The 104,484-nt window shown below is 36.0% G+C and overlaps 9 protein-coding genes and 1 pseudogene across 19 annotated transcripts in view; 4 read left to right on the top strand and 6 right to left on the bottom strand.

The window, feature by feature from the left end:
* LOC107037218 (rabphilin-3A) overlaps positions 1-15,072 on the top strand; it is a 20,913-nt gene extending 5,841 nt beyond the window's left edge. For 4 of the 5 annotated variants that reach the window (XM_015255647.2, XM_015255644.2, XM_015255645.2 and 1 more), the window contains exons 3-10: positions 660-819; positions 5,671-6,171; positions 6,257-6,873; positions 6,959-7,062; positions 8,351-8,631; positions 9,560-9,706; positions 13,290-13,731; positions 14,642-15,072. In XM_015255647.2, the coding sequence (XP_015111133.1) occupies positions 660-819; positions 5,671-6,171; positions 6,257-6,873; positions 6,959-7,062; positions 8,351-8,631; positions 9,560-9,706; positions 13,290-13,731; positions 14,642-14,769 (2,380 nt within the window). In that variant the 3' untranslated portion in view covers positions 14,770-15,072. Of the gene's footprint in view, positions 1-659; positions 820-5,670; positions 6,172-6,256; positions 6,874-6,942; positions 7,063-8,350; positions 8,632-9,559; positions 9,707-13,289; positions 13,732-14,641 lie in introns of those variants that run through there. The other variant, XM_015255649.2, reaches the window with a different exon arrangement.
* Positions 14,610-18,203, bottom strand: LOC107037221 (translation initiation factor eIF-2B subunit epsilon). 3 transcript variants are annotated; one of them, XM_015255652.2, is made up of 3 exons: positions 17,233-18,203; positions 15,072-16,335; positions 14,610-14,793 (listed from the first exon to the last, which is right to left on the bottom strand). In XM_015255652.2, exons 1-2 carry the CDS (start codon positions 17,944-17,946, stop codon positions 15,094-15,096), a joined length of 1,956 nt encoding a protein of 651 aa, XP_015111138.1. In that variant the 5' UTR covers positions 17,947-18,203; the 3' UTR covers positions 14,610-14,793; positions 15,072-15,093. The 3 variants fall into 3 exon arrangements, with proteins under 3 accessions (XP_015111138.1, XP_015111139.1, XP_015111136.1); XM_015255653.2 differs by having other exon boundaries at positions 15,172-16,335; XM_015255650.1 differs by lacking the exon at positions 14,610-14,793 and having other exon boundaries at positions 15,068-16,335.
* An 89-nt stretch (positions 18,204-18,292) lies between these two features.
* On the top strand, positions 18,293-32,679 carry LOC107037217 (phosphatidylinositide phosphatase SAC2). 2 transcript variants are annotated; one of them, XM_015255642.1, is made up of 8 exons: positions 18,293-18,618; positions 23,318-23,958; positions 24,127-24,281; positions 25,961-26,133; positions 27,606-28,126; positions 29,039-29,109; positions 29,228-29,452; positions 30,964-32,679. In XM_015255642.1, the coding sequence occupies exons 1-8, from the start codon at positions 18,522-18,524 to the stop codon at positions 32,522-32,524; spliced, it is 3,444 nt and encodes a 1,147-aa protein (XP_015111128.1). In that variant the 5' UTR covers positions 18,293-18,521; the 3' UTR covers positions 32,525-32,679. The 2 variants fall into 2 exon arrangements, with proteins under 2 accessions (XP_015111128.1, XP_015111129.1); XM_015255643.1 differs by lacking the exon at positions 29,228-29,452.
* An 11,594-nt stretch (positions 32,680-44,273) lies between these two features.
* On the bottom strand, positions 44,274-51,327 carry LOC107037164 (neprilysin-2). 4 transcript variants are annotated; one of them, XM_015255560.1, is made up of 8 exons: positions 51,124-51,327; positions 50,146-50,241; positions 48,818-49,063; positions 48,180-48,391; positions 47,774-47,944; positions 46,975-47,722; positions 46,368-46,618; positions 44,274-45,886 (listed from the first exon to the last, which is right to left on the bottom strand). In XM_015255560.1, exons 1-8 carry the CDS (start codon positions 51,197-51,199, stop codon positions 45,548-45,550), a joined length of 2,139 nt encoding a protein of 712 aa, XP_015111046.1. In that variant the 5' UTR covers positions 51,200-51,327; the 3' UTR covers positions 44,274-45,547. The 4 variants fall into 4 exon arrangements, with proteins under 4 accessions (XP_015111046.1, XP_015111045.1, XP_015111047.1 ...); XM_015255559.1 differs by having other exon boundaries at positions 46,975-47,944; XM_015255561.1 differs by lacking the exon at positions 47,774-47,944.
* Positions 51,328-52,730: 1,403 nt separating this feature from the next.
* On the bottom strand, positions 52,731-53,284 carry LOC107037193 (annotated as a pseudogene).
* A 174-nt stretch (positions 53,285-53,458) lies between these two features.
* On the top strand, positions 53,459-56,560 carry LOC107037145 (protein SMG9). The gene is given in 6 exon segments (XM_015255534.1): positions 53,459-53,557; positions 54,320-54,441; positions 54,516-54,683; positions 54,685-54,813; positions 54,883-55,115; positions 55,458-56,560. Coding segments are annotated over 5 exon segments (657 nt in total). The 3' UTR covers positions 55,022-55,115; positions 55,458-56,560.
* Positions 56,561-60,641: 4,081 nt separating this feature from the next.
* LOC107037179 lies at positions 60,642-63,991 on the top strand. The gene is made up of 4 exons (XM_015255582.1): positions 60,642-60,823; positions 60,921-60,982; positions 63,440-63,554; positions 63,667-63,991. The coding sequence occupies exons 1-4, from the start codon at positions 60,789-60,791 to the stop codon at positions 63,728-63,730; spliced, it is 276 nt and encodes a 91-aa protein (XP_015111068.1). The 5' UTR covers positions 60,642-60,788; the 3' UTR covers positions 63,731-63,991.
* A 1,456-nt stretch (positions 63,992-65,447) lies between these two features.
* LOC107037234 (replication protein A 70 kDa DNA-binding subunit) lies at positions 65,448-78,886 on the bottom strand. Its single transcript, XM_015255673.1, has 13 exons — positions 78,520-78,886; positions 78,380-78,427; positions 78,104-78,291; positions 75,587-75,765; positions 74,375-74,468; positions 73,082-73,244; positions 72,607-72,811; positions 71,054-71,166; positions 70,757-70,923; positions 69,366-69,600; positions 67,714-67,794; positions 67,098-67,292; positions 65,448-66,060 (listed from the first exon to the last, which is right to left on the bottom strand). The coding sequence occupies exons 1-13, from the start codon at positions 78,553-78,555 to the stop codon at positions 65,938-65,940; spliced, it is 1,827 nt and encodes a 608-aa protein (XP_015111159.1). The 5' UTR covers positions 78,556-78,886; the 3' UTR covers positions 65,448-65,937.
* A 5,992-nt stretch (positions 78,887-84,878) lies between these two features.
* On the bottom strand, positions 84,879-93,797 carry LOC107037233 (neurofilament heavy polypeptide). The gene is made up of 4 exons (XM_015255672.1): positions 93,513-93,797; positions 92,659-92,904; positions 92,450-92,578; positions 84,879-88,358 (listed from the first exon to the last, which is right to left on the bottom strand). The coding sequence occupies exons 1-4, from the start codon at positions 93,621-93,623 to the stop codon at positions 85,764-85,766; spliced, it is 3,081 nt and encodes a 1,026-aa protein (XP_015111158.1). The 5' UTR covers positions 93,624-93,797; the 3' UTR covers positions 84,879-85,763.
* Positions 93,798-98,201: 4,404 nt separating this feature from the next.
* On the bottom strand, positions 98,202-100,310 carry LOC107037177 (perilipin-1). The gene is made up of 2 exons (XM_015255579.2): positions 100,168-100,310; positions 98,202-98,720 (listed from the first exon to the last, which is right to left on the bottom strand). The coding sequence occupies exons 1-2, from the start codon at positions 100,228-100,230 to the stop codon at positions 98,274-98,276; spliced, it is 510 nt and encodes a 169-aa protein (XP_015111065.1). The 5' UTR covers positions 100,231-100,310; the 3' UTR covers positions 98,202-98,273.
* Positions 100,311-104,484: the final 4,174 nt, after the last annotated feature.

Here is a 104,484-nt window from a genome sequence, read left to right as displayed (position 1 = left end):
GGGGGGGGGGGGGGGGTTCACGCTGGAGCCGGAGGGAGAGGAGATCTAAAATGTCCGGAAAACACGTGACGTAACAATTGAATGCTCCCTACAATTAGTCATTTTTAGGATAATTCAATTGTTTATCAAATCTGAGAAAATCGACTTGTTAGGTTTTACTGAGCAGAAAAAAATGAAGCGAAAAAAAAAACTGAAAAAAGGTAACGTGAAAACCCACACTTTGAACCGTAATCGGAGAGTGAAATGTGATTTTGATAAAAAGTATTCTGTTAGTCGCGAATATTCAGAGAGTGACACCCAAAAATTTCCTCACAACCATATCAATTTTCTAGATTCAGAAGGATAAATTACTTTTTCTTTGACATTTCTGCCTTCATTTCAAATAAAATTCCTGAAAAGCCGTTTGTGTTCACGTCCAAGTGGATTGTTATATAGATTTTCTCATTAAACTTTGCTATCTGTGCAACAGTATGTCCATAACGGGCTGCAATTTATTTCTTGCCATCTAAAATTACAAATTGCTTTGACAAAAAATCGCTGGACCGAGTTGCGATCGGGATATGTATGGACGCATGGAAAATTATTTTATGACAGTAGAAAATTCCTCGTACTTCCTCTTTAACGGATACAATGAGATTTTTTTACGGTCAAAATTTCAGACTCAGAACAGGATGGTCCGTAAAAAGTGCATCCTTGGATTCCCGCACATACAGCGAGTACTCACGTTGCTCCCCAACCTCATGCCCAAGCGGTTTATCCTCAAGCTCTTCAAATACAAGTTTGCCGTTGAGTGACGCAGAGAGGGAGCGCATAATTCAGGTGAGGTACAATAAGCCCATTGAGACCTTCGGAAATCTCGTGGTAACTGTCCGTCAATGCACGGAGCCCTGCAAAATATCCGAAACCACTCAAGCCCACTTGTCGACTCACTACAACGAGAGCTCAGTTGAAAGATTTTTTGCATTCTCAACTGGAATTGAACACGAGGAAGGAATTAAAAGGAATTTTATAAATCCGATGGCATTCTGGGGAAAATGGAAAGAGGCGGAGAAAAATGCAGATTCAATATCTGTTAGCTTTTTAATGCATATTTCTCATTTCATTTTATATGCTGTGGTTAAAGCCCGAAGGCCGTAAATGTTATGGAGGCGCTGTACTTTGAGAACCTTTTAGTTAAAGGCAATCTCTATATGATACAGAAGAAAATACTTGAATTGAATATAAAATATATTTGAATCAAGTATATTATATACTCGAATCAAGAATAATATACTTGATTCCAGTATATTTTAAAATCAATTGGGGGATGGGCATTTCAATTCGAAGATAATTGTTTTGTATCGGGCCGGGTTGTAGCAATACCTCTTAAAGTAGTATGGTCACTCTCCAAAGTGATCGTTGAATGTCCGTCAAGAAAATCTAAAAAAATTAATCAAAAAACTATGATTTATAATTGAAAATTCTCTTTGTGAATTATAAAATTTATGAATATAAGAATTAATCGATTATTTTTATCATTTTTCACTTATTAGTCAAATAATGTACCTCCTTTGACTAGCGTCGTTTTATGTGTGCCAACGCTGTAACTTGACAGCGTAGGGAAAACGAGTTTTGATATGTCCGATTGTCTCCACTCCACTAAAGCGTCGTTGCCGCAAACACTCGACACACAATTTCCGAACACCGAGGAGCAGAAATTATTTATAACTAAAGTCCCAAACGGTCAATAATTTTCATCGATGGTCGTAAATTTTTATTTTTTTTCCCCATTTTTTTGGATTTTTTAAATAATTTAATCTTGGATTTATCATAAAAACCACCCAAAAATGTGATTTGCCCATCTGTGTTAAAATCTAGTTTTTCATTAATTCTTATCAACCATACTAAACGATCAATGTACTACAAATTGCACCAGGAGGTTTTTATTGATATTAACTTTCATAAAAAAATTATTTCACATTTTAATCTTGGAAATCGATCCGTGACCATACTACTTTAAGGTGAAACGGAACCCTTGTGTCTATATGAACTTTTAGAATTGTGATTTCTCTTGTGATTATTATTTTTTATTTATGAAACTACTTCATTGACCCAACAATGCAATGATCAAGTCCATAAAGTAATTGCATAGAAATAAAGTAATAATTGTAGGAAACACAATTCTAAAAATTCAAATAAACCCAGGGGTTGCGTTTCCCCTTAGGTATAATATAAAGGGTCGGGCACTAAGTGTCAGAATGTATGGGTCAAAAAGTGAAGGTTAAAAAATGAGGGTCAGAATATAAAAGTAAAAAAAGTGGGTATTAGGCAATAAGGGTCATATATTATGCTTTATCCCCGCTTTTAGTCCTTATACGATCCTCATTGCCTGACACCCACTTTTTTTACTTTTATATTCTGACCCTCATTTTTTAGCCTCCACTTTTTGACCTTTATATTCTCAAACTTAGTGTCTGACCCTTGTATTACACTTGAGAGCGCTTGGTACAACCCGGGCTGATACGAAATAATCATCCTCGAGTTGAAACAACCATCCTCCATTCACGTATAAAATATATTTGGATCAAGTATATTTTATCCTCAAATCAAGAATAATATACTTGAATCAAATATATTTTACACTCAATTCAAGTATATTTTTTCCGTGGATGATGATTCGTCCATTTTGCTTCCGAATGGAAGCTTGTAATCGTTCAAAATTAAGTTTCCAAATCTTTGTGTCAGGGTAAGTAAATATGGTCTAAAAAGTCTAAATATGCGATTTTTAGATGGTGTCTGTATGTATGTATGTATGTGTGTGTACTTTTTTTTATATTTTTTTTAACGCAATTTTCTTGATAGGAGCTTGATGAAATTTGATGAATTTTTCCACGGATATAGATGTTAATAGGCTCTATTCATCGAAACCAATTAAAGTTGAATTATTCATAGTCTGTAAAAAATAGGTATTTAAAAAAAAATCGATTCTTCGACGCTCAGTCCAAGAATTGTTATCAGAATCAAATAAATCATGGCTTAAAAAATCGTATTGATAGCCTTTTGATTCTATCAGAATATGATGCGGATCGCATCTATCACTGTTGATCTACAGCATATAATTTGTGACATTTTTTTTTTAATTTTTGTATGATAAAGTGGAAAAATTAACAGTCAGCAATGAAATCGTGGCTCTAAAAGATCGTTTTAATGCTTTCTCGATGAAGTACAAAGATGATGAAAGCAGCATAACTATTTATTAAGCTGCATAGTAGCAATATGAAGCTTTAGGTCATATGGAGGTCATATGAGGGTCATATATGGGTTATATGGGGTCATATAAAAGTTGTACAGGGTCATATGGGGGTTATATGAGGTCATCTGGAAGTTACCTGAGGTCATATGGTGTCATAACGGGCTCATATGGGATGATACAGGTCATATGGGGTTCATATTGGGTCATATGAAGATCCCATGGGGTTATACGCCGGTCATATGGGGTTATATGGAGGTCTATATGGGCGTTAAATGAGAGTCATATGGAGTCATATGGTGTTATAGGGTCATACAAGGATCGCATCAGCTCATACAAGAGTCTTATGGGGGCCATTCGAGATTATATAAAGTGATATGCAGTCAAAAAAAGCGTAATAAAAAATAAGAGTAGTCAATTTCAAAAATTGAGAATCCATTCGGAAGCATATTGCTAATTTGTTAGCAACATAAACTATATCCATATACAGAAAATGCGATTATCCACGTGTTTTTTTAGACAAATATGAACCTATTTGATACCGTCAATGATCTAGTTATCGGAAAAGGTCCAGTCACCAGACATTTCTGGGATTTCTGTGGCCTGATTCAATTGTATCATTAATTATTCGATACAAAATTGCTCGGATCTTCCAAACATAGCAAACAATAGCCACAAGTCAATGTTGTTCTCAATAGAAATGAAGTTATGCCGTTTTATAGATATGTGCGAAAACTAGATCTTTCATAGCATCATCCGATGAATATTATTACTATACATTCCGACTTGCTGTAAATTTGCATGCCTCATACACTTTTGCTTCCGAATGGAAGCATTGCAATCCTTCAATTTTCAGATTCTCTAATTTTCATTGGAAATTATGTAGAATGGTCTGAAACGTAAAAATACGAAGTTTGGCGACCGCACGGAGAGAAATTTTTTAGAAAAATTCTAGTGCTAGCACGGGAAAAGAGGCGCAAAGTGACGGTCAGGAAAAAAATCCAGTGCCGCCACTAGAAATTTGATTGTGGAAAACGTGAATTTTTCTCCGTATTTCTGTGAAAATTTTACGGAAATCCCCAAAAATACCAAGAAATTTTACCTTAACAGCACTAAAATTTTTCACAGCTGGTGGATTGTGATTTTTTCCAGTACTCGTACTAGAATTTTTGTAGAAAATTTCTCTCCGTGCATGTCTGCATGTATCTGCCAGCTTCCTGGAGGTCAATTTTTTAGGAAATTGGGTAATTGAGTGGCTCCAGTAATTCCAAAAAAGCTGAAATTTTGTCAGATTATAGGTCTTGACGCCTTAAATACGGCGCCCATGCCACATATGGACTCGAGAACTTGTCCTACAGGCCGGCGTCCATATGTCATATGGACCCTTTCCGTGATTAATAAAAATTCATTATCTTTCATACTATTGTAGATATTGAAATTCTAAAAATTTCCTCATGAAATCGATAAAAAAATCAACATAACACGACAACAGAAAAAAAATCAACACAACACGACTTCAGGAAGGTTAACAGTGCAGAATTGAAAATCCTTTGAAAATTTTTTTCAAACAAGTAACGAGGATTCTCTATTTATTCTCCAATTCTCCTTGTTTATACTTGCATGTGATGAGCAATTGCCCGGGGGGGTTTCAGTCATACATGGAGAGGAAAAATATTCTTGAATGACGATTTTTTTTCAGTTAAACTATGAAGATTCTTGATTTCAGTTTTTCTTTCGTGAAAAAAATATACTATACATTATAATATGGATAGGTTACCGTTTCAGAGCTACACTGTGAGAAATTTTTCGAAATTTCATGGAAAATATGGTAGAAATTCTCATGAGAGTGACATTGAATCCGATTTAAGGGAAAAATGATTATGAAATTTCGAGTTTTAGGTGGAATTCAAGGAAATCCATGAGTTTTCAGAGGAATGAGGCGGAAATTTCACCACTTGACTGAATTTTCAATGGAATATGAATATTCAGAAACAAAATGACATGAAAATTTCAATTTTTCCCTGAATTTTCCTGATTTTTCCGAATTTTCACAGGATGGTTGATCTAAAAAATCAATAATTTTATAGATTTCATTCAACCAGAAAATCAATGGAATATTTTATTGTTCAATGACAAGATTTCCTGAAATTTCAGTGGAACTTGAACACGATAAAAATTTCCGGAATTCGACGCGGAAAATTCAGACGAAAATTTTTAACAGTGTACTGAAAATAAAGTAAGTTGGCGTGAAAGTGTTGTAATCCAAAAGTATCGCGCCGATCTGACTATGAATTACTTGGAAAGTAGTATGATTGGCATATCTATTTAGTTTGTAAACTCTGTTATCCATCAAAATGCATTAATTCCAAACAGCCATCAGAACAGTCGTCATGCAACTTCTGTTACTACTGAAATCCCCATAAAATTTCCCTTTATTCCAGGTGATCCAACGAGCCGAAGCATTGGACTTATCGGAGCAAGAGCGTGTCGGTAAATTGGTTGAACGCTTGGAAAATATGAAACGAAATGTCACAGTCGTCACATCAACGAGAGCAACAAATAGAAGCTGTGGCAGCAGATGTATTCGCAATAACCGCTGCATGTGCTGTTGCGCTTTGTGTGGCGAAAAGTTTACAGTCCTGGGGGCTGGTCCAACATTGTGCCGTGATTGTAGAAAATACGTCTGTCAGAAGTGCGGAGTTGAGACATCTAGGGTATCAAGATCGTCAACAACAAACTTGCAAGCTAATCAGAGAAGAGGAACATCAGCGTCAATCAATAATCTACTGTCTGCCGAGGCATCGAGTAGTGCAAACAAACAGCTTGCACCACCGTCAAAAGTATTCCTCTGTCGAATATGTACAGAAACAAGAGAAATGTGGAAGAAAAGTGGCGCTTGGTTTTTCAAGAGTTTACCGAAATATGTTCTCCCCGAGAAGAAGGTAAATCATTTGACTATTCTCCCGTCCACTCTACGTTTTCCTCAGGAATCTCAAGAGAAAAAAAAATGTTTCCAAATCTCTCTAGAAGCCCCGAGGGAGTACTCGAAGCGCCGGATGGACTCTAACTGGGGGATCCAAGTCCCTGGAGCCTTCAGAGCACGACTCCTCCTCGGACGAAGAAATCTCCAGAAAGCCCACTCGAACTCGTTCCTTCCTTTCCTACAGTCTCTCGACAGATCCCGCTGATTTGTCCTCCCCCCCAAAACCCGAACTAGAAGTTGAAGTGCAGATCGAAGCTGAGCCAAAGCGCACCTCAGCGGATGTGCACGAAGAACCGGAAACTCTTGGACATCATCAAACGCATCACCCCCCGCAGTGTCAATTGGTTGTGCCAAGCAACTCCTCATCATCAACCTCTCCATCCTCCCCCATTTCTTCTACCTCTCCTCTGCCACCTTCAAGGTCTTCGAGCCGTCTGAGAGATCAGAGTACAAGTCAAACGTCAATATTTTACGTTCGGAATCCAGTGGGCAGCTCCGAATCAGTCAATCACGAGTCCTCTAGTCAATGTGAATCAACAAAATCATCTCTCCGAGGAAGAAAGGGCTCCAGTCAAGGTAACTCAGTTGACAGGGCGCACAGCCGTGGTTCCCTCGAGTTTTCAGACGGTAGCTCCGTCAAACATGGATCCAGACGTCCAAGGTACGTGTCACTTTGATTTTTAACTACACGGGATTTCGTACCGTTTTTTTGTTTTCTAATATACTTTAGTGATTCAACGCTCCAGTATCAACAGCAACGGGAGCAGCGAGACAGACGGGGTGCAGGTGTACAGACACGACCAAGATCGAAGTCAACAGTGGGGATATCGACGAACGGAAAGCGTCACAGGTGAGAAAAAGAGTCGCTTCCGACGGTGGATGAAGAAAGCCTGGTTGAGACANATAATGATCATGAAAAATTGCGGAAATTCCTTCACGTTGGAATCAGAAATCCATAAGATTACGATTCAGGGGTGAACCAAGAATCGGCAAATCCAGACTTCTCGACGAAATATCTGGAGAAATTCCCAAGGACATTGCCTGTAATTACATCAATCTCATCACAGCTGATAGAGAGGTAAATGTCTTCATGTATTTATTTAAAAAAAACATCCAACAATTCAATTCAAAATATCATATCCCCATAAGTGAGCGTTCAAATAGTACGTCACGCGATTAGGGGGGGGGGGGGGTCTGCATTTCGTGACGACTGTGACGGAGGGGGAGGGGGTGCTGCTTCTAAAATGTCCGAAAAACGCGTGACGTAATACTTGAATGCTCCCTGAGGTGCTAAGTGGATTTAAGCAACGCATGACAGTTTAAGGGCATTAGACATTGAGTTATCGAGAATGGGATGGAACTCGGGAATCATTTATGCCTCATTCGCTGGAGACATTCGCCATCCAACAACGGACTTCCACCTTTAATGTTTATAATGCAAAAAGGGATAAATTCAGCAGCGAATGATTTCTCTTTTGTGCTGGAAAATTTACGGATTTTGTCAGTTGAAAGTGGAACTTTGTTGAATAATTCATGTGTCTAAAATCAACAAGGGGACTGGGAACACTTTTACGCCACTGGAATGTCTATAACAGGGAGTTTTAAGTGGTGCAAAGTTTCTCGCATTCTCTTTATGGCATTTCGAAATGAGAATAATTACAGGGAATCCCTCCTACTCTGGTCTATTACTATTTCATCACCAAAGCGGAGGGAGATTCAACAATATGCATTGTACAATTTCCATCTCCCGTAGACGAATCATGTCCCTGAGTCAATTTCATATATTTCCCCTGTTGAAACATGTAAAATGCGCCCTTGACTATTTGCCCGTATGCGTTGCACAGAAAGAAATTTTAATAATACTCTACTCTAAAAATGTGATGTTTCTTCTCCTCTCGAATGTATGTGACATTTTACCTTCTGTCCAATTCCGTGAAATTTTCCACTCATGTTATTCCAAGGAATTATGTTTTTTCTTCTTCAGTATAATAATAATTATTTTTTAATGTTATTTTTATGTGCTTCTTAAATTAATAAATGTTCAATGTGATTTTATTTAATTTACTTGATTGTTTCATTGAATTCTCTTGGGTGTATCGTAATTGGGGATTGAGAGGATAAAGGGGAATTTTGAATAGGAACGGTCGAGAAAACGGAAGAAGAGAAGAACTTAGGAACTCTCGAGATAGCGCTGAGATACGAGCCAGCATCCCAGTGTCTTCATTGCAAAGTGGAGAGGGCACGGGGTCTGCGGGCAATGGACATTCACGGTCTGGCGGATCCATTCTGCAAACTGAACATACTACCGATAAGTCCAAGTACCACTACAACAAGGAGATTGAGAACCAAGACAGTGCACAAGACCCGAGATCCCGAGTTCAACGAGCAGCTCAACTTCTACGGGATCATGGAGAACGATGTAAATGTCACTGCATTAATTCAATTTTCCAACTTTAAATGGAAACCACGGACAATTTGGGAGAGTTGATAACGGCTTGGTTGGAGCCGGTTCAATTAAAACCTATTACACGGAACATTTAGAACATTTTCTGAATATACTGTAAACATTCATCCTTCTCATATCTTTTTCATGCAAACCACTTAAGTTCAAAATATGAGAAAGAAGAAGCGAATGCAGAATTTATAAACAATAACCTCAGTGTAAATTAGAATATTTCGTGGAATTTCTACTCAAAATATTGTCATTTTTGGTAGCGTTTTTAGTCAGACTTGCCCCACAGTCCTTACACCTACGACACTAGGGTGTACATAAAAGGCTAACACCTTGATTGAATTGGAAATTTTCGCGTATCTACAATAGTATAAGAGATACAGTGTTTTAAACAACTAAAATTGTTAATAACAATTGAAGCGACAATTTTTCAAACTGGTAACCAAGAAATTAGGAACAAGCGACTCCAAAAACATAAAATACAATCAAGTTGTCGTAGGCGTAAGGACTAGAAAATTTTTAAATAAATTTCTCTCCATTGAATGGAGAATCGGGTCGGCACTTCATGAACATCATTAAAGGCATACCAGGCTGTAGGATAAAATGACTGTTTCGCACTGCATTTCCCCTAGATCTCTCGCGCTTCAATCATTTATTATTTTCTATTCAATCACTCAATAATTATCGAGCCTGACATGTTGGAGTTCTCATCAATTTTTGTTACATAACTATTCAATGCCGTTAGAGAAAAAAAATCACTTTTCTTTTTGGACATTATTTAGCCAATTCGTTCACTCAGATCGATGCCCGTGTTATTTTCAATTGAGTTGATTAAATACACTTCACCGTAAACTTCAATTAAAAAACTAATTATCTCATTATTTTTTCGTTGCAGTTGAAGAGCGGAAAAGCTTTGCACATTCTGATTCTTCAGGACGATCCAGCTGGAAGGGACTTTCTAGGCGAGGCCAGATTTCCGTTGCGAGAACTACAGCCCTCTCAAACGAAATACTACAACGTATTGCTGGAGGATCATTACCAGGTACTCCCTGTTACCTGCAGAGCTCGATGAATGATGAGAAAGTTTTTCAATTTCATAGAGTGAATGAAAGTAGAAAGTGAAGAGGAATTTAATAGGAGAATACGTAAACTCATTACAAGTGGAAAATTTCAATTTACGATTAGGCCTAAAGTTTTTCCGTCATATGAAGTTTGACCTAATTTTTACTTATCAATCGAGTTTAAATGGAACGCTCAAACCATTCCTCAAGGGTGAATGATACAGTTGGACAGAATAAAAGACGTCAGATAAATATCAAAAAATATACGTATCAAACGGATTTTAATAACGAAAACAAATATTGTTTGGATTACGAATCCATGAACTGAGAGGGATGGATGATTTTCAACCTTCGTTTTATTCAATTTCATTTAATGGTTTTTATTCTCACGCTGCGGAACAATGAGTTTAGTGGAGTTATACACGGACAGAAAATTAATAGAATTGTCATAGTGAAATTCTGAGAAAAATTCTGGTGAGAGAAATATCACGTACCACGTGAAATATTCTACGAGAGCACACGACAAATTCTAGGGGGACCGCATGAAACTTTAATACGCTAATGCAGAAAATGCCGTTATCGAAATCAATTTTGAAAAATAGAAGAGGCTCGAAAGTTACCCTCCAATAGACAATTTTGCAATGATGTAATTTCTTTGAAAAAAAAACGTTTTTCCTTAATTTTTCGGTGTCTAGGACACAGCGCAGGGGGGGGGGCGTGATATAAATATGCGAGGGGTTATTCACTGGTGAAATCACTGTGTCACTCTGGGATAAAATTACATGAAATCAGTTCTGAAATCAGTTGAAATCGAATGAAATCAGTAAAATCATGTGATGCTCTCCCACAGGGGCCACTATCAATTTTTCTGAAAATTAACGAGAAAATACAAGGACCCACAAATTTTCATGTGCTTCCAGAGAATTTTTCCCTTGCCACCATAGAATTTTTGCATAGGCATGTAAATAATTCTCATGTGGATTCAGAATTTTCCCGTTACTCCCCTCGAATGCTCTCTTTTGACTCCGGTCAAAGTCAGTTGTACCTCATTTCTGGTGCTCAGCACATGAATTTTTCTTATAGGGGAGGGTGGAAATCCAATAGGAAACCCCTAGCGAATTCTCTAGAAAATTCTATTGGGTTTCTGTAGAAAATCTATCGGATTCCTGTGGGATTTCTATTTAAATTCTATTGGAAAATTCTATTAGTTTTTTGCGCTGATTCTATTGCATATTTCATACGGAAAAGTCAATAGATTTTGAATTTCTTTCTCCAGAATCCCAATAGAATTTTCTAGCTAATTCGCGAGGTTTTCCTATTGGATTTTTCCATACGTGTCAGCATTGCGCTACTAACCTGAATCGGAAATGATGGGTCAACGGGAATAACGTCATTATTTCCAATTACCCTTTTTTCTTCCAATAGGATTTAAGGAGTTTTTTTCACCAGGGAAATTTTACGGAACTGTCACAGAATTTTTCCCACGCGTTCCGTAATTTTTATGTGAATCTCGTGGAAAAATTACGATACCGTCACTTAAATTTTCTGAATCGATTCCGTAATCGGTGAGCGAATTGTGAGTTCCGCAATTTTTACTGAATATTTCTCCCCGTGTAGCAAATGTAAGACCCTTTTCGCCCAATATATTGAGTTAAGTCAGTAAGAAACATAGGAGGCAGAGTTAGTACGTGACTGGATAAATTGCAGCGGTCAGTTGGTCAAACGATCTGATCAGCCGCTACTCAAAGCGCCGCTCACGTTACATGGAAGAATAGTATTTTACCGAGCCGAAGGCGAGGGTGGTAGGCGCTTGAGTAGGAGTCCTTTACTCTACCTCCCGCGGCGGAAAATATATGACACCAAAAATAGTATATTTCGATACAAGTGCGACGGAATTTTCATGCGTGTGAAATTAGAAGCCCGAGGCGAGGTCGAGGGCTACCAATCACGCGAGCTGAACAATCCTCGTCTCACAAGTGTTGAACTATATTTTTTGCCAGTGATGTTATGTTCAACGAGTGGCGAACTGTGCCTTTTTTTGTTTAAAAGTAAACGAAAAGACACTTTTCGGCACGCGGTGAACGCAGCAGCAATGACAAAATAGTATATTTCAGTACATGTGGGGCAATTTCGTCTTTAACGTGTGTGGGGTTTACAGCATGAGCCGTAGGCGAGTGATGTAACCACACACGTCAAGGACGAAATTTCCCCACAAGTACTGAACAAAATTTTATGTCACGAAGCCTGAAACCGGCTGGATTATACACTCGACGCTTCGCGTCTCGTGTCTAATTCAGCCGATTCGACGCTTCGCGTCTCGTGTCTAATTCAGCCGGTTTCAGACATGAGTGGCATAAAATTATTTTCATCACGTTATGCGAAAAAGTTACGCTTTGCGTGCCTAAAACGTCCCTTTTCCACACATGGTGATGAAAAATATCGTTCGATACTCATGGAAAAACTGTTTTTTGGCTCGTGGAGGTTTGTAGCACGAGCCGAAGGCGAGAAGGACACTTTTCCGCACTCGTATCAAAATATACTAGTTCGTCACCCGGTCAAAAACAACTTTTCTGACTCGTGTGATTGCATTCCTCGGTATCGCCTCGGTCTGCAACCTTCACACTCGCCAGAAAAGTTTTTCCATCGCACTGTCCGTATTGGGAAGAAAAATTATGTTCATCACTCGGCCGAAATAGTTAATTTCGTTACGAGTGCGGAAAAGAGTCTTTTGGCTCGTTGGAGCACGAGCCGAAGGCGAGTGATATAATCCCACCAGCCAAAAAACACTTTCCCCACGAGTATCGAACGATATTTTTCATCACAATGTGTGGTAAAGGGACGTTTTAGGCACGCGAGAGCGTGCCTAAAAAGTTACTTTTTCGCACAGCGTGATGAAAATAACTTTTCTGACTCGTGTGATTGCATTCCTCGGCTTCGCCTTGGTCTGCAATCCTCACACTCGTCAGAAACGTTTTTTTCGACCTTATGACGAAAATAGCTATTTCTTCTGTCTGTAAACGGCGTTTGACAGACCCGAAGTATCCGTAAAACGACGTTTTACGGACAGTATGATGAAAAACCTTATTTAGTGTGCATTATACGATTCACTTCAACTTTGCTAGCAATATAATCGAAAAAGCCGAAAGCGAGTCGGCTGCAGTTATTCATTTGATCCAACGCAACCTCTTCTACAATTCTGTACATATTTATTTAGTTTGTCTTATGTCGTATCCGAAAAGGTACTTGAGTGTTTCCTATGAGTCTTATTCTGAAAGATTTCTCTGAAAAATATCTGATTTAAGCTATGAAGCTCTATTGATTTCTCATGCTTTGCCGCGGTGTTGGCGTTTTTTATGCCGTTTTTCATCTAAAATGGCTCGTGGATACGTTAACTCAAAGAACGTTAGTGGAACAAAGTTGAAATTCTTTGATGTGGCTGCATCGTACAGACCCAACCTGAAGCTTGAAATTGTTAATACCTGCTATCGGCCCAGTGGTTTCTATTGAATTTTTAATAGAAACTTTGATACACAAAGAAATGATAGTCCTTTTTTGTGGTTTCAGGTGGATCAAGAGGAGAGAGTCTGGGGCGAGGACATGACCAACGGACGCGGAGTGATAAATGTGAGTCTGAGCTACAGCACACGCCGACGAGCTCTCCTGGTGACAATCAACCGCGCCCACGATCTTCTACCAATGGACAGCAACGGACTTTCTGACCCATTCGTCAAATTGTGCCTGACAAAGGACCCAAGGGGCGACGATGTCAAACGTCCCCCGATGATACAAAACTCGAGGGAGAGCCTCGGGCGGAGACACTCCAAAAAGTCACCGATTGTGCCAAAGTGCACCGGAGTTACTCACACGACGAGTGTCAAGTGGAAGACACTCAATCCAGAGTGGAACGAGGAGTTCGTTTTCGAGACACGCCTGACAGACTTAACTGCAAATGCCCTCGTTCTGACCGTGTGGGACAAAGACTTCGGAAAGAGTAATGATTACTTGGGTGAGATAAAAAAAAATCCATTCCATTTTTTCGTCATGAAGAAAACTCCATTAGTGAAGTGCGGAATATTGTAGAATTCCGATGATGTTGACTAATTTTTATGGATTTCTCTTCTGTTGTTTCCGTTTAATTGACGTATCTTGATATTACATCATTTCGATCCTGGACTAAAAATTATGATTAATAATATTTTTCACAATCTCTTTAAATTATAACAATCCAAATCGACTTCTGGTGATAAAAATTCGGCACTCGAAATCAACACTTCACAATTAAGGGTCACAAGGGTCAAAATAAGGGACGTAAGAGTCAGAATAAGGATCAGAATAAGGGTCACGAGGTTTAGAATCAGGCTCATGAGGGTCAGAATAAGGGTCATGAGGATCAAAATAAGATCCACGAGGATCAGCTTAAGCGTCACAAGGGTCAAAATAATGGTCACGAGGGTCAAAATAAGGGTTACGAGGGTCAAAATAATGGTCTTGATGGTCAGACTCAGGCTCATGAGGGTCAGAATAAGGGTCACGAAGGTCAAAATAAGGATGATGGGGTCATATGGGGGTTGGCGAGCGGAACGAGCAGGGAGCGTAGCCCCCTAGTATGTCATATGAATGATTGGTTAACAATTGCTAGAGAATTAAAAATAAAAGTGATTTACCAGATTAAAGATTTTGGTAACTCCTTAATAGCAAGTTCTGCAAATTTTTATTATCAAACAGCGATCAATTTTTGTTTGAATATTTATCGATATCAATCTACTGCAGTATGAATTGTTTCACCAATACTATTCGTTGCAATCAAATAATAGCAAAGTAGAATTACAATGCTGCTGTTAGCACTGTTATCACATAAAATAACTAAAAATAAACTCATTTAAAAACATATTAATCAGCAAAACTAATTGTTCTAGGTGGGCTCGTTCTAAGTTGCAACAGTAAAGGCGCGAGACTCCGCCACTGGATCGATGCAATCAAGTTTCCAGATCATCGCCATCACTGCAGTCACGAACTAGCTGAGGACATTGGCTTTCACGAGTAACCCACGTCATCCAATATTCAACAACTAAAGTCAAATAAAAAAAAAACTATTATCGAAGACGTTTACCAATCAAAACGTCTGACAATATATCATTGAAAAAACTAATGAAACTTTAACTCTAAAAAGTATCGCACAATCACGTTTCCAATTTGCCTCATATGAGTTATTAAATTTCATCTCAAAGAAAGAAGAATTTTAAGCAAGCTATATCTGTTGAAATCGTTTCAAATTTGTTGACTATGTGAGTGGATAAAAAAGGGATGAGGAATGTTGAGGTCGTATTAAAGAATTCAAAATATTACAAAAAAATTAAGCTGTATTTATTCAATCCTCATCATTAGATGACGAATCCTCTTCAGCTTCTTCGAGCCACTTTATAAAAGGTTGCACAATAGATCTGACCTTAGTATTAATCGCTTCATCTCCATCGTCAGCCTCCTGACGATACCAATCCAAGATTTTCTCCTCACTCAGAATATCCTTGTCATAAAAAAGATGCAGGAGATGTTGGGCAAACGCCAGAAACTCATCGGTACTGCCTGCCACATCCTCAATTGCTCTGAGACAATCCTCCTGAGCATCCTCGGTCTTGATATAGTTCAATAGAATAGCATTGAAATAACCAATCATGACTTTGAGTGTTTTCTGATAATTTGCATTATTCGAAGTGGTTTTGGTCTCACTGAGATAATACAGTGGTAGCATCAGAATAGCTTTGACAACGTTGTACGTGACTTCCCGTATACTGACATTGTAGGCATACCTTGAGGAGTTAATTTCCAAAATTAGATTTTCACAATTCAATTTGTCCTGATATCCTCTCAGAAGGCTATCGATCACCTCAGAGAGGAACATGTGGGTATCATCTGGTAAAGGAGACTCTGCCCTTGAGTCATTTTCACTGCTAGAGTCCTCAGAGTCTGAGTGGTCCTCACTATTCTTTAACAGACTTTTTTTGAAATAGATAAATTTTTCGTCCTCTTCATTTCTCTCTGACATTTTCTTTGAGTCAACCTTACCGTTGTTATTTTGGATTATTACATCGGAGTAGGATGTTTCGGGGGGAAGTTTTACCCTTCTGGAGACTATGCATCCATCCAGGTCGACGTTTTTATGAAGGTAACTCTCTGAAAACAGAACGCTGTCCTTAATTTTACAGTCGTCTTCAACTGTCACAGCTCCTAGGAGGTACGAGTTCTCAATTTCAACGTTGTCACCAATTTTACAGCTGTCTCCTATCACAGATCGTGAGATTTTTGTATTTCTACCGAGGATACTGTTCTTTCCTACGATTGTATCTTTCTGGAGGATGCAGCCTCGTGCGAGGGTTGCTGATCTGTGTTTGTAGGTGCTTCTGGAAGAGTAGACTATTCCTCGAAGTGGTGGAAGCACTTCGGGGGCCAAGGGGTAAGCCTGACGCTGGAGAATATCTCGGGATAATGTGTGGTAAGCTAACCAGGAGGTGACGGGGAGGGCATACTCGTGGGGTTTCAAGGCCTGCCAGTAGATTCGAGAGTCCAGAATTTCTTCGTTCATGAGGACGCCTCGGATAAAGTCTTCCATTGTCTGAAAAGTGATTTTTCAATTATTCATTGGATGGACTATATAACAACGTCTATGAAATATTTTTATCAAGTTGTCCTACAAGAAATCAAATAGCCTGGTTCTATCGAGAATCCCGGTGATTCCTGGAGTAAAAATTTAGTATAAAAAATCGTAGTTACCATAATTCTGATAGGGGAGAGTAGGGCAGAATGAAACAGTGGGGCAAAATGAAAAAGTCAAAAAACGACAGTTTGACGCAATTCAAACAAAACATTTTTTTTTATTAAATTTTTTTTTTATCAACTTTGTTTTATTCTTGGGAGTACTGATGAGAATAATAATTTTCCATTCAGTAAAATGGAAAACGATTGAGAGGCTTTGACGGGAGATTTTGTTAATGAATTAATTGAAAGGAAAATGAAACAGCAATATTCAAAATCCGGAGGAAGACCCAGGAGGAGCCTCAGATGGGGAAAAAGGAAAATGTGATGCTGAATTTCAATCGTATAATCCATTGACAAAATTTTCGCCCATCAAACTGTAATCGGCCTAATCTAATCAATTGAATTATAAGACGAATAGAAAATTATTAATCTCATCAGGACTCCCAATAATAAAAAAAATAATAAGCAAAATATCATTAAACAAATTTTTTTTGCTTGAATTGCGTCGAATAGTCGATAAATCTAAAAAAGTCAAAAGTGTCCATTTTACCCATCCTCCCCTAATGATAATTTTCATTTTATAATTTATGGAATATTCAATGGAATCTCCGTCCAGAAAGTGACCTGTTTACCCTACCCCCGTCAAAAATTCATTGTCAAGATGACAATGTTTTTCATATAGAACTTAACACCCATCAATTGAAAACATATTGAACGATGCAATCATTTTCGTGATTACCCCCCTAATCTTTACCTGAAAATCAAAATTATCGGAAAAAAGTGGTAGAACAGAGGCTGAGCACATGTAAACATGGCTATCCACAAATCCAGAATTGATTTCAATCTGTTCATGCTCCAAGAACCACTCGAGCTCAAATTTAATCTTCTTCTCTTCCACTTGTGGCTTCTTATAAAACAAAACTCTCTTCTTCTGTTTATCAGCAGCAAAGAGACAAATTTCCTTGAATAAAAGTGACTCATTGGTGGAGCCCAGGTCCCTGAGGACGAGGCTTATAGCACAGCCCTTATCCTTCTCTCTCCTAGCTCTGTGTACATCCATCAAACTTGTCAGATCAGCCCTGATGAACGCATCACCACGAACGAGAATGAAATCACCCCTGATTATTCCCTTTGTATCAATGTCCCTGAGGCCATCACCGAGGGATCTGCAGCCATCGGAGATTATCAGTGATACTGATATGTCCGTGTAATTCTTACTCGAGACGTAATTTCTGAGGTGATCGATGAAATTGCTGCAGTACAGGAAAATCTCCTGCACTCCAGATTGAATTAGAGTCTCGATGAGGTAATCCAGGAGGTGGGCGTTCGCTACTGGCGTCAGAATACTCGGGTACACATTCTGCATTGGAGTCAGACTCGTGCCGAAGTCATCGGCAAGGACTAAAGCCTGGAGAACCTCTTGTTTTCCTATTTTCTGATCACCCAAATTTCCCTTCAACTTTGACATCTTCGATGACTGGTTGACTGATCCGTGACTTGTTACAATTATCTCTAGCCCTTTCTTATTTTTCCCTCACGTTAATGACTAATTATCCACTTTTAGTAAGTCCTTTAAATTTCTTTTCAAGTTTTTCTATTATTTTTAAGGAGAACAATACGGCAAACTGCCCCGAAATGTGGACAACACGTTTCTGAGGTTACGTTACATCATTTTTCTCGTGTTGTTCGTATATACTAGGTTAGGAACGTGAGGGGCACTTGAGACTTGGGTGACTTGAGTGTGGAAGGGGGGGCAGGGGTGGACAACTTTACATGTAGCCGACATTCACAATTACACACATAAAAATGGCTGCGCAGGCTTCTTACAGTGGAAAAATGTCAAACTGAACGTGGTGAAATTCCGGGAAAAATATTCGGGTTATCGATGGAATTCGTAAGAATTCTAACAATGTTTCACATGGGTTTTGGTTAATTTGATTGCGTCTCCGTGGATGGAATGCAAATTCCATTGATTCGATTGGGAATTGTGTAGCTGTGCTATTTGGGAGGGATTTTATCTGTCAGTTTTAATTGACATTCAAAATGGAATTGTTTCGGAGTGACACCCATTTCATTTTCGTACAGGAGAGACACAATCTCTGGTGTGATAAAATAACTGGAGAATTGTCTGCTAAAGCTGGTAAAGTATTTGATGATCGATGGTTATTATTAGAATATTTTTGTTGAAGCCTTAAAAATGAGGGCACGTTGTATGAATACAGAATTATGATTCAATCTTTATCTCATTCAGAGTTTATCATTTTTTAATCGTGAAGAGTTACTCATTTTATTTTTTATGACAACAGAATCTTAGAAAATTGAGTGATAGGAGTAGACAAAGCAGTGGCAAAGCGAGATGATTGTTAACTTTAATAACTTTGAGGATTTATAAATAGGGCAAAATGAAAATTTCAAATTTTTCTCAAATGTTGATAACTCATTGAATTGTTTATGGAATAGGGTAAAAGGTCAATTTCTGGACGGGGGTTAGTTTCTGGACGATTTCAACTTGCATTGAATGTTCCATAAATAAAATGAAAATTGTACTGATTATTTCACCTTTCAATAATATTAGGGGAGGTTGGGGTAAAACGGACACTTTTGACTTTTTTTGAAATGCTAATGAGGGGTTGGAATGTTGATAAAATTTAATAATTTTCTTTTCAATACAAAGAACAATTCTTTCCCTTTGTGACGAGCCTAAACTGAGCTCAATTGATAAATTTTTTTTCAAAAATTTTTTTTTGAGTTATGAATAATTTTAAAAAAGTCTAAAGTGTCCATTTTACCCCGCCCACCCCTAATATTAGGGGAGGTTGGGGTAAAACGGACACTTTTGACTTTTTTTGAAATATTAATGAGGGGTTGAAATGTTGATAAAATTTAATAATTTTCTTCTCAATACAAAAAACAATTCTTTCCCTTTGTGACGAGCCTAAACTGAGCTCAATTGATAATTTTTTTTTCTGAGTTATGAATAATTTTTAAAAAGTCTAAAGTGTTCATTTTACCCCGCCCACCCCTACTCGTGTATAATCATGTGGTCAATTATTTTTTCTATTGATCGACTGGGGGGATTAGGGGTTTCGGCTGCATTCTACTATTTCATCATTTAATTATTCTTTGTTTTGTTATTTTCACTTCAAATAATTTTTTTCTACTAATTAAATCATTCTTGAAGGTATGGAAGTCATCACATCCTCATTTAGATGATTCTTTTATTTTAGATCCTACCGCGAAACGCGAATTCTCCTAAACCGACCAGCAATTGGCCTGCTCACCATATCTACAATAATTTTCTCACATGAGAAGTACACTTCTCCTTCCTGAAAAGGCTAACCGGAGTTTAATCGATAAATCATTTATATATTATTTGGAAGATATGAATATTTTTATTCAAATAGTGAAGAGTGTTCATTTTTCCAAACTCCCCTATTGCCGCATTTAAGCGACATAGAAAAAAATTCATAAAGATTTTTTTTTTGTGAAGCGAACTTGGAGCTTAAAATAATATCCCTTGAACTCCGAAATATTCGTTGAAATTGATCTCTAATTGTAAGACAAACATACCTACTTTATTCTACGCCCTCGCTACAAGTGTGCGAGAGAGTATGAATATTACATTCCATTAAATCATCGAGAAAGTTAATTTTTCTTATAATTTCTTGCTAGATGGGGAGCGGTAGTGGTAAACAATTCAGAATGCCTCAGATTATTTATTACATAGGGGAGGATGGGGCAAAACGGCCCCCCTTTAATCGTCAATATTTTCCGATTCAATAATCCGATTGGGATGAGTTACAGCTCGTTTTGAAGAATGAAAAATTATCTTCAAAATGAAGTTAAAACTGGGAATTTTCACAGTGTCATTCACAAGTTATTGACAATTGAAGGGGGGCCGTTTTGCCCCACCCTCCCCTATATTACATTCTAAGAAAAATTTAAACATTTTCTGGAAGAAAATTCCCATAATTTCCCAGTTGAACGAATCTCGTCTGTCGTTTCATTTAGTTAAAAAACTTCTAAAAGAAATTTAACTGCAAAAATGCGCGAATTTTCCCTAGGATTCTCAATACCGTTTTATTTTGTATAGGACAAGTGCATGAGGAAATTTTATATACGACACTTTTTCGTCTTTCGTAATAAGGCAAAATTTTAAAGGAAGTAACAATTCGAGATTTTTCAAATAATGAAAGATATTGATTTTACATTAGTCTAGACTCTTTTGAATCTTTAAATGTATGAAAGCCGACCGATATTTCATGAAGATATTTTTCATAGACTGAAAAGAGAGCTCTACAAAAGGTATCACGCACGAAGAAATGTAATAGAAAAACCCAACGAATTCGTTAGAAAATTCGATTAGATTTCTATTGAACTTTCTTTTAGTTTTTGGCCGATTCTATTGAAATGTTCTATAGAAAATATTCAATAGAAGAACTCAACAGAATTCGATTTTTCTACATAACTTATTCTTTTCAGATATTTTCTATAGAATTTCCTCGGTAAAAATTTTCCAAGTTTTTTCATTCTATTTTTCTGTTCTTCTCATCAATAAAATCCGAAAAAATCAAACAGAAAAACTTAGAAAATTTGAACCGAGCAAATTCTATAGAAAATATCTCAATAGAATAAGTTCTACAGAAGAGTCGAATTCTTTTGACTTTTTCTATAGAATATTTTCGATTGAACATTTCAATAGAATCGGCCAAAAACTAACAGGACGTTCAATTGAAATCCAATAGAATTATCTAGCGAATTCTCTAGGTTTTTTTGTTAAATTTTTTCGTCCGTGATCTTCGACAATTTTACTGTCTCCCTACAATATTGAGGTATTCTCGAAAACCGGCCTCCAAGTAAAATTACCTCATCTTGTTGAACCACTTCGCTACTGAATTATTCTGGAAGGATAAATATTACAATAACTATAAGGCTCATAAAATGTTAATACTTGGCTGAAGGCCCCCAGGCGATAGCCAGTTGCAAGCTCCTTGGAACTGGCAAAAAATTTCAGTAAAAATTACATAATAATAATCGCTTAAAATTTTGAGTTTTCAATTCTTAATTTTTGTCATTTATTCAATTTATTCTATCGAAAGACACGGATAGAAATCGAATTTATGGGTGTTCTTCCATTATTCGAAAAAATATGTCGATTTTAAAGCTTTCTGGAGACATTGAAAAATGAATTTTTTTACTTCTTCCCGCTGACTTTTATTGCATTTTTTCAATTTCTTCTCGTTGAAATATTGATATCTCTCTAACAGCATTTTCGATTTAGGTTGCTCTACGCCGGAGTGGGGTACCCTACGCCGGAGTAGAGTAGAACTAAATCGAACATAACGGGGGGCAATTTGAAATATTTGCAGAAAAATTCGCTATAATACTTGAAGAAAAAAAGGGATTCGAAGTTCCCGCCACTATAAAAGAAGAAAAAAAATCAATTTTCCAGCCGATTATCCCGTTGTGATGCTTTTTCCATTTTCTTTTCATAATAATAATTGGAATCCGACCATAGGAATGAAGAGATATTCTTTTACCATATGAAGGAAAAAATAGAATTTTCAGGAATACATGGAAAGATTTTTCTATTATGCAAATGAGATTTCGAAAGATTTTTGTTTTGTGTATTTGTTTTGATCACAAAAAAAATACTTTCTATTGATCTTTAACATAATTCCCCTTCATTCAATATTGTAACTTGTGAACTAACCCTAGATTGGTCACCCTATGAGGGAAATCCCGCCGCGCGTCGTTTTTCTTTGAATTTCGGACAGATGAATTACTTTTTCCCATGGTAAATGAAATTGCCAGGCTTGGGCGTGTAAATTACGTTGGTAAATTACACCGTCTTTTACCGACGTAATTTACGTAATTACGTTCGTAAATTACACTGCAAGCTTGCAATTTTCAATTACTAGAATGTTTTATTTTATTCCGACTGATGATGATGCAGTATTGGACGCATAAATATCATAAAAAACAGTATATTATGTCTCGAGGATTGATAAACCCCAAATTTTAACTTCACTTTGTTCGGTTAGAACGCGGTTTTCGGTACTTGGGGCATAAAAAAATATTTTATGTTCCTAGGTCTGTAAAACCGCGATTCTAACATCGATTCTCTCGGTTGAATCGCGGTTTCCGGGCACAGAGACATAAAATATTGTATGTCACACGGCGATAACCAATTCCCAGACGAGAAATCGTGAGAAGCAGTACAGAAAACCAATTTTCTGATTCATGTGATTGAATATCAAGCCACATTCGTCAGAAAATAGTTTCATCGCTTGGTGACACAATGTAATATTACATCATGTGGTACGATTTACGGTATTTTAAGAAACTCAAAAACATGAGTCCCATACCCCATAAACAGTAAATTTTACAGGGGTCAAACATTGCAAAAGACCAAAGTCACAAGTCATCTCCATTGTGAGAAAGTCAATCTTATTATCTATTGAGCTTTATTGGATTTTCCTCTTTATTATTTGGAGCCTTGGAAAAGTCCAGTTGTCCCTGAAAAGAAACATTTTATTCTGAAGAATTCAAAAAAGCTACCAAAGCAGTCGAATAGTTTTGTCTTTTAGGAACAAAAGGGAAAACCTCAAAATGAGGTTTTCCCTTGTCCTTCGGCGAATGCGGTACAGGGGGTTGGGGGGTGGGAAGGGAACAAATCGTAAAAGACCCGAAAGGGTATACGAGAAGAAAAAATTTTTTTTGTGAAGACGAAAATGGAAAGTAAATGAAATAAAATAGCATAAATGAATCTAGAATCTAATAAATAAATATTACATTTCATCGAATGCACAAAAAAAATTGTGTTACTTCATTGGTAGATTGGGAATGGGCAACAGCAAATAATTTGGAATGTCTCGGAATCTGCCACGGAATAATCGGAAAAATCGAGCAAACATCTTTCATGGAGCCCCGACTAATGTTGATAAAGGAAATATCAACTGTAGGTGAACTATATGGAAATCGCATTGTCCATAAAATTAAATCGGTCGCCTTCCTTCAAATTGGTTCAGAGAATTCTGATTTGGGTCTAACTCCATGTAAAAAACACGGAGGCATGTCGAAAATTTCGATGGGGAGTTCGTTCGATGCTCCCCAAAAGACTGGATTCATGAAGACATGGGGGACAATAAAGAGTGCTACGAATACGATCAAGAACACCACTCAGCAGGCCGCAGCACTTGCAACATCACAAGTCAAGTCCACGGTGATCAAACGGAGTATTGGAAAGGACAAAGAGAAGTTTGAAAGGAGAATACTCGAGGAACTGAACAAAGTGTTCGGAGAGACTGATTCCTTTTTTTTCTGTCAGACTGGAGATATCACGAATTGTTTGCAGAGGCAAAGGGAGAAAGAGATGAAGTCAAAAGAGATGGGGGAAGATGATAAATCCCTGTGGAAGACAGTTGACGATAGATTTTTTTGGAACAAACACATGCTTCATGATCTCATCAATTTAAACGTAAGTTGACCTGCCAATCGATCATATTTTGAACAATTTGAAAGATATTTTTGTTTATGAAAATGGGTACGGAACTTATTGTTAAAGAAATTGAATATGAACGGTTAATTTCATGATTCTTTCAATTTTGCATACGTTAGTCGTTTATTTTTACGTTTTTTTTGGTAGAGTGACGCTGCGAATCATTGGATTCTACCTATTATCCAAGGATACATTCAGATAGAAAAATGTAAAGTTGAAGTTGGATATGATAATCAACCCCAGTATGAAACATTCAACCTTGCCATCATTTCAAGAAGAAGTAGATTTCGAGCTGGAACAAGGTGAATTATTTTTAATAACCATCAGCAATTTGCGAATTTAAGGCCCGGGTGGATTATCTTTCGAACGTTATCTCAATTGCTTTTCCATCTTTACAATCTAAAATACATCACAATTTTCATTAGAATTTGCATTACGCAGGAGTCCCTAAAAATTATAATTGTACAATCAAAAGAAGTAGAAAAACAAGTAGGCGACAGCTCGTATGCGACTACAGATGGGTTACTAAGTCGTATGTGAATCTCTTTTCTTGCCATCAATAAATTGAATGATTTGGGCAGGATATTTTGTTTAGTAGAAACCTGTACCAAATTTCGAGTTAATATCTTTTTTTTTTCAAGAGTCAGACCTCGTACAGGCATTTTGAACAAATGCAATGCTCCCATTCTGAAGCAAAAAACGAACGGAAATTGAAAATAAATCTGTAATTATAGTATACTTACTAAATGAAATACGAAAATTCATACAAAATTGAATATCTCAAGAACTAATCACCGGATTCAGCCCAGGTTCAATACCAAATATCACAATGATAACAGATAACTCCATGCTAAATTTCAAGTTGATATCTCGATTTTTGCGAAAGTGAGAGAGCGTACCAGGATTTTAAACAAATAACGGAAAAATGGAAATATCTCAAAAACTTTGTATAAACGGGTATACATATTTTGATTGATTGGGATAGAAGACATCGAGACGAACATTTTGAAAAACAATTTTGGAATCGTTTGCATAGTTTTTGAGATATTTACGACAAACCAAACGAAAACAAATTGCTTTTTCTCAGAAACTAATGGACCGATCGGGCTTAAATTTTACAGGGAGGTAGTCCAAGTCAATACCAAATATCTGACAAAATTTCAAATTTTTGGGAAGTGTTTTAGCCGTTTATTCATTCAATTTACGAAAAAGTGACCACCCGATGACCATTTACACACACACGGGGTGCTCAAACTTCGTATTTTTTCATTTCAGACCATTCTACATCATTTCCAAGCAAAATTCGAAAAAGTAAAAATTGAACGATTACAAGGCTTCCATTCGGAAGCAAAAAAATGAACATTTTTAAAGAGCGTTTTTAATAAAGATTAAGAAATAAGTCCGATAGAGAGGAAATAGTGAATGAATAATTTATCATGGTAACTAACGATCTGACAGCCATTGACTACTGTGACAAATGACAACCTAACAGTCATTAGATACATCAAATTATTAATTTGCAATTTCCTCCCTATTGGGTTTATTTCCCAATATTATTCAAAAACGTTCTTTCAAAATGTTCAGCTTTTTTTCAACCTTTTTTTGATTGTACAATTATAATTTTTGTAGACTCCAGGGCTATGCAAAACTGAAAAGCAATTAAAGATCATTGCAGATTATCAAAATAAAGAAAAACCAAGATCATGCTCCAACGATAATCCACCCGGGCCTCAACTTTGATTCATTTTTATTGTTATTTACCCAAGAAGATATAAATAATAATTTTATTCGATAATGGTCCCTTTGTTGAATTTACTTATGCCAATAGAATGCAATATCTCTGCTATACTATAATTTCCTATCTCCAGAAATGTCTCTTTTCCATCTATTGGGTCACCGTTCTCATTGACAGATTTCATAAATCCAATTATTGATTTCAAATAATCACAATTCCAACTAACCAGACGTAAATAATTAATAGATATAAAAGGCGAGGGGTGGACGAGGCGGGAAAGTGTGCCAATTATGTGGAGACAGAACAATTGGTTTGGTATCATGATCATCAAGTGTCGTTCGTTCAGGTCCGTGGGAGTGTTCCAGTCTACTGGTCTCAGCCAGGATACAAATATAGACCTCCACCTCGTATCGATAGAGGTAACGTGAACAATAACACCATTCTTTGCTGCTCGATACGTCAGAGTCAATTGTAGTTTTTTCAATTTTCACTGGGAGATGTGAAAAAAATCTATAATACCTGACGTATAAAAGATTTTCTACATGATTTCTGTAGGAATATACTATAGAATGGTTCTATGCAGGAATTAGTCTGAAAAATCTGAATTCTATGGGAAATGTAAAAAAATGCAATATTAATTTTATTCAGTCAGAATTTTCCATTCAATAATGACGGATTTTTCTTCAATTTAGCCACCTATTTTATTCAATTTTTATTCAAAACAGATATCAGGAGAAGTCGACCTCAAAGAAAAAAAGTTTGGAATAAAAAATATAGGTTTTTACACTGCATTTTTCAAATAATTTCTTTATTATAGGAAAAAAGAGAGTGTAGAGAGTTTAAACTCTAGAAATTCAATTTGTACGCATTTTGACATTTTTTTTATTTAAAAAAAAAATGGTAATATGATGTTTTAAATTCAACATAAGCGTGAGCTTGGGAGAAAAAAAATCATCTTGGGTAATTTTTGACTTTGTCATGAATACTAAAATTTTGGCTCAGTCTTTGACGGTATCCAAAGTCACAAAAAAAAATTCAAATTCTTACCGCCAAGCGGTCCGTATGAGAGTTAGAAGCTTTCAATGAAGTGATTCTTTTTCTTGAGAACAATTGGGGGGAAAAATTTGAAATTTTTTTTATTCGTTTGTGTGACATCAACGATTTAGCCAATATATGAGCATTGATAACGAATTCAAAAACTACCGGTGATTCTTTTTTCTCCGAATCTTGCGCCCGTCCCATTTCCATTTTCATTGATAAACGTTGAATTTGAATCATGTTATCTCAATTTTTTTTAAGAAAAACAAAAATGTCGAAATGCGTAAAAATGGAATTTTTAAGCTAATTCTAAAGTTGAAACTTTCTATACCTCTTTTTTTCCTATAATAAAAAAACTATTTGAAAAATTCAGGTAAAAACCAATATTTTTTGTTCCAATTGTTTTTTTATCGGACGGCAACTTCTCCCGATATCTATTTTTTTCGAAATTTGTTCAGATCCACTTATTTCCATCACGGATCCTTGCAAAAATCTGACAAAATTTACAGAGATTACTGATTTTTCTCAGATTTTATGGAGACCTTGAAAAAAATAGGTGGCTGGATTGAGGAAGAATCCATGTAATAACGAATTAGATTAGTGAAGTATGTTTGACAACTAATAATAATAATAAAATTTACATAAATAGAAAATGTATAAAATTTTTGATTAGCTGATAAATCTATATATTTTAGTTCGAGAATAATTTGATATAATTTGATAACATTTAGAATTAATTTTATGTAAATCTTTTATATCTCAGGGCATCGAATAAACGCTATTCTATTCTACATTATCAAAGACAAAATGTCTCAGTAATTAAGATGGATACTCATTCTTCAATAATTTCCAGATGAAACCGAGACTCAGATCGCCTTCGAAAAACACTTTGAAGAGGAACTGTCATACTACGGTCCCATTTGCATTGTAAATTTAATAGAACAAAGTGGAAAAGAGAAAATTATCTGGGATGCTTACAGTAACCACGTGATAAACTACAATCATCCGGACATCACCTACACAACATTTGATTTTCATGAATATTGTCGAGGAATGCATTTTGAGAATGTTTCAATCCTAGTGAATGCTCTGAGTGGAGTCTTGACCGAAATGGGCTACTGCTGGCACGATGTTCAAGGCCCAATTTGCACCCAGAAAGGAGTATTCAGAATTAACTGCATCGATTGTTTGGATAGAACGAATGTTGTGCAAACTGCGCTTGGTAAAACTGTAATGGAAATGCAGTTTTCGAAATTGGGATTAATTCCACCTGATGGGACATTACCAACAAATCTCAGACAGACCTTTCAATTATTGTGGGCTAATAATGGGGATATTATTAGTAAACAGTATGCAGGAACGAATGCATTGAAGGTAAATGGAACATGGAAATTTCTTAGATTTTTTAAGAGTCTACTATGAGTTTTAAAAGTCGTGGAATATTGGAGTGAGATTTCTTATGCATTGAAGATCGATTATACATGTTTAAAAACGAATAATTAGTCCAAAAAAATTAATTGTTCATAAATCATTTGCCCCGCACACGCTTAAAAGGTAAAAAATAGTCCAGGCCCTCTAATTTTTGAGCTACAGAGGTTTTTTTTTTCAAAATTGCTAAAAAAATGTATACAATAACAATTACGAATTCGTTTTTTGAAATTCGACTCTGGCGTAAAATAAACGCCATTCATGAAAAATGAACAAAAAAATTATCCTTAAAATATTTAAAATATATTCTCGGTTCTTTCAGAAATATTTTTCAGGCTAGTTTACATGAATGGTGCAATTTTTTATTTAAATAATAACTAAATTAGCTGCGTAGGAGTTCAATTTCAAAGAACTAATTCGTAATTGTGATTGCACTTGATTTTTAAAACTCACGGTAATCTCTTCTTAAATAGTTCAGTAGCGAAATGGTAAAAGGAGATAAATCAATTTCGACTATTGACCAGTTTTGAATCAATATCTCAGGATCTAAGGGAGATAGCGAAATTTTTGTTATAACCTTTTTTGTGGAGCCGATTGAGTGCTACAACAAATGTAATTCCGAAAATTTTGCTATCTCCCTCAGATTCCGAGATATTGATTGAAAACTGGTCAGTAGTCAAAGTTGACATCTCCTTTTACAACTTCGCTACTGAATTGTATTTCATCATCATTATTATCGTGATGAAACTCAATGGCATGGGTCATAATTGAGGTTTTTTGAAAAAATAAACTTATAAGTGTAACAAAATTCTTTCGGAGTGTTCATTGTCCTTAATTCATTTGTATTTTGCATTCTAGGGAGATTATACGAGAACTGGTGAGAGGAAATTTACTGGACTCATGAAAGACGGCGTAAATTCAGCGAACAGGTAAAAACGTCAACTGTCTACTTTTATTTTCTACATTAAAAATCCTTCATTGGCCTCCACCCATGCACTGTCTCTCACCGGACCTTAAAATTCCTGATAGAAACACCTTTTACCGTAGATATTACCAGCAACACTTTCTGGATGAGACACGCCAGGCGGCGATTGACCTTACAGTCGGTAATCAGGTCGACGTTGAGAGATTGAGGGACGATTGGTCACATTACTTACAAATACTCGACAATTGTTGTCTCGAATTAATACCCGTAAAACCACCGAACATACAACTATTTATTGCAGAACATCCTGATATCCTATTTGCAAGTGTCCTATACGATCTAGGCAGGTTCGTCCACGTTGAATCCTCTTTCCCTTCATATTTCGAATTCAAGTACTTTTTTTTTCTAGACTGATTAGTTACTTCAACTGTTGTAGTTAAACAGCAAAGCCGAATCTCAATAAATAACAGGAAATTTTGTCTTATGTCTTAATTTTCTCAAATATATATTGAAAATTTTACAAAAGACACAGAAATTTATTACTTCCATAGATTGGTGACAGAAAGAGGATTCTTTCATTGTAATAAATGTGCTACTACGAAATTGATTTGTCGAGTAGAATTGTGAAATATTTCAAAAGTTTTTTTTTGTTAAACAATCAAATAAAATGGACCGGTTCCCGAATTTTTTTTCCCAGTAAAAAATCCACGGAAAAAATCTGAAAATTTTTCCCTTGGAAATTTTTTCTCCTAAAAAAATATTCTGAAGAAAAGTTCCCATGTCCCTAAGAAAAAAACCCATACAAAATTTCCCTGGAAAATATTAAATCAGACACATATTTGAACACAGCATCAATTCATATTTATTCAATATATCATGCATTATTTCCTTGAAGTCAACAATTTCTGATCATCGTGAATAATTTACAAACACCTTTTCGTCAGAAGAGGATTCAACTTTTCACATAGAACATCTATAAGACAAAATTACAATCCAGATCCAGTTTTTCCTTAAACTCAACCATTTCCAATATTTATATTGGAAGTTATTCATTTTTTTCCCTTCTAAGACAAAAAAAATTAATGTAATTAGTATTTACTGAAAACAACTCCAAGTAAAATCCCACATGGAAAAAAATCGTAAGGAAAGTAATTTCAAAGGGAAGAATTCGCCAAGGAAGGACTGACGGGGAAAAAATTTCTGGGAATTTTTCAATGGAAAAAAAGTCGGGCCACCTATGGATCAATCGATTCCAAGAGGAAATGCAGATATCCTGAAATTATTAATGGGGTTTCTAATTTTTTTCTTACATTAATCGAAGAGAGAATTCGATATTATTCGACATTAAAAAAGAATTCGATATTAAATCTTACATCAATCGAAGAGAGAATTCAATATTATTCGATATTATTCGATATTAAAAAATTGTCATTCTCTAGAGCAACATGATTCGTATAATTCAAACCTAATCGGGCTCGCCTGGGAATGACTCGATTGAAGAAATACGATTTTGAAAAAATAAATGCTTCTCTCAACTAACTGCATATTTGGCAAAAATAATTTTTTCTCTGTGCGGAGTGACTTTTTGATCAATATCTCTGAATCCAAGGAAGATAATTGAATAGACCTGAGGGCATTTGTTCTCAAATCAAAATACAATTCACAAAAGAAGTATCGATCGACAATTCGCATTCTCTCACAATCATATGAGTCTGATATACCATGAATTTCACAATTAGAATCCTCTTCAATTCACGATGATTTTTTGTAACAATGAAATTGTGGATTTTACTTGGATCTCCCCACATTCCCAAGACCCCAAAAATACTAAAATTCCACTTGAAAATGTCTGTTACAGATATTATTTGAACCGATTCAAAGATGTCTACAGACAAGCCAGTATCGACCTAATGTCAGGTCACTCAGTAAACGAAGAAATCTTCCACGAGCGTAATGAGGAAGAGGACAACGCTGCAACAGCATTCCACGTGAAACTCCTGATCGAGGACTGCAAAAAGCTTCTCATCCCCGATCCCGAAGTAATTCTCGGAAGTTGGGGTCTCATCGACGCAGACCCAGTGGCAGGTGATCCCAGTGAAACCGAAATGGACTCAATCCTAATCCTCACCAGGGACAGTTACTACGTAGCAGACTACGACGACCAGATCGACAAAGTCACGAACTACCAGAGAGTTCCGCTTTCTGACATCGTCATGATCGAATTCGGCCAACCAGACAGTGGAGTATCCCTCTTCAAGAATAAACAGCACCACTGCATCAGGATAAACTACAAAATGGGAAGTGAGTACGGATATTTCCACATGTTTAGAAGCACCAACCTTCGTTTTTTCAATAACATGGCGGTTGTCATAAAAACGGACGAGGAGACAATTGAATCAATGAAAGCTATTTGCGAGACATTTTCGGTAGCTGTTGAGATCGCCGCCCTTCCAAAAGTTCCCATCGCCATGAACGTTCCCTTAGATAAACGAACGAGTAAACCGGTAAAAGCAAAAGGATCGACAATCCTCTTAGACATCTCATCGTTCCCCCAGATCACCAGGAACGTCTCCGAGACTCAACTTCTCGCCCTCAAGAGCGCAGGAACAAAAGCCTTGAGCAACATGTCAGAACAATTCAGCAAATTGAACAAGTTGGGTTCCACCTTCAGTGGAGGGAGGAAATCAGATAAATCGTCGACGAAATTCACAGACTCAGCCAAAAAGACAACTTTCACAGTTGGGAATTATGATTTGGCAGGAAAGAGAAGTGCTGATCCTGAGGAAGTCCACAGCAGTGGTGGGAGTAGTGGGAGTAGTCCAGTGCCTCAGGAATTCACTGGAGTTGTGGAACGAAATCCCCAAAATTATTACAATAAAGTTGATTTGGCAATGGATGGGCTGCATCTGGTGTCTCCATCAGAGGGGGACAGGCCAGCCCCTGAAATCACTATTCAAGCAGCTGGAGAAGGTGAGAGAGAGGAGAAAGAGAGAGCCCTTCCACCATCCACCTTGAACTTGACGAAGAACATCAGTCATTCATCAAGTGAAGTTGATGGAAACGTCAAGCCGAGTAATCACATGCAACTCGAGCCCTCGGGAGACAGAAAACGTAGCAACTCTGAGCAGGATCTAACAGTCAATAATATAACTTCGTCGCAGAGTGAATCTGCTATAAAATCCCTAAAAACGAACGTCGCAAATGCAGCGTCCCCTGTAGCAAATACTGCGAAAGAAATTCTTTCTCCATTTTCTAAGTTTGCTAAAGGTGTACAGACATTTGGGGCTAACTTGGACCCTCGGAAACTGAAGGCTGGTCAGGTGTCCGGCGCCAGGACACTCTCTGATCAACATCTCAATGAGAGACAAAAGCTTATCGAACGCTGGCAGAACTGCCGGTCCACTCTCATTGCCCTTTAGACAATTTGTTAGATCTTTATTTAGTTGCTCTGCGAAAAGGTTTACGCGAAAAGTTTGGTAACTCTCTTATATTCTGAAGCATCCAGTGAATATTGAACTCGAAGTAGCGTGGATTCACGCACGAAAAAATTTAATAGAAAAACCTAGCAAATTCGTTAGAGAATTATATTGGATTTCTATTGAACTTTCTATTAGTTTTGGCTGATTCTATTGAAATATTTAATAGAAAAAATGAATAGAATTCGATTTTTCTATATAAATTATTTTCTTCAGATAAAATTTCCTCGGCTGAAAATTTTTTTGTTTGATTTTCTTCATAAGAAGGAAAGAAAAGTAGAATGAAAAAAACTTCGAAAATTTGAGCCGAGAAAATTCTATAGAAAATATCTCAATAGAATAAGTTGTATAGAAAAATCGAATTCTTTTGAGTTTCTATAGAATCTTTACTATTGAACATTTCAATAGAATCGACCAAAAACGAATACAGAGTTCAATAGAAATCCAATACGATTGTCTAACGAATTCGCTAGGTTTTTCTATTAAACTTTTTCATCTGTGTTAGTAAAGTGGTAAAAGGTTTATTATTGATTGCTTGTTAGATGTGAAATTATCTAAAAAAAACGAGGAATTATAGAAGAGACTATTGGAGTACTTTTACCAGAGAAAAAACCTTTGACATTTTCTCCTGGAGATGACGGAAGGCACAATTATTGGCAATATTGAATTTGACCTACTACCATTACCGCTACCGAAAGGACTTCGAGGTGTCTTTAGGAAACAAACGTAACTCAAATGAAAAGTCGATGAGAAAGTATGTAGAAACTCCAATTTCAGAATGCACGTCTCAAATTACGTATGAAAAATTCAATAGAAAACATAGCGTATTCGCCAGAAAATTCTATTGGAATTTAGAATTGTATTGAAAAATTCTATTTGTGTTTTGCGCTGAGTCTATTAAATATTCGATAAGAAAAAGTCAATAGATTTCGAATTTCTCTTTCCATTTTTCTCTTGAGATTTTTTCTATAAGAATGCTTGGGCATCAATTTTCTATGTTTTTTTCCCTCGGATTCTGTAATGCAAAACAAAACAAAATCCAGCGGAAAAAACTTAGAAAATTTGTGCCCAATATTTCTAATATGAAAAATCTCAAGTGAAAAATTTGAACAGACATTCAAAATATATTGACTTGTTCCTATCAAATGTGCAATAGAATCAGCGCAAAAAACAAGTAGAATTTTTCAATAGAATTCCAATAGAAATTTTGTAAAAACCCCATCGAATTCCTATAGAATTTTCTAGCGAATTCACTAGGTTTTCTATTGAATTTTTTCAAGCATTTCCGCAAGATAACAGGAAGAAGCATATTTGGGATACGCGAACCAATTACTTATCAGCTACACGGGTTTTGGAATGATTTATTTGCTCCAGGCTAAGAATTCACGCATGAAAAAATTTAATAGAAAAACCTATCGAATTCGTTAGAAAATTCTGTTGAATTTCTATTAAACTTTCTATTAGTTTTTGGCTGATTCTATTGACATATTCAATAGAAAACATTCAATAGAAAAAGTCAATAGAATTCGATGTTTCTGTATAACTTATTCTTTTCATATATTTTCTACAGAATTTGCTCGACTCAAATTTTCTGTTTTTTTCATTCTATTTTTCTTTTCTTCTCATCAAGAAAATCAAACGAAAAACCTTAAAAAATTTGAGCCGAGGAAATTCTATAGAAAATATCTCAATAGAATAAGTTATATAGGAAAATTGAATTCTATTGACTTTCGGAATTTTCTACTGAATATTTTCTATTGAACATTTCAATAGAATCGGCCAAAAACTAATAGAACAGTTCAATAGAAATTCAAAGGAATTTTCTAACGAATTCGATCGGTTTTTCTATTAAATTTTTTCGTCCGTGTTATCATGACGAACAAATTTACACTTACCATGTATTCAATTGTAGGTCTTACGTGATCTTTTAATCCAGTTTAACCGAGTGGATTTAGCCTATGCATTTGAGATACTTCCTCAGAGATTTTTTTTCTGAGGTACATGTTGCAGTCTGCGATAAGAGAGACGATACAATAACCCGTGAATTCTCGTTTAGAGTATTAGAATCCAGGAGCACTTATCCTCCCTATGAGAGCTCCAGAAAATTTTATCGCCTTAGTCAATTATGTACATACTCATGAGTTAGATCAATTTCGTTGTGGATCGTGTAAGGTATGCATTCACGTGTGAAGAAATGCAGTATAAAAACTTAGCGAATTCGCTAGAAAATTCTCTAGAAAATCTATTAAAATTCTAGGGCAATTCTCGTGAAAATTCTATTTGTTTTCTATAAGTGTACTTAGGCATCAATTTTCTAAGTATTTTACACTCGTATCCTGTCATGCAATACAAAACAAAATATAGCAGAAAAAACTTTGAAAATCTGTGCCAGTAATTTTGATAGAAAAAATCTCAAGAGAAAAATTCAAACAGAAAAATCGAAATCTATTGACTTTTTTCTATGAAATATTTAATAGAATCTGTGCAAAAAATACATAGAATTTTAACGAGAATTCCTTAGAATTTTGATAAAATCCTCATAGAATTTGTAGAGAATTCCAATAGAATTTTCGAGCGAATTCGCTAAGATTTTCTACTAAATGTTTTCACGTGTTAGTCTAAATCCAAGATGAATTTCCTGAAACAAAATGTTACAAAAAAAAACGAAAAATGGAGGACTTTTCCTCGGAAGATTAGAACCCTTAGAATTATGTATCGAGATAGAATTGCTTTAACTTTCTACTCATCATTGATGTTGGAAAGTTTTCAGCCTGTGATACATTGTCAAACGATAATTCAATTGAATTCAGATATTTCTCTGGATAGAATTGATTTGAAAAGAAAAATTTTTATTCAGCAGTTTTCACGTAATTAAAGCATTAAACAACAGTATTTTTTACTTTTATGTTTATCGTTATTAATCAATTGTTTACATCAATGTGAATAGCATTGCTCCACAAAAGTATTTCATATAATGCTTAAGATGTTAGAGAACAACGTGTTTTAAAATCTGTTGTGAAGTGGTAGAATGCAGCAGGTGAGTCACACGTATGAAAAAATTCAACTGCAAATTCGTGTGCATTTGCTCGGAAGTTACATTTGTATTCTACGAGAAGTACACTGAGAGAAATATCGTCATAATATCACGAAACTAATTTCTTGCGCCAAATATCTCATCTTTTAAGGATAAATTTCTTGGCATAAGAATTCCGGATAATGTGTCAGACAATGTCAGATTTCGGTGAAGTGTTCATGACTCGAACGTGAGTATTTCATGATAAAGTGAGAACTTATTGCCACAAGAAATCGGTTTTTTCGTGTCAGAAGATGAGAAAATGACTCAAAATATTAAAAACTTCGATTCAGTGAATCATGAATCAGCGACTTTCATATTGAATGGATAGAGAGTTTATGCAGAGGAAAACCTCCAGATATTAAAAAAATATATAACCGTCGCTTACGCTCAATCGCTTTGAGTTCGACGGGAAGCAATATCTTCTTTTCCTTCTGTCAAACTATTCTTGGCTTTTAAGGAATATTATCCCATTTCGAAAAAGACATCATCTTTTCATTCAGTAACTTCCGTCTTAGCTCGAAGAGCACCGATTTCTTGTCTGAAACCTACCATAAATTGATCAAAAATGTATGCGATGTTTTTTGTGATACCTATGTCCATTTTTCTCTTAGTGTACCATCTTTCATTTGTCGATTCTTATTTCCGAAGCGTTTCCACAAATATTAAAAAAGAGATATATATATTTCGTTCTCACATACACAACTTATTCTGTTAAAATTTTTTGCATAATAATTCATCGAAACACATTTTTCAATTTTTTTCCACCGTATTTTAATTTGTCTCAATGAAAAGTACAAGGAAATAAATTCATGTCGAATTGAGAATTTGTAGCCAGGTATTGATACAAAAGAAATTTCAACAGAATAATTCGTAGAGAAAAATGGAAATCTGCTGTCATTTCAATAACACGATTTGCATAAGATATTTCTATAAGATGCGTGTAAAACTGGTGGAGTCCGTGATAGGAATCGACAGAAAATAGATAATTTTTTATGAGAGGCCATGAGCATTTCCTCGAGAATGCACTAACATTTCCTTTCGAAGTTTTTCATACTTTGAAATTTACCATCGTTGATAATTTTTTATTCATCTCCAAGCTGGAAGCTTGAAAATAAATAAAACTCATAGCTTGAAATTTTCAACGAAGAATATTTATTGACGTTTTCTCTTGAAAATCAGTCGTTATGAGAGTGAGATTATTAAACTGGATGGTATAATTAGACTTATTCTGTTTTACCATTTCCCTACCAAAATCATTCGAAGGAAGTACTCGTGTGTTGTTATAGAGAAATCGCACAAGTAAAGTATTTTGTAGAAATGTCAACACAAATTGTGAATTGTAATGTATTAACATGAAGAGATTCCTGAATAAAGAGAAAAGATTATTGAACACTATTTCAAGAGTTTCAAATTTCTATATCCATCCATTTTTAATGCTTATTGGCAGCAAGGGATTGTGGATTTGAGCGCACGCACGAAAAGATGTCATACAAAAACCTATCGAATTCGTTAGAAAATTCTATTAAATTTCTATTGATCTTTATATTAGTTTTTGGCTGATTCTATTGACATGTTCAATAGAAAATATTCAATAGAAAAAGTCAACAGAATTCGATTTTTCTATAAAATTTCCTCGCCTCGAATTTTCTATGTTTTTTTCTTTTCTTCACAGCAAGAAAATCAAACAAAAAAACTTGAACCGAGAACTTGAAAATTTGAGCCGAGAACATTCTGTAGAAAATATCCCAAGAGAATAAGCTATATAGAAAAATCAAATTCTTTCGACTTTTTCTACAGAATATTTTCGATTGAGCCGAGGGGTTGGTCACTTAGGAAATCACTGGGCCACTCGATTGGAAATCAAGGTAGAAGTAACCAAAAATCATTGGAAATCAAACGATTTCCATTTCCCATAGTGATTTCTAATGAATTCTGGAAGTTGTCGGAAATCAGCATAAATCATAAAGAAATCAGGTTACTTCAGAAACAATTAAAAATCATGGATGAAAGTGAAACCCAAATTTGTAATTTGACCTTGTAGTAGATTCTGATTAAGAAATCATCAAAATCTATTAGAAATCATGGAAATCACGAGAAATCAAAAGAAATCATGACTTCTAAATCAGGTTACTTCAGAAACAATTAGAAATTATGGATGAAAGTGAAACCCAAATTTATAATTTGACCTTGTAGTAGATTCTGATTAAGAAATCATCAAAATCTATTAGAAATCATGGAAATCACGAGAAATCAAAAGAAATCATGACTTCCAATTCTTATTGAGTAATCACAGAAATCATTCAATAAATCACAGGAAATCATCCCATTCTTGAAATCACTGAGCCACCCGATTGAGGGATGACCAGCCTCTCGGATTGAGCATTTCAATAGAATAGGCCAAAAACGAATAGAATGTTCAATAGGTATCCAATAGAATTGTTCAGCGAATTCACTAGGTTTTTCCATTAAATCTTTTCATCCGTGTGGTGGGCACCACGAAAATTAATGAGAATTCGATGGAGTGTGGGTACCGTGCCAGATTGCACCTCTATTGATCACAGGACAACTGATAACATGAACAAGTCATCACAAATCCTTCTATCACAAGCTGTTTCGATCACGGCTGTTTTGATCAGCTGTTTTGATCACTATGCAGTCGTCAATGATGAGCCGAGGACCAATAATATGATGGAAGGTTGGCATAATGCTTTTCATCAACGTGTTGGTAGAAATCATGAGCAGTTGGGCAGATTTATCAATGCTTTGAAAGTCGAGCAAGCGTCGTCTGAAGTGATTTGGGAGCCCTGGTGGAAAAAACTCCTTAAATCCTATTGGAAGAAAAAAGGGTAATTGGAAATTATGACGTTATTGCCGTTGACCCATTATTTCCGGTGCCGGTTACTAGCGCAATGCTGACACGTATGGAAAAATCCAATAGGAAAACCTAGCGAATTCTGTTGAAAATTCTATTGGGATTCTGAAGAAAATCTATCGGATTTCTATGGGATTTCTACTGGAATTCTATTGGAATATTCTATTAGTTTTCTGCGCTGATTCTATTGCATATTTCATACGGAAAAGTCAATAGATTTCGAATTTCTTTCTCCAGAATCCCAATAGAATTTTCTAGCTAATTCGCTAGGTTTTCCTATTGGATTTTTCCATACGTGTCAGCATTGCGCTACTAACCTGAATTGGAAATAATGAGTCAACGGCAATAACGTCATCATTTCCAATTACCCTTTTTCCTTCCAATAGGATTTAAGGAGTTTTTTCCACCAAGGAGCAATTTAATGCTGGCCGTCTCATTTCATCAAGGAACCGGAAGAAATACTCTGATTACGATGCGCGCCTCTATGCGGTGGTAGTCGACGCTTGCTCGACTTTCAAAGCATTGATAAATTTGCCCAACTACTCGTGATTTCTACCAACACGTTGATGAAAAGCATTATGCCGATCTTCCATCATATTATTGGTCCTCGGCTCATCATTGACGGCTTGTAGTCATGTTCGCCAAACTTCAAACGTCAGAACGGAATGAATATACGAAAATCAAATTTCCCACACCGCAATCATCCGCTTTTGCTTTGTATGGCGTTCGTGGCGATTCAACTAAATAATTGACCGACATTCATAAATCGTTTGAATAATTTTATTCGAAATATTTTTAGGTCAGGTTGAAATTAAGAAAAAATTGCTCATATTTTGGAGAGCACTCGGGATGAAAATAAAAATATGCCTCAATTTGCTAATTCTCAATTGTTCCCCCTGCTGAAATAAATATAATTCAACCATTGACACCTGCACGTTAAAGCTAATGAATAACAGAATGTGGTATTAAAAAAGCTATCCATCTGTTCCCCATATGCCCTAGATATTGATGCTTATCGAAAGAATGATTTTTGCGTAAAGTATGAGACGATAAACTAGTGTTAGTCGTTGAGGTAAGTTGATCGAACGGAGGTTCCGACAGACTGGTTGAAAGGGAAATTATCTCAAATAAATGATTGATTACGTTCCCTACCACAATACTTTATCGATAACATAATCAAATGATCAGCAATAGACTAAAAAATACAAAAAAAAGGAGACGATAGAACGAATTCAACAGATATGTAAATATTTTCTTAACCGAATATATAGCATGTTCAATCAATAGGTAACGTTTTCGTTAGAGCCATTGCACGAATTGAAAATCGTTTTTAATGATTAATCTGTCGCCGGTAGATAAGTATGTTATGCGAATATTTATTAGCGCAGCGTATGCATGACAATTAATATTCCAGCGATACATTTTAGACGGGCTCCTCGAGGATGAATTTTTATAATGAGTATTAGTAAATTATATTTATCATCAGCAAAGGTAACCCTTCTCCTTCTTTCAGATATCGTTGATGCCTTCTGAATTCTATGATCATAGTTTCTATTTTTGAGGCTATTATAATAACTACACCTACGTACACAATAAATTCGATTATTCTTTCGGCATTTACACGCGAACGTCGATTCGTTCGAAAATGAATGCCGATATTGTTTTATCTAGTGCAGAGGTGTTACCGACCGTTAATATTATCACCCGTAGATAATGAAGAAATTCCCGAGTGCAGAATGACAAAAATAAAAATTCAGAGGGTTTTAGAAAAATGCTTTCAAAATCAAGTCTGTAATATGTAAGATGAAAATAATGGAGGTGTAACAAAAAGTTGATCGATACAGAACAGCAGTATAAATATAGAGGCAGATAAATTTTATTATTGAGACGATGGAGAAAGGCATTAAAAACTAGGAGTTCTTCCTGGTCACAAAGATCCTTGAATTTTATTATTATGCAGTCACGATCTCATCCTTTATCGTTGCTTTTTCTTTTCGGTCTAGTCGCACAAACTCCTGATAGGTTGATTTATGACGTCTCTTCAGTAATTTTTGCCACAAAACGACAATAAGGTGCTAGCACACTGTATATGTGATATAATAATCAAGAATGGTAAAAAGAAAATTAAAAATAAACTCTGAGTAGTTTTATCGTTTCGTTCGTTCTTAATTAATCATCCAAATTTCTGCTTATACATGGGCTTTATGAACGGTATTTTGTCCCGTACCCCTCACCCTGTTGACAATGTGCTAGCGAACAAAGGAAGCTATAATTATCTACAGGGTGTCCCAAAATAGACATCAAGACGAATATTTGACCATAAGAGGACATCAAGACGAATATTTTGAAAAAAAGTGGAATTGGTTGCGAAGTTTTAAATATATTTAACACAATAGATTTTCAGAAAAAGTTGAATATCCCCGAAACTACTGTTGCGATTGAGCCCATCTTCAGTACGAACCTTTGTTATCAAAGGAAGAAGATTCTGTCCAAATTTTAAGTTGAGATCTCGATTTTCGCACACGTCAGCGCGCGTACAAGGATTTAAATGAAAAAACAGAAAGGGGGAAATATCTCAAAAACTTTGTATGGACGGGTATATATTAAAAATCGATGAAAAAAAGAAGTACCATGGGCGTAATGAAGAAGCTCGGGAACAATGGGAGCACACGTTCGGGAATGTTTATCATTCATTCTGTTTCATAGTGCATCAAATAGCGTAGAGGAAAAAAAATCAATATGAGGTATAAAAATTTTTTATTTTGTTCTCGCTTAAAATCGGGGTTGAAGGATGCTAATTATTAAAATTCATAGTGGCTGTAGTGATCACGCGGGGAGTGTGTGACTCCGGCGGTCATCCAAGCTAAGCAGCGTTCAGTCTGCCCAGTACTTGGATGGGTGTCCGCTTGGGCACACCTAACCGCGTGGGACTACAGTCGCTAAGCACGAATGTAGAGAACTACTGTGCCCATTGAGTCAGTGTGACCAATAGACACAGTGGAATCCCTGCATTATCGGCCGGCTGCACGACTGAGGTTTTTCATGGTTTCCCTGGCAGTCCAATCCCGAATGGGGTGCAGTTGGGGATAAAGTAAGTCGGCCCATGGTAACGCAGATAGGGAAGGGAACAAAATGTAAAAACCCGAGAGGGGGGTATACATATGGAACCAAAATATATATATTATTCTTAGTTTTGAGGCTTTCGCGGCCATTATTAATGACTTGGTTGGCTTCCGGATGGATGCCGCGTTGAGTTTCAGCATTGCGCTGACGTTTCGCAAACATTGCAGTCTGCATCTTCAGGGCTATGAGCTCCGATTCTGAGCTCCGATGTGTGGGGGCAGTCCTTATATACCTTCCCTTGTGGTGGTGGGGGAAGGGGAAGGGGAGGGGGGAGCGCCAACTTACCAGCTGGCCAAGTTTCTCACGAAACCACTCCAAAAGTTGACTGGCCTGAACGGTTCATACATTCAGAACTCACTAGATTTCGTCAACAAACTTAGAAATCTTCGGACTTCTCCAGATGATATCTTAGTTAGTTTCGATGTAGAATCACTCTTCACTAACGTCCCAATCTCAAAAACCTTGGAAATCATCAAGAATTCCAATAACATTTATTCCCAATTCCTTCCCTTAATTGAGCACTGCCTGACTTCTACATACTTTCAGTTCGAAGGAGAATTCTATGAGCAAAAATCAGGAGCAGCAATGGGTTCTCCCATCTCCCCGATTATTGCAAATATATTCATGGAACACTTTGAGAACGAAGTATTGAAGTCAGCACCTCAGAAACCTTCTGTGTGGTTCAGATATGTGGACGATACCTTTGTCATCTGGCCACATGGAAAGACTGGTCTAACCCAATTCCTGGAGTTCTTGAACAATCAGCACACGAGCATCAAGTTCACCATGGAAATTGAGCAGGACAGATGTCTTCCTTTTCTGGATGTTCTGGTTCGGCGCAACGAGGATGGCACTCTGGGCCACCAAGTATATCGCAAGCCAACACACACAGGCAGGTATCTCAATGCTACCTCCCATCACCACCCCTCCCAGAAACACTCCGTTATCAGCTCTCTCATGTATAGAGCACTTACAATTTCTCAACCCTCAAACGTTGACAGTGAAGTTGAACATCTTGAGACAGCTCTGACCACGAATGGGTATAACATCCAACAAATTCGAAAGGTCAAGCAAAAGCTACAGAGCAAGCTCTCATCTCTCCAAGAGGAGACTGTTCCTGAGGAAAACCAGGAAAGACCTAAAATGGCCCTCCTCCCCTATCTGAGAGGCACAACAGAACGCATCAGCAGAGTACTCGGTAAACATAACATCCGAACGATCTTCCAACCCCCAAAGAAGATCGGACAGATGCTGCCGAGCGCGAAGGATCCAAGACCAGCCTTGAGTACACCAGGAGTGTACGAGATCCCTTGCTCATGCGGGAAAGTGTACATTGGAGAAACCGGGAGGAAGATCAGTACACGGATCAAAGAACACCAGCGGTGCTCCAAATACGGTCACTTAGAACAGTCTGCCCTGGCTGAACATTGGATGGATACTGGACATACTATCTACTACGACCAAGCCAAAATGCTGGCCAAGTCTCAAGGGTATTTCGAAAGGAAATACCGAGAGGGTTTGGAGATCCATAAAAACCCTAACAACCTCAACAGGGACAGAGGATATCAAGTGAACCCCATTTGGAAAACCGTCCTCCCGGTTTTTTAATTGACCAGCTGATCAATTAAAAACATATGATTGGCTGACCCCCCCCCCTTCCCCTTCTCCCACCACCACAAGGGAAGGTATATAAGGACTGCCCCCACACATCGGAGCTCAGAATCGGAGCTCATAGCCCTGAAGATGCAGACTGCAATGTTTGCGAAACGTCGGCGCAATGCTGAAACTCAACGCGGCATCCATCCGGAAGCCAACCAAGTTATATATATTATTAAAATTCATTTTTTAATCAATGAGAAAAATTGCTTGAGGAGTGAAGCTCATATTAAAAAGCGGCACATTGCCGATGGCGCGTAGTTTGTAAGTGAACGAATAATTTTTTAATATTTTCCGGTCGATTATGTGCCTAAATGAAATTTGGAGATTGGGTAACTTTTTTTCTTCATCATTCGGATCACTCTATCAATATCTGTGAAACTAGTCGGCCTAGGGGAAAATGTCGAGAGGATTTATTGTAGGAAATTTCTACGATCCACAAAGAAATTCTTTTGACATCTCATTCTCAATCGACTAGTGTCAGATGAAATTGTGAAATAGGGTGACCAGGCCAATTGCTGGACGATTAAAGGAAATTCGAGTTTCATGGTAGGATCTAAAATAAAAGAATCATCTAAATGGGGATTATATGATGGCTTCCATACCTTCAAGAATGTTTTAATTAGCCGAAAAAAATTGTTTAAAGCGAAAATAACAAACCAAAGAATAATTAAATTGAGAAATAGTTGAATGTAGCCGAAACCCCCAATTTCTGGACGACTGGATCATATTTTTTTTAATTTATTAAATTTTTATCAATAGAAGAAAATAATTGATCACATGATTATACACAAGTGATATTATGGAGAGGTGAAATAATCAATACAATTTTCATTTCATTTGTGGAATATTCAATGCAAGTTGAAATCGTCCAGAAACTAACCCCTGTCCGGAAATATGACCTGTTTACCCTACCTGGCAGATATAACTTTAGCTAACTGGGGGATTCAGAATTATTTCATAAATACTTATGAAATTTTTAGATTTATTGAGTAAAGTGAAAAGACAGTTTTTGGTCAGAAAATGTAAAAAAAAATTTTTTGACACTTTTCTCAACATTATTGAGCATCCAGATAATATTACAACTAACGATTCAGTTTTTTAAATTTTTGTTAATTATGTAATTATCTCGGTGATGAGTGGGTCAAAATTTAGATTGATTACTTACGTTCTGCAGAGCGTAATTATTGTGATTATGTGTCGACTCGATTTAATGACTCAATTGAATGAAAAAGTCGATGGCTTTTCCACTGAGAACTGCAGCTTTCCTCCTAATTTCACTTAGAAATCCCCCCAATAATTGTATAATTTCTTCTCGTGCTCCCCTATTTTTTCAATAATTACCCTTGATTTTTCGAGATTCGTAATCCGCATACCTAATTTAATCGATTTATCATTTTTAAAATCGATTTTCGTCTGAGGAGGTCTTTCTTAACATTTACCTATTAATTGTTGGTCATTGGATTATCATTTTATCAATTTGAATGGTTTTCTTTTTTACTCCCATGACGTATACGTTTTTGAGAAAAGCATCACTTCATTTTCCGACGCTTCGAAATGAGGCAACTCAATCAGAAATGCGTTGGAAATGTGAATATTTGAGCTAAAGATAAATAAAAAGAACTTACGAAGGCTTTTACAAAGCCTGATTCATCAATTCAATATATTTTAATAAATTTTCATGGAATAGTTGAACTGAAAGATAGTTCCCACTAATTTTTTAAAGGTACTTCCATAGTAATTATAGGAGAATAGAAGGAAATGGGCTACAGAGCTGAAATTTCGAGAATGAATTATTTCAGTAATTTGGAAATTTGTCCCGAAAGGCCCAACACGATTGTCCATATCGGTTTGTGTGGAGGAAAGAATTGAAATTGTCATTTGTATATAGCCGTATGAGACACTTCAACAAGGAATGACGAGCATGGACAATGGATTGAGAATCCAAATACTTGACTCATCGTATCGTACATGTTTCCTAAATACATTACTGCAATTTCATTTTTCATGACCACAGGAATCATGAGTTATTATTAAAAATAGGAGAAGAAAATGAAGTTAAAGTGTACAATCTTCATCCCCACTCCCATGTTTTTTGGGCTTACTGCGGAAGTTCCTTAACGAATTTCAAGCCGAAAAATCGACTTGAATCATTCAATTATGTAGAAATGACGATGCAGGGCAAATGCAGTAGAGCGATAAGGATTTCTAGTGTGCCCCTACGGATTTGATTGAAAAATCACCACATAGAACATTTTTTCTTTGGATTCATTCTGGATCCTACGGGACATTTAAAATCTTCAGCGAATTCTGGCATATTGGACAGCACTCCCAATATACGGAATTCTTCAGGAATGTGGGGGTCAACTTTAACTAACTGCTTAAGATATTCAATTCCGTGCTTCTCGCACCAAGTGCTAGCCGCACTTATCCAGATCATTTGTCTTGGGGTGTAGGGAAGTCTGGGGAGCATTGGCTCTCGGCCATTACGGGCTGACCAATCCTTGTAAGTTAAGTAGGCTAGCTTCATTCCTCCGTTGTCTGCAATGTTCTCTCCTTGAGTATTTATTCCATTCAACTGCAAATTGAAAATGAGAAAAAACGTGAATAAATATCCCTCTGTTACACTCTTAGAAAATTACTCTTGAAATTTCAAGTGAAAACGCTTGAAATTTTCAACAACGACAAAGTTACATGAAATTTCTGTAGAATTCTCCATTGACGAATCAGTTAATTTCTTGAATATTCAAGTAGCTCTCGGTTTTCAGGTCCATAGGGCACTGAAAAACCTTGAAAATTTTGAAAAGTTAGACAAAAACTTCTCTGAATTTTTAATCTACTGAATATTGAATTGTATGCGATGTTCAATTTTCACAATGAGTTTGGAAATTCAAGCTTTCATTGAAAAATCAATGATCGTTTAACATGAAAAACACAATTTTCTTGAATTTTTAAGACGAATGAGAAATTTAGTGAACGTTTTCATTTGAAATTGAATTCAAACTCACAACATTGAAAATTCAGATGACGCTGTCAATTTGCCGGATTCTTTTACTTACGTTCAACCCAACTTCTTCGACTGAGTAATTTCCATATTGATCGATAAAACATTGTGCCTTAGCGAGGTATTTTTCTTTAGTGGAAGGCGCCCACCAGTCGACAAGATTTCCTTCTTTATCGAACTGTCGTCCCATATCATCAAATGCATGGGTCATCTCGTGACCAATGAGAAAGCCAATGGCACCATAGTTCACATACCTTGGACGATCGTTGTTGAAGAAAGCACCCTGGAGAATACCAGCCGGAAGGTCTGAAAATATTTAAAATAAACATCGGTCAAAAGTCGTATTACACCGGGAAGTTAAAAGCAACTTTGCTTCCGCTCTAAGAATTATTTATATTTTCTTCGAATCGTTCAGAAGGCAATAAATATTACACTAAAGAAAAGTTTCTCGTCGAGGGTTTCACATGTCACAAAAACTATTGGTTTTGAGTGTTGACGTATGAACGAGAGTTTTAACATATTGAATTCAAATTTTGACATAAGCTTTGTGACATGTACGTTTTTAAAAGAATCTAAAATTGAAATTAATAGACAATTCTAGTGCATTCGTTGAAAAGTTTATGTTTATTCCCAATCATATCAGCTTGAAATCAATTACTCACATATACTATTTCTATCCGGACTATAGAAAGCATTAACAGTGGTCGGGTTTGCTTCTGTCCTCCAATCGCTCTTATTAACCGGTTTCCTCAATTTACTGAATGAATACTTAGTTTTGAATAACGTAAGATTCAGAATATTCTGGAGGTAATTCTCATCGCTGAGCTCCAAATCGTGATAGAACTCTTCGAGTTTTCTCTCATCGAGAAGCACATCAGGATAGGCAATATGGCTGGTCATGGAAGTAGCCTTCTCCAGCGCACTCTTCCTCGTTTCGTCGTCCATCCAGTCAAGATTCTGCAGGATTTGATTAAACTGCTTCCGCATGTCATCAACCATCTCAATGGTATTCTTTTTAGCATCCTTATTGAAGTACTTCCGAACGTACTGAACATCGACGCTTCTGGAGAGATGTTTTAAGACGATATTAACGCACTCTTTCCATCTGGATTCCCTTTGTGTCTCACTGGCGGGAATCAAATATTTGAGTGATGCTGTTACCGCCCTCCACATCATGTAGTTGGCTTGAATTCGTTTAGGAATTTCATTCATGAGTTTCTCGAGATTTGTGATAAAGCTGGGGACTACGACGATAACGATTTCGCTGTCGTCCACTCGGATGGAGGGTGGAAGCAGGCGGTTGAAGTACTCCTTCCAGGGGATGCTGGGGTACGTCTGGGAGAGCTGGGCGATTGTCATAGGATTGTAGAGAAGCGTCAAATTACGCCGTTTCTCTTCGGGTAGAGAAATCTGGAAAAGCGAATTATGGAGACTACAGAAGTAATTTAAAAAAAGACTTACGTTAGCTAATTCCATTTCAAATTTGAGAGACTGGAGCAGTTCCTTCTCAGCGAATTCTTCTTTGGCACCAAGTACCACTGCTACATTCACCATGTAACTGTAATACTCTATTGTTTTGTTTAAATCTTCGGTTAAGTATTCACGTGATAGCTTCAGGGATGCTTGATCCAACTGAAAATTAATTTTTTTTAAATCAGAATTTGGTTTGTCATGGCTCAAAGGACAAATCTGATCAAAACCTAGTTTAAAAAAAAATTATTGAAATTCCCCTGGATTTGTATTGTAAATCTATACCTAATTCTTGTATTTTTTTCACGCGGGTTTTATGAACAAATTCCCTCCATCTCATCTAACTGTTGAAATGATCTTTCTGTTTTTCGTTCCTATATTAACAATAATTACATACATAAAGAACATGCTTCGTAGTATTCTTGAAGTCCACTTCGATACTAATTTTGAAGAAGTAATTGACAAAATATCCCAGGTCGCTGAGATTGTAAACCGATTGAGTCCAGTTAAAAGTCTCTTCGTTCCACTGGTCTCCCTCTAGAACCGGCCATCCTCCAAGTTTCTGCAAGATACTGAGAAGTGGCTTGAAATCTTGAGCTTCAATTGCAGCTGAAAATCATCACAGATATATCAGTTTCCTTGTAATAGTGGAAGATTTAACAAAATGTCTTAACGTCCATTTTTTACGAGGAAAGGTACTAGTAAACTAACCTTTGAAATAATAATTATTAATGAGTGAAATAAATTATCTGAGAAATCTGGAGGAGTTTTATGGTTGCTTTTACTATTTAGCTCATTATTAACACTCCGTTGGTCGCACTATGAGCGCCGCACCGCACTTTTTCCAATTTTTTAAATTACTGCAGTAAAGCCTGCAGAAAAAATTTGAAAAATTTCTCCTACGATTACTTATTACTCAAATAATTAAATTTTCAATTAGACAACTCAATCGATTTGCCCTGTTATGTTTTACCAAATATGCTTTTGAAATATCAAAAATTATTTGTCTGATTTATCTGGATATGGCTTTCGCACTTTCATTCATGCAGGATTTGTACAACTTCTTTGCAAGTTTGTATGCTTTAGGTTCCATGGGGAGACTCGGCTCCTCGAGGACTAGCCGCAACTGCTTCTGAATTTCTATCTCGATTTCTTCGAAGGCACCCATCGTTCTTCTATCAGGTGGGATGAGTGTATTGTTCAGATAGTTACCGCAGGCGAACCTGTAAAAGTTGTCGCAAGGTTTCACTTTTCTGTCCATTTTTGTGATGATCATGGAAGCTGCAAAATAAGGAAAAATCCATAGCATCAGAATATAGTCGGATCTCCTGGAACAGAATTGTCGAGAATGCAGAAATCTACAGAAATTTGTCATCAGAAGAATCAGACGAGAATTACATGGGAGTAGTATGGTTTGTACAATAAAAACTTTTACATTAGATGTAAAATACGCGTTATTTTTTCATGTTAAAACCTTCTTGATTTCTTGAACTTTTTGGTTCTGTATGGGTGATGACGTTGTCTGCCACTGACTTCACAGCGGGGACGTTTTTGCAGAGATGGAAAAACATATATTGTCTCGTCAACAGAGACACTCTCATCATTCAGTTGAGAATAGAATTCCTCGATTGGAGCAGGCAATTGAGGGGCATTGAGTTTCTCGCAAGGGTCAACGTACTCATGTGGAAAAACTCCCTTTCTTGTTGAAAGATGGAATTTCTCTACAGTACTTTTGAGTTATAAATTATCTTGATCACTGAGATAAGGTGCCAGTTTTTCCAAACCACTAATACGTGTTTAGTAGTATGGTAAAGGCGCTTCTTATCGTCAATTTCCCCTCATACAGTAATTTTCTCGTTATCAAGCAGAATAAAAAATAATTGTCGATTGTCCCACGATGACAGCGAATACCATAATTCTATTTATTTAACTGTTGATGTGGGGAATAATCCGCAGAATACCCCTCGAATTTCAAAATGAATCGAAGTATTTTCCTCAAACTTGCCTGCATACGAAAACGAATGCGTCAATTTTCTCAGGAAAAATCCCCTTTAACCTGCGAAACTGGACATCTTCGTTTGTATGCAACAAAGTTATCGAGAAATACCCGATAATTGTGAAGCTTTTCAAGGTATAACCGAAACTTCTACTTGAATCATACCGAAGGATTGGCTTAAATCAAGCCGGAAAATCTGCTTGAATCAAGACAAACCCGACTTGAAGCAGACCAATGTGGCGATATTTGTATCTCTCCTTGTGAGAGTTGATTGATGTCGTCGATAAAGTCGCGAAATTGAATGTGAATTTCCCCGTTTCAATCTTGGAAATTCTACTGGATTGACTACATTCATCAATGAACTTACCCGTATCATTACAAACTTTAGTCGTGCAGACCCTATGAGGTTCTTCGGTAAATGGCGGGAGTGACTTGGCAGGTTGAATTGTAGGGAGTGCTTCAGCTGCGAAAAATTTGAAATAAAACTTGAATTAGTATATTGTGCACCAAGAAAATCGAAAAGTCGATGTCAATAATTATTCGCCTGATTTTGATGGAAGTTTTTTTCGCACCATCGTTCATACAGACCAATTTCGTGTTCGTTTGAGCGAATGAATGAATATTTGTTGTAACTGAAGGTTCAAATGAAGACTAAAACGGGGAAGGGTTAAACAGAAGAGGCAAAACGGATGAGTGTAATCCTTTAATAATTTCATTTTTTTCTTCATCCGCGAATATTTGTTATGAATATATTTTCATATAAATCTCGCCTGTTAATCCTCGATTATCGATCTAACAAAAATATGGAACTCATTATGAATAATTGGTGCTTTTTGTTTTTTTTTCTTAAAAACAATCCACCAAGAATAAAGCTTAAGAACAGGAGTTTCTAAAATCTAGAAACTAGTTTCTAAAGCTAATCCACTTTCTTTATCTATATCGATATGTCCTATTTCTATTAAAAATATTTTTTTTAATTGGCACCCTGTGAAACAGCGCGAAATACTTCATCTATAGTGGCAGAAACATGAACATAAGTAATTGGAAAGGGGGTGCCCTAAGGGCCACTTGTCGCAAATTGCGGACACTTTGTTATTTAATTTTGAATGTTTGTAATTGGACGATCACAACCTTTTTTTCTGACTGGAGGAATAGAAAATTCTCTATGCTCTAATGATTACTCTTCTTTGTTTACTCTTCCTCGGTAAATTTTTGAATCTATTCATAAAGAACAAGATAGTGGGAGTTACTAAAACATTGACGATGTGCATTCTTGTCTATTTTTACAATCATTCTTCATTTGAAATATCAACTTATATAAGGTAGAAAGCATTGAAGATCTTACCATTGGCCCCTTCATCGTTGCAGACGTTTAGGGTTAATGAGCAAAAAATAAATCCGATGATACCGATGCGTACCATAATTTTAAATCAATCAATCAATAATTTTTAATCATTAATGAATTCAATTTTAATTATAGTTAGTTTGAGCCAAAATTTGTTAAATAGACTGAGTCACTATAACTGCATTAAAGAGTGTTTACAACGATCTGTGGACTGAGTACGAATACTGCAAACGTTCATGAAAATTTAACGCTGTATATACTCAAGAAAAGCGCATTCTGTTTGCAACGATAACAATGTGATAGTGTAATAGAGATTAAACACGGATCTGTTGTTTTGGAATCCCTGATCCGATCAGAGTACGTGCTGCTCTGCTCTTTTGTCATTTCTGCAGCCGTCAGGATAACAAATATTGTTCTTAACACAGCCCAAAAAAAAATATTTTAGCTCTCATATAATTGCAAAAGTTTTTTTGGCCTAATGACGAAATGTACTACTTTGAATTCCAAGTTTCGTATATTTCGAATGATTTGCCTGCCTAGGATTTCAACGATTTGGCATAATTTCATGTGATTTCTTATCCGATTTTAGTCCGGAGTCCCGATAAATACTAAAAATATTGCTCGTTAATTGATAATTGATTCTCGAACATTGGAGATTTCAAAAATTTTGTAATTGTTAATGACGTCACAATAGTAGTCGAACGCTGGACCAATTACAGAATGTCGGCGGGAAGAAATAAAAAAATCATTTTTTCAACGTCTCGGGAAAATTTAAAATCGATATATCTTCTCCAATAATGAAAGAATACCCATCGATCCGATTTCTATCCTTGTCTTTCGATAGAATGAATTGAATAACGGAGAAAAATTAAGAATTAAAATTCGAATACCACAAACGAATTGTCATGAATTCAGAAATTTGTTTTTCGTATCAATTTAATGCTTAGTATCAATGCTTTATACAGTAGAGGCTTCGTTTAAGATACCCCTGTATACGATACCTCACGCTCCGAGCGCTCGAGACCTACCCCCACTCTTGGCACTTTTATCCTCTCTCGAATGTTTGTTCCGTGGGCTTCATATAAGATACCTATGGCCCCGGTGATTTTTCAACGGCAAGAGAGTAGTTATAAGGATCAAACGGTGTTAAGGGTCAAACGGGAGGGGCGAACGAAGTGATCGTGAGGGTCTAATTACCTTAAGGGGGGGTCACACCACTTTTTTCAAGTAATGGAAAGATACATCTATTTTTTTTTCACTTTTCCCATCGAAAAAAAACCAACAATCCCCCAACATCAGCTGCCATTCTATCACGTGGGCTTATGTTTAGAGAGAAAAGGGAACGCAGGCGATGAAAATTCAAAACATTAAACACATATAAATTGATTAGTTATCGATATTCATTCAGTAAAAATGAAAATTTCATTGAATTCGAGCGCAACGAGCGAGGTATCTTATTTGAAACCCGCTGATTCCTATTCTTCTCCTCTCTATGGGCGCGCGTAGTGGGGGCACAGGGGCTCCCGGAATTCCACTCTCTTACTGTCCCTAAGGTATCTTATACGAAGCCTCTACTGTATTGATTAGTTCAATGCTTTAGTATCAATTCAATGCTCTTTATTAATTACTCTCTCCCTCAAATACAATCGTGTACAAACATCAGTAATAGGTACATCAGAGACTGGTGGAATGCCTCCAGGTATGTGCTCACTCTGTACGAGAGAGTACTGATCCTTTATAGTTCTAATGTCATCGATATCCGGGGTCATTAGCATGTTGATGCCGGGGTAAATGATGAAGGCGAAAATTGCTATTGCAGTCAGTGCCCAGATGGGAATAGCCACTGCCCAGTATTTTAGTGGCCAATATGTTAGGCCCAGTTTCTCGTGGAGGAAATTCTCGGCGACCACTACCCACACTAGGTACAGGAAGAATAACATGTTCGAGCCGATGTACAATGCATAGCCGTAGACAGAACGAGGTCTGTAGGGTGCTGGTGTGTGCTCAGACATCCTTTGATGTCTCATGAACTCGATAATTAATTATTGTCGGGCATTTCATCAATTGTTATTCATTATTCATCAGTGGTAGTGGCTGTAGACGGGCTCTGGAGGTCCGAATTCACTCATCGTCTGAGTTACCAGCGTTAAACTGTCGAAGAATGACGCGAGACCTACTCGGACTTTTCGTGCCTCTTCTCCGGTGAATTTTCTGTAACAATTGATGGCATACTCAACATCGATACGGTATTGTCTCGACAAAGCGATTTATTACAGACAATGGAGTCTATTTACATGAAATACATATTGAATTCTACTAATGGATTGAATGAATAATGAGTGGAATTGGATCAAATCTACTGTTCCACCTTCAGTTGGCGGTTGTAAAAACAAACAAACACATTGTCAGAAGACTGTGTTGTAGGAGTTGTGAGGTAAAGCAAAAAGGGGTAAAATGGACACGTCGATTTCTTCCTCAATTTTTTATGTCTCAACAATATTATTGAATTTCTGAACACTAGTTCCGACTGTAATTTTGAAATTGAAAAAAAAATCGTTTTTGACTTTTGTTGTGGGGGGCGGTAAACCAATTTTTTTTGCTCATTTATCCTCCCCTCTCCCCATTAGTTTATCATTTCCTTGGTGAGTAGAAAAGTAGACATCTTACGGATTTCGCTAATGGACAAAAGGTCAGTTGTGTAGGGCGTGAAATGATGGTTTTTTGTAGTTACATGACTCTGTTACTAAGCTGTCGATATGGAGAGAAAACAATAACTTTGATTTTCATCTCGAGTAATGAATGATTATTCAATTATTGAAAAACCTGAACTCAGAAACAAAATCAATGATTTAACGGAATTTCTTATTCATGTACTCTTGATACGAAGAGAGCTCTTCAGGGCTTTGAGCTCGAAGATTTTTGCCTTGTGCATAAAATGCACGATCCAGTCAATAGCGCCACGATTCACTTAACTTTAACCGAGATCTAACCGTGGTTTCCTAATCCAAACACTGGCCCTCAGCACTAAAGCGCCAATTGTTCGTGAACGCGCGCAACCGCGCGCGTTGTAGATCTGAGAATATTATTATAGGAGTGTGAGAATATTATGGGAGAGAAGAAATATCGATGTGTATTTTAATGAATAAAGAGCAGAAAATTGTGTTAAAATTAAGAATTGAAGTGTGTTAAAATTAAGAGGTTTTTATTATTAATACTGCAGTGCCATTTCGATCAACAGGATTTTCTGGTTGTGGGGGTCGCAGGGGGCCAAGGAGTTGGAAAATCAACTATTTTATCTTTGCTGACGTCTAATTATGGGTAAGATTATCTAACGTGTAAATAATCATCCAGAATGTATGGGAATTATGTGAATGTGATATTTTTTCTTGCAGATCTGACATCTTTGCAGCGCAAAGTCAGTCTCACCATGAAAGTGGCTCGAATTGCATCTCTGGAATAGATTTTTACGTGACTAAAAATCGAGTCATATATTTAGACACTCAGCCCATTCTCTCTTGTGCTGTCATGGATGCAACTGCTTCTTCTTTCGAGCAGAAGAAAAACTACTGATTTCGGTAGTACTGAGTACAACCTGGAACTTCAGTCTCTTCAATTCATGGCATTTTTGTACTCTGTGTGCCATGTCATTATTTTTGTACAAGATTGGTTCGTGGACCCAAATTTAGTGAGGTAAATGCCTTGAATTTTATCATAATTTCAATTTTTTTATTGAAAATTGAGGAAAATTTTGTGGAATAGATTTCTCCAGACTGCCGAGATGCTGAAGCTCCGGTCAACGTCGAATGTAGACCAGGATTACGTTGAATATTATCCGCATATTTTATTTTTTCATAATAAGGCAGAGTTATGTGATTTCCAGCCTAAAGAAGAGAGATGAAGTATATGTACCCAAGAAGGTAAAAATTCTGATGCCAGAACAGGTGGCCGAATCCTTGTCAACAGCACCTGATTATGATCATCTCCTCACAAAGGTAATTATCCTCAATAAATCTGTAGCGAAGTAGTCAATGAGGTTGAGTTGATTTCAATTCTCGATTATTTGTCGATCAATATCTCCAAAACTGAGGGGAATAATAAAATTGTTATGGATACCTTTTTTGCCCATAAAATCAGGATCTACAAAAAAGGTTCTAACAAGAATTTCGCTATTTCACTTAGTTTCCGAGATATTGATCGATAAATAACCGAAAAACAAAATCAACATAACCTCCTTGACCACTTCGCTACAGAAATGCATATAGGGGAACCAATGCGATTAAGCTGTCGTGTTGAATTTGAAATAAATAATCATGACGGTCTTCATTTTATTTCAGGTTATTGTGGTTATTGGACTGTTAGGCACCCTCAGGAAGCAAGATCTCTGGAATTTGGAGGATAAAGATGTTCAGGACGATCCACAAAAACGTGAATTGTTATTTTCCTTGGAGACAACTAAAAATTGTCAACCCAAGGATTTTCTTGTGGATGCTGAGTATTCCCTACTGGTAAAGAAATATATGACATTACAAGGGTGAAACATCACAACGCCCAACTTTTTCATTCCGTAGTATCACAAAGGGAAATTTTCAAATTAGAACGTTGGTGAACACAGATTTGCTCACATGCCTTGAGAAATCGCCAAATATCTAGAGTTGCATACACTCTCTGATTACACAGGACATTGCTTCCGCCGTTCTTCAGCCTCAATGTTGGCTGATGCAGGTGCAAGTATGACTTTAATTCAACTTGCAGGAGGGTGGCAGTCACCTGCAGTTGCTCGAGGATACATACAGAAATCCAAGAGAACCAAGAGAATAATCAGTCAAAAGATAAGAGAGTCTTCAATTTCGATAATGCCTCGGCATTTTTGCAGCCGCAGATCGACCCTGGATCACAAATTCAGCAGCATTAATTCCACAATAACCTCCCATGTAAAACACAAAACATCAGGAACGAGACAATCACGAGAGAGTCCATAAACGAAATGACTCAAAATAAAGAAAATTAATTGCCTAATCTTCAACATTTCATTTTTGAATTATAATGAGAATACACCAGCAGTCCAAATTCTTCAGAATTACACATCAAGAATTGGAGAGAAAATTAACAACAATTTCCCGTTGAAAACATCCAACTCGAGAAGCGAGACAATCAGAGGCGAGTTTAATGACGATATAACTAACAACAACAATGATAATTATAATACAACGATCAATGAGCAGAATACGCAAGCAATAATTACCAAAGACATTCAAGGTATTACGATCAATAATTATGGGACAGTGTATATTTACAATCATAGAGGAAAATAATAAATATGATGACTGAACAAACAAACATTGCCAAAAAACATCGAGCTTTTCAAAAGATATAATCGATGTTTTATTCAAGTTTCCTAAAGACTTTAACTGTAAGAAACAAACATGAGAGTTCTTATTCATAGAAGAACAAAACAGAAATGTATACTTATGTAGAACTTCATTAAATATAATTTCAGTGCATTTTTGTTCTTCTATTATCTTCTGAACATTGTATTGAGGAAAAAATTCAAGCGCCCCACGTCCGGAAAAATAGTATGTAAGCCACGCCGAGAAAAGTGCCGTTTTAAGGGACGACGTGTTAGCACGTCACATCACGCCGTCCCTTAACGGCACTTTTCTCAGCTAGGCGCACAATATATACTATTTAATAATTAGCATCCTTCAACCACGATTTTAAGCGAGAACAAAATAAAAAAAATTTATACCTCATATTAATTTTTTTTCCTCTACGCTATTTGATGCACTATGAAACAGAATGAATCATAAACATTCCCGAACGTGTGCCCCTATTGTTCCCGAGCTTCTTCATTACGCCCATGGTACTTCTTTTTTTCATCGATTTTTAATATATACCCGTCTATACAAAGTTTTTGAGATATTTCCCCCTTTCTGTATTTTCATTTAAATCCTTGTACGCGCGCTAATGTGTGCAAAAATCGAGATATCAATTTAAAATTTGGACAAAGGTTCGTATGGAAGATGGGCTCGATCGCAACAGTAGTTTCGGGGATATTCAACTTTTTCTGAAAATCTATTGCGTTNTCATATTGTCGCCAGTATATTCAACTTTTTCTGAAAATCTATTGTGTTGAATATATTTGAAACTTCGCAACCAATTCCACTTTTTTTTCAAAATATTCGTCTTGATGTCCTCTTATGGTCAAATATTCGTCTTGATGTCTATTTTGGGACACCCTGTAGATAATTATAGCTTCCTTTGTTCGCTAGCACATTGTCAACAGGGCCAGGGGTACGGGACAAAATACCGTTCATAAAGCCCATGTATAACACGGTCCAACAAATTTGGGACGTATCAAGGGCCAAGAATGAAACCTGCACCCCTAGATAGCTTTTTTAATTCCGATTCCAACCGCGCAAACCGGGAGGCGCTACCTCGTCGGGGTCGGGAGCAAAAAAATCCCAAATTGGCGAAAAATGTGGAAATTGAGAATTTTCAAAAAAAAATTACGGATGAAAAATCCTACCAATTTCAATGAAAAAAAAACTACAAATGCTTCAAAGATTAGTCCCTTTGATGATTCAGTTCTTTTTGATATAATTCGAGAAACTTCTACTAGAAAAAATATAAAATTTAACACAATTTTTTATTTTATTGACGGAGGAGAAGCGGCGTGAACTTGGCGGCTGATATGTCATTAAATTCAAACCTATCATACCACGTGTCTCAATAAACCTTGTGGAAACAAATCTAATTGATGGGAATTTCTGCTTATGAATGTTTAAATGATGTTCAACAGAATAAACGGTGGGTCTCTCTCAGTACTTATTATTAATTATTATTAATTATTATTGTTCCGAATTTTTCAATTCTCCTGGCGAAAATCGTTCAATAGAGAAAACAGCCAAGAGGGAAGAATTTTGACGTTTCGTTCGCTAGATAAACTTGTGACTTGTGAAATTAATTCACTAGTAACGATATGTATACAGAAAGTCCTGGAGAGATGTTTATTGATGATAACTGCCAAAGAAACACTGTATTTTCCATGACCAGAATGAATATTTTCCTAGTACTGAGAGAGACCCACCGTTTATTCTGCTGAACATCATTTAAACATTCATAAGCAGAAATTTCCATCAATTAGATTTGTTTCCACAAGGTTATTTTGAGACATGTGGTATGATAGGTTTGAATTTAATGACATATCAGCCACCAAGTTCACACCGCTTCTCCTCCGTCAATAAAATCAAAAATTGTGTTAAATTTTATATTCTTTCTCTCAGAAGTTTATCGAATTATATAAAAATGAACTGAATCATCAAAGGGACCAATCTTTGAAGCATTTGCAGTTTTTTTTTTCATTGAAATTGGTAGGATTTTTCATCCATAATTTTCTTTGAAAATTCTCAATTTCTACATTTTTTACCAATTTGGGATTTTTTTCCTCCCGACCCCGACGAGGTGGCACCTTCCGGTTTGCGCGGTTGGAATCGGAATTGAAAAATAAGCTATCTATTAGGGGTGCAGGTTTTATTCTTGGCCCTTGACACGTCCCAAATTTGTTGGACCGTGTAAGCAGAAATTTGGATGATTAATTAAAAACGAACGAAACGATAAAACTACTCAGAGTTTTTTTACAATTTTCTTTTTACCATTCTTGATTATTATATCACATATACAGTGTGCTAGCACTTTGTCGTTTTGTGGCAAAAATTACGGAAGAGACGCCATAAATCAACCTATCAGGAGTTTGTGCAACTAGACCGAAAAGAAAAAGCAACGATAAAGGATGAGATTGTGACTGCATAATAATAAAATTCAAGAATCTTTGTGACCATAAAGAACTCCTAGTTTTTAACGCATTTCTGCATCGTCTCAATAATAAAATTTATCTGCCGCTATATTTATACTGCTGTTCTGTATCGATCAACTTTTTGTTACACCTCTATTATTTTTATCTTACATATTACAGACTTGATTTTGAAAGCATTTTTCTAAAACCCTCTGAATTTCTATTTTTGTCATTCTGCACTCGGGAATTTCTTCATTATCTACGGGTGATAATATTAACGGTCGGTAACACCTCTGCACGAGATAAAACAATATCGGCATTCATTTTCGGACGAATCGACGTTCGTCTGTAAATGGCGAAAGAATAATCGAATTTATTGTGTACGTAGGTGTAGTTATTATAATAGCCTCAAATATAGAAACTATGATCATAGGATTCAGAAGGCATCAACGATATCTGAAAGAAGGAGAAGGGTTACCTTTGCTGATGATAAATATAATTTACTAATACTCATTATAAAAATTCATTCTCGAGGAACCCGTCTAAAATGTATCGCTGGAATATTAATTGTCATGCATACGCTGCGCTAATAAATATTCGCATAACATACTTATCTACCGGCGACAGATTAATCATTAAAAACGATTTTCAATTCGTGCAATGGCTCTAACGAAAACGTTACCTATTGATTGAACATGCTATATATTCGGTTAAGAAAATATTTACATATCTGTTGAATTCGTTCTAACGTCCAATCAAAGCAAGGCGTCTCCTTTTTTTTCTATTTTCTAGTCTATTGCTGACGATTTGATTACGTTATTGATAATAGTACTGTGGTTGGTAACGTAATCCATCATTTATTTGACATAATTTCCCTTTCAACCAGTCTGTCGGAACCTCCGTTCGATCAACTTACCTCAACGAATAACACTAGTTTATCGTCTCATACTTTACGCAAAAAGCATTCTTTCGATAAGCATCAATATCTAGTGCATATGGGGAACAGATAATGGATGGCTTTTTTAATACCACATTCTGTTATTCATTAGCTTTAACGTGCAGATGTCAATGGTTGAATTATATTTATTTCAGCAGGGGGAACAATTGAGAATTAGCAAATTGAAACATTTTTATTTTCATCCCGAGTGCTCTCCAAAATATGAGCAATTCTTTCTTAATTTCAACCTGACCTAAAAATATTTCGAATAAAATTATTCAAACGATTTATGAATGTCGGTCAATTATTTGGCACGCTCCGCGTGCCTAAAAGTCCACTTTTCGTCACAGCGTGATGAAAACAGTTGATCAAAACAGCTTGTGATAGAAGGTTTGAGGTAACTTGTCCACGTGATCAAATTTGTGATCATTTGTCCCATAATCAACTGTACCCGTGATAAGAAGGGGTGATACCCCGTGTCACTGTCTGTTTCTAGTTGTAATAAGAACTAGATAATAGATTTTAGAGGAGATTGCGGGAAAATGAATTGTCTTTGATTGGCCGAATGAAATTCAATCAGCTTGACTCTATTTTCGATATTTCTTTATCTTTCAAAATGAAAATTAGTTGTTCATATTCGTATTGTTTGTTCAGAACACATCGGACATCGAAGAGTATGAGTACTGAAAAATCTTAGTTATTATTCAAATCAGCGATACATTTGCCGCCATTCCAAAGGAAGTAGAACAACAACCAATGGGAAGCCAAGAAATTCCAGGGTAAATCGACTACACGATTATGTACCGTCAAATTCAGTGTTGATAAAATTTTTTCGCAAAAGGAGTCGAAAAAACTCAGTAACAATAGTCAAATTACGATACAGAGGTCTTAAAAAATTGCACTGCTAGTGTTGTTGATTGTTAATCTCAGTTAGATATGGAGAGAAACATCGAGCGAACTCTGGAGGAGGCGTAAGTATGATTCTTTCAGGTTAACTGATGATAATTGTTAGATTCATTTTACTGATGATAATGAACAATCTAATTAATAACGTTACCTTGGTCACAGGAAAAATGTACCTGGGGTCACCGGTTGTATTTTGACTGACAAAGCTGGTCTTTGTCTCGCAAGTGAGTATTGTTATGACAATCTCATTGATAGTTTGTTACTCCTACAACTTTGACTCTGTTACTTCCACTCAAAAATCTCTGACCGTCAAATCTGTGATAAAATCTGTTACTCCACAACTCCAATCCTATTAGTGTTAACCTGTTGTTGTTACTATTAATCTATTACTATTATTGTTGTTACTCTTAATCTGTTACTATTATTCTGCTAATCTATTACTCCCAATCTGTTATTATTACTCTATTAATCTGTTACTGTTACGAGTTCTCGTGGAGAACTACGGAGCCTCAGTTTTTTGCACGTAGGCCCACAGTTTCCGTGAAAATCGTGAAAATTCAAAGTTTTCCCTTCCAATCTTGCATTGCCCCAACACGACCATTGACCTGGAACCTTAGGTATTGTAAGTGATCGAATTTGAATTATTATTATTTCATTTTTGGTGCTCCTCGGTATTCCTCTTCGGGGCGATTTCCCCCGATGTTCCTCTGGACGTCCTCTTGCCCGCCCGTCCCGATGTCCACTCACTGTGGAGACTAGTGATCAACTGCGTATCATGCACTACATTAGGATCCTCTTGATGCGACCCCAAGAGATTTTACTCAGGGTCTCCTGTTCTTTCCTCAGGTCCTCTCCAAACAGATTCACAAATAAATTTTCTCATTCCGGCCGTAAGCTTGAGGGAAATATCCGATGAATTTTGAAGGTCGAGCGATATTCGGAGGACAATTTCCTCGATTCTGATTTTGGCCGAACAGACTGCGATGTTCGGGATTACGTGACCCTTTTCACCAAAATATCTGTCAAAAGAAGAAAAACACTTGATAGGCTACTGTAGAATTATCAATTTGATAATTCACCCGTAGCCCGGCGAATGATCAAATTAAAATTGCACACTCTGATTGGTTGAAATTGGAATTGAGGAAATTGTCACTTGTAATACCACAAGAGCTTCAAAATTGTCGGGTATTTTCCGATAGGTTCATTGCAAACAAACGAAGGAGTCAAGTTTTTCAGGTTAAAAAATCACGAGTGATTTTTCCTACAAAACTTGACGACTTCGTTTGTATGCAGGGAACCTTGAGAAAAATACCCGATTTATTTTGAAGCTCGTGTGGTATTCGGGGGATTATTTTTCCAATCCAAATGTCGGGCAATATAATTGAACCAGGAGACGAAACTCACTATTGAGAAACGAAAATTGTGTAATTAACACTCATTTTGAATAAAAATCCTCGGATTACCACAATTGAATTCAATCTGTCAGTTTGACGAGGGGTCAATTCAACTGCATGATGTTTTGATTTTTATATAGCAACTACCAGAGAAAATTATCAAAAAATTATCAGTTGAAAACCCTGTAGCTTGTACCACGTGATGTCGAATGAGCCAATTATATTGCCCGATATTTGGGTTGGAAAAATAGTCACTGAAATTCTGATTTGGATGTACTTCACAGCGTCGAATATTGCGCTCTGATTGATGAATCCAAAGAGCGAAAAATCCGATGGTCAGCTTCAAAATGGTCGGGTATTTCCTGATAGCTTCGTTCCAAACAAATAAGAGTCTCAAGTTTCGCAGGTTAAAAAATTTCGAGCGCTTGCGCGAGGGAACCAGCGAACTTGACACCCTCGTTTGTATGGACAGAAGCTGAAGAAAATACCCGATTTATTTTGAAGCTCAAGTGGTATTCGGCAGACTATTTCCTTCTTCTCAATTTCGGCAACAAATTGTTTGCGAATATTTCCTTAGTTGCCATGGGTAACGGGGTATAACAGAATATTATCGAAATAATACCACGTTACTCTCTCAAAAGCAACAATTCTATTGGTCGAGATTCTGAAGGAGGAAATAGTCAGTAGGAATACCACCAGACCTCCAAAATTATCGGATATTTCCCGATTGTTTTGTTCCGTAGCAACGAGAGAGACAAGTTTTGCAGATTTAAATTTTTGTGCAAAACTTATCCCGATCGTTGATACGCAGGAAAACATGAGGGAAATGTTCGATTAATTTTGGAGGTCGGGTGGTATTTGACGGATTATTTTTGGTAATCAGATCCTTTCCAAACCGACTCATTTTGACTTTCTTCATGACTTTCTTTCACTCCACAGAGTAATATTTGGCAGTTATTTGGTTAGAGAAACAATTGCAGAGCTAGAGGGAAATGATCAAAAGCTACAGGGAAATTATCAAAAGCTGGGGGGAAATAACCGCTGTAATTGTAATTGGGAAGTACTTCATGTTTTTGAATATTGAACGCTGATTGGCCCAGGGAAGGCCAGATCCGATTACCAAAAAAAAATCACTAGAATTTCCAATTCAAGGTGCAAGATTTCTATTGCATTTTTTGATATGTGAAATATTTACAGCAAATGAAAACTTTCCGAAATTTTGTAGTAGAATAATCCAGAATAATAATCAAGATAATCTGAAGGAATCATTTCTTACCATGTTTTTAGCTGCTGGAAATATTTCCGGTGATAGTGCTGGCCTGATAGCAGCTATTGCTAGTCAAGCAGCTAAATTGGAGCCTGGACTAGAAGCTCCAATTATTTGCCTGCAAAATAACTCGAGGTATGGATTTTTTTATACTGTCTGCCGTACACGAAAGATCATTTTTTTATTACTCAATGGAATAATCACATGTACTGTAGTTGAATTATTGCATTCGAATTTTTTTTGGCAGGCAATGTCTGATTCAGCGTCAAGGTCCAGTAGTTGGTGCCATTTTCAAGGACACGTCCCAATGAAAATCAGTGTATCTTCTCGAATTATCCAATTTTACGATGGATTTTTGATTCGTTTGTCTTCATTTTTCAATTGGATACGAGAAATAGATAGACTTGTAACTATGATGATTTGAAAAGAACTGAGAAACGTGGGTGATATATCTTATGAGCGAAGTTTCTATATCTGTATATATGTTGAATAACGCTACGAATATAAGTGCTATTGAAAACTTCTTTAATTAAGTGTAAGGATATAATAAAAATTTATTGGTTTTATTTTTATCCATCGATTTTTCACAAGTATTTACGTATTTTTCTAGTATGTAATTGTCGAAATAATAGCGTTACTGTTTCTAAAAATTTTTCCCGCGTTTGATCACTAGGACTAGTCCGAGGGGCTATTCACAGGCGTAATCATGGTGTCACTCGCTGATGTAATCAATTGTAATCCCAGTGAAATCAATGTAATCATTGTAATCACATGATTACCGTATTTATAATCAAGTTTTGGTAATCATATGGTAATAATTTGTAATCACTGTAATAATTTGTAATCAGTGTAATCTTTCGTAGTTGCTCCTAGTGAAACCGTGAATTTTGTTTTTGAATTTTCCAGCGCGTCATTTCTACCAACGGTAAGTCTCAGAGATTCCTGGATCAATTTTTCTTGGAATCCCAGTTGTTTATGGTTCAGAAACTTGCATAGCCAATGCGTTTTGCACAGAGCATTTGTCGGTAGAAAATTGATTCAACAGAGTTAAAATTTCTTATTCTGGAGAACCAACGACTGAATTATCTCTGAATTATCTGCTAGTAAGTTTCATTCTCCATCAATGGTAGATATTCAGTAAATTTATTCTGCTGATAGCACTTATCAATGCCCAAATTTTTAGATGGAGTGATGGAGACTGCATTCCTCTGTTTTAATCTCCGCCCCTCCTTCCTCATTTCTTTGCAGGTTCTAATAATTAATTATTCCATCAATTCATATTTAATAAGAGGCCATTTTTTGTGATTTCAATGATTACAGATGTTTGGTAATCACAGAATATAATCGACGAAATCATTTGTAATCATGTACATTTTGTAATCGCGGTGTCACCCAATTCGCTTGTGAATAGCCCCTCAGGCTAGTCAACAATAAGCCCGGAACGGAACGGGCACAAAGAACTCACTCCGATCCCATGTGTTTTTCTACCTACGACTCGACTGGGCAGAGGATAGACTGATGTAAAGGCGCAGTTCTCGGGTTTTGGACGACCAACTCTCTTTGGTCTTCACTTTATCTTCTTAATTATTTATCATTCAATTTTCAAATGGTCCGTACGTCCAAGTTATTCGAAGAATTTCAACTCTTGAACTTTCATTGGATTGTACAATATAAATCCTTAATCCTGACATCTGTATTTTGAAACTCATCCAATGGTAGACGAGTAATTTGACTTTTTTCATCACAGTTTTCGGTGGTAAATAAATCTAATTTTTTACTCGTCATACAAATATGAAAATTATTCAGGACATGAATAATTTCTCGAATATCAAGTGTCAAAATCTCAACGGTGTCAGTCACTTATTTGACTGCCAAATGACATTTCGAAAATTCATCGGTAAATTGAGGGGGTAGTATCGTTTCCCCTTAAGGTGTTCATATCACCCCGCATGCCAATTTTACACCTCTTTTTTCCTATTAGTAGATATTACATTACTATCTCGGTAAACGAATAATTTACTTTTTAAATGAGTATTTGTCATTCTTGCTCAATGACGTATCAATTTATTTGATGATAATTTAACGATACAAAACACAAAAATCAGAGTAAGCATATCATATAAACATTATTCAAGAATAGAGTGGGAAAAGGTAAAAAATGAAATGTATTTGATTTTTTTTCCACTTGAAATCATCTCATACTTGAGTGGATTTAGAGAAAATTTCTATTTAAAGAAACCTTTTCCAATGGGAAATTGAATTCTCTACGAAAAAAGGTCTCCTACATTTTCTCTAAAACCACCGGTTACCAAAATAATTCAACTCTACAGAGATGAAATAATAAACAGCTTTTCTATTGTGTTTTATGACTCCTCTAGTGAATTGAACTTCTCTCCATTAAAGAATACGAAAACGAAAAAGTATCCGAAAACAAACATGAAAAAATATAAGTTGCAGGTAAAGATCTTAGTAATAGATGCAATGGTTTTTTGAATGATTTTGTGAATAATTTGTTGATTTACTCTGAAGAAATACGAGCAATGTTGCAATCTGCCTTCAGTTGCTTCAGCAGTTGGGAGTTGTATTCTGTATAATCGACTGGAGCGAGGGATGCGATAACGCTCCTTAGCCTCACATCATCCTAAAAATCATCAGCAAGAAATTAATGATTGTTCATTACTGTCAATTTCTTTCAAAACAAAACAAAAATCTTTTAAGGCCCGGGTATACTATCTTTCGGACGTTATCTCGATGTTTTTTTTTTTTCATCTTTCGTCATCTGAAATTGTCAATTAAGTCCTGCATCATGCAGAAGTTTAGAAAAATTATGAATGAATAATCCAAAAAAAAGTAGAAAAAATTCTCAATTTTTTCAAAGAGCATTTTTAATTTATGTTCAGAATAAGTTGAATAACAAGAAATTGAAAAATGTATCTGATTTACGGTGACAAATGGCGGCCTGTCACCCAATATCATGCAGGGGGAAGACTGATTTCATAAATCTTTTCACACACCGCACAGAGACATTTATTAAGGAAAAGGCTCTTTGAAAAATGTTGTAATATGACAGCTAATAAATAAGTTGCCAGAACGAATCAGATATTTGTAATTTCCACTTTTTTCTACTCATTCTGAATTTCAATTAAAAACGCTCTTTGAAAAAGTTCAGAATTTTTTTTATTTTTTTTCATCATTCTATCATAATTTTTGGGAATTTCTACATGATGTACCACTCAATTGACAATTTTGGATTACGAAAAATGAAAAAAGTCTAGATAACATTCGAAAGATAGTACACCCGGGCCTTAAATGAGAAAAAAACTTTTTCCCGGAAAATTTGTTTTCCGAAAGTCGAAAGATAGCATATAGCATCCTGCTTTCCAAATAATTTGTACCTTAAAAACATCTAAGGTTTGACCGAGTAAAATAGCCCGGGGATAATACAGAAAAAAAATCTCTTGAGGCACTCAGCCGGCCATCGGATTTCGAAACAAATCTCGGGATTTAAGAGAAGTAGAGAAAGATGTCAGAACAATCTTTTTGTAACTGAAAAAATTCACTACAAAAAATGTCCGGTCGAAGTTTTGTCCATCCACCTTAGATTCGGAGATATTCATAAAAAGCTGAGACATGAGGCAAAATAAATTGATAGACTTGATTTTAACTCAATTCTCGTACCAAGTAGTTGTCCAGTTTCATCCTGATCTTGAAGATGTAGGAGCTGAATGAAATGGAGGCACATTTGGTGAGGTAGGTGTCACGATCTTGGTCAGCTAGTTCTCCGAGCTCCTGAGCTGTCATACCGAGCATTTTTTCAGCTTCACCGCTGAATGCTGTGGCCCAGATGCTGCCTGTGTGATCTGAAATGTTTATCTGTGGAAGAAAAAATTTATTGAATAATATTCAATCACAAATTGTTTGTTAAATGATCAATCGATATCGTTACGTACAGAGTCTTATTCATTATAGAAGGTTCTTATTTTGCAATATTGTTCGTTAAGAAATCAAGATTTAGTTTGAAAAGTTCACCATAAATCGTTAATCTTTCAATAACTGGTGGTTGCGCGGAGAATATCAAATTATGTTTATCCCGAAAACTGCTCATTATTGAGATAATGCCAGGATTAACCGGATGTAAGAACTGGCATTGTTTCATCCTTTTATTTTGTCTTTTATTTATGTGCATGCGCTCTTGTGATTTTAATAACAGCACATTATACTGTGACCAAGATCACGAGGGTAAATACAAATAAATCAATAAAATTATCACTTTGTTCTTGAATTGAATTCTTACCTGTGCCAATAAACGATATTTGAAGTTTGGAAAATCTCTGTTACATTTCTCACACCTGAAGCATCCCTCGTGATCAACAACCTGTAATAAGAATAATTGAAACATGTAAATGATGAGAATAAAAATGTGATTTGGTAAAAAAAAGAATATTTTTTTCACTTGAGAAAGACGTCCGTGAAATTGAAAAATCTTTAGTTTACGAAGGGATCCATCGAGCGACTTTTAATTCACAAAAGTGAGGAAAATCTCAACCTTTTTATCGAAGTGAAATGTCGTTCTTTCGACTATGCTTGGGCCCAGAATTTTTGTTTGATTTAGACTGTTCTTTTCATGGAATGTTCGCTAAGCTTCAAATAATAAAATTGGGTATTTGTTTTTCATTATATTCAATGAATCATAAGGAAATGGAATTTCAATGAGGTCTTTCGGCTGATTTTGATTTTTTGAGAGGGTATCCAAGGATACACTGTTAGAAATTTTTTGAAATTTTATGGAAGATATTAGAGTAAATATCACGAGACTGATATTGAATCGGATTTACGGAAAAAATGATTATGAAATTTCAAGTTTTAAGTAGAATTCTCGGAAATCCATGAGTTTTCAGTGGAAGTTACATGGAAATTTCACAACTTGATTTAATGTTCAGTGGAACATGAATATTCAGAAACAAAATGACATAAATTTTCAATTTTTCATTATTCGCAATTCTCAATTATAACGTAACGAATGGTACATTTTTTCCGCTAAATTTGTCAATAAAATAGTAAGATAAGTCTAACTTGAATGAAAATTCTGTCCAAAGGAACACTTTGCAGGTAAAAACTAAAAGCTCCATTTCATCTTAAAATGCAAAGGTCAAATCGATCAGGTTCAAAGTTGGTTCTATCTTGACATGCACCTCATCATGGATTACAATTTGTTCGATAAGTCCTTTCAACAACCACAGATTTTTCAAATTCACCCATGTTCCCTCTCAAAAACTTGAAGTTTATTCCGAGAACAAATGATGCTACACTAAAACCTCAAGGAATATTGTTTTAGGAAATCTAACTTTGTACAAAAAAAATCTTTTAATTGATGATGAGACATCACCTAGAGTGGTAGTTACTAAACGAAGTGGAAATTTAGCAATCGAGAAGACCGCACGTGTATTGAATTGTAGCATCTCGTGAAAGTATATCAACTACTCAAATTCAGTAAATTATCAGAGACAATTATCAAAGACATTCAACAGTTATTTAACAATTCAGTAAATTAACTTCGCTATTAATATTTTGAGACACTCCACAATCTAGTTTAAACCAAAGTGCATATTGCCTTAACGAAGTGGTTCGATCCCACTAAGTATAGTAACATTTTTATAAATTAGTGTTTTTTTGATGTTTTTTAAATTAATCACAGAGTTAAGCGGTAACGGAATTTTCCAATTTTTTGAACAAATTTCCTGCTAAAAGTTATCGATATTTTTACAAATCTAAGCACATTAATCTGCAGAAAGCGATGATGACGATCAATGTGCGTTGGGTTAAAAAAATATTAATAACTTTGAGCAGGAAATTTCTTTGAAAATTTCGAGGAAACAGTAGTCTTCTGTTACCCCACCTAAGCTGCAATTCACGCTTAATTATTAATAATTCATAATGCCTAAATACCTTTTTGTTACATGTATCTGTGGGACAAGCTTTGTAAATAGCATTCTCTGAACGAATAAAAGTGACAGCAGCCTTGCAGAGATAAGTTTCAGTGTTGCTCATGGTGAGTGCGGTTCCTGCGGCAAATGCAGCTCCGATGTTCATCCATGATCCAGCCATGGAACCACCACCAATACCCCTCGAGATTGATTTTGCCTCCGCACTGTGGCCAGTAGTTGTCCACCATCCACGAAGTCTGAAAACAAACAAATTTTAAATTGAAATAGTGAATTCATTTCATATTGCTATGAAGTTTTCGAATTATTTCGGAAATAAGTTAATGAGAAAATGTCGAGATCTTTTTATAAGAAATTCAAATTCCCTACTAAATTTTTCCTCTATGCATAAAAAATTGTTTCAACGTTATCTGTTACTGATTTATTTCGTTCAGTTATATGGTATTTCTATTTACAAATAATATATTACATGTTTTCATGGTATAGAGGAGGTTAGGGGAAAATGGACACTTTTGACTTTTTTTAAAATGTTAATGACAGGTTGAAATTTTGATGAAATTTAATTTTTTCTTTTCAATACAAAGAACAATTCTTTCCCTTTGTGATGAGTCTATAAATTGAGCTCAACTGATAAATTTGCTTCTGAGTTATGAATAATAAAAAAAAAGTAATGTCCATTTTACCCTACCCTCCCCTACGTTAAAGAAATAAGATGGAACATAAAAAAACAAAACATTCATTGAGTACTACAACATATGAAGTAGATCGATTGTTTCTCTAAAGAAGTAGCTCTACTACGAAGTTATATAATAACTTAATTTTGATTAGTGTCAATGATTAGAGCCTATCAAATTTTATATAAATCAAGAAACAAATCATGAAATTTGATACAATCCCTATGGAATGACTTTTATAAAATAAAAACATGCAAGACCACACACATAAATAAATACAGCCACCATCTAAAAATCGCATATCGGACTTTTCAGACCATATATTCAATTAATTCATTTATTAGTTTTTAAGCCTCAATTCTAAAATATTTTAATGCAAAAACCACTTTAATTAATTTGAGAACTCGTTTTCTTGATATGAAGAAATTGTCCTCATCTTTCGGACAAGTATAAAAGTTCTTGGCGGAAGATTTTTTTTTCTTAGTGTGAGGTATTGTGCGCTTGGTAATTTTCAAGCCACGAATTTCTTGATACAAATAAAAAAGTACTTTTTCAAAAACACTTGTTTTCTCAATGTAAGAAAGAAAAATGAAAATTTAAATTTGAACGTTTATAGTACTTCCATTCGAAAGCCAAAAAACATCTCTTGACATTGTGTAAAACCAGTCATTCTCGAGACAATTGATGAAGATGAAATGAAAAATTTCTACTTTAATTATACCTGTGGGCTTCAGGGAGATCTGGATCGACTTGAATGACAGATGATGATAAAGTTGACAGGGATTTCCCACCATTGAACTCTCCAAGTCTAGCCCCTTTTACTGCAATCACTGGGTGGTTTGATCCATCGAAGCTTTCAGCTTGAGTGCCCCAAAGAGTAAGAGTAATCTATTATCAGACAAAACAAAATATCTTAAACATCAGTTTCGTTCAAATCTCGAGATATTTCCGGAAAAAAATCTTCAATTGAAATTTACTACGCGATTGGAAATCAAGCATTGACAGAGTTAGAAATTACCATCATATTGCTCATGTCTATCATATGAACATCCCTTTTACGCAGTTCTGTACCATCGGAGCGCTTTGTGAGGCTTTGCACTTCGTCGACTTGCTTGACGACTCCCAGAATATCTGCAAAGATATGACAAGTGAGATCGATTTTGTAACAATTCAATTTAAATTTTAGATATTTTTGTGGAAGCCGTTCTGATGCAGATAAGTTAAAGCTATAAAAAATCCTCATGAGAATTATCCATAATAAAGCGGAAATGTTTACTAAAAACTCATCTGTTCGAAAATGAGGGGGATTTAGTCGTGAAAAAATTCATTAATTTCTTTGATTATCTCAATGATAACGGATTCTAGAGCAAAATGTTAAAATACCTGGTTAATAACTGAGAAAGTTTTCTATAATAGTCGTTTTCTGACATTTTTGGTGAAAATCTACCATTATCGAATGAACAAATTTGAGCTTGAATTTGTTGGCATTCCAAAACATGCCCACATTTTCACGACCAATTCTCAATTAATTTCAGCTAATTTCGAGAAAATTCTTTTAATCATTGATCTTGATATAATTTAACTGCACGGAGATTAAAATACAGACTCGGTTTATTAAATGGCGTGCAACGAGATATTACCATTATCAAGACTTCAATGAAATTTTGTTTCAAATATTCCGAAAAAGGGATTAGTCTCCTTGTAGATTGCCTATTTTTTAATTTTATTATTAATTTTTTTGTGGAATCATTTTCAATATTTGTAATTAAATATAAGATGTTAAATATAAGCTCCACTTGACCATGGGTTACTGAACATTTTGCCATGATAATATAAATAATATAAACATAAATATAAACTTGGTAAATATAAAGAAGAGTGAACAAAAAATAACGTGTGGTGTAACAGTCGCACTGTTTATATCATAAATAAATTATGAACAATCCATTTTTTACTTGAGAATTATCTCTGCAAACTTCTAACAAACTTGTTCATATTTCAAATTTTACCAGCAATAAATTATATGCAAAAAAAGCAGTTTCCTAACCGTTTTATGAAATCCCATTATTTATTTATAAAAAGTAAATAGTGAAAAGTAATCAACTTTGAAAGATTATTGATCATTTGTTATCTAAAATTCTTCATGAGCACTTGATTTTCAAATACGATGATTAGATATCTCCAAATTTACGATGTGATTTACACAACATTTTTATAACTTCTTTGGATATTGTCAATTTTTCTAATATTATGTCATTAACGAGTGATTCCAGAAAAACATCGAAAGATCTCCTTTATAGCTGAGAAAAATCTCTACAAGAAATACCGATTGACATTTTCCTCTAAAACTACTCATTAAGGAGATCAGATTTAACTTCGAATATTGCAAGCGACAACAGGCTTCTTCATTTGTCTACGTGATTCTCTCAGAAAGGCGTAGTTTCAAAGCAAAATGTCAAAAGATCGGTTTTGTAGCGGATGAAATTCTCCACAAAAAATTCTTACAACGATTTTTCTACCTCTATTACATCAAAAGATACGAGCGACTTCAAATATCAAGGGGGGACTCACCAACTATTTCGCCTTTCTCATACTTCTCGATGTCCTCGATTCCTTTGAAATCAAAATTGATCATTGGAATGTCATCTGCAGTGTCGTCACAGGGGATGATCTCAGTGTCGTTCGTCATGCTCATCTCGTAGTCGTTGTGGAGATTGTTAAAGGCTTTGTTAGCTGGTTTCAGTTGACAACGAGAAATGTAGTAGACTTTTCCAACCTGAAAATTAATAATAATAATTTTCAATATTATTTTGAGGCAAAAAGAGATGAATGTTATTTTTTAAATGAACATTTTCATAAGAATATTCATGAAATTATAAAATTTTGTCCAATTATTCTTATCCTCGTTGAAGTACCCTGTGAACGTATTATCAAATACAAAATGTCAAATCTGCAAAAACGACATTTTCAGTGAGAAATTTTTAGCTTTTTGTACTTTCTTCAAGGTCGTTTTGTGCTCTTCTTGTGCAAAGAATGAATTATTTACCTCAATAATGTCATAGAACTTGTCAACAGCCTCTCTAAATGCTGTGCATCTGATCTCTCCACTCTCGTCAAGGAGATCCATGTTGAAGAGTTTTCCCTCACCACGAGAATTGCTCCAGGTTCTGATGGCAGACTTGCTGCTAACTCTAGCCTTTATGACCCACCTGTTAATAAAAAAAAAATCAAGGTAACAAGTGCGTTCAGTACTGGAGACTTACTTTAGGGAGAGTGACAGACATGGATTCACCCATTATTTTCAAAATTTTATTAGAAGGTAGTTCGAAGTTCGGGGGGAATATATGAAGTCATTTTTCATGAAATATGAAATATTGAATTTTCTACGAAGAGAGTATCTTGACATTTTTTAATACACCTAATAATGTTGGAGATAAATTGCAAAATACTGTAGTTTTTTTTTTCAATTTTTATCACGATGATAAAGGAATGAAAGTCGCGTATTCTTTTGAATATCTGCGAACGCAGCTGCACTCTGATGTCCGCCGGAGCAACACCTAACTCACCCAACCATTACGGTCGGTCCCTTTTGAACTGATAATTTTTTGATAATTTTCTATTGTTGACGCTATATAAAAAAAACAAAAGATAATGATAATGATTGTTCTCATCTCCATGATATTAATCAACATAAGAAAGGTCAGGGGATATTGGAAAAATAATTATGTTGATTAAATTGTCATAGTGCGACGTTTCGCTAAATTATTTTAGCTTCATCAGGCTCTTGACGGCAATCTACGTCTAGTGAAACTACTTCTATTAATATTAGTGTGGGAATATATACTATATTAACAAATAAACAAAAAGCAGAAATATAGGATCAACCAAACGCAAGGAGAAGCTAAAATAATTTAGCGAAATGTCGCACTAAGACAATTTAATCAACGTCGTAATTATTTCTCCAATATCCCCTGACCTTATATTAAACAAAAGATAATTCAATCACGTGAACCTCCTTTCGTCGAAATTGAAAAAACGATTGTATTTCAGGGAGCAATTCTCTTCGCAGGAATTTGGATAGAAAAATTCTCAGTGGAATATCACTTGAACTTCAAGATGAATCGGCTAATTTTGAAGCTCTTGTGATATTACATACAATTGGCCAAATAAGTTCTGTCCCATCTGAAGATGGTTTCATCGGGGAAGCCCAATAGGGGATCAGCTTCAGCTGGGACAGAACTTATTTGGCTGATTGTATGATCAAATTTTGAGATTGACTTCCATGTGGAGAAACTGGATTTTTTATGAATGATTTAGAACGGATGTAGTAAAAAATTACCTGTTTTGATATGGACTTAATGCACCGATGGGTGTAGTTGAAATGTGAGTTCCAGAATTGATTGTATTGTTCAGAGCTCTCTTCTCTGGCACTCCTAAAAACAAATGGATAATGACATTTTTTAAATAAATGAGTATAGTAATTGTTGCTAATAAATTAGCAATTTGCTTCTGAATAAGTTCTCTTCTTTGAAATTCTTATTTCACTATTCTCTTATATTTTTTCTAGTGATAGTGCTATCATTAATTAAAATGTCATCAAAATTTTGCGTATTATTTCGTTCTGTCAAATAATTATATATTCAGATGTTCTCAAGACTCGAAGTCGTTTTCTGTCCAAGTTTAATCAAGGTTCAATCAAGGTTTAATCAGTTTATAGCCGGCATTTAATCATGATTTATTCGGGATTTAGCCAGGGTTTAACCCAGGTTCAGACGTGTCAGGAGTTAGTCGGGAGCATCAATCAATATGAATAAGTATTCAACGTAATAGACTAGTACCTGAGTTTAATGGAGATGGAGATTTTGATATAATAATCTCATGGCGGTTCTGTGTAACTTTATAAGCAGCGATGCTGTTCTCACCATTTTTCAGTTTCATTAAGAAGGGCTGAAATATACTTTTTAAGCCCTGATTTAATTGATATTACTCATGATTCTTTCAGTAATCATGAAAAAAACAGATTTTCTTTTTCAAATCGTATAAGCAATGTGCTGCAACTCAACAATGAATTGTGCAACCCCCATGATATTTTGATACAATCAAAAGGAACAATCAAAAGGGCCATGATATTTTGATACAATCAAATTATCAATTTTTCCATTTTGATGACAATTTTTAAATGATCGTTAAAAAATCGATTTTGGGAAAATAGAATTTTCTTCGAAACTATATGCAAAATTAAATTTCATTTGGTGTCAATGAATAGAGCTTATTAAAATCATGAAGAAATTATTACAATTCAATTGATCCCGTATACGCAAATTTCGAGAAAAAAAATGAAGAAAAAAGACCACATACATACATGCACAGAAACACCATCTAAAAATCACCTATTCGGTCTTTGTAAACCATATTTTGTTATCCTAACACAAAAAATTGGAAACTTAAATTTGAGTGAATTCCAATTCTTCCATTCGGAAGCAAAATGAAAATTCAAATATTTATTTCAATCGAATATTCTCGGAAACATAGGAGAAGGAAGATAATTTACTGGAGACTGGAGCAGCAGCGGGTCTCTTCACAGCAGAACCTGGAGCAGCTGCATCGGGAGACTCCTCAACCCCATTGTCAGAGGAAATGTGTTTCTCCACAGGAACAGGATTCCCAATCTTTCCACCAACATCAGCCCCTGCTGCTTTCTGGGTGACTTCAAGAATAATCATTATGCGTCTGGAAAATACCAAAAAATCACATTGACTATGTGCTTGCCTCACAGAGGTCATTAGTGAGAAAATTGCCTACAAGAAAGACTTTTTAACATTTCTCTGACGGAACCCATTTAACAGATTACACGAATGCTACTCTCCACGTATTTTTTTTTCGCCTATTTTCATTACTACCAATTTCATTGGTAGTAGGGCTCCCGAATGGATCCCAATGTATGTTTTTAAAAAATGAAGGCATGAGAATTACCATTTTTTCTCATTTTCCCCTATTTCTATAAAATAAATTTGAAAGAAACATATATTCATGTTTCATGCATATAACATGAATATATGAGGCCATGGCTTTCTCAGTTATCCTGATGTGAAAATAAACGGTGAAATATAGATGCGTCAATTTTTTTTTCTCAAGAATTTTGGGTGAATTGTTCTAGCTCAAGAATGATCAAATATCTTGACCTAAAATTTGATATAGGAATGTTCCTTGACAATCCTAACTAGAAGCTACTAGTTAGTTTTAGTATAGTTTTTTTTCGCTAATAAATTAGCAATTTGCTTCCGAATGGATTAATCGAATTAAAACAAAATAGTGCATATTTGGTTTTTTTTATCAATTTTAGATTAGTAGGGAAGCTCAACCATGACTTGACTGTGACTTGATCTGGTCAATATCGGGCCAGTGGTCGGCCCAGGGTTGGGCCAATGTCGGCTCCCTAATAAGGCTATAATTTCAAAGGAAATAATGCGATGGTCACTATTTCCGAACTCGACCAAAATAACATCCAAACGAATATTTTAAGGCATAATTGAAAAGATTTCGATGATTATTTTTCCCAATCGGATTTCAACCAATCAGAGCGCAGTAGTTGAGGCTACCCGACAGTTTTATTTCGGATATTTTCTCCTATTTTGAATATTTCGCATTAGTTGTTCATTTTTTTACCTGAATATTTCGCAGTAGCTCTTTATTTTTTCGGCTCATTTCAGATAAGATCTTATATTTGATAGTCTATGGAAATCAGGTTATTCTATTAACATAATTTGTTCAAATCTTCCCCAATTCACCTTCTGATGTTGTCCACTGCACTCTACTTGGCCAAAATCCGATTGGGAAAAATAATCCGACAAATATCCCTCTAGATTCAAAATTAATCGGGTATTTCCCTCAAGCTCCCCTGCAAATAAACCATTGTGCTAAGTTTTGCAGGAAAGTCCCTCGCGCAAGTGCTGGGGGTTTTTTAACCTACAAAACTTGACACCCTCATTTGCTCGCCACGAAGATATCGGGAAATACCCGATAATTTTGAAACTCTTGGGGTATTACTACTGATTATTTTTTTATTGATCGTCGAAAAACTAAATTGGAAAAAAAGCTCATATACATACATACATACGGACATGATCTAAAAACAGCATATTTAAACTCCTGAGATCAAAATTAGTCATCCTGACACAAAAAAATGAAAATTTTAGATTCGACGAATCCAATGCTTCCATTCGGAAGCAAAATACAAAAACGACGATATCTTGAAAACTTTCAATGGGATGGCACCCATATTTTGTTGGATCTAGACGGATAACATCAAAACGCCCATTTTGGAAAAAAAAATTTCAATCGGACCAATAGTTTTTGAGATCTTGAGCGAAAGAGTTTCACATACAAAGTTGAATATCTCCGAAACTACTGATCCGAGTTCGTTCATCCAGAATTCCAACATTTTTTACCATAAGACCTGAAATCATACCAAGTTTCAAGTTTCTATCTCGTTTATTTTTTAAGTTATCACGTAAACAAGCAATTTCAGCGAAAAAATGAAAAAACGAGACTAAAACTACATTGCTCAGGGTGTAATGGTCTTTTCTCAATTCACTTAAATAGGTATCATCATGACGATTATTTTGAAAAATAAAAATCGAATTGGTCGAATGGTTCAAGAGGTATCGGCAAAAAACGATTTTCGAAGAATCGCTGTATCTCAAGAACCGCTGAACCGATCGAGCTGAAATTTAGCACAAATCTGAGTGTCAGTAGTACCAATTAGCAGCCAAAATTTCAGCATCATTGCCTCAATAATTTTCGAGTTATGGGGATACGAACACACATGTGCCCACACATAGACATTTTTTAAAAACATCATTTCTTCACGTTTCATGACATTTCTAGGCATTTTCATCCAAAATTAAGAAATCTAAAAAAAATCACGATTACAACGCTTCCATTCGAAAGCAAAAATTTCACAAAAGTTCCATTTTCAATGAATGGGTTGATAAACGAGTGATTTTAGAAAGAAATGTCAAAAGATATTTCATACAGCTTTGAAAATGTTTTAATCATCTTCAATCACCTGGGCTTTCCCCCATTGTTCGCCTGACTGAGAACATAACGTCCAATCTCAATGATGGAAAAATCAGCAAGGGTACCCTCATCGATAATGTGATTCAGTTGAGTCGCCAACATGGTGAACGAGCTGATGTACAGGCTATCAGAAATCAAAACTCTATAGCGATCCCCATTCCCCAGCTTCTTAAGGCCCTGTAAACACATGAATGGGTGAGAACAAAGGGGTTGACCTTCAATATTTGCCGAAAAATAATAAACATCAAGAGTATCAAATTCATACCAGCACTTGGCAAATGGGCTTGTCGATATCTTGTCCCTGGTAAATTTTCTAAAATCAGATAAATTCACGAATGTCAGAAAAAAATTCTCAAAAAATTAGGGTTCGATGCGTCGTTTGACAACGGAATGATTTTTACTCACCAGCAAGGCACCTTTTGTGAGACCTGGAAGTGTCATCTCGATTGTTTCTGTCTTCAATCAATAAAGATACTGAATTATGAAGTGTTAGCGTGGTTTTTCTTTTTTTATTTTACTCGTAGATTTTACTACGCAGGAAGTGTAAACACGTCTGATCCTGTCGCAGGTAATCACTTGTTTTGGTTAGAGCGTCAGAGCAGAGAGCAGAGCTGGTTGACTGTGCCGACCGCGCCGCTTTCCCGCCAGATCGTGGAGCATTAAAAGTTTTTCGACCAATTCACGAACTAATGGCGCCAGGTGGCCACCCACTTTTCAATGGATCAGACAAGGATAGCATGCATCTGACCATGGGTGCATTTCGGAACCAACTACGCCCAGTGGCAGTACTGTACTGTAACTGCGGATTTCACTGCAGAGTGTTTCGTAATTCCGCAGCGCGGCAACGGGGGGATTTTAAATTTGTGAAAGAAATATTTTTGATGAATTTTTTTTTTTGGCAGAAGGGCGGCGGGGGAGGGGGCGAAAGGGTTAGGGCCAAATAATAATATTAATTATTTTTGATAAATTTTCTTTTTTTAGCACAAGGGAGGTGGGGGAGGTGGCGAAGGGGTTGGTGCCAAATAATAATATTAATTATTCTTGATAAATTTTCTTTTTTCAGAACAAGGGTGGTGGGGGAGGGGGCGAAGAGGTAAGAGCGAAATAATAATATTAATTATCATTTTTTTCCCATTTTTGGAGCAGTGGGGAAGGGGGCTAAGGAATTAGAGCCAAATAATAATTTCACGAGGGTCAAATGTCACGAGGACTACGAGGGGAAAAGTAAATTTCAAGAGGCTCGCGAGGGCTACAAGGGGAAAATTAAATTTCACGAGGGCCACGAGGGGAAAATTGAATTTCAAACTTCTCGTGACGTTTGAGCCTAGTGAAATTTCATTTTTCCCTCTTGGTTCTCGTGAGCCTCGCGATGTTTGATCCTCATGAAATTATTATTTGATTCTAATCCCTTCGCCCCCTTCCCCACTACTCCAAAAATAAAGAAAAAACACTAATTAATATTATTATTTGGTACTAACCCCTTCACCCGCTCCCCCTCCCCGCTCTGCATAAAAAAAAAGAAAAATAATCGAAAATAATTAATATTATTTGGTTCTAACCCCTTCACCCCCTCCCCCTCCGCCCCTCTGCAAAAAAAAATGCATATTATTATTTGGCTCCAACCCCTTCGCCCCCTCCGCCACCGGCCCGCTCAAACAAAAAAAATTTATAAAAAATAATGAATATTATTATTTGGCTCCAACCCCTTCGCCCCCTCCCTTGTGCTAAAAAAATAAAATTTATAAAAAATAATTAATATTATTATTTGGCTCTAACCCATTCGCCCCCTCCCACACCTCCCTTCTGCCGAAAAAAAAAAATTTATCAAAAATAATTAATATTATTATTTGACACTTCGAATTCAAAAAATGGCGCGACTGCGCGAAGTTAGCTACAAGTAACTACAAGAATTACGAAACAGAAATATTGGTAGTGGCAGTACTGCCACTGCGCGTAGTTGATTCCGAAATGCACCCCATTCTTTGTTCAATGCTTTTGGCAAATGGAGTGGGTAACGTCCTGCTGCCATCTGTTTCAGTTTTGCGAAAACTCCTTAATTTATGGAAACGGAGAAATGGCGCGTGCCACTTGCAGCCGCTAGAGGCGACACGATAGAAAAACCGCGCGGAACATTCGATTAACCCTTACGTACGGCGTCATTCATGGTATCGGCCCTTTCCGTCAACAGTAAAAAATCATTTTCTCTAATTCTAAGAGACATATTGACATTTGGAAAGTCAATGGAATTGTCTCTGCAGTAAACTATTTAAAAAAAATGCATTTGTAACATTTTTGTCGATGAATAAATTTGTAGATGAAAATTTTACATCGAACCGACTTAATCATATTAAATCCCGAATCCCATCCCGCTTATCGACAAAATTTCCCCCAAAAATTTGGAAATTATTACTGAAAATACTATAATGATGCTTCGATCGAATGGGAGAGGTTGAATTTCGATTTGTTGAATAATTTGTTTGTTATAAATAAATTTAGCATGTTCGAAGATCTCGGTAACCAATTGTCGGCAAACATTGAAATTGGTGTCAAAAATGAGGAAATTATGGAAAAAAAACAGTTCTTAGGAAGTTTATTTCAAAATTCAATGCAGCCAATGCATTTTATTTCAATTTTCGTTCAGCTGTTTTCAAGTTATCGCTCATTAGATAACCGAGTTGACGCGCCGTAAGTCTCCCCCGCCCGTTGGGACAAGCCGCGTTATATAGACGCCGTACGTGGGGGTTAAAATCCTCGCCTTCGGCTCGGATTATAAAGCCACATTCGTTACAAAAATACTTTTATCGCCTAGTGACATAATGTACTATTACATCACGTGATACAATTGACGATATTTTAAGAAATTCAAAAACATGAGCCTCATACCTCATAAAGAGTAAATTTCACGCGGATCAAACGTTGCAAAAGACCAAAGTCACAAGTCATCTCCATTATGAGAAAGTCAATCTCATAATTTCTTGAGCTTTATTGGATTCTCCACTTTACTATTTGAAGCCCCGGAAAAGCCCAGTTGGACCTGAAAAGACCTATTTTGTTCTGAAGAGTTCAAAAAAACTACCAAAGACAATCGAATTAGTTTTGTCATTCAAGAATGCCGAATGAAACAAGTTAATGTCAAGACAAAACATGATGACGCGACGAATTCAATAGAGATCAATAAATAATGAGATTGACCCTTGTAAAATTCATCCCTTACATGGTATGACCCTTCCGAGGTGTGACCCTCGAGACGTATGATCCTGGCGAGGTATGAGCTTTGTGACTTTTATCACCCTCGCGAGGTATAATCTTCGCGAAGCTTCACGGTTTACCATAAAAGGTAACTTCGGCTGGTTTCTTACAATTTTACATTTATTACGTACATTTGGGGTTTTTTCCAATGTTATGTAAAAGACTGTGGTTATCGACAGACGATGCCCAACCCTGATTCAGATAATAGAAAATGCGAGAGTTCCGTCCAAATCTGGGATGTGTAAAAGTGGTAGAATGCTCTGGAAGGACAGTGTTGGATGATGAAACAAACAGGTGACTGGTCACTGCAATCATGCGGCTGGAGATGTTCTACTGATAAGGGGTATCTTCATCTTTTTTTCTTGGCAACAAATTGATTGCATGGAATCGTATGGGCTCAATCGGATAAGTAATTTGTGAGATAATGAATGAGATAAATTTACATACAAAGTTGAATATCTCCGAAAGTGACCACCTGATTTAGCCCCTTTTTTAACATAAGCCGTTGCAACGATAAGAGGAAACTTCATGCCAAATTCGAAGTCAATTGAGATAATCGTTTCGAAATTTAAGAAAAACTGAAGAATGGAATCATCACAAAAACTTTGTATGAACAAAGTATAATACATCTATATATTTTGATTAATTGAAATAGAAAACATCGTAACGAATATTTTGTAAAAAGATTATTGAAAGCGCGGTTGACTAGTTTTCGCGGTATTGGCGAAAAACGATTTAAGGGGATACGTCGGTGAAATTTAAAAATCTTCACTGGGCCTTGGGACACATTGAACAGTTTGTGATATATGACGGAATACGGGAATAACTAGGGAAAATCGCAGACCCGATCGATTTTGCCCCGTATGACCACGAAAAACCGAATTTTTCTTGTTTTTACCTTTAAAATGCTCCTCGCGCCGTAGTTTTCATACGATTTTAGTTTTTTTAAATGTTCGTTACACTCCGAAGAATAAAGTTAAGCATCCGTTTTACTTTATTCCTAATAGATCAGGAATAAATGAATAGAAACAGAGACAATCCAAGACAGAGACAATATTTAGTGCTTTCTTTCTCGTGTTCGTGTGAACACGTCAGGGTTTGTTTAGAATTTCATAAATTTTTCGTGTTTCTAGAGTAGAATTATATAATTATAATCATTTAATAATTATATCATTAATATCATTAATATCATTTAATAATTATATAATTATATTCATTTATTCACGATCTATTGCGAATAAAGTAGAACGGATGCTTCATTTTATTCTTTGGAATGTAACGAATTAACAATAGGAAAAAATGAAGTTTTTTGTGGTTATACAGGACAAAATCAATGGAGTCTGCGATTTTCTCAAGTTACTCCCCTATTCCGTTATATATTTCAAACCGTTCAATAGATCCCAAAGGTCCAGTGAAGAGTTTTAAATTTCACCGATGTATCCCCTTAAAAATGGATTAGTTTTTCTCAAAAACAAATGGACCCATAAGGCTGGAATTTTGGAGTTTGTCGAAATCAACACCGAATATATAACAAAATTTCATTTTTTAGAATTGTGTCAGCCGTTTATTCATTCATTCGTTCAATTTACAAAAAATTGGGCACCCGTACATAAACATACAATCCTCAAACTGCGTATTTTTACGTTTCAGACCAAGTGAAAATGTGAAAATTGAACGATTATGTTTCCATTCGGCAGCAAAATCAATCGCTTGCTGCGAGAAGTTCATAAAAGTTGTGATGAAGAATATGAAAATATTTGCGAGACTGGAAACCTTTAAGTTCGCGGAAAGTTCGACCATAATATTTTATCTACAGCAGTTACTTCAATTCACCTTAAGTTATAGAAGAAATCACATAGTAAACGTGGATTTTGATGGAATTTCTTTCAGACAACCTGCACGATCTGCAGAGTAAAAAATGTGAATATGTTTTCCTTATCACATAAAACAACAATTATAAATAGATATTTGTTCTCTCTTCACAGACAAAACTAATTACCGTCCCAACTAATTTCCACCGAACTGGACAATTACAAACATTCACATGCGACGACTTTTGAGTTAAGGCTCGGGTGGATTATCTTTCGAACGTGATCTTGGTTGTTTTTTTTAATTTTGATAATCTGAAATGATCTTCAATTACTATTCAGTTTTACATAGTCCTGGAGTCTTCAAAAATTATGATCGTACAATCAAAAAAAGGTTGAAAAAAAGTGGAACATTTTTTATTACAAAAATAATCATCGAAATCTTTTCAATTATGGCTTAAAATATTCGTTTGGGTGTTATTTCGGTCGAGTTCGAAAATAGTGGCCATCGCATTATTTCCTTTGAAATTATAGCCTCATTAGGGGGGGGAGGCAATCTTGGGCCGACATTAGCCCGACCCTAGCCCGACATCGACCCAACACTGGCCCGACACTGACAAGGTCAAGTCACAGTCAAGTCAAGGTTGAACTTCCCTACAAATCTGAAATTGATAACAAAAAACTCAATATGCACTTTTTTGTTTCAATTCAATTAATCCATTCGGAAGCAAATTGCTAATTTATTAGCAAAAACACTATACTCGATTTACACCTGTGCGATGGGCCACTTGTTTTTATTATACAATCATAACTTTTCGGGACTCCTGTGCGATGTAAAATCCAATGGAAATTGTGATATATTTTACATTACGAAGATGGAAAAACAATCGAGCCCATTTCGAACAAACGTTCGAAAGATAATACATTCGGGTTTTAAGCAGTTGCATTACGTCCTGGACACAGTACAAAGTCCTGGTATGTAGGCTTCATATGGAACGTTTCAATGTCCGATATACAAAACTTTTAGATGAAATAAAGCAATGGAATCGAATTCTTTGATTGTGATAAATTTGGGAATTATATATTTCCGCTATAAATATATTAATGTGAACTTATATGTATACTCCATATACTTAATAGATGAAATTATTTGAATGTTGTACTCGCAAATTTTTTACTAATTAGGGGATCTCTTATCAGTGAATTTTTCCCCGGAGATGAGCAAATTACTGTCCATTTCAACTTACTTCCCCTTCGATCCCAACGCACCAGTGAGGAAAAAAACAGGACCAGCTTGAGATTGTGGTTTCAGATTCTCGTTCATAATTCGGCTTCACGATTCCGACAAACTAATGGATTCAAAGTGTTGACAAATACTAACTTTCATTAAAAGATCGCAAATCTCCAAAAAATTGAACACTTACGATCCTTTGTCTCCCGAGTTTTTGTGCGTTTGTAGGAGTGCCTCGTTCCAACATGTGTACATAGTGTTTTTTACTTGGAAAATTTTATTTTGAAAACCACAAGGATCGAATGTTTTAATGGTGCAGATGAACATTTTCAGGCTACATTATTTGTAAGATTCCCTTCCTACAGCATTTTATATTACTACTATCGGAAACTTCGCGTATTCTCTACGGCAAATCGGATCTAAGAGAATTCAACTATCAAAAATGTAGGGATCTCGGAGTACAGAGTAGAATCAAATTTTAAAAGCACTTTGAAGAGCTCAAATTACTTTTATTCAATGATTTCTATTCGGTCATTTTTACATCATTCATAAATCAATCAAGACCTTCATATCATTCAGGTTTAATCTTAAATCAAGTTAATCAAATAACGCTCCCATTTCTCTCTTTCTCTCAAAACTCTGGAACTCTGCGTGGAGAAAAAAAAACAACAAACTCATAACATAAAAAGCGTGTAACTACCGAGTAACTAAGTTACGGTCATCTTTCATAGAAATTCGTGAGATGGTTACAGTAATCAAGTATTCATTTCATCGCATACATCTAGGAAACTCAATCAATGAAATTGTTGCCTTCTTGACGCTAAATAACGTGTAATAAGTAATTTCAACTAAAAAAATTTCTGTCTTTCGACATCAAAATCTGCAGATTAACCATGAGGGGATTAACTAATGTACATAATCAGTCGTATCTCCCGACTTGAATCAAACTGTTGTTTCTTTTTTTTAACTCAACGTGTGCGGAGGGAACACGACTATCTTAAGTAATTTTTCTAAAAGAACATACCGTCAATCTCCAATTTGAAAACATTTAATATTTTCAGATGGAATTCACGTGTTCCAGTTGGATTGAAAAATAAGACACTAGGTTATTAATCAAAATTCTTCTGAAATTCTCTGAGAGGCCCTACGTGTGTTTCTGATTGAAAATTACAGATACGTTGCTTCAGAATTTTTTTCCAGAGATACGAATTTTCCGCTAGACCACATCAAACTAATGAAAGCAAAACAATAATCGCAACGATAAGTCCCTCTTTTTTTGTCCACGGATTTCAAGATAAAAAAGAGATTATGCATCACGTTTAGTTCACTGCGTGCAGTGAAATGTATATTGTAATTATGAATTATGATACTTCTTTTTCCTCTGCAGCAGCCGCAGGGTTCAGAAGTGGCACGCGTGCGCTTTTTTTTGTCTCGTCCGTATTTAACACAGTGGTCTCTCCTGTCGCTTCTTTTCCAACAATTGTCTCCATTTGCCGTTCAATAGCATCCATGCTAGCTTCGTCAGCATTTATTTCACCCTCTGGTACTTTTCTCACATTTTCAGAGGAATCGTTCGCGCCCTCAGTTACTCCTCCATTTCCAGTAGTTTCTTTAATTTTCTCCCCATCAGGATTGGATTTCACTTCTTCAACTTTTTCCGCATGTTCACCGTTAGTCTCTTCCACAATTTTCGCCTCACTTTCTCCTTTCGAGACCTGTTCATCATCCCCGTTGAGCACATCATCTGGACGTGGCGGACTCAAAGGCTCAGCCTCTGGACTCTTTTCCTCATCACTCGTGCAATTATCATTTTCATTATTTTGTTCTACATTTTTAGGTTGTTCTCCTTGCTCGGTCTCTTTAACTGCTGCATCTGTACCAGCAACTTTCTTTTCATCTCCTTCTTTACTACGCTCTTCAGATACATTCTCATCAGCTTTCGCTGTTGTCTCTTCATCCGGAGGTGTTTCATCTTCTTTCTTCTCTTCACTGTCATCTGGTTGAGTTGATGGAGTGTCTTTATTTTTTCCATTCGTCAAATGCTGTACATCCTCCTTCTCAGGCTCTTCATTCTTCTCTTCAGATATCCCCAGTGACTGGGATTCAGTACCGGTTTTATCATTGTCAGGCTTTTGCGAATCATTTTCTTCATTTTTTTCCTCGGAAAGTACTTTGCTCTCATTCAATGCAGATTCTTCCTTCTCATCTGCATTCTTTTTCTCTGCCTCCTTGTCTGCAGCGTCAACTTCTTCAACTTTTTCATTATTATCTTTCGAAAGTTTTGTTGTAGTTTCCTCTTCGTGTCTTAATACTCCATCATTTTTGTTGGATGTGTCGATTTCAGGTAGTTTTTCAGATTCAGTCTCATCTTCTTTTTCACTTTTCTTGTCCTCGGTAGGTTCTGTTTCGCCTACAGGTTGCTTTACTACCTCCGAAGATTTTTCACTGCCTTTAGACTCACCAGAAATTTCAACAACTGAATCCTGCTTGTTCTTTGCATCATTCTCATCAGGTTTTTCATCATTTTCAGATGGCCCAGCATCTTTGGTCACCTCTAATGCATCAACGGTTTTGGAAGAATCTTCGATTCTTTCAGTTTCGGTAACTTCTGTTGCAAGATGTTGCTGATCATCTTTCTCCTCTTCCACCTCTTTTTCTGTATCTTCAACACTCTCAGAGACTGAGACTTTTTCCAAGACAACGCCGAGTTTTTTCGAGTGGCTTAACTGATGGGTCATACCTTCAACTTTGGTCTCAAATTCAGTACTACAAACTGTGCAAGTGTATGGCTGATTGTCTCCATCACTATCAACCCGCTGTTCATCTCCTTCAGTTTCCTCCGTATTTTGAGCCTCTTCGTCCTGCCCAGCCCCTCTCCCTCGTCTTTTTTGAGCAGGTGTTTTAGGAGATTTGTCCGTGGATTGAGTCTTAGTTTTTACATTCTTAGTCGAGTTTTTGCTGCTCTCGGATTCACTGGTAGTCTCTTCAGTATCTTCTTCAGAGAGTCCTGTAGATTCAGACGTTTCTGACCAATGCTTCGTTGGTTTTCTAATTCGCGTAGACCTCCTGGTCCCTTCTTCAGCATCTTCATGATATTTCTCTCTCTGGGACGGTTTTCTTGGTGCTTCCTCATTGGACGAGGCATTCTTGGGAGGATTTGCTTTCTTGGATGCCTTGGATTTAGCTTGTACAGGTGCCTTCGCTTTTACAGGAGTTTTATTTGTCTTTTTATCATCGATTTTTTCTGCCTCTGGCTTATTTACAGCTCTTTGTGCTCTACCCCTCAGTCGCTTGGGTGCTGGATCTGGAACTTCGAAGTTGTCTGAATGTCTACGTTTGGGTGACGGTCTGGATGCGTTACTTGAGGTACTGACAGTGCTCATAACACTCGCAGCTCTCGTCTCTCTTTGGGGAATAAACTCCATGTCTCGTTTAGTTTTCTTGATGGATTTCGTGTCATTCTCACTGCTCGATCTTTTTGGTACTTTCTGAGATTTTACCGGAGTATGATCCCCTTCTGAATCATCCGAGATAACGTAGATAACATTCCCTTGTCTATCTAGTTCTGTCTTGTTTGCATCTAGAGAATTCCTCCGATTCCTGGATTTTCCATCTGGAGGATTTATGAGCACGTCCTTCAGTACTACTGTGCAAAGTTTAGTGCTAGATTTGACGGGTGCGTTGCGTTGCCGTCCCTTGACCTGCTTCGCTGGATCCATGGATACCCAGCAATCTTTACAGAGTTTCTGTCCTGTCGTATGGAATCGGTACATATCTATGCCATTCTCTATCTTCATCTCGCACTTGTCACATTGTCGATCACTTGGGGAAGCTGAACGACTGACTTTGGAGTTTTTCTTCGTCGGCATCCTATTGATACTTGTATGTGTGACAGGGGTTGACATGGCTGGCAAGGCTACAGAAGTTGTCTTTCGTCTGATGACATTCACATTTACCTGGAACGAGAAACGACATTATGAAAATGATAAAACCATGATTTATTGTTCAAGCCAAGAGACTCAGTATATCTGTTATTATTACATAACTATAGACATAATATAACATAGATTGTATTATATTATATTAATTTATTTTATTGTTTTCTTTCCAATTTTTCTTTGCGGTTAGATTAAATTAAATTTATTGGATTCTACTCCCATCATAGTATACAAATTGTGGGAACAGTTTTTCTCATTTTCAAATGAAGAGATCTTTATGTTAAATAATATCAGTATAATATAATAATTCCTCTCAATGAAATCCGATCATGAAAATGAAAAATTTCGTTTTCACGATCTGATTTCATTTAGAGGAAAGGAGAAAAATGCAGGGAGATATGATCAGCAAGAAAATAAAAATTTCGATTTTTCAATGTCTCCGGAAAGTTTTAAAATTGACATATTTTTTCAAATAATGAAAGAATACCCATCAATTCAATTTCTACCCTCACATTTTGATAGAATACATAAAAAAAATAGCAAAGAATAAAAATCGGAAATGAACAATTTTATCGGATTAAGGCCCGGGTGAACTTCCTTTCGAACGTTATCTCGATTTTTTTTTTCATCTTTCATCATCTGAAATTTTGAAAAATTATGAATGAATAATCAAAAAAAAGTAGAAGAAATTCTTAATTTTTTTAAAGAGCATTTTTCACTTATATTCAGAATCAATTGAATAACAAGAAATTGAAAAATGTATCTGATTTACGGTGACAAATGGCGGCCTGTCACCCAATATCATGCAGGGGGAAGATTGATTTCGTAAATCTTTTCCCACACTGCACAGAGACATTTATTACGGAAAAGGCTCTTTGAAAAAAGTTGTAATATTTTGGAGAATTTTTTAATTACACTTTTACCTTTTATCACATAAAAATGACAGATCACTACATACCACTGTTTTGATAATTGAGATACCTAGCTATCACTTCCCATGAGGAGTTATTGTTTTGTTATCCACCATGGAAAATGACAGCTAATAGATAATTTGCCACAGCGAATCAGATATTTGTAATTTCCACTTTTTTCAACTTATTCTGAATCTCAATTAAAAACGCACTTTGAAAAAGTTTTGAATTTTTTATATTTTTTTTTATCATTCTATCATAATTTTTGGGAATTTCTACATGATGTACCACTCAATTGACAATTTTAGATTACGAAAGATAAAAAAAATCCAGATAACAATCGAAAGATAGGACACCCGGGCCTTAATATAATGTGATAGTAATCCGATGAAATTTATAGTCTCCAATTCTCAATTTCTGTCATTTATTCTAGTCATTCTATCAAAAGGCAAGAATAGAAATCGAATTTATAGGTATATTCTTTCATTATTCAAAACCAAAATCGATTTGAAAGTTTTTCGGAGACATTGAAAAATTAATTTTTTTAGTTCTTCCCATCCAATTTTTTGCATTTTTTAAATTTGTTCTCCCTGAAATATTGATGTCTATCTAATAAAATGGTAAAAAAATCCCTGACATCTAATATTTCGGGCTGCGGAATTGGCGTGGAACTTTTCATTTAAAAAGATATAGGTATAGTAGAGGCTTCGTATAAAATACCTTCGGGACAGTAGGAGAGTGGAATTCCGGGAACCCCTATGCCCCCACTACGCGCGCCCGTAGGGAGGAGAAATAGGGGTTCAGCGGGCTTCAAATAAGATACCTCGCTCGTTGCGGGCGAATTCAATGAAATTTTAATCTAGTCAATTTATACGTGTTTAATGTTTTGGATTTGTATCACCCGCGTTCCCTTTTCTCTCTAAACATACCCGCGCGTGGTAGAATGGCAGCTGATGTTGGGGGATTATTGGTGGACTCGAGAATAATCACAGACGAAAAAATAACGATTTTTCGATGGGAAAAGTGTAAAAAAAAATCGATGTATATTTCCATTACTTGAAAAAAGTTGTGTGACCCCCCCTTACGGTCATTAGACCCTCATGATCACTTCGTTCGTCCCTTCCGTTTGACCCTTAATACCGTTTGATCCTTATAACTACTCTCTTCCCGTTGAAAAATGACCGGGTCCATAGGTATCTTATAAGAAGCCCACGGAACATACATTTGGGAGGCGATAAAAGTGCCGAGAGTGGAGGGTACGCCTCGAGCGCTCGGAGCGCGAGGTATCTCATAGAGAGCTATCTTATACCAAGCCTCTACTGTACATAACAAGTTGATAAAAAACTAATGAATTGTTGGTTATACAACACTTTCCCTTTAGGTGAGACGTTAATATATTCTCAATATAATGAGAAAAAGATCGTTTCTCCGTTGACAACTAAAGTCGAGACATTGCTTTTTGGGACTAATTTGGTGACTTTTCAAAACCAAAAAGTCGTATATGCTGACAGATACGACCTTCTGTTTTTATATCTCCAATATGAAATTTTCGAGATATTTATTATAAAGTGTCCTCCAAATTGAATTAATCCCTCACGGATGGGGCCCTTTTGTTACCAAGCGTGTTGTACACTCAACACAGCCAGAATGCGATGACTTCTAATCAACGGAAAATTATGAAACCGATATGTAATTGAAGCTACAGTGTTGGGATCTCTGACGGAGGCGTGGCTTAATATAAAGCCGTCTCGTGGCGAAATAGAGAACGAGCACGGGCAGGTCGAACGGCCAGATGCACACGGAGTTACACGCTAGCCCTCATTTTTATATATTACTGTTATTAAGTTGACTGTGATAAAATGAGTTTCTATTCATGAGATTTGTAAATTTGCTGATACACATCCGAGAGCCAAGAGTTTTCGAGGTGGAGAAGGTTTACAAAAATTTCTCTGCACAATTCCGATTGTTTGTGGGTGATTGAGGTGGCAGAATGAGTGAAGGAACACTTGTTCTCTTCAGGTGAGTCATTACTGAATTGTCGTGTTCAGCTCTGGCTGTAATTCAAGAAATCAGTAATATATTTCGTCATATTTTTTTCAATTCATAAATTTCCAAGCTAATATTGGAAATCGCTTTTTTACTTACATGGCAAAAATAAATCCTCTTCAGTGAAATGTAAAGAACAAACTCTCATGGAATTCGACACTTTTCTGCCATCCTCAATATTTTAATCCAAGCAGTAAGTCTATCAATAATTTTTTCTTCACCGAACTTTTTAATTATTGTAACTAAATCCACGTTTTGGCGAGGAAAACGATAAAATCTAACTTTTGAATTACGATAAACTTTGCTGTTACATCCATACACACTGCAAAACGTTTTATTCTTATTTTTCCTCTCCGCAAACTCGATGATCAATAAAATGTAATTATACTCAATATTCAACTGAATCAATTAACTTCGATTATTGCAAAATATCGTAATGATAAAAACATCGAGCGAAATGATGTTTATTCTTGCGAGAACAGTTCTGGCTCCGAGTTCAACCGGAGAGCTGACAGCTCTGCGACCTGCCCGAACTAGTAGTCGATTGAACCGCTAGAGCGCGTGTGCATTTGCAAGAGACCCCAATTCCCTTTCCGTTGTTATTCACCGAGAAAAAATATTTTATCATTCATTTTTTCAAAATCTGATTTTTCCAATTGAATTGCATTCAGGCGAGCCTCATTGGGTTTCAATTATGACAATCATTTTGCTCTAGAGGATGACTATGTTGAACATGACCTTGGAAGAACATCTCCAATGATTATTGATTCTTCCTAAATTTCGTATTTTCTACAGGGAAAAATTTCAATTAATTTTTTAATGTTTATAATTATGCATGAGGGAGTTCACTCCAGGTAATAATTACCATAATCATCTTCTAGAGCAATATGATTGTGATAATTGGAACTTAATGAGAATTGCCTGCGAATGACTCGACTAGAGAATTATGATATTGAAAAAATAAATACTTTTCTCAAGAAAATGGATATTTGACAAAAATTATTTTTTTTCTCAGTGTTGAGTTACTTTTTTTCTTGGTTGAGTTACTTTTCATAGTTTTGGAAATAATCAATTTTGAAGAGAGTCATTCACATTTTCATGGGTCGATGCAACAATCTCGTTTTGACAATTTTACACTGGATTGATTCTTACCTTCGGAAGTTTCGAAAATGCATCACCACTCGGGGAATTATTCTTAGCGACTTTCTTCAGGTCTGATAGGACATCTAGCTGGTAACGGCAATATAAACACACTGAGAACGTCTTATTGGTCAAGGAGAACTGAAATACATTAGGAATTAATGACTTAGTATTACAATAGCAGTATCTGATGGATTATTGAGGATAATATTCTGCCTTACATCATGACCGAATAAATCCTGAACTTGCGTGAAAACATTGTTGAGCGCTTCATTTTGGAGGTCATAGATGAAACCCTTCTTCCCTGGCTCTGAGCATATGTTACAGTGACCTTTTTGTCGTGATGATTTTTTTGTGTTTTTTTCATCATGCACTTGGTTGAATTTTCCAATAAATTTATTGCACTCAGTCAACTCGTAAGCACATTTATAACATATTTTCGTCGATGGAAGTTTACTTTTTTGTACCTAAACCCAAAAGTGAAACATTATTTAACCTCATTGATCCATCCATAACAGTATAATTTGCCCTTTCAAAAATTTTTTTTTTCGTTTTTCTCTTAACTGAAAAATTACTCATTATTTTAGTCGTACTTTTATCCATATTGGTAACCCATTTTATTTTTTACTGATAAATACAGTTTTTTTATGAGAAATTTTCGCATACTTGTTCTTTTTGTGCTTTTGGTGTGAATACAAAATATGGAAATAAACATGAAAACGTTATGTTGTGATTTTCGAGGTTTTCCATCAATATAAATACAAAATGGCCGATAAACGAATAGCTGAAAAATGATTTTTGCAATGTAAACATAATTTTTCTAGTTACTCTACATGAAAACCAAATGCAATCATTTATTTCAATCCTCCAAAATTCGTGTTGTTTCTTCTTTTATTCGTCTGTACCGAACGGTTTGTTTGAGATATCTGTTGAGTACACATAACCTCAATCCAAAGTTGAATTTTTAGTAGAGAATTCAGAAGGTTTTGGTCACAAACCGGATACGAATTGAAAAAAAATGCAAATATTCTTGAAAATTATATGAACTGTTTGTTTTTATCCATTTTTTACTCACCTCCAAAGATAAATAGTTCTCAATAACATCACGAATGTCTTTGCCGTGAGCAAAAACATCCAGGAATAATCCCTCATCAGTTGCACAAATGAGACACTCCTGCTTCGGCATTTTTGTTACTTGAAGATATCAATTTTTAGATTGTACGGTGAATTGCTGATTACCGATGTTTCTAAATACATGGAGAGTTAGCTATTGTATTCCACTGTTTTTATGACGCTAGCAAAACACAAATATTGCTCCGAAGTATGCCCAGCACACGCGCAACAAATTGGCGGCAATATACCAACGGATGGAACATGGAGAATTCGATTTTTATCGAGTTTCACTGGTATCGATATACGCCGAGCAGTTCATTCAACGGTTCACTCGGGCTTCTCCGTACTGCGCGATATGTTTGTGACCTCATCAACTGTGGGAACGGCTTTAACCCCTCACGTACGGTGTCCCAAGAACGCATCTTGTCCCAACGGCCGGGAGGCTTACGTCGCCGCGCCAATTCCATTGTTTAATCAGCAATAACTTGAAAACAGGTGATCGAGAAAACTTAAAATAAAATGCATTGGATGAATTGAAATTTGAAATAAACGCCCTGAGAATTCTGTTTTTTCCGCATTCAAGTCACACCGATTTATCCTCCAGGACAATTTTTCGCCGAGATCTCCAAATTCGCTGAATTTATTGATAACAAATGCATTATTCAATGAATTGAAATTTGACTTGTGCCATTCGATAGGAAGGTCATCAAAGTATTTTCAGCAAAAATTCCAAAAATTTTCTGTAAAATTTCCTCGACAAACGAGATGATTGAATATGATTAAATCGGAGCAAGATAGTATTTTCATCCACGGCTTTTGTTAATATAAAAAAAAATAGAAAAAATGCATTGAGAAAAAAAATCAAGGAACTCACTGCACAGACAATTTTATTGACTTTCCAAATTTTTTTTCCAAATGTCAATATCTGTCTTAGAATTCGAGAAAATAATTTTTTACTGTGACGGAAAGGGTCCATACGATGTATGGACCCCGGGCGATAGGACAAGTTCGTGTCTCCATACATCGTATGGAGCCCGTTGGTGAGGGGTTAAGGGGTCTCCTCAGTAGAGCAAAACGCGGATTGGCGCGCGGGTGAGTGGAGCGTAAAATGGTTAAGTTAGTGAGGTTATTTTCCAGAGAGACGAAACATCAAACATGGCGTGTGTTGGATAGTGACAGACATCACGCTAATTATTTTTATCGTTAATTTATTCAACAAATTACTGGCAAAACTCGATGAGACTTCATTCCCTTATTGTTGAGAGTTTAATATAAATAAGTATAGCTTCCTTTGTTGGCTAGCACATTGTCAACAGGGTGAGGGGTAAGGGACAAAATTTCGTTCTTAAAGCCCATGTATAAGCAGAAATTCGAATGATTAATTGAAAACGAATGAAACGATAAAACTATTCAGAGTTTTTTTTACAATTTTCCTTTTACCATTTTTGATTATTATATTACATATTCAATTCGCTAGCACATTGTCGTTTTGTGGCGAAAATTACTGAGGAGAGCACAGAAAGCCACCGTTTCCTTGAAATTTTCAAACAAATTTCCTGCTCAAACTTATTACTATTTTTCGAACCCAAAGCACATTGACCTTCTTGCTCGCCTCCTGATGGAGATTAATGTGCTTTGATTTGTAAAAATATGGATAACTTTTGGCAGGAAATTTGTTCAAAAATTTGGATAATTCGCGGCTTTCTCTTACCCCTTAAGGATGTATTACGCCCTTTTCGCCAAAATTCACGTTTTTTTTTAAATTTTTCTGGTAAATTGTTGATCGGATTGACGTGAAAAAATATGCCGTTTTTGTGTTTTATCATTACTTAATGACTCACGAAATTTCATCATCGTGCAATCATTTTCCTACGTTTTTTCTAAAAATTTTTGGAAATTCACAAAACTTAGAAAAAATGCAGGAAAATGATTGCACTACCATGAAACTTTGAGAGTCAGTCAATAATGATGAAACGCAAAAACGGTATATTATTTCGCGGCAATCCGATCAATAATTTGCCAGAAAAATGAAAAACGTGAATTTTGGCCGAAAGGGTGTAGTACATCCTTAATTTCACACTCCTTTTAGGTATAATTTTGTATAATATTCGAAAAAAAATCATAACAATGCTTCAGTGGTATGTATTTTTACAATAAATACACACAACATTCATTCAACTCATTCGATGATACCAGTGTTATCCATTATTATTACTATTATTATTAGTTTTCAATTATTCTGATGCTTTTCCATAATAACAAACAAAGAGACGAGTAAAATCCGTATAAATTCAAAGCCAACTATTTAAAATCAAAATTCTTTCTAAGTACCCATTCATACGAAACAATATATTTCCCATAACCACGAGATACACTGAGAAAAACAAAGGTTTTTGGGAAGTACATCTTTACTTAGGTCATGAAACTCGCGGTTTGAAAATTATCAAGAGCAAAATATCTTGCACTAGGAAAAAAAACTTCCGTCAAGAAATTTTGTGCTTATCTTAATGACGAGGACGATTTCTTGATGACAAGAAAGCGATTTTTCATACCAAGTTAAATTGAATTGATTCATTTAATAGTTTTTAAGCCTCAGTTGTAAAACATTTTAATGCAAAAACTACTTGAATTGATTTGAGAACTCGTTTTCTTGATATATGAACCAATGGCCCTTATCTTACGGACGAGTATAAAATTTCTTGACGTACGATTTTTTTTTGCTTAGTGGGAGATATTGTGCGCTTGGTAATTTTCGAGCCATGAATTTCTTGATACAAGTAAAGACATATTTCTCAAAAAACACGTGTCTTGCCAGTGTGTAACAAGGATATATGATAATTTTGTTGCTTGTACTTGTACTACTAAATACAAATCCGCGAATCTTTATCAGGCGCGGACTATTGTCAGTGCTACGATTTGTCTTGGAAGAATGAAAAACTCGTTTCGTCAGATTGTACTGATTGTTCTGTTAAATTTATGAAGAATAAGGTTCACAGCTCAGGGAGTTTGTGTTTATGTGAACATGTGTCCAAAGGCTTCCAATTACTTCTAAACCTTGGATAGAAGATGCATAACCGGTTTTTCAAGGTCACTGAATAGTATGAAAAATTCTGACTGGCAATGTTTTTTTATTGTACTTTTTGATACTTCATTATATGTATTAACTTTTCTTGTTGGAATTTTGAATTTTCTGCGATTATTCGTTTCTATCGAGAAAGTGGAAAACAATGATATTACGTGAGATTCACGGACAATAGCGTAATTGCTTTTATATCACATAATATTTATTCTGGATGGAAACATTTGATAGAAAATAGTGTCGGTTGTTAAGGTGTTTCGTGCAAAAAAGATAAATAATAACATTCATCTGGAATTCATGTAGAATGTTTATAATCACAATTGAATTATCTATGAATTTTCCTAGAATTTTTTTAGATTTCCTTTTCAAGTTATTAAGGAACTTCCGCAGTAAGCCTAAAAAACATGGGAGTGGGGATGAAGATTGTGCACTCTAACCTTGTTTTCTTCTTCCATCCTTCAATGTATAACCCCCGAAAACATGATGATTTTGACGCACATTTTTAATAACTCATGATTCCTGTGGTCATGAAGAATGAAATTACAGTAATGTATTTAGGAAACGTGTACGATCATAGGTATTTGGATTCTCAATGCATTTTCCATGCTCGTCATTCCTAATTGAAATTCTAATCCTCTCGAATGAGTTGACTGAATGTTGTGTGAAATTAAGGATCTTCTCGTGTCTCGTAAGGCTTTGTACAAATGATAATTTTAATTCTTTTCTCCACACAAATCGATATGAGAAAAAAATTCTAAAAAAATTAGAATTTAGAGAGAAAAAATCCCGGACCGCCCAGCTGGGATTCGAACCCGGGTCTCCCAGTTATGCACCGGGCAGTCTCCCAACTAAGCTACGTTGGGGGTTCTTCATTTGTTGTCTGTGATTATTAGACAGCCGAAACGAGAAACTAGTATCCCTTGTTTCGCATAAAACAAAGATTTTTCGGGAGCAAAATACGTATGGGAGTATCGAATAACGAAATAGTGCTAGAAATGACATTTCTTGCGTGTAAAGAGAATGCAATTTTTTTTAACTACTAAATCTATTTTTGCGACAAAAATTTTTCATTCCGGCGCACTCTCTGCATATTTGGCCCAAAAAAATCCTTCTTTGATCATTTTCAAAAAACTATTTTCTTGGCACAAGTAAGACTTATTTCAGAACTTTGTCGTTTTTCTCTCAGTGTAGTGTTTACCTTTTTACGTTTAACTTTCTGAAGGAGATTGCTATCTTTCCACAGATCAAAGAACCTTTTTTATTTCCTACAAGTGTTGATCGCTGTTGTTCATCACAATGAGTGTGAAGTGGGAATTTGCGCACTCAGCACGTGATGAAAAAAAAAACCCACTAGGATAGGCAAAATCGCTACGACGATCGTCTTTACAAGTTGATAAGTACTAAATCAGAAATGAATTCAATCGCTCCGTTTTTTCAGAAGATATCGTTGAAAAAAGTATTAGAATAATTCTTAAGGTTCATAGAACATGAACAAATCATGAAAATTTCTAATTTGATGTTTGGAATCATCACAACAACCCTTTGGATCAAGACGTTAAAAAAATGCAAAAATTCTCAGTTACTATTTTATTGAAACTATGGATTCATAATTTATAAAATTCTAAACAAAAAAATCTCCATCGATTATTTGTTTGGGGGTTCTTTTGATTCACCCGGAGTTTCATCAGCTTTGCCAAGATTTTCTAATGTGTCTCGCACAGTTTCTATAATAGAATTAGAGTATTGGACTGTTGAGTCTTTCAACTGCGGTACTTTTTCCTCTAGGTAATCAATACCGCCACATATCGCGGAGTCGATGGTTTTTAACGGTTCTTCTAGAGCATTGCCGATAGTACTAGTAACTGGGTTCATTATTTTCGCTCCTTCCTGCAAATGTTCCTCCGTGGCAGTCAGAATGGATTCAACTGTTGCATGAGATTTCTTCAATGAGTCGTAGGCTCCTGAAACCGTCGATGTCAAACCGGAAATTATGGGAAGATTTTTTATGCGAGTAGGAAATTGAAAATTTGGCTCTTCAGTGGACTTTTCAGTGGGAGTCGGTTCATTATTTCCGGATATTAGAGACGATTGCTGGAAAGAAACACCTTTAATCAATTTTTAATGTTGCCTTTAGATGAGACATATTTGTCATCGATCTGGTTACCCTAATTACTTGCAAAATGTAATGTCTTCGTTTTTCTCCACTTCTTTTAATAGCAAACTGATGGACAGTTAGAATTTCGCTTCAATTATTCTAATATCAAATGATCCATTCATCTAAAATATGAGTGATTTTGGATGAAATTAAAAAATATCCGCTTTGCAGCCGGACAAGAAAAAAAATAGAAGTGGCTCTGAAAATTTTCCTCTAAAATCACTCAGCTTTAGTTGACTCAATGGTTAGTTAGTGGCTAATTGGAAACCAATTTTGTCCTACAGCTTCAGGTATTTCGTGGGAAAAAGGTAAATAATGACATTCATAAATTTTCACATTTATGAATTTTCCTAGAATTTTTTCAGATTTCCTTTTCAAGTTATTAACGATTAAAGTCGCTTCTGATACATGGGCTCTGATGGAGCTTTTTTGTTTAGCATGAAACTACATTATCAGCTCAGACGGTAACGCAGTTTCATGCTGAACAGAAAAATCTCCATAAGAGTCTATGTATAAGAAACGATTTCAGCAGTTAATAACTTGAAAAGGAAATCTGAAAAAAATGTAGGAAAATTCGTAGAGAATCCAATTGTGAATATAAACATTCTACATGAATTCCAGATGAATGTCATCATTTACCTTTTTCGCACGAACCACCTTAACGTACTTCCCCAGTGAGTTATACTTGGTGAAAATTTCGCAGTGAACTGAAGACCTAAAATTTGGATCATATGTTGTTAAGCACATGTGAAAACGATTTCCAAAATTCCAAGTATTTTTTCCACGCGAATTTTTGAGATCTGCATCGACAAAAACTTAAAAAAGACAAAAATTGAATGTTTGACGATGGATAGCTCAAAATTTTTTAGGCTATACTTTCAAATGAAAAACAAACTTTCAAAATTTTGAGGCAATTTTTGATGTACAGAATTGGCAGATTCGCTCCAATAAAATAACTTACATCAAATTTTGAAATTCTTGATGGTTTCTATTAAATATTTTCTGCTAAACATTTCTACCAAGAAAAAAATTCAAAGAAGCTGCAAAATTTTTCAATAACATTTTTTTGCGAATGCGTTCGTTTTTTTAAATAAAAGTTGTTCGTGCGAGTATTCTCGGCAACCTCAAAAAATTCAAAGGAATTCGACTGAGTACTCCTTCAGGTTTCTTCCCCTAAATCAATTGATGAATCAATAAATCATAATTTTCCGGTATTATGCCTTCGCGCTTCGGCCAAATGTCAATTTCATTGTCATCGAAAGCTACCTTTTTGACCTTCAGACATTTTAAATTTACGTCAATTTGGGAACCACATTCGATAACATTTTGAAGATCAATTTTCTACTACTGAATACGTAAGTTGGAAAATATAAAAATACTAACGCGATAAGCGATGTTAACAAATTTGGAATTTGTTTGTTCTCCATCACTGCTCTTTTCTTCCATTTACGTTTAACTGTAAGCAAAGTGCTGTCGGAATAACCGAGAAACTCAGAGTCCAAGATATTCTAAAGTTAGACTAATCCGGATGACGTCAAATGTGCACAGTACGGTTTATGCCTCGGTTCCACCAACTGCATCTGTGAATATCACTTTTCTAGTGTCATTGATAGTGTAATTAGCTTGATATTGCTAGAAAACAACTCACAATGGTCTAGTATTTGTTATCCAGGTTATATTCTGGTGAAATTTTCATAATTCTCTTGTCGGACTATTTTCATGTGCAACTGGCATTTGTTATAGCAATTTTCAGGCAATCACTATTTGTACTAATTAAAAATAAATCTCTTGAGGAAGATAGTACATTTCCTCATTAGGACGAAATAGTACATTTTGTGATTAGGTCGAAAAAAACTTTTCTGGCGAATGTGAGTTTGCGGCCCGAGCCGAAGGCACTATTGACGAAAGGTACTGTTTCAGCCGTGTGACGAACAATATATTTGGAGATGCGTGCACGGAAAAGTCCACTTTTTTCAACTTGAAAAAAAAAGAGTAGAAAAGTATGATTTCTTCAACTTGTTAAAAAAAAGGTTTTTTAAACCTTATTTTGAGAACTGTTGGCCGTCCCGTCATGTCATCTACCGATCGGGTGGGGATAAACGCGGTAAAACATGTTCAAACATGTATAAAAGAGAGTCCCTATCCACATTTTGTCCTGATGTCTCCTACGATGATGTGCATTTACGTCTCTGAAAACCATTTCGTTGACGAATTCATTGCTTGATATGTTTGGGCTGTAACATGATTCTCGTTGTAAAAAACAGCTTCTAAAGTGATCTCTGTTTGAAGTTAACCCGAACACAAAGATAATACTTGGCACCAGGGTTGAGCATATTTCGCAGATGGGAGTTTTCGACGTGACATTGTCAAATACCGGTAATTTTCCTCTGGAGCGTCGTAAATATCAAAAAGTGTGATAAACATACTCACAGGAAGGTTCAACCGAAACATCACGGCGGTCAAAAGTTAGAGGCTCGCAGGCCGGATGATCACAAGGATGATACGGTCACGAGGGTCATGACCCGCGAAGGCCAAACGTTACAAGAAACATACCTCGCAAGAGTCAAAATTCGCAAGTCGGGTTAAATCACACAGGCAAGGTAATCTGAAGGGTGGAACTACCAAAAAAGTCGACCGAGGAACGCAGGCAGCGCAATGACAAGAAGGATCCAACAATTATGAATACCAAAAAAAAGAAGCACGAAGGACCATCGCAAGGGTCAAATAGGAGAAGAAATTCGAATAATCCTTCGTGATTGTTCTGCTTGCCTGCCTCTCATTATTGATCCGCGTGATTTTTAGACTTGCCTCTTCCGCAGGCGAGAGATAAATCAAGATGAATAATTTGAAGGCGATCCCGTTTGACCCTTGTGCTTATTTGACCCTTGAAATTATCCACCCTGACATTATTGTTTGGCCCTAGCGTTAGGGCCATTATGAGTTATAGTGGTTATGACGTTTGATCCTCGCGAGGTATGACCGTTGCGATGTTTCACCCTCGCTTCATCCCCAATCGCTCGGTATGACTCTTGCGAGGTATGATTCTTGCGACATGTGACCCTCCCCATATGAAAAAATAACACGGTTTTGCTCACGCCAATGAAGGTCGTCAAATGAGTTTTCGACATGTCAAATAGCTTGGATATCCCCCAAGTAATTTACCTAGTTTATAATAAGACAGAAACCATGTAATTTACCTGAGGTAATTTGCTGCCCAACCCTGCTTGGCACTATAACTTATGTAGGAATTATGCGTGTTTTTATTCACATTAGAGGACTTTTTCATACAGCTTTTGGCAAAAAATAGTGCAGTGTGTAGTGTAATACTTCTCCATTATTTCTTTGTTAAATTATACTTTGAATTGAGTTAATCACCAAATCATTAATCAGTTTATTATCGAGACATTTTTTCAAGTGAAGTGCATTTTTCAAACCATTCTATAATTGACTTTATCGAGAAAATCAACAGTGTACCCTTTAAAACCCTCTAGACGCGTGGTTTATGCCACAAATAAAAGTACATCAACGCTGTGGTTTTATAATTCACGTGTTCTTCATTTTTCACCCATTTCCACGTCACTTCTCCCCAACCCGCCTAAAATTCTAGCCTCAATATCCAACATTGGCATTTTTTACGTGCATAAAATGGGGGGATATGGACGAGTACTGTGATGTATTTACCGAGAGCCGTCTGCTACGCAAAGCCGAGCGGTTGACGTGTCTTGCTTCGCTGAAAACATCACACTATCCACCCATAGACGCCCACTTTATGCACTTGTAACGTAAGATGCTATTTTGTCATAAAGACCGTGAATTCCTGCCTTATAGCCGGAATAACAAAAAATATAATTTTCATATTGTTTGCAAAATAATGTGTAGGGTATTGTAATTATATCCAAATAATGTATTATAATTATGATTATTATTGGAAGGAAGAGAAAATCGTAAATCCAAAAGGATGGGAACAACACAACTCTTTTATTTACACATATTTATTTTTTATTTATGTTTGTTTTAATTCAATTCAGAATACAAAATAATGAAAAGTTATTGCAATATTTTTTATTATGAGCTAGTAATTATACATTGGAAAACATGGTCATTCTATATACAGTATAATTATTCTATGTACAGTATAAATTGGACTAAATGTAATGAACTACCCTCTACACACATTATACAACACATCTTCTTACGGGTATTGGAATAGGTGAAGACACTTTCCGCTGATTGCCAAATAAATTTTGAATGAACAGAGGTGCAATTTCATTGTTGTTCTTATAGACCTCCTTCATTTCATCTGACTTAATAACCGGCAAGCCCTTGTGAACAATAATCCTCACAATGAACAAGAGAATGTCTGTATTCTTATATTGAATTGCCAATTTTATCACATGAATGGCATCCTCATTGGTGATGATCTCCTTCAATTTATTCATTGCAATAGACCTCAACTCCTGAATATCGTAAGTCGTTGATGCAATTACCACCTTCAGGATTATCTCAGGTGTATCCAGTCCGCGAGTGTCCTGATCATGCATGTATCTGATGAGCTGCTTTACGGTTTCCACGTCTAAGTCATCAACGATAAGCTCATTACCTTTTGGTCTTAGATCCACCATTTTGGAGAACACAGAACTATGGAGCGCAAGCACTGTTTTGTCAAGGGAGAATTTTTGTCCCTTAATAATGAGGACCACATCTCTTTGGCTTTGACTTCTGCTGACAAGAGCACCCATTTTCAATAGACGAAAACACACTAAGATAACTTCGAGTAAAAGGGATCGGACGTTCTCTCTTTGGAGGTTTCAAGTTTAATGAATCTGTTGGACAAATGTGGGCCGTTTATGGCAGTGACAATTTTCAGCAATTAAAGGTAGGAACGAAGGGGGGGGGGTGACTAACATCTGAGGAGACCGTTGCGTCTATTCTCTACCCCGTGAGGTACCTGAGGGTTTAGGTAAAGTCTGGGCGGACTGAGTGACTTTCGCGTAAAGCGGAGGTATTCATAAGCATTTTATTGAATTGTCAAGATAGTTTTCCCTGACAATATGCAATTAGTCCAGTGAAAGAAGGTCTGAAATACATGGTTCTGCGAAACAGCCTGCTTTTTTGTGTAAAAATCAATTGTTGACTTATAATCAATATTCGGGGCTAATCAAGGTACTCACCCTCCATTAAGGGGTGAAAAAAATTGAAAATTACCCCCAAAAAAGTGTTTCTGAAATAACTCGAGAAATACTCGAGCTACGATGTGAAGCATAAAGAACAAAATTGTAGAGCGCAAAATTTTCTACAAAAAAGGTCCCGACCACTTCACCCCTATTTCGCGTCGTTCATCCCCCAGAGCCGTTCAAAAACTCGGGGTGAGAAAAATTTTAAAAAATATTCAAAAACAATTTTTTTTTAAATTTTCCGTCTTATTGAATGTTTAGAAAGGTTCAAGCTTCAAGTCTCATTTTTTTACCCCATTGGGAAGCAATTTTCACGGAATTACGACCTAAAATTCATTATAACTTTTTTTCCAATCGATGAATTTTTTTTTTTCATAAATTTTATTATAATATTTCCGACAATTTTTGTAGGAAACATTTTCATGTATCTCCTACAGGGATAAAGTTTAACGCAATTCTCTATTTCTACCCCTCCAGGTAGGCTCTATCGGAGAACCCCTGGTGAGAGAGAGAACAATGTGCCCTA

Source organism: Diachasma alloeum, unplaced genomic scaffold (assembly GCF_001412515.2).
Source record: "Diachasma alloeum isolate Michigan unplaced genomic scaffold, Dall2.0 Dall_scaffold_00214, whole genome shotgun sequence".
NCBI classification, from domain to species: domain Eukaryota; kingdom Metazoa; phylum Arthropoda; class Insecta; order Hymenoptera; family Braconidae; genus Diachasma; species Diachasma alloeum.
The sequence above is the reverse complement of the archived record's forward strand: the minus strand, read 5'-3'. Positions and strand labels throughout refer to the sequence as shown.

Coding starts and splice junctions, on each gene's coding strand:
- LOC107037221 (XM_015255652.2), bottom strand. CDS start 17,946: ATGTCAAAGTTGAAGGGAAATTTGGGTGATCAGAAAATAGGAAAACAA. Junction 16,336..17,232: donor CCGATAATTTTGATTTTCAG/GTAAAGATTAGG, acceptor ATCACTTTTCAG/ACAATGGAAGACTTTATCCG.
- LOC107037217 (XM_015255642.1), top strand. CDS start 18,522: ATGGAATTGTTTCGGAGTGACACCCATTTCATTTTCGTACAGGAGAGA. Junction 24,282..25,960: donor AGATTTCGAGCTGGAACAAG/GTGAATTATTTT, acceptor AATAATTAATAG/ATATAAAAGGCGAGGGGTGG. Junction 28,127..29,038: donor CAGGAACGAATGCATTGAAG/GTAAATGGAACA, acceptor TTTGCATTCTAG/GGAGATTATACGAGAACTGG.
- LOC107037164 (XM_015255559.1), bottom strand. CDS start 51,199: ATGGTACGCATCGGTATCATCGGATTTATTTTTTGCTCATTAACCCTA. Junction 49,064..50,145: donor TAAAGTTTGTAATGATACGG/GTAAGTTCATTG, acceptor CTTATTTTGCAG/CTTCCATGATCATCACAAAA. Junction 45,887..46,367: donor TCGAAGAAGTTGGGTTGAAC/GTAAGTAAAAGA, acceptor TTCAATTTGCAG/TTGAATGGAATAAATACTCA.
- LOC107037179 (XM_015255582.1), top strand. CDS start 60,789: ATGGAGAGAAACATCGAGCGAACTCTGGAGGAGGC. Junction 60,824..60,920: donor GAGCGAACTCTGGAGGAGGC/GTAAGTATGATT, acceptor CCTTGGTCACAG/GAAAAATGTACCTGGGGTCA. Junction 60,983..63,439: donor AGCTGGTCTTTGTCTCGCAA/GTGAGTATTGTT, acceptor CCATGTTTTTAG/CTGCTGGAAATATTTCCGGT.
- LOC107037234 (XM_015255673.1), bottom strand. CDS start 78,555: ATGACACTTCCAGGTCTCACAAAAGGTGCCTTGCTG. Junction 74,469..75,586: donor CGCTGCTGCTCCAGTCTCCA/GTAAATTATCTT, acceptor ATTTGTTTTTAG/GAGTGCCAGAGAAGAGAGCT. Junction 73,245..74,374: donor TTAAGTCCATATCAAAACAG/GTAATTTTTTAC, acceptor TTTTATTAACAG/GTGGGTCATAAAGGCTAGAG.
- LOC107037233 (XM_015255672.1), bottom strand. CDS start 93,623: ATGCCGAAGCAGGAGTGTCTCATTTGTGCAACTGATGAGGGATTATTC. Junction 92,905..93,512: donor AGAACTATTTATCTTTGGAG/GTGAGTAAAAAA, acceptor TTTTGGGTTTAG/GTACAAAAAAGTAAACTTCC. Junction 88,359..92,449: donor CATTTTCGAAACTTCCGAAG/GTAAGAATCAAT, acceptor TTCTCGTTCCAG/GTAAATGTGAATGTCATCAG.
- LOC107037177 (XM_015255579.2), bottom strand. CDS start 100,230: ATGGAAGAAAAGAGCAGTGATGGAGAACAAACAAATTCCAAATTTGTT. Junction 98,721..100,167: donor TTGTTAACATCGCTTATCGC/GTTAGTATTTTT, acceptor GTTTCTTTCCAG/CAATCGTCTCTAATATCCGG.